Genomic DNA, 107,514 nt, shown 5'->3' with positions numbered 1-107,514 from the left:
TGCTGCTTCTCCAAAACACACACTTTCCAATAGAAAAATCTATGTGGAATATAATATAGGATTGTCAGTTTGGCCAAGAGCTGGCTGACTGGGCGCACTGTGCACTGACTGCTTACGCAAAGTTCGAATATTGTTCCCGAACTGGTCGCTGGTCGGGCAAAATTATATTTTCAAACTATTAGCGAATTTTCACAAGAAAAAATGTGTTAAGCATGGTCGAACTGCCAATACACTTTTGATTGAGTTTAGTTAAATGCAGCCGCAAGCATTAATTATTTTGACCAACGTTATGTAGTCCCAGTCCACTTAAATATTACATTTTGCAGTAATTTACTATCATTCTTTATGGGTCGCAAACTTTTAGTGAAAATTAAAATACCTTTCGCATCTGAAGGTTAGTCAAAAAGAATGACCAAGAGACACCCGACAAATCTCTCTTCATAATCTTGCCTTTGAAATAAAAATACTAATGTGTGAGGATGAGCACGGCGACAAAGTGCACCGGTATTCCTAGCTAGCGTTGGGGTATGATTTTTGTATAATTTTTATTTCATTGGATCGTTGCTCTCTTGGCGAATTCGCTGAAACGAAACGTTTTTACTCATTTCGCTTTCGAACCCATTCACTTGAGGCGAAAGTAAAATATAATAATAAATGTTTTATTTATTTTCTCTCTCTCCTTTTCCCACTCCCCAAACTGGCTTTAAACTTGACTAACTTTTTTTGTTGGAGGCGGTGGGCGGCACGTCTGGTAATTAAGTTGGCAAGACGAATAAAAAATGTAGTCTCGTGTCCAGCGGCTTTTCTTAGTTTTCGTTATTTTTAGACTTTATTTTTGTGGTATTGTAATGCTGGGTTCAATGTCAACTTGTGCACACATATTTAAATTTTTCTTTTTGCAGCCTTGGAAAAAAAATGTATAACTTCTGTTGCCAGTTTTGTCTATATGTACACATATATTTTTACATACATACATAGATGAGTAACATGTTAACTTATGTATGTATATTCTTAAATTCAAACTGCTAGTTGTCGTTGATTTTATTTTGGACTACAACAATATTTTCATTGATTTTTCGGGGAACGGATGGCATTAACGGTGGATGTGAAACAGAGATTCCTTCTGGTAGCAACCACCCCCTAGAACAGCTGTTTTACAGCTGCCACAGGCTTCACGGTTTGAACTGAATTGCCTTAGAAAACCGGCACAAGAGAAATAAATGATGGTTTTGTTCATTTTTTTACATTTGCTCAGAGAAATCACTTGTTAAAAATTCTACATTTATTCTATCTCTGAACAAATTAAAGTATGTATTTTTAAAAATTTGAATTTGGTTCGTTATTGTTGGTTTTTCCCATTAACACTTACGGTTTTGCTGTGACTGTCGAATTTTGGAGAGATTTTCAAATTTCGGCATTCGGAAAATATCGATTAAAAAGTTTTGCTGTGACTGTCGAATTTTGGAGCGATTTTAAAATTTCGGCATTCGGAAAATATCGACTATAAAGTCAATCGAACCGCCTGAGATGGGAACGTCAAGTTGGCAGCACTGGTGGGGAGTAACGCTCAATTTTTTAAGGCGAATGTTCATTTTTTTAAGGCGAATGGCCAATTTTGTAAGGCGAAGGGCAAGATTTGAATTCAATTTTTAACGGCTTGACGAATTCTGCACTGAGAAAAATATTTTATGTATGTTTTTCATATATTTATATTTACATTATTATAAAATATTAATATTTATATATTTGCATTAGAAATAAAAAATGAATTAGAACTAAATACAAATATTATTAAACTAAATTACAACTAATTTACTTACAAATATTATTAAACTAAATTAGAACTAATGTACTTAGAAATGTTATTAAACTAAATTAAAACTAATCTACCTTTTACTATTTACAATCTAGGCCAATTGCTTTTTAGTTCACTTCTTCACATACATAGCTCCTTTTTCATGAAGGGCATCTGGCTGACCGCACTTCGTCCATACGCCTCCAACTTGTCATTCGAAAAGTGCTGGACATGGAAGCTGGTGATGCTGGCATCAATGTCGAACAGATTTTTCATCACCTTCTCCATGGAAGTGCAGAACCCACATAGTAACTGAAGCGTGTTGTAATAAGATGAGTTGCTCTTCTCGACTTCTTCCAGCTGGCTGGTATATGTCGACCTCTGGAATGGCGTCAGCAATATTTTGTTCATAGCACCCGTGGTGAAGGAGTCCTTTTCCATGTGGAAATATCCGATAATATGGGTGGAATCGAACACCACAGGTAGACAATGACCCAAAACTTCCTCTGCGTCCTCCAGAGACCGGACATTCATCCGGTTGCGGTCCGACACCAGCGCCACAATATTCTTAAGTTGGCATGGTGGCACCTATTCCATAACATGGACAATGGCGTCCATTTGGCAGCAGTTGACGGCGTAGATCAACTTTATTTCCCCTATATTGAGATTTTTCACCAGCACTACTGTAAAGGCGCTTGTTGCTAGAGATTGGCAACATTTAAACAATGCAATGTTGCAATGTTAGCGGGTATCGTATGTTAGGATCGTATGTTATGCTCGTATGTTAGGAACGTATGTTATGATCGTATGTGGCCAACCACGTATCTTCGGGTCAGCGCTTGCAGCCTCTCTTGAGCAGCTTCTGTGGGTGAGAGATATGAAAACTCACTTTATCTATGCAAATGAAGTAATAAATATTCTCCTGTTGCTAAGGGAATGCTTTCTAATGGGAGAAAAAGAAAAAGGCAGCCGTGTCTATAGGACAGTTTTAGAGAATTCAGGATGGCGGCGAGGTGGATAGGTGAGGTGGTGGTCTGTTTGAATAGATTTCTAAGTTCTTGGAGCAACCCCTAGGAGTCATTGCAAATTTGTACTTATGCAAAGTGAGATGTGTTAAGTGGTCAAGTGATAGAAAAAAATAATTAACAAAGTCAAGAAAATTTTTAAATTTTTAAATAATTGATACATAATAGCTTCAAAAGAATTACATATATTTTAGTTGAAAAAAAAAAATTTTTTTTCCTTCAAAGTGCTTAAAAAAGTTTAAAGATATACATTTGGGCCAAGTCCCCAAGAGGGCGGACCATATTTTATTTGTCAAGGCGATACCCGAGTCACATAAGGTGAGAAATCAGAGAAAATGAAGTAAGTAAGTCGTCTCGCCGACTTAGGTATACCATACACCAGTAAAGCAAATATTTCAACTTTATTAAACAAATGCATTTTCACATGCTTCTTACAAGCATATCTTAGTATCTCGCTCACTCAATCATAGGAGCACCCTACCGCCCCCACCAGCCAACGGCCAACTCCGGCCTTATGGAAAAACGTTTAATGCATAACTTGACTGTTTTTTGTCCGATTTTGATCAAATTTGGTATTTTGCTAGATATTAGTATTAAATTTAAGTGTGCCAAATTTGATTGCATAAGGTAAAAAAATACGGGAGATAATCAAGTTTTTCAAATTACGGGGGCGGAAAAGGGCGTGGCAAAATTTTTATACATACAAAATGTGTGCATTTACTAAGCGAATATACATACCAAATATGGTGTCTCTAGCTGGAATAGTTTTTGAGATAAACGGGGGCGAAAAGGGGCGTGGCAAAAATTTGAAATAAACTTGATCACTCTACATACTACACGAGTCTACATACCAAATTTGGTGGCTCTACCTCTTACAGTCTCCGAGATCTAGGTGTTCATACGGACAGACGGACGGACGGACGGACAGACGGACATGGCTAGATCGACTCGGTTATTGATCCTGATCAAGAATATATATACTTTGTGGGGTCGGAGATGCTTCCTTCTGCCTGTTACATACATTTTGGCGACTTTAATATACCATTTCACCCTATGGGTGTATGGTATAAAAATATAACTATAGAAATAGGTGTCTGTCCTTATGATTGTGTTTTACTATGCGCATAGAATTTAGCAAACACTTAATTTTTTTTTCTATTAGCATAACGAAAGCAATAAATACTTGCACTGGCGGCCACCGTACCATTATTCACATTCCCGAAAGCGCTAAACGGACAATCACCCCAAAAAGACGCATAACAACATACAAATATACGAAAAATAACTATCAGCTGATAGAGCGAAATAACTAAGTACCTGCATCTAAAAATTTTATCTAAAGAAGAACAAAAATAAGAAAGCCCAAGTACAGAAAAACACAGAAAAGAAAAGAACTTTGAAGGGCTACCACTGAGCCCTCGCCCGAATGCATACTTAGGATGCCGATTTTTTTTAGTTAAGCTAGGATTAGGTATAGAAAAAAAACTATAAATTAATTTTTTTTGTTAGTGTTTTTTTTCGTGTCGAATGGTTAAATATAATAATTAAATATAAGTAAAATTAATTAAATTTTGGAATTATGGAAAGGTAAAGGCAAACGGCAAAGTCAGCAGAAAGAAAAAAAAACCATACAAAAAAAAAGAAAAAAAAAAAAACAACAACTAAAATCACTTATTTACATACATGGTTAGGATCAATATAAAATTACAGGGTATGCATATTCGGTGTTAGAATATTTTTTTTATCTTTCTTTACTTTCCTTAACAACAGCAATACGGAGAAAGCGCTTTCGACGTTGAAGAATGAAGCTGTAGGTAATATGCACACATTATTTGTTTATGTACAAAAATATTCTTCACCCCTTGCACCAGCCCTTTTTCGTTAAAATCAATAAAATAATATTCCCAACATAAAGCAAAACAAAGAAAAAAAAAACTCCAACAACAAGCAAAGAGATTTCCCGTTATTATGCGTGGGCAAATCGTTTTTTTTTTTTTGTATGTTCTTTCTTGGCTTAGCCACATTGCTAAATTGTCTGTGCGCCTAGTCTACAGCTGTTGCTAGCGCTAATTCTTGTTTTTTTTTTATTTTTGAAATACTTTAACTGAAATAGCGGAACTTCTTGCCGACGTTCTGTTTTGTTAATAAATTTTGATGATATTTTTTTTTCGTCTATTTGTAAGAGCGATCATTTTTTTTATAACTTAAGTATGATAATCTAAATTTTTTTCTCTTAGATAATTAATAAAATTTTATAATGTCTGTTTAAAATTTATCGTTGAATTCATCATGTCTCCCCAGTAAAGAAAAAGGGATCATCTGAAGCTGAAGCTTCAAGCGGCCGATGATCATAGGAAGGGTGGGCAAAGGTCAATCACAAATCCACCAGTGATTGCGACTGTAAAAATGCATCTTGCATTATCAGCGTAGGGAATTCCATCTTTTGTTTCTATATTTCTTTTGTATCTTTTTTTTCTATCTTTGATTTTTTTTGTATTCTCTCTCTCTTGTCGCATGCACGCTCACTTTTAATAATATAGCAATGAGAAAAGCAGGCAGGTCGGCGAAATATAATTAATTGTGGTAACTGGGTTTCGGCAGAACTACACCCCCTTGTCGACGAGCTAGTGCCGGAAATTTACAGCGTGCCAGCCGATATCCAGCTACTGCATGACCAGCCACAACTATACGTTACCCGTTACACTACAAAAATCTGCAAATGTATGTGAGACACAAGGATAAATTTGGATGCCAGATAATTCTAGATAGACTCCACCAAGTCGCTAAATGCACCCGGGTCAAATAATGCTCCCTCTACAATTTTTTTCACTTTGTCCTCCATCTGCGCCACGAACTTCGCTTGAACATCCTGCTCCAGATTGCCAAGACCAGGAAGAGAGTCCAAATAATATATCCTGTTTCTGTGCGAAAACGACATTTTTTATTCCTTTTTTTTATTAAACTTATTAACACTTAAAAGCACTGAAAAAGTACTTAACACTTTCTAACACTTCTTTATAGTGCCGCGAAAATGCTTAAGTGCAAAACTTGTGTGTTTGAAACAAATTTAAAACAAAATTTTCGGCGCCACTTGCTTCAGAACGTTTAATAAGCATTATGTACAGGCACATGTCGCTCGCAAGCACACTTCGGCAGGTGCTCCACTAGGGAAGCCCGACTCCCCCGTTCTGGAGATTCCGCCGATGCCAGAAAAAATGGTATTGGACCACCCACTGACCATCGAGCCGGAGCCTGAGGTACTGCATCACCCACTGACCATAGAGCCGGAGCCTGAGCCATTGCCAGCTGAGGCGTTAGAGCTCCAATTCTTAGGCTCTATATTTTCGTGGCGGCTCGGGGCGGCTTTGGCTTACGACTGCCTATTTCTCTGCCTCAATATCAGAATATCACGCTCCAGAAGCGTGAAAATGCGTTCCAAACTAGACTCGACATTTGGCCAAGTAACTCTGGCCGTGGTTAGGCTGAGGAATTTGATAAAATCGATGGCCCCATAGAACAAATGTTTCCGCCCACACAATCCATGGTGTTCCCATTGGCTGCTACGACGATGAGCCGTTCATTGTAGTCCGTCACCGGAGTAACTTCATTAAATTTTAGACAGACAACGTTCCAAAGTTGCCAAAGAAATTTTCCAGACAGCTATAGAAGCGATGTTTATGGACATTACTTTACAGAGGTAAGAAAACTAATGTTAAATATTATTTTATAAAATGTTAATATTTCTGTTTCTACTGCAGGAAGAAGTTTTGAATGACGAGGAATGAACTGGAAACAGTTACTCTTTTAGACAAATAGGTTTATTGATTTCGGTTAAATTTATAGCATTGTATTAGTAGCTATCTTTCTGTTTTTTTAAACTACACATTTTAAAATTATGTGAATTAATTAAAAGTTTATGCATTTTGGAACATAATACAGTTAACATCAAAGTTAGAAGTAGGGACACATAATATGATAGATTTGCACGTAAAACGGGTGTAGTTGGCGTGTTCACATGCGTCGCGAGAAAAGTCGGGAGATTGCGGAGCTCCCGTGCCTCGGACTCGCGCGAATTCGCTCAATCTTTGAACAGAAGCAGAGAAACTCAAAAAACTTGAGCTCACTCTGAGCAAGAGAGTTTTTTCTATTTTGTTTTGGTTTTCCCTTGAGCGTTGTTGATCTCTTCGTGTTGAAGTCTTTTAACGATTCTCTTTTCGGGAGTAATATAATTGTCGCTCGCGAGTTGAGACTCGGTGAGTGAGTGAATGACTGAATAAGTTAATTTAAAAATTCTTGCAAGCACTCTTTAATGATGGTTTTTAATAAATAATATTTACTTCATTTTTATTTTGCGTTTTTTTTTGTTTATTTTTCTTAATGTAAGTAATAAGTAAAAAATATTTCATTTTTCTCCCAATATTTTTTTTCCAGCATTAATCGAATACTTGATTAACAGTAGAAAAAATAAAAAAAACAATATTAATGAATACAATAAATACTTCTTAAAACTATGTACATTAATTTCGAGCTTAATTACTAATAAAGAGTTTAGAATTCCTGCTCCTATTGAACTCCGACGTTCACTAGATATAAAATGCAGGGCTGAAAGTGCTTGTTCCACTGACACTTGCGTTTCTGGTGTAGCCAGCACATACACATACACTGTAAATGATCGTGTAGGTTCGGCAACGGCATTTCGGAAACAATTCGACTCGTGCTTGTAAGAAAAAAAATGATTATGAAAAAAAAATATCAAAGAAGCTAACTCATTCCCTAAGCAAAGCAACGCACGCATACACATACAGTTTATGTAGCGTTGCGTCTGTGTGTGTATGCATGTACTCTCTTGATGACGAAAGACGTAGTACACAGCAAGCAGCGCTGCCGGCAGAGCTGGGAGCAGAGCCGATTATTATATTGACTGTAACTTGTGTTATATTTATCCGATCACATTCAAATTTTGGGATCAGGGGTTTTATATCACATATGTAAATTTCATAGCATACTCCAATTTTTATAAAAATGTTTCTTCTAGTTCCTCTAGAGCTATATGATATAGTGGTCCGATCCTGATGGTTTTCATACTTTATTTTTCACGGGTAATAAAAAACCCCGAAAACAAATTTCAGCCCGATAGCTCTTAAGACGGCTGAGTAAAACGCATACGCACAGACGGACGGACGGACAGACAGACGGACATGGCTATATCAACTCAGCTTCTCATGCTGATCAAGAATACATATACTTTATGGGGTCGGAAACGTCTTCTTCTGTGCGTTACAAACATCTGACCATTTTTATAATACCCTCTGCAAGGGTATAAAAAATATATGTTGACAAATGGAAATATTTATTTTTATTTAATTCAAACTTTGGCACATCAAGTGCATCAAATTTTTTTTATTTGCTATCAAATTCCTCTAAAGTGTGCTACAATGCACAAATAATAATTGTTCATTACCTAATTATAATGCATTTCAAATTTTTTCGAAACATTTTTATCTAATTATTTTAGCTAAACTGTTTTTTAGTGTAAAGCAAGAAAACGTTTCGTACTTCGTGTTTGTTGTCATACGCAAAGTCTCATTTTTGATTGTATACCTGCCTACTTCTGGTTTAATGTGGCAATTAAATAAGCATCACACGTTTAAAGACGTTTTGCATCATTTCACTCAAGCAAATACTCGCGGTTTAACTGACAATGAGACGAAAAAGAAACGAAAATAACGATTGTTGTCCGAGTGCGAGTGAGATAAGCGAAGCGATAATCAATACGCTGCTCGCGAGTATTTTTTCATATACTCAGTAAAGGGACTTATTTGAAGACGTCGCAAAACACTCAATTGGTTTTTGCCAGCTATGAAAAAAATAAAATGAATAAAGATGGAACATTTTTTTCTCAAGTGAGAAATATGCAAATCATGATGAAATAAGATGGTTCCGTCGGCAAGAGACATGCACTTAACGTATGCTTGCAATAAGTGCGAGTGAAAGAAACATAGTATACTGAGTGTCGTATTGAGTGTGAGTAAGACCATGATGTGATTGGTTATTAACTTTCTTGTCAGCAAAATAAGTTTATTTTTATTACCTTTACTCTAATTCAAAAGTGTAACACATTTTTCTATATTTTCATACCTTCGAATACAAAATGTAACTAATTTTGTATATGTGCCCTTTCTCTAAAAAAACCTTTTTGCTCTTATCTTAAATCCTTTTAAAAGTTTGTCTCTATAATCAGGATATACCTACATATTGCCATATTTAAGGGGATTCCTCATAATTGAAACATAAATACGAATTCCATGATTATTTGCTTTTGTTACTGACATTCTTATTCCCCATTTTTGTCAAGTTTATTGTTGCAATTCGAATCATTGTTATGCATTTATTACATTTATCAATACAATTTTTTGAGAATTTAAGAAATGCATGTTATTATTTTTAATTTTGAAAAATGAAAAATTCAATTATAATCTATCGCATTATAGGCTCAAGAACTTTAAATTGCTTTTCTTTCATTGTTGCTGGCTCTTGAAAAGAAGCGGACGTTTCTGAAAGAAAAACTCAAAAATGAACGACAACAATTTCGACAAGATGGTAAGTAAACTAAAATATATATTTATTATCATAAATATACATATATTGCTAAAAAAAATTTATTTATTTCTTTATAATTTAATAAATTAAATTTCTAATTTTTCTCCCACAGCTTGACTATCTAACGGAAATGAACGCGTCTCATGATCGCCATCTTGACAGGCAACATGAAATCGCTATTAAATTATTGGATTCTTCATTGGCCCGCCCACCACCGGCATCAAGACAACAAACTTCAACACACACAGCATCACACACTCCAACACACATAGCAACAAGCACACCAACACACATAGCATCACACACTCCAACACACACAGCATCACAGCATCACATGCCGCCTGGAGAGGCAGCGAAACGCCTGAGGGGCATGAAGCCCGCCTTTCTAGCCTGCGAAGCAATACCCCCCGGCAGTCCCGCAGGTTAAATTGGCACCCAAAACATCCTTTTCTTCAATGTCCTTTCGCACTTCTACTTTTTCCTCACTATACTCTTCTATCTTTTCTCTAAATTGTTACTTTTTTCTTGTTAAATAAATGAATTAAAAAAAAAAAAAACACAGCATCACACACTCCAACACACATAGCATCACGCACTCCAACGCACATAGCATCACATACAGCATCACACACACATACACACACACCAACACACACACATACACATATCAATCTGAGTGAGGACCTCTTTTTGGAGGACTTTGAGAATATTCGCGACGAAATTGATATATTTCTATTCATTCTTTCTAGAATATTTGAGTACTTTCTTCTTCAATAATTTTCTCGAATTACATTTTTGGGATTTTTTTTGTTTTATTATTTAAAAATTTAAAATATTAAACGTTTAAATAAAATTAAGCTAAATTAAAGTAGATAAATATTTGATATATTATTGAATTTTTTTTTTGTTTTTAGTTCAATTTAAAAAATGTTACTAATTTTTTACTTTTGTTTTCATTTACCCAAAAAATAATTAGTATTTCTATTATTATTAATTATTATAATCAATATATAATTAATAATTATTCATATTACTTACAATTTTATTTGGATCCATTTTGATTTTGATTTTATATATTTTTCAAATTAGTAAAGCACGAAGTAAAGAAGTCGACCGATTCTGTTGCCTGCACAAATAGAAAGAGATTTTCCATTTTTAAAACTTCAGTTTGTTAAGCGTTGCTCTACAGTTTATGAAGCATTGCTTTACAGGAAGAAATTATATAATAGCATTTATAGACTTTGAGAAATTTTAATGATTTTCAAAATAGCAAACACCGCCAAAAATTTCACGTCTTGGCCGAAGTGCAATTTTTATTTTGAATTAAAAAAAAAAGTTCATAAAATAATTCAAAATATTTTTTAATTACTAATAATAATTAAATAATTGAACTTACCATATTATTTTGGAGAGTGCGTTGAGTTGTACATTTGGAAGAGAGTGAAAACGAATCAGGATGTTAAAGTGAAAGGATGTATACGGACAATCGGACAAAAAAAAAAGGAAAGGGAGTGAAATGGGTTGGCTTTTGACTATTTAAAAACACGGTGACTTTTAAATATAATAAAAGCCATCTGTTTAAGCCCCTGTCTCCTTTGTTTAATAGTTAGTGCTTTGGGTCTTATTACATTTAAGTATTGTTCGCCCGCGAATCGGACAAACTGACCAATAATTTCTAACATATTACTATTACAATCTTTTATTGACAAGTCCTGATTGATTCCGTTTTCTTCATAGTATTTACTTAGTCGCCCAAGTAGCTTCTTTATGTTGTCCACTTCCAATTGATACCTCTCTTGACTTTCCGCTGGCAACCTATCCTTCACGAACATCCCATCTACTGCAGCCATGTAGGTGGGAGTTGTGTATCTTGCGCCATAGATGGCATGCAGTGTTTCGTCGATGTGGTGGTGAGTTTTTATGCACACGTTAGCAAAGTGTGCATAGTCCCAAACAATGGGGACATCGCCGTGGTGGTCATCGCGAAACTTCATATTTACGCTGCATCCATCGCAAACGTAACCTATCAAATTTCCAAACATTTTCGCGTCCCTGAGGTAACGCTCCAAATGCCCAGTAATTGTGTCGATCGCTGCGCTGTTGTAGGTGTCGTCCTCCCACAGCATCTTGACGTATGCGGTTTTCCTCGTCCTCCCATCTATGGATTGGAGCATCACAAAGAGGACAGACGTCCTCAACGCCGCCCCATCCGACTTAGCCCGTTTTGATGACGAGGGTTTGTCGTCATTGCCACCATCATTGCAATCCTATAGAATTGTAATAAATAATACATAAAATATGGGAACTTCTTTTATGTCAGGTCAAATTGTAAGGCTATTGACAAAATTCATTTAACAAAAATAAGCAATCAGAGATACTCCCACAAAATTTATTCTCAAAGGATAACATCTCAAGAATAGTGTATTAAAATGTTACGAAGTTGTGGGCAGTTGAACGCAGGTCGCCCAACAGTTTTATAAGGTGCGCGCAATAAGTAAGTGTGACAAAGACTTATCTCAGTTATTTGTTTCGTTTGAAAATATTTACTTGGATTTTTTTATAATTTTGCATTAAGCTTTTTTCCATTTTAATGGGTTGAAATATATTTATAGATTTGAAAAGTTTAATAATAAATGTGTGATGCTGTGTGTGATGCTATGTGCGTTGGAGTGCGTGATGCTATGTGTGTTGGAGTGTGTGATGCTGTGTTTTTTTTTTTTTTTTAATTCATTTATTTAACAAGAAAAAAGTAACAATTTAGAGAAAAGATAGAAGAGTATAGTGAGGAAAAAGTAGAAGTGCGAAAGGACATTGAAGAAAAGGATGTTTTGGGTGCCAATTTAACCTGCGGGACTGCCGGGGGGTATTGCTTCGCAGGCTAGAAAGGCGGGCTTCATGCCCCTCAGGCGTTTCGCTGCCTCTCCAGGCGGCATGTGATGCTGTGATGCTGTGTGTGTTGGAGTGTGTGATGCTATGTGTGTTGGTGTGCTTGTTGCTATGTGTGTTGGAGTGTGTGATGCTGTGTGTGTTGAAGTTTGTTGTCTTGATGCCGGTGGTGGGCGGGCCAATGAAGAATCCAATAATTTAATAGCGATTTCATGTTGCCTGTCAAGATGGCGATCATGAGACGCGTTCATTTCCGTTAGATAGTCAAGCTGTGGGAGAAAAATTAGAAATTTAATTTATTAAATTATAAAGAAATAAATAAATTTTTTTTAGCAATATATGTATATTTATGATAATAAATATATATTTTAGTTTACTTACCATCTTGTCGAAATTGTTGTCGTTCATTTTTGAGTTTTTCTTTCAGAAACGTCCGCTTCTTTTCAAGAGCCAGCAACAATGAAAGAAAAGCAATTTAAAGTTCTTGAGCCTATAATGCGATAGATTATAATTGAATTTTTCATTTTTCAAAATTAAAAATAATAACATGCATTTCTTAAATTCTCAAAAAATTGTATTGATAAATGTAATAAATGCATAACAATGATTCGAATTGCAACAATAAACTTGACAAAAATGGGGAATAAGAATGTCAGTAACAAAAGCAAATAATCATGGAATTCGTATTTATGTTTCAATTATGAGGAATCCCCTTAAATATGGCAATATGTAGGTATATCCTGATTATAGAGACAAACTTTTAAAAGGATTTAAGATAAGAGCAAAAAGGTTTATTTAGAGAAAGGGCACATATACAAAATTAGTTACATTTTGTATTCGAAGGTATGAAAATATAGAAAAATGTGTTACACTTTTGAATTAGAGTAAAGGTAATAAAAATAAATTTATTTTGCTGACAAGAAAGTTAATAACCAATCACATCATGGTCTTACTCACACTCAATACGACACTCAGTATACTATGTTTCTTTCACTCGCACTTATTGCAAGCATACGTTAAGTGCATGTCTCTTGCCGACGGAACCATCTTATTTCATCATGATTTGCATATTTCTCACTTGAGAAAAAAATGTTCCATCTTTATTCATTTTATTTTTTTCATAGCTGGCAAAAACCAATTGAGTGTTTTGCGACGTCTTCAAATAAGTCCCTTTACTGAGTATATGAAAAAATACTCGCGAGCAGCGTATTGATTATCGCTTCGCTTATCTCACTCGCACTCGGACAACAATCGTTATTTTCGTTTCTTTTTCGTCTCATTGTCAGTTAAACCGCGAGTATTTGCTTGAGTGAAATGATGCAAAACGTCTTTAAACGTGTGATGCTTATTTAATTGCCACATTAAACCAGAAGTAGGCAGGTATACAATCAAAAATGAGACTTTGCGTATGACAACAAACACGAAGTACGAAACGTTTTCTTGCTTTACACTAAAAAACAGTTTAGCTAAAATAATTAGATAAAAATGTTTCGAAAAAATTTGAAATGCATTATAATTAGGTAATGAACAATTATTATTTGTGCATTGTAGCACACTTTAGAAGAATTTGATAGCAAATAAAAAAAATTTGATGCACATCAAATCCAAAGTTTGAATTAAATAAAAATAAATATTTCCATTTGTCAACATATATTTTTTATACCCTTGCAGAGGGTATTATAAAAATGGTCAGATGTTTGTAACGCACAGAAGAAGACGTTTCCGACCCCATAAAGTATATGTATTCTTGATCAGCATGAGAAGCTGAGTTGATATAGCCATGTCCGTCTGTCTGTCCGTCCGTCCGTCCGTCTGTGCGTATGCGTTTTACTCAGCCGTCTTAAGAGCTTTATTACCCGTGAAAAATAAAGTATGAAAACCATCAGGATCGGACCACTATATCATATAGCTCTAGAGGAACTAGAAGAAACATTTTTATAAAAATTGGAGTATGCTATGAAATTTACATATGTAATATAAAACCCCAGATCCCAAAATTTGAATGTGATCGGATAAATATAACACAAGTTACAGTCAATATAATAATCGGCTCTGCTCCCAGCTCTGCCGGCAGCGCTGCTTGCTGTGTACTACGTCTTTCGTCATCAAGAGAGTACATGCATACACACGCAGACGCAACGCTACATAAACTGTATGTGTATGCGTGCGTTGCTTTGCTTAGGGAATGAGTTAGCTTCTTTGATATTTTTTTTTCATAATCATTTTTTTTCTTACAAGCACGAGTCGAATTGTTTCCGAAATGCCGTTGCCGAACCTACACGATCATTTACAGTGTATGTGTATGTGCTGGCTACACCAGAAACGCAAGTGTCAGTGGAACAAGCACTTTCAGCCCTGCATTTTATATCTAGTGAACGTCGGAGTTCAATAGGAGCAGGAAATCTAAACTCTAAAACTCTAAATCTAAACTCTAAAAAGACTTCAACACGAAGAACTCAACAACAACGCTCAAGGGAAAACCAAAACAAAATAGAAAAAACTCTCTTGCTCAGAGTGAGCTCAAGTTTTTTGAGTTTCTCCGCTTCTGTTCAAAGATTGAGCCAATAGCTCTGGCACGGGAGCTCCACTCCCCTTTCTCCTGCAATTGGAATAGAAATGTAAATGGCATATACGATTAAAATTAAGTTTCACCGTCTCGCCGACTTCGGTATACCATCCACCAGGTGAACAAATATCTTAAATTTCGAACACCAAATGCATGTCCTTCGCTCACTCTCACAAAAACCACTAGCCTACAGCCAACTCCGCCCTTATGGACCGCCTATTAAAACTTGCTTATACGAATATCAATCAAAAGTTTATTATAATAAAATTTGGTAGGTTGGTAGAACTTAATAGGGGTAATTAGTATGCTGAAATTGGATTTGATAGTCCCAAAATTGAGACAGGCAATCCGATTTTTTTAGATTATGAAGGCGAAAGTGGGGGTGGCAAAAATTTTAAATATCTGCACGCATAGAAAACAAATCTTCATACCAAATTTGGTGGTTCTAGCTTTGTTGGTTTTCGAGAAAATTAGTTTTATTTAATTTTCGGAGGCGGAAGTGGGCATGGCAAAATTTTTAAAAAGCAAAATCTGCGCGCGCACTAAGCCAGTATACATTCCAAGTTTGGTGTCTATAGCTAGTATAGTCTTTGAAAAAATCAGTTTTATTTACCGTATTTATTTATTTGAACACGTAGGTATTGCAGGAGTCTAGGCGCCGAATTTGGTGCCTCTAGCTTTTATAGTCTCCGAAATCTACGTGTTCTTAGGAACAGACGGACGGACATGGCTAGATAGTCTAGGCTGTTGATCCTGATCAACAATATATATACTTTATGGGGTCGGAAGTGCTTCCTTTTGCCTGGTACATACATTTTGGTGACTTTAATATACCATTTCACCCTATGGGTATGGTATAAAAAGTTTCATTTTAGCGAACGGATGTTCGAACTAAGAAAATGTAAAAATTTAGAAATATTGTTGGCTAAAATTTTCAGACACTGCCTTTTTAAATAACATAATAGCCTGTTTAAGCCCCTGTTATTTTGGTGAATTGATAATTTTTTGGGCTTAATGATCTTTAAATTAAACGCTGAATAACAAACCAAACATTTCTAAGATATAACTGTTACATTCCTTAATATTTATATGCTGGCGTTAAACCGTTTTTATTATTAATCCTAATCAATCGGGAACTCCGCAGGCAAACTGCTTTTCGAAAATGACCCGTTTTTTTGGCCTTCTAAGTTAAACTAAAAAGAATAAAGGTGTCCTGCTGCCGGTAAGGATAGCTCGAGTGCAACAGGTTGAACTGAATCACAAAATGCAGTTAAAATCCGCCTAAAAACGACAAGAAAAAATTAAAGAAAGCAAAAAGTCTTGGTCAAAACAATAACAGGTAACATTTTGTATGTCCGTAAAGTTAGCGACGCTGTTAAGTTTGAGTTAGCGACGGTCCTCTGTTAACCCTCTGTTAACTTTTTTGCAATTTTTAATTTTCAATTTTTTCGTTATTTATTAACTTTTTTGGATGAAATAAAGTTGTATTTTGTTAAGAAAATCAAAATCTATTGATTTAACTAGTTTTTGAGGGGTTTTCAACGTTCCTAGTATTAAAAATTTGCACTGGAAAAATCGGCTCCCCACATTTTGGAGCATAGCTCCACTCAGGGTCACCATCAAGCAATGCACGATACGCCAAAATGAGCGCTACATATTCAAGAGTGTCACCAGAAAGTTTTATCAAAGTCTACTGAGCAGTTTTTGAGAAAATCGCTTATCAGTGGAGCAACCTATGATTTCGCTCCATACAAAAATCGTAAAAAAAATTGCATTCGAATTTGAGCTCGAATATCTCAGCTCAGAGCCACCATCAAGCAATGCACGGTAGCTTGTTCGATTAGGGGATATTTCAAGAGTGTCTTATAAAAGTTTTATCAACTTCTGCTGAGCAGTTTTTGAGAAAAAGGCTTAACAGTGTAGGTACTTTTTTGTGTGCAAATTTATTGATAAGGCTGGCGGGAGCTCCAGAACCGGAACCAGTTTTCGGAACCAATGAACCAGTAAACTTAACACTTCCAAGTTCTAAGGGCTCAATTTTCGTCGTTATCTCTCCCAGCGACCATCAAGCAATGCACGGTATCTCATTCGATTGGGCATAAAATAGGCTATATATGGGCGAAGTTTAATGAAAATCTGCTGAGCAGTTTTTGAGAAATTCGCAAAAGAAAATTGCAAAATTTTGAAGATGGAAGTTGGTGCATATCGATACGAAAAGGCACCTTGATCGATGTATTTCATCGAAATAGCTGCCCTCTCTAGAATCGTCGTTATCTCTCCCAGCGACCATCAAGCAATGCACGGTATCTCATTCGATTGGGCATAAAATAGGCTATATATGGGCGAAGTTTAATCAAAATCTGCTGAGCAGTTTTTGAGAAATTCGCAAAAGAAAATTGCAAAATTTTGAAGATGGCAGTTGGTGCATATCGATACGAAAAGGCACGTTGATCGATGTATTTCATCGAATTGGCTGCCCTCTCTAGAATCGTCGTTATCTCTCCCAGCGACCATCAAGCAATGCACGGTATCTCATTCGATTGGGCATAAAATAGGCTATATATGGGCGAAGTTTAATCAAAATCTGCTGAGCAGTTTTTGAGAAATTCGCAAAAGAAAATTGCAAAATTTTGAAGATGGCAGTTGGTGCATATCGATACGAAAAGGCACGTTGATCGATGTATTTCATCGAATTGGCTGCCCTCTCTAGAATCGTCGTTATCTCTCCCAGCGACCATCAAGCAATGCACGGTATCTCATTCGATTGGGCATAAAATAGGCTATATATGGGCGAAGTTTAATCAAAATCTGCTGAGCAGTTTTGAGAAATTCGCAAAAGAAAATTGAAAAATTTTGAAGATGGCAGTTGGTGCATATCGATACGAAAAGGCACGTTGATCGATGTATTTCATCGAATTGGCTGCCCTCACTAGAATCGTAGTTTGGAACAGGGCGTAGTTAAGGGGGTGTTTCCATGTGCTCACCAAAGGGGATTTATGGGCAAATATTTACCCTACAAACAGAACATGAATTTGGTGTGAAATATTTAGATATATGCATGTATATATACATGTAATATATGCATGTAAATCTAAAAATAAAATAAACAAATTAATTCATATATATATATATATTCAAATATGTGTTAAAAATAATATAATTTAAAAGAAAAAAAGAAAAAGGCAGACAACTCCTACGATTTGAGCCCATGAAAAAAACCAGCCTTTTCACTAAACTTTTCCGACAATTTAGCAAATACGCCAACCCAAAGCTTTGCGAGATCACAGCAAATTTTTCAGTTTTCTCAGCCAGCATTGACAAATGATCATATGCATGCATGCATATACATACATATGTATATATGTTTTTGTATGTGCGTACGTATCTATGCATGCACACTTGCCTGCCGAAAATGAATACATACATACATATGTAGATGTGTGTACGCAAGCGTTTTCAAGGCCAAGTGTGCACAAACATATAAATATGTATGTACATACGTACGTACATACATATGTACGAACAAGAGCGTAGGTTTCAAATTTAGGGGGTCACTAAAGTCTAGCTGAATTTTGTTAATACATTTCGATTTGAAGTCTCACTAAATTTATCGCTATATTGGGGGAGGGGTGGATTGGGAGTAAAACCCCCATGCCAGTACCAGGCGACGCCCTTGTGTACCCATACTTTTTTAAGGGTAACTCTGATACATATGTACATACATACATATGTTTGCGCACATATGTATGTAGGTTTTAAAGGTGTGTACATAGCTAAAAACATATGTATGTACAAACATATGTATGTACATATGTATGTTATCTATTATTCGCATGCGTGCATACACACATATTCGACGTTTGTGCACATTTGGCCTTGAAAACGCATGCGTACACACATCTACATATGTATGTATGTACATACCTATGTACGTATACATTTTCGTTAGGCAAATGTGCATGCATATGTATGTATATGTATGTACATATGTATGTATGTACGTACATTTGTCAATGCTGCCCGAGGAAAATAAGAAACTTGCAGACTTCTTGCGAAGCTTTGGAATGGCGTGTTTGCTAAATTGTTAGATAAATTGCTAATCAACTTTTTTTCACGGGTTCTACTCGTAGCAGCACATGCTTTTTTTATTTTTTCTTTAAATTATGCTATTTTTTTTACATACATATGTATGTACATATTTAATCTTATATACATACATATGTATGTACATACATATGTTTTTAGCTATGTACACACCTTTAAAACCTACATACATATGTGCGCAAACATATGTATGTATGTACATATGTATCAGAGTTACCCTTAAAAAAGTATGGGTACACAAGGGCGTCGCCTGGTACTGGCATGGGGGTTTTACTCCCAATCCACCCCTCCCCCAATATAGCGATAAATTTAGTGAGACTTCAAATCGAAATGTATTAACAAAATTCAGCTAGACTTTAGTGACCCCCTAAATTTGAAACCTACGCTCTTGTTCGTACATATGTATGTACGTACGTATGTACATACATATTTATATGTTTGTGCACACTTGGCCTTGAAAACGCTTGCGTACACACATCTACATATGTATGTATGTATTCATTTTCGGCAGGCAAGTGTGCATGCATAGATACGTACGCACATACAAAAACATATATACATATGTATGTATATGCATGCATGCATATGATCATTTGTCAATGCTGGCTGAGAAAACTGAAAAATTTGCTGTGATCTCGCAAAGCTTTGGGTTGGCGTATTTGCTAAATTGTCGGAAAAGTTTAGTGAAAAGGCTGGTTTTTTTCATGGGCTCAAATCGTAGGAGTTGTCTGCCTTTTTCTTTTTTTCTTTTAAATTATATTATTTTTAACACATATTTGAATATATATATATATATGAATTAATTTGTTTATTTTATTTTTAGATTTACATGCATATATTACATGTATATATACATGCATATATCTAAATATTTCACACCAAATTCATGTTCTGTTTGTAGGGTAAATATTTGCCCATAAATCCCCTTTGGTGAGCACATGGAAACACCCCCTTAACTACGCCCTGTTCCAAACTACGATTCTAGTGAGGGCAGCCAATTCGATGAAATACATCGATCAACGTGCCTTTTCGTATCGATATGCACCAACTGCCATCTTCAAAATTTTTCAATTTTCTTTTGCGAATTTCTCAAAAACTGCTCAGCAGATTTTGATTAAACTTCGCCCATATATAGCCTATTTTATGCCCAATCGAATGAGATACCGTGCATTGCTTGATGGTCGCTGGGAGAGATAACGACGATTCTAGAGAGGGCAGCCAATTCGATGAAATACATCGATCAACGTGCCTTTTCGTATCGATATGCACCAACTGCCATCTTCAAAATTTTGCAATTTTCTTTTGCGAATTTCTCAAAAACTGCTCAGCAGATTTTGATTAAACTTCGCCCATATATAGCCTATTTTATGCCCAATCGAATGAGATACCGTGCATTGCTTGATGGTCGCTGGGAGAGATAACGACGATTCTAGAGAGGGCAGCCAATTCGATGAAATACATCGATCAACGTGCCTTTTCGTATCGATATGCACCAACTGCCATCTTCAAAATTTTGCAATTTTCTTTTGCGAATTTCTCAAAAACTGCTCAGCAGATTTTGATTAAACTTCGCCCATATATAGCCTATTTTATGCCCAATCGAATGAGATACCGTGCATTGCTTGATGGTCGCTGGGAGAGATAACGACGATTCTAGAGAGGGCAGCTATTTCGATGAAATACATCGATCAAGGTGCCTTTTCGTATCGATATGCACCAACTTCCATCTTCAAAATTTTGCAATTTTCTTTTGCGAATTTCTCAAAAACTGCTCAGCAGATTTTCATTAAACTTCGCCCATATATAGCCTATTTTATGCCCAATCGAATGAGATACCGTGCATTGCTTGATGGTCGCTGGGAGAGATAACGACGAAAATTGAGCCCTTAGAACTTGGAAGTGTTAAGTTTACTGGTTCATTGGTTCCGAAAACTGGTTCCGGTTCTGGAGCTCCCGCCAGCCTTATCAATAAATTTGCACACAAAAAAGTACCTACACTGTTAAGCCTTTTTCTCAAAAACTGCTCAGCAGAAGTTGATAAAACTTTTATAAGACACTCTTGAAATATCCCCTAATCGAACAAGCTACCGTGCATTGCTTGATGGTGGCTCTGAGCTGAGATATTCGAGCTCAAATTCGAATGCAATTTTTTTTACGATTTTTGTATGGAGCGAAATCATAGGTTGCTCCACTGATAAGCGATTTTCTCAAAAACTGCTCAGTAGACTTTGATAAAACTTTCTGGTGACACTCTTGAATATGTAGCGCTCATTTTGGCGTATCGTGCATTGCTTGATGGTGACCCTGAGTGGAGCTATGCTCCAAAATGTGGGGAGCCGATTTTTCCAGTGCAAATTTTTAATACTAGGAACGTTGAAAACCCCTCAAAAACTAGTTAAATCAATAGATTTTGATTTTCTTAACAAAATACAACTTTATTTCATCCAAAAAAGTTAATAAATAACGAAAAAATTGAAAATTAAAAATTGCAAAAAAGTTAACAGAGGGTTAACAGAGGACCGTCGCTAACTCAAACTTAACAGCGTCGCTAACTTTACGGACATACATTTTGTCTTGTCTTTATTTATGCCTGATGAAACAATTTTGATATAATTTGAATAATTTGATTACAACAGGAAATTTAGTATTCGCCGTTCGCAGGTTTGGTATTTTTCGCCGAGGTTTCGAATTATTCGTCGATGTGGCAACGCTTTCTTTGTTTTGTGTCTGGTTATAACTTGTGGCAACTCTAGTCGGTTCCCCCGCAAAAAAAAAAAAATACGCAATTATAATTATCTGAAAAATTGTATTTTTCTCCCCTGTATTTTGAGTAAAAGCCCCATAGCTAACCACTTGCGATCCAGTTTCGTTGTAAAGGTTGCCGAAGAGTGGATTCCTGGATTCCTCCATGGACAACAACGAAGTTTGGGCCTGTGCCTCAGTGGAGAAGGACCTAGATAGAGTCGTCACAAAATTGGAGCAGCTTCACGAAAATGCATCGGCTGAAATAGGTGACATATTATTATGGCATTAACAAGTTAAATATCGAATTTTACATCTTAATAATTAATTACAAATATAGGTGATATAGCTTCCCTGATGTCCGAGTTGGTGAAAGTACTGGGCAAGGCTGAACAAACAGTGACGACATTGAATTCAAGCACACAAGTTGGCAGTGGTAGTGTGGACGATCCAATGGATATTGAGCATGGTATGCACATGCAGGTGGAGACGGAACCAGCAGCTCCGCAACGTCTGACAGATCGTCAAATGGAGATTATCCGTGAGGCGATTTTGAAATGCAATGAAAGGGTCCAAAAGCTATCTACAGAGCATCGGGACCTGCATGGATCCATTTCGAAAATAGGCAAGGTTATTGACAGAAACTTTACTGCCGATTTCACTTCAACCATGAGAGTAGATGCCTTGTTGGATGATGAGAATTTAATGCTGCTGAATAAGGCAATAGCCAAGCATTATTGTCGCCAGGGTATGGACGAAGTGGCTCGCACATTAATTAAGGAATGCAAAATGACCGAGGAGCATGCCCAGGATGTGTTTGACTCGGAGCGAGAATTCGCCGACATCTACGGCATTTGGGTGAAAATACAGAAACGTGAATTGGACGATGCATTAAGATGGACCATGCGTTTCTCCCAGCAGCTTCTGGATAGACATTCGCTAATTGAGTTTCGTTTGCACCGCATGCGCTTTATGCAGTTGGTCTCCTATGGCCTGGAATCACAGCATGAAGCGATTGTCTATGCACGCACACATTTTAAAAAATTCGCTGTGCGTTATGAGCATGAGATAGCCAATCTAATGGCCAGCTTTATATATTTACCAGGAGGGCTAGAGAATTCGCCCTACAAGCATTTTCTTGCCCAGGAAATGTGGACTGAATTGTCATTCATATTCCTAAAAGACGCCTGCCAATTGCTCGGAATCAGCAAGAACTCCGCTCTATCGGTTGTAGTCAATGCAGGATGTACTGCACTGCCCGCTCTTCTTAATATCAAACAAGTGATGCAATCGCGCCAGGTCCTGGGCATGTGGAATGGTTGCGATGAGCTACCCATTGAAATCGATCTCCAGCCAGAGTTTCGATTTCACTCTATATTTGCCTGCCCTATCTTACGCCAGCAGACTTCCGAGGACAATCCGCCCAAGAAGTTGACCTGCGGCCATGTCATCTCCAATGATGCATTGCATAAGCTCAGCAATGGCCATGTACTCAAATGTCCCTACTGTCCCGTTGAGCAAAATGCCGAAGAGGCTGTAAGGATTTACTTTTAGGTCGGTAATGCCGACTAGTTCTTATTACTATATATTTAACCCCCAATCCCCCCACCACCAATGATAATAACAAGTGGTGTGTGTTAGCCTTTTGTTGGTTTTTCTGGGCCATGGATATAACTGGAGCTAGTTCTAGGAAGATGATCGGGTCTGAAGAAGTTTTCCTTAAAAATAAATTCTTGATGACGCAGAGCGGAATCTAAGTGGTATGATGGGTTCAGCTGGCTTTCAGAAATTCCTCTACTTTATCTAAGCCCACTTAGATTTTAAATAAATCTATACACTATATATATATATACCGTATTTAAAAATAAATTGAAATTTAGTATTTGAGAAGATATTCGAGAAATGCATCAAAATTTAATTATAGTTTATTCGTTAACCGCCTTGCTTAGTGTCTGTACTTCAGCTTGCTTGTTTTCTCTGCGCGATGTCTGGTAGGGGAAGAGGAATTGCTTCCATACGAGTCTTCCCGTCGATCACGCTTAGAGGAACGAGAGCTGCGTGATGTATCCGGCGAATAGTCCCGTCGGCGACTACCTTCTCCTGCTGGAGAGTGCGAACGTTTACGTGAGCTGGAGCTGTAATGAGCCGGACTCTCGCTTCGTTTAGAGCTGCGTGATTTGGAGGAGGAAGAGTGCATGTAACTGAGCGGAGAGTCCACAGTTTCTGATCTTGAGTCCTACGAATACGACAACAAAAAGTTACGAACGAATATAATTAAGTCTTCTCTTAAAATAGAAGCCAACCTGGGTAAGCAAGCGTTTGCGAAAGTATTCAACTTGTTCGAATAAGGTCCAACCAGGCTCTAAGCGTCGCTTGCCCGACTCCAGTTCGTCTTGATATTGAATGGCCTTTAATTCAATATCTCGTAACTTTTGACGCTTCTCTTCTTTGAATTTTTCGGAGCTATCGCCATCGCTGTCCTCATCAGAGCTGAAAAACTTTGGTGGATCTGGTGGATCCAATGTATCCCATTTGCTGGTGGTTATGGCTTGTGCTTCGACTTGTTGCGGATCAACAGTTTCCCATTTCGATGGAATAAATCCTGGTAATTTGACCTTCTCCGTAGGCTTTGACATCTTTTCCAGAGGGACGCCATCTACATCCTCATCCACTAAAGCAAACAGAAAAATAAATAAATATTGTTAAGTCTCTATCTCAGCTATCAATTCTTACACGGTATGCCATCAATTTCGTCGTGATACTCGTCTCTCTTATGAGTTTCTCGTTGAGAATTCGCCGCGTCTGGCATTGCTCGCTTTAGGGCGCTTTTAAGCAAAGCGGCTCCATCAAGTGGAACACCATCGAGATCTTCGTCGTCCTTTTCTTCACCTGAAAGCGGTGCTCCATCTATATCCTCATCAAAAGCCTCTTCTGAGCGCGATTCCTCGGCCTGTGGTGAAGCTTGGGGCTGTGGAACAAACTATAATGTACATAATTTTCGCCTATTTTCATAATTTTTGTTTTTGTGTTGTTGAACCTGTCTGCCTAAAAACGTGGACCGCAGTTGGGCTAGAAATTCCTTGGGATAAATAGTCCACTCCTCCCATGTTTTAATAACATTGCAAACGCGTGATTTGAAGCCTTCGGCTTTGAGTCGACTTTCAATATTTAAATAGTATGTATGCAGACTCTCAAATACCTCGATCAATTGCTTTTCCACTCTGTAAAATTAAATGTACATAAAATTTAGGGTTCTTGTTGCCTTCCTTAGGTTAATTTTACATACGATTTGCGAAAAAATGATGCATTAGCCACTTTGACAGTACAATTGTGCAAAATATCCGAAAGTAGGTAAAGCCGAGCTATCTTCTTGGATGCCAATGTAGTGGCATTTGCCAAAGATTCCGCTATGCATTCGCATATTTCATCGGCTGCATCGGCATGCTCAATACAGAAAATCATTGCATCACCTATTCGTGCCCGTTCCGGAGTCAAGTGTCTGATCAGATCTTCAAGACGATCGCGTTGCCTAAAAGAAGACCTTAAAGAATTTTTCCAATTGTCAAATTTTGAACCAACTTACGCATTGGATAGAGCACCCTTGTGGACTACTGGAGCATCAGGATCCACCACTAGATCATCGGGCATTCCTTGTGTATAGAAATTGGCAACAGGTGGCCGCCATACAGGGCCTTCTTTGAACATGCGAAACTCCTTCTCACGCCACTCTGTGGGTGTATCCCCTTGAAGAAGTGAGAAGAGCTTCCAGCGATAGTATATATGAGCTGGGCTTTCGTTGTCAAAAAGGAAAGAGAAAAGCGGATTTTCCATTTCTCGACTCATGATAAGAGCCTCAAACATGGGTCCCTCACGTATAACAAACTCAATCATGCGGTGGATAACATTTAAAACAGATCTAAGCGAAAGATTCACATTAACAAATACACGCAATTAATGCCTCAAGATAATCATACTTCTCTGTAGGAATAAAAACTTTGACCACGGATTTATGAAGAATCTAAAAAAAATAAATGCCATATTATTTCTGTTGCAATGGGTTTAGCTTTCTTTTATCCTGTTCTTACCCTTTCCATGTTCTCCTTTTCCTCTATGCTGTCATACTCTTTGTAATTCTTCTTTGGCAAAGTATCCTTTTCACTAAGAGGGGGTTGGGCATTAAATGGTAAGCCAGATGGTGGGGGAGGAATAGTCAACTCTAGCAGAGCCTGCGGAGCAAAAATGGGTGTATTCATAATCGGCACCGTCTTGCCCCAACCCAAACGCATCTCATAGCCCATGACATAACGACCATTAAGCGTTCTTAGTGCTCGCTCAGCATCCTTGCGACTCATGTAGGCCACAAAACCACAATTACGTCCACGTTGTTTCTCCTCCTCGGAACGGGGCCACATAATCTTAATGCTGGCCAGCGGACCATAACGACCGAAAATCTCCATCAATTGTTGTTCAGATATTTTTGGATTTAAATTGCCCAAATACAGATTTGTTGTATTGGGATCTCCAGTATCAAATGAACCAGATGGGTGGGCCCCTGACGTCTGTTGCGAGTTACTGGAGGATGAGGAGTTGCTCCCGCCTCCTCCTCCGCCACCGCCACCGCCACTATCTGAACTACTTTGGCTTTGCTGTGCTTGTGATGAAGCAACATGGGAGACAGCTAGATGTTTGTATTTGTGACGCTCCTCGCGCTCTTCTTGGATCCTAAAAGAAACTTGGAATAGAAAAGAACTGTTATCGTTGACTACTAAAGAAACTTACTGCCGCAGCTCTTCCTTGAATAGTTCCAAATTGCTTTTCTTTTTTTCTTGGTTCTTCTTTTTCAGGGGACCAGAATCTTTTTTAAGATCCGAGGCCAGTAATTTAGCATATTCCTCGGCCTTCTCGGCGGCACTTTTCTCGACAAGCTTTGAACCAGGCTTATATAGCTTTCCTTTTTCGCTTTTATCCTCGCGCCTGGAACCAGCATCGTAAGTGCCTGCTTTAACCCACACTTTCGACGAGGGAGTGGGGGCCTCCTGAAAAGTTTCTACAAACTCCTTGAAAGCCTATTGGGGGATTCAAATGAAAATAACTATTCCATCGCACAATGGTATTTGTATAATTACATGCGCCGCAGCAGCCGCATCTTCTTTTTTCTTTTGCTCCTCTAACTCCTTCTTCGACAGTTGCCGCTTGGAGAAGGTGCCCACTGTAAAGGCTTCCAGCTTCTTTTCACTGATGCGCTAAACGAATAAAGTTTGTGGCATAGCTTAGAGGAATATGCAGTTGGTGCTACAATCCAATTAAATTACCTTTACGGCGGAGGCATCCTTTTCCTTTTGTTTACTCATTTTTCCGTTTTACTCTGGGTAGAAGTGCCAACACCAGAGATTGCAACACAATCGATAACTTCAGAACGATTACACTGAGCTACCAGTTAAACAGTCTACAAGCAAATGAAATATTTATTATATTTTAAAATTAAATGCAATTAATATTTGGTGAAATTTCAAATGGGTTTGCAGGAATATTTAATATTTGACGTACACCACAAGTGAAAAAAAAATGTTGTTACATAGTGCTCTCCAGTCGCCTGCAAAATGTTCCATCTCTAACACTAGACATTTGTAAATTACAAGCAATATTTTTTTTTCTAATGAATTAAAGTGCATTGTACACGAAATGGACATCTGTCGCCTGTGCTTGAGGGGAGTACGTGGGTCCCAGATGTGCCTACAGATCTTTGATCCCAGTTGTGTGGACAACAAAGTGGCTGAAGTTCTACGCCAGCATTTTTGGTTTGAGGTATGTCCAAATTGAATTGATAAACTCGCCTCTTCCTCTTATACACACACAAATAAAAATAATAATGACATATGAATATTCTGCAGGTTCAGCCAAACGATGAAATCTCGAAGGTAATCTGTAATGTCTGCTGGACTCAGGTGTCGGAATTTCACCAATTCTACGTTTCCATACAAGAGGCTCAGGTTATTTATGCCACAACTTCCAAATTCAAGGAGGACCCAGAAATGGTCAGTGCCAATTGGCCAGAGGAGGTAATGATGCCAGCGGATGTTTTGGCTGTGGACAATGATATCAACATAAATGTGAATCCTTTGGACGAATTGGATGTGAAGCCGGCTCCAGCAAAACAAGAAGAGCACCGAATGGATATTAAGAAAGAGAGGGATTCCCCAGATATTGAAAGTATGGTCGACGGCGATAATAACGATGATGCCGATGATGATGATGATAATGATAACGATGATGATGTCGAGGATGAGGAAGAAAGTGAAGACGATGATGATATAGATTTAATTATCACCCGAAGTGGACGCAAAAGGAAGCGGGAACCCGTAAAAACTCAATCGAAAAGACCGCTTCTCAAACAAAAGGATGCGTCCAAAGGCAAAACAAAAAGTCAAAAACGTGAGCCCGGAAGGAGAACCTTTAAAACTCTGCAAAGGTGGCCACCATTCTGCAAAGAGGACGAGGAGCTTATTAAGCGGTATATTGTAATGGGTTGCGAGCTATGCATATTTTTGGCCCAAGATTTTGATGGCATCCGCGAACATTTCAAAGAGAAACATCCGGATGAGCGGCCCTACATAAAATGCTGCGGTCGAAAGCTAAATAAACGTTGCCTGATCCAGGAGCATGCCCGCCGTCATGAGAACCCCGAGTATATCAAGTTTGTAGCCACGCCGACGATTCTTTTTCCAAGGATCTAACCTTTCTTCCTAGGTGCAAGGACTGTGGCAAGGTGTTTGCTAATTCAAGTGTATTACGTGCTCATTGGCTGGTCCATCATGTTCCCGATGAGGAGTGTGATTTCCAGTGCGAGGATTGTGGCAAGCGTTTCTCACGACGCAACCTTCTGGAGCTGCACAAGGGCTCTCATGTGCCCGCGAATGAACGAAAGTTTATTTGTCCAGAATGTCCCAAACATAATGCGTAAGTAAGGATGAAATTAATGATTTGTTATATCTAAATGTATAATTTTGGTAGCTTTGCGACCGAGTATCATATGCAGGTCCACATAAGCATGCAGCATCGGAAAGCGGCCAATGTCTGTCATGTTTGTGGTAAAAAGATTAAGGATAAAGCTGTCTTTGAGAAGCACGTTCGACTGCATTTTGAGGAAAGTGGACCACGTATAAAATGCCCCCGTCCCGATTGTGAGAGTTGGCTAAAAGATGAGGATAATCTCAAGCAACATTTGCGGCGTCACAATGACGAAGGCAAACTCTTCATTTGCTCTGAGTGCGGCAAGAGTTGCAAGAACTCTCGGGCTCTAATCGGACACAAACGCTACTCCCACTCAAATGTCATATATACCTGCGAACAGTGCGGCAAGACTTTCAAGAAGGACATTAGTCTTAAAGTAAATGATAGTAAGCGAAACATCTATATCACCATCTAATAACCATTGATTCTCCATTACAGGAACACATGGCCCAGCATACGGGCGAACCACTGTACAAATGTCCTTTCTGTCCACGCACATTTAACTCAAATGCGAATATGCATTCGCATAAGAAGAAAATGCATCCAGTTGAGTGGGATATATGGCGGAAAACAAAAACGGGAAGTTCGCAAAAAATACTCCCTAGCGCCCAGGTGGCTCAAATGTTCCGAGAAGATGCCTCCGGCCCCGCCGAATCAACCGACCCTGCCATTGTCAATGACTACACAGCATAGAAATTTTAAATTCCACATCACTACATTTTAGTTTCGCTTTATGTTTTATTTTTAAAATAAAATTAACAAATGAACTTTTTCTGCTTTACCTTTTGACGAACATCTACCTGAATAGATTTTCTTTCATCACATTAATCGTCAAAACTGGAAAACTTTGTAAGAAATGACACCACTTTGAAAATACACTGCCGCTCAGTCGTATCGGATGCGAGATATAAAAATTAATAACACGAGAATAAAATAATATGGAAACGAGCCCCTAATGTGGTTTCAGTCCGTTGCTAACGGATAAGATAAGAGGGTTTTGGTGGTCATCTACCTATAGGGATACACATCATGCTTCATAGGAAGCAGTTGGCATTTAAAAGCAGATAGGAAACTACAAAATTTACTTTCAGTATCAGTATAATCTTTACGAGCAATTGATTGCAATCAACCAAACGAATGGTCAAGACAAGGTTTTTGCTTCATTCCGTGGGTGTTAGTAGACGATTAAAAGTCGCGACGACAGCACGAAATGCGACAAAAGGTACATTAAAATGTATTTTAATAATTGATATTGCATTCAAGTGGTTAAAACAACATTTTCAGAATGATAAATTAGACACCGTACACAGAAAGCGGCTGCCTTGGTACCATGCGCCTCCGTTTTTACTTTTTTGGGTTCTTCTCGTTTTTGCGATTGTGATTCCCCTTTTTAATCGATTGCCCGATATTGTCAAAGTCAAAGACGAGCCATCGAAGCCAGGAGAATTTGTAGCGGAACGAGCTCAACAATTGCTGTATTCCTATGATCGCATCGGGCCCAAAGTTGTGGGCAGTATTGCCAATGAAGTGACTACAGTCTCGTTCCTTCTTGAGGCACTTGAAAAAGTTCGCATTGATATGCGAAAAGATCTCTATGATCTGGAACTGGATGTCCAACAGGTCTCAGGAGCATATGTGCTCAATTCCATGGTCAATATGTATCAGGGCATACAAAATGTTGTCGTTAAGCTAAGCACACGGAGCTCTAACAGTTCGTCTTATTTATTGGTCAACAGTCATTTTGATTCAAAGCCAGGTAGCCCCGGAACTGGTGATGATGGCATAATGGTTGTAGTAATGCTTGAGGTATTGCGTCAAATGGCCATCTCCCCTACTGTCTTCGAACATCCCATTGTCTTTCTGTTCAATGGAGCTGAGGAAAATCCATTGCAAGCATCCCATGGTTTTATCACCCAGCACAAATGGGCGACCAATTGCAAGTTAGTTACAAATAAGTCGATTTGAAAGAAATAATCTCACCTTGATTATCCAGAGCCCTCATCAATTTAGACGTCGGCGGTAGTGGCGGACGGGATATTTTATTTCAAAGTGGTCCCGATCATCCTTGGTTAATGAAGGCAAGTAATATCCTTCTACTAGCTGACTCCAAACTTTTCTTATGGATATGTATTTAGTATTACAAACAAAATGCCATACATCCATTTGCCACAACGTTAGCTGAGGAGATCTTCCAATCGGGGATGCTGCCATCTGACACTGATTTTCGGATTTTCCGAGACTTTGGTCATGTACCAGGTGAGTCCTGCTCGAAAATGTCATTATAGATGATTAACTTATTGAGTTACTATTATGAAATAAGGTCTGGATATGGCACAGATAAAGAATGGTTACGTCTATCACACTGCATTCGACAATTTTGCTGTGATACCTGGTCGTTCGGTGCAAAGTACAGGTGAAAATGTGCTAGCTTTGGTGAGAGCCTTCACCAATGCCAGCGAAATGCTAAACCCCCAGGTGGATAATTTATATTTATCTTATTTTCTTTAATTGATAACTCTTCTGGGAGTCTCTTTTTGCAGGATCATAGCGAAGGACATTCGGTATTTTTTGACTTCCTCGGTCTCTTCCTGGTTTATTATACAGAAACGACTGGAATTATATTGAACTGCTGCGTTGCTGTGATTAGTTTAGTCCTTGTGGCTGTTTCCCTCTGGCGAATCGCTCGGGTTTCCCAGAGATCATTAAACCGAGTGTTAATCGACTTTGTCATTATACTGGCGCTTTGTATTGTGGGTTATCTTCTATGCATTGGCTTGTCATTGCTTATGGCCGTAATCTTTGATGCTGGCGACAGATCGCTAACGTATTTTAGCAATAACTGGCTCGTCTTTGGCCTCTACATTTGTCCAGGTGTCATAGGTTTGGCCTTGCCCCTTACCTTATACTACTCTCTACGTCCGTGTAACGAAATCAGTCACAGCTATCAATTGCAGATGGGTCTACATAGTCATTGTGTTATCCTGGCTGTGGTGGCCATTATACTGACTTCGATTGGGATACGCTCTACGTACTTATGTATGATTTCTCTGATTTTCTATGAAGCTGCGCTTTTGATTAATTTACTTAGTACTCTACATGATAGGGGTGAGATTTTGAGATTTTCGTATTTCAAATTAGTTTCACAATTGTTTATTATTTTTTCATTTTATTTCGAGGGCTTCGCTGGGTGATCTTTGTTGGAGTTTTACAGATGCTGCCATTCCTATATATTTGCTATCTGTTTTACACATTCCTTGTGGTTTTCTTCCCCATGATGGGACGCAATGGGACCACCACCAATCCCGATATAATGATAGCTCTGGTATGCGCTTTGGGCACATTGTTGGCCCTTGGATTTGTGGCTCCTCTCATAAACATATTTCGTTGGCCGAAGCTAATACTGCTTGGACTATGTTTGGTCACTTTTGTATTCTGCATGATTGCTGTCTCCAGCATTGGCTTTCCTTATCGCGCCAAAACTAGTGCGATGCGAATAACCATTCTGGTAAGTGTTGTAGAGTTTGTTAAGATAAAATTGTTATTTTTATGATATGAATGGTCGAGTCATTAATGGACACATTCATTATTATCTTTTATAGCACACTCGTCGCACATTCTATGATTATGATGGCTCCTTGAGTGTAAACGATTCGGGTTACTATTTTGACTATCAAGATAGGAGGACTTACTTGCCTTTTGTTGACTCTGTTGATTTGACTGGCTTGGATGGCGTGTCCTCTTACTGTGATAAATACGTGATGTGTGGATTGCCTTGTTTTTGGAATAGCTGGTGCGGAGCCCGTGCTCACGCTGGTTGGTTACCCCGTGCAGATGAAGTCATTTTACCAGGAACTGTAACCCTTGATTTGCAAGCCAAAACCATTTTACCGAGCGGCAAAACTGTGCGATTTGAATTCGAATTGAATGGTCCGCATCATATGAATTTATACATTCAACCGCTAGAGGATGTGGAGTTAGAGGGATGGTCCTTTATCAGTGACATACCGACAAGGCTACCGTATCATATATACTTCTCCTATGGCTCGGATAACTCCTCATTGAAGTTTCACATTGATTTTAATGTGTCTAATGGAAGCGACAATTTCAATCGTCCTATATTTGAGCTGGGGGTTGTTGGTCAATATGTAAGTAACGACTATAATCGGGATAATGTTACCTTGGACTTTTTGAATTCCTTTCCCGACTTCGTCTATGTAATGGAATGGACATCATACTTTCAACGTTTTGTTTTCTAAAAAAATAAATAAATTTTAATTTTGCTTTGCACTTTGTATTATTTCGTTGTTTTAATTTTAAAATAATACCTTTGAAATGTAATTTTATATTTAAGTATATATTTAAGTGAAGTCGTTTTCCCTTGTGACATTTTGTAACTATGTTTATTCAATATAAGCTAAAAATGTAGGTGTGTAAATAATTTTTCCGGAGAATATTTGTAAATTTATTTTGAACAAAGAAACTATTTTTTTTTCGCAAATGGCATCTGTAACTTTTGTAGAATATTTAGTTAAAATAATTTTTTAAAATTCGTCGTCGTTAAAAAGCTATACGAAAGTGCATCGAACCCTTTAAACGCGTATTTCTCGAAAACACTTTTTGTTTTTGAACTGGTTTGCATGATACTTGAAATACAATTTATCTTATCATCTTGGATATTTGTAAAAGAAAACGTAAGTCATAAAAACTTTTCTTTGAATTGAACTTAAGAAATTCATAAATTTAATAAAAGTAGTAATAAAGTTAGTATATGATAAGAACATCAAACGCATAAATACCATATCATTGTGTAGGTGTGTATAAATATATAAATATTCAAAATACAATAAACGTTAGTTAATTGTTTATTTTACACAGAATCTATTATACAATATTGATTGTTGTATTCAATAGTCTTAAAATCAAAATCATAAAGATTCGATTGATTTTAAGCTTGTTATCGGTTTCAATTTATCGTTTTTTGTCATCGGACAACTCTGATCTCTAACAATAGCAACAACAACAAGAATCAGCTTGCGTGGACAAAAACAATATTGAAAATGAATGTAAGTTTGGAATAAATGAACATTAAATTGTTTAAATTGACATTAAATAATTAAAATTGTCTATTTCAGGAATCAGAAATTCCCATTGACATTCACACTTTAAAGCTGCAAGATTGGCTAATAAGCAGACGGATCGTTCCCAAAAATGGTCAGCTGGAGATTAGAGAAATTCATAACAAAATCCGAAATGCCTTGCAAGATATGCCTTCCAATGACCAATTGATTCAATTGCTGGCAAAAACAAGTGAGTTTAAGAACTCGTTTAGTTCCAAATGGAATGCAATTATTTACCCGTCATTTTTAATTAGATATAAACTATTTTCACGTTAAGGAGATCATTGAGATCCTTAAACAAACTGAAAAGGATACAAAAAGCGTTTTTGGTTCATACGGCAGTCAGCGCATGAAAGATTGGCAGGAAATATGCCGACTTTATGAAAAGAATTCCGTATATCTGGCTGAAACGGCTCAGATTTTTGTCAGAAATATCAACTATGAGATTCCAGGACTGCGAAAGCAAATGACCAAGCTGGAGCAACAAACCGACGATTGCCTAAAGCGTGCCCATGACTTGAACAAACCGGAGACTCAATTATTAGCTGAGCATTCGGCCCTTTTGGAGCAGTTGGGTGTAAAGGAGGACAATCTACATGCAGAGTTCATAGAAGTCTTGTCTGGATTGCCGGAACTCTACGCAAAATCATTGCAAAATATAGGCAGAATTCAGTCAGCCTTCGATCTGTATGCCGAAGTTAGTGGCCAACAGCAAGGACTTCCCATTTTGAGACATTTAGTGGAATTTGGCAACACCACAGTATATCAATATATACATAAGGAAGCGCCATTAGTTGTAGAGGAGCCACCTATCAGATTAAATTTGACTGTTGGTGATTCCGGCAAAGAAGCCATTAATGCTGGCAATGAAATTGACTTTGGTACAGACGATAATGGTGGTACTTCCTCCACTGTTTCGGCCGAGATCATTGACTATGGTGACTTCGGAAATGTTGATCTCCCGGAGACCGATGGAGGCAACATTGACTGGGGCATTGAGAGTGCTCCCACAGATGCCGTTGAAATTAATTTTGATATTCCCGTAGAAGAGTATGGCATTGTGGTAGAGGGCACAGGCATGGATGGTGGCACAGCCAAGGGTATGACCAATTTGAAAATTGCTTAAGTCGCAGAATTAAAATTAAATGTTTTCTTTTAACAGGTGATCAGGCATATACTCTTTTGGACTCGCCAACCTATCGAGATCGCTTTTTTGACGAAATCTATGAACTGGAATCATTCCTGCGTCTTCGTCTCTTCGAGTTAAATCAACTGGAGTCGTCTGCAAGCAACATAATGTTTTCTCTTATGGACAACATGGCCAGCCATGATGCGGAGAGTATACGTAAGCTTCTCCACGAAACCGAAAGAATTATTCAACAGACATCTGATGAGCAGACACGTCACCTTTTCCAACTGAAGCATTCGCCCAAGTACGCAAATCTTTTGGCCACCAAACTGCAGCAAATGAATAAAGCAGTGGAGAAATTGCGTAGTAACCGAGATTTGCTAAAGCAGAAGGCTGTGGAATTACGTGAACAACGCCAGCAATTAAATCCTGTTTTGGATGAACTGCTTCAGCAGACGCGTGTCTTGCAATCGCATATCGAAAAGGATATATCGAAGCGTTATAAGAATAGAATTGTTAATCTAATGGGAGGTGTTAATTGAAATTTTATTCCATTGTATAATTGATATAAATAAACTCAAACTGTTGGACGTAATTTTCAACTTTGTCTTCACTTTAAGCATTTAATAATGTTCTGGAACCCGATCTTCAATCAAACATTGTTTGGTCATTTTTTTAAAAGAAGTTTTTATTCATTTTTATTTTGCTATTTTTATTAAATATACAAATTTTATTTATTTATTATTGTTTTATTTTTTGTTTCTTTTTTTAAGTGCCGTTTTACATTTTATTTATTTTTGTTCTTTTTTTTTTTTTTGTATCCAGAATACAAATTTAAATTTTATTATTATGAAGTTTTGTTGGCTTTGTTTATATGTCCTTTTTGAATATGTTTGTTTGTTTTATTTTTTGTTTAATCATAAAATTAGTCTTAGACATTAAATGTTTTAAACTTCCACTTAAATTGTTATAATCCTTAGATAACTGAATTTTAATAAATTTTAAAACTGGAAACAATGCTAAATTATTTCTTAGTTGAGTTTGGGCCTGCGTTACAATTAAGGAAAGATGATGAATAAAATATTTCATTTTTAAGGGAGGAGTAAAGGGGGCCTAATCAAAAAAATTTAACAAAATGCTATACAATTGAGAATCGGGTGAAAATGCCACAACAAGATTACATTGGGATAGATGAATATATGTATACATACATATAATATAGATATTATATCAACTAGACTTAGGCACTAATCTAACAAAAATGTGGCTGGCCCTTTTTCAAAAGAAAGGCTTCAAGAAACGGGGGATTCTTTAACTAAATAGAAAATAACAAGCACTATCCAAGAAAATATAATTATGTAAATGTATTGGGATAGGGATCGTAAAAGGAGGACCCCTCATGATATGATTGCAACTCGTTGTAGGATGTTCTCTGGGCTATTTGTGATGTCGGGAGTGGCCAAGCTGTTCTATAAAATAATTTGTAAGTTGACGGAGGATATATCAGTATATATCAGTGTATAATAGGGCATTTTTTGATTATACATCAACGTACGTATGTGTTTTTATGTGATTAAGGTTAAACTAGCGTTAAAAATTTGTTCGAAAGTTGCTTGCGGTCTGCTGCATCAGAGTCTGCCATTATTATTATATATATATACTACAGTATTATATGCTTATTAATTAATTTTTCATATATATAATATAATATATATATGTGTATGTATATTATATAATTTATGTTTTTTGTTTTGTTTATATACTAGTGTGTATATATATGCAGATACATATGTATATATGTCTGATCATAGCGCCGGTCGGATTAGAAATTGTAAGTTCTCTCCTGCTTGATTTTCTCAAGCTATTGCTCTCTTTCTCATATTAATTACAATTCTCATTTATCATTTATCGCCTTCATCTTACAGTCTATGCAAACTTGTTCAGTTGCTTGTTGCTGTGTTTTTTAATGTGAATTTTGCTTTTGCTTTGAATTTGTTTTTGGGTTTTCTTTAATGAAAAACATCGCCTCTCTTGGCTGGCTCTGTCCACCAGCGATGTGGATGTGGAGGATGATGATGATGATGATGATGATGTGAAGCCTGTCAATCGTTCTTTACTGGATAGTATAGTAAATCCGGCTGCCCATGGGGAATTTGCTGCATCATTCCACCCATCATAGGTGGCAGGACGGGCTTGGATTCATCACCGAGCATTGGATAGCCGCCAACGCCTATTACACCCACACCCACACCAACTCCCCCGGTTCGCTCGTAGACACTTCCATGAGGTCCTGGTGGTGGCAAGAGATGGGGATGCATTGCTTGTTGTTGTGGCTGCTGCTGTGGCGGAGGCTGCAATCCATGGGAATGATATGGCTGGAAGCTGTTTTGCTTCTGTTGCTCAGAGACCACCTGCAATTGATCGCCCAAATGTTGTTCATAGGCCACTGCCGGTGATCCTCCATAGACGGGACCTGCTCGCATCACTGTACCTGGATAGCCCCCTGAATTATGTTGTTGTTGTTGCTGCTGTTGCGGTGTCGGCGGTGGCTGCTGCTGCTGCTGTTGTTGTTGTTGTTGTTGTTCCATTAAATCAAAATTGTATTCCATGGGCTGTGGATTTGTGTCAATGAGATTCGTGAGTATGCTGCCTATATTATTATAATTATGCGGATCACTCGGATTGGGCTGGGCCTGAGGCTGTTGCTGTTGTTGCTGCTGGGGTTGCTGCGGTTGATGCGGTTGGTGTGGCTGTTGAGGTGCGGCCTGATTAAAGCCTTGCGCCGGCCACATATGCTGGAAGCTCAATAGATCACCAGCCAGAGCTGGATCTTGTTGTTGGGGTGGTTGCTGCTGTTGTTGTTGTTGTTGTTGTGGTGGTGGCTGGGGTTTGACTACAGGTTGCTGCTGCTGCTGCTGCTGGCCAGCCGGCACATTCATTGGAAGCCCTAGAAATTCAGCCGAATCGACTATATAGAATTTATTATCCTTAAGTTCAACTGGCTGATTATTGGGTGGTTGGCCAAAGTTAAGATTACCCCAGGAGTCAGTGGTATGAGGTTGCTGCTGTTGCTGTTGTTGTTGTTGCAGAAACTGCTGCTGTTGCTGCTGCTGCTGCTGTTGCTGTTGTGCTGTTGGTGCTGGTTGAGGTGATTGCAATCTCGCATGTTGAGGACTATGCGAGGGCTGTTGATGTTGTTGCTGCAATTGCTGGGCTGCCGCATGATGATGCAAAGGTGAACGTTGGTTATGACGATGTTGTTGTTGTTGCATCATTAATTGATGTTGATGATGTATAGGCGGCATATGATGAGGTGAATTGAATTGCGGCTGCATTTGCGAGGGATGCGGATGCGGATGCGGATGATGCGGTGGTGGCGGAGGTGGATGCGGACTCTGCGGCGTATGACTCCTCATGTGCTGCTGCTGCTGCTGCTGATATTGATTAATCAGTTGCTGATGTTGCTGCGGATATCCAGGGCCAGGGACTTGCCCTGGCTCAAAGTGGAACTGTTGCTGCTGCTGCTGCTGACCCTCTGGACCACCAAAGCTATTCATACGCTGCAAATGCAAGTCACTTGAGTTGCTGCGTACTTGTTGTTGTTGCTGCTGCTGCTGCTGTTGTTGTTGTTGTTGTTGTTGTTGCTGCTGCTGTGCTGGTGGTGGCGTTGCATGCTGTTGATGCATTACCGCATTCTGCTGCGTAGGCTGTTGCTGCTGCTGCTGCTGCGTTTTATTGTTGTCCGGATTAAAGCTCTGATTATACATGGAATTCTGTTGAGATTCACTCGTCGACACCGAATGCTGCGACGTAGAAGCTGTCGAGGATTGAGAGCTATTGCTGCTGACCATTGCTGCATTGAATTGATCCTGTTGAATGCAGCCCGGCGTCGTCGACACTGGAGGAGGTGGTGTAGGCGTTGCTTTTTGATGCTGCTGTGGGTTGGCACCTCCTGCTCCTGCTCCTGTCTGGGTTTTGGTCTTGCTGGCACTAGACTTTTTTGTGGCTTTCACAGGCGGCGGTCCCGGCATATCTGTCAAGGCAGCCAATTCAGCTAAATAAACAGATAGACAAATAAACTGTGTAATAAACCAAAATCCTTGCATATTCTAATTAGTTTACCTTCTTCATTGGTCTTGGGAAAGCGCTGCTTGGCCTTTTTGGGCGGCGGCGGTTGATTGCCATGCATTGTCTGCTTGTGGCGCACCAAATGCGTTTTCCATTTAAAGGTCTGCAAAAATAGTTACGCGTTAGAATACTTTTATAGGACCACAAACACTGTGCGACAAATTGTGGGTCGTCTGAACCACTATTGTCCAATTAAATAGCAAAAGCCTTTTTGGCATCTTTCAAGTTCAAAGTTTTTAAAGTTTTATTCCCATGCCATTTTTTAGTTCTAGTAATGACTTTTAAACTGAATTTATCTTCATGAATTTGATTCAAACCGTACCTATTTGTTGATCAATGGTTGATCCAAATGAGGGAAATTGGAATAAACCAAACAAGAGTTCGATTTGTCAAAAACATATAAAGAAGTTTTGGAAAATTCTGCAGATGAACAAAATTCAAACATCAAGCATTGCCTGTACACAATTTTTAAGTTACAAGGCATACGAAAAGTTATAAACTTTTTGCAATTATTGCACACTTCCAGCCTATTGCTTAAATTTCTTAATATGTTCTTTGAGTATGAAAATTTAATGATTCAGGCCTGTTTTCATTACCAAGTCGATTTTAAACGTTTTTACTACCGTTTTCGAATAATCGATTGGAATGCCTATCGTTTTCGAAGCTATGTTTGAAACACTGTTGTTTCGCCTACTAAGTAGGCTTACAGGATGTCCAAGCTTTTTATTTTTATAGGCATAAATTTGATTTTAAGGGCAAATCCTGACAAAAATACAATACAAATACAATGCTGATTCTAGTTGTCGCTACAGAATTCAATTTTTACATAACTTTGATCATATATTTTACATCGAATTTATATGTTGTTATCGTTATTGTCAACCATAAGAAGTGGCATATTCATTTCGAGAACAGGTCAATTCCATTTCATGACTTATTGACATTCAATATTTTGGTTGCCTGCTCAGAACAATTCTTGTAAACTAATTGTTAAAACGAAATTATTCAATAATACTTTGAATATTACCGTAATTTTCGTGAATTTATAAGAAAATTAGGAATTACTTTTCATTCCACAGACCCAAATGAAACGATTTGAAAAAGGGAAAATTTGGCCCGCAATCGGAAGCGAGTCTCAAATCCGATTCCGACAAAAACATTTCAAATCGGACAGGCCTTTATCTCTTTTGCACATCAAAGCGATTTTGATGCCTTTTGAATTTAGATTAGGTTTTGCCATTTAATGCTGATCTATTCTCATCCACACTCACCTGATCGCAGTAGTTGCAACAATGCGGCCTTTCTTCGGAGTGGGATGGCAAATGCCTCTGAAGTGATTTGGCTGAACCAAAACGCTTGCCACACAGCGTACACTTGCATTCGGAGACATCGACGTGGGCATTGCTATAATGCTCCTTGAGTGCGGGATATGTGAAATACGAGGAGCCGCATAGGTCGCACACATATGTGCGCTTCACCTCCGTATGCAGCTGGACGTGACGCTCCAGATTGGCCTTGAGGGTGAAACGATTATGGCAAATGTGGCATTCAAAGAAATTGTCCCGCTTGTGGACACGAATGATATGCTGGTAGAGGGCATTCTTTGATGGGAACTCGTCGCCGCACACCTCACAGATGGCCCCATCGGCCTTATGACCGGTCTCCTCAAAATGTTGCTGTAACTTCTTTTGAGGGAACTTCAAGCCGCATTCACCGCAAGGAAAGGCTACACAGGAAATCAAGAAATTAATAGATTAGAATTGTAAAATAAACTTTGCGGGCAAAATAACAAGTTTGGCTTCTCCTTATGGGTGAAATTTACATTCACTTGGACTCACTTTTGAATTCCTTCTTGTTATGCGACTCTACATGGGCGTGGAACTGTTGCTTTCGCGAATAGGACTCGCCACAGGTCTCACACACAAATGGGAACTCCTTCACATGCATCGTGCGATTGTGCTGAATGATTTCCTACAGGTAGAAAAGTTATGATTAAGGCTTATGGTCTTTCGTTTTCCATTCCAACCCTTACCTCTAGCGTATTCCCATTTGGCTGTCCACAATCGTGACAATAGCCTGGATGCATTTTATAATGATCCAACAGGGATTTCCTTTTGCGATAGGATTTCGGGCACAATAGGCAATTATAGCTGGGCTTATCCTTTTTAATGCCAGGCGTGTGACTGCCACCGGCCCCGCCGCTTCCCGCACTGCCCTGCTGCGAGGGTGGAGCTTGAAGTGATGTGCTACTGCTACTGCCGCCATCGATTAACTGTTGTTTAGCTGCCTCCAACTCGTCTAATTCTTGGTCCAAGTCGTCATCATCCTCGTCGGGAGATAACTCATTGTCATCCAAATCCAGAGAGGAGTTTAACTGACTGGCATTTGAGGGCATGCCAGCGTGTGGATGCGGATGCGGATGAGAATGGGGATGGGAATGGGGATGCGAATGCGGATGTGGATGAGGGGGATGTTGAGGATTTCCTCCAGCTCCACTTAGATTCGACAAGGCAGCCAATGATGGCAATTGGCGATTATTCATCATGGGAGAAAATTGTCTCTGCATAATTTGGTGGTGTTGTGATTCGTTTTGTTGTTGTTGTTGCTGCTGCTGTTGTTGCATCATACCACCCATCATAGTCAGAGGATTCTGGCTTGAATTGAATCGATTCTGCTGTTGCTGCTGCTGCTGGTGATGATGATGCAAGTGAATCTCATTTGTAAGGTGATGTTGTTGATGCATGGAAGTGGATGCACTGCCGCCGCTGCCAGTTGCTGTCATAATATTATGCCCTGGTGGCAGGGGTTGGGTTCCTTTCATTACATGGTTTTCCATCGAGGGGTTAGGTAACTGGATAGGATGCGGATGCGGATGCGTATGCGGATGATGATGCGATGACAATGGCTTGCTAACTGGCTGCTGGTGCTCATCCGACAGGGCTAGCTGCTGACCATTGTTGTTGCTATTGCTTGATGTAAGGCCATTAATCACAAGATTTGCACTGCTGTTCCTGCAATGAGACAAATGATAGATTTACTTAGCTCTTTTATTTGATAATTGGGTTTACTTACATATGATGTCCATTATCATGGTTTAAACTGCTGCTACTGTTACTACTGTTGCCACTCCCACTGGCCGTACTTACACTCCCATCGCCGCCGGCAATGCCGATGCCGACGATCCCGCCGCCAATTCCGCTGCCACTGCCACTGCCACTGCCACTGCCATGATCGGCTCCAGTAATTAGCATTTCATCAATCTCCGGCTCCATTTCCAGGCCATCAATCAGACGTCCAGCGCCTACGCCCTCGTCAATAAACTCCTCGAATTTCATAATCTCTTGGGCGGCCGAGGATAATTGCGACTCAGTCTCCGATTCCAATTCGGAATCACCAAATGAGATGGTTGGCAAATGCAGCTCTTGCTTTTGCTCATCCTGTTCCTGCTCTAGCTCTTGCTCCTGTTCCTGCTCTTGCTCCTGCTCCTGGTCACGTTCCCTTTCCAGGTCTCGTTCTTGTTTCAATAAGCTCACCAAGAGCGTCCGCTGTTCCCTCTGCCTCCTCCACTCTTCCAATCGCTCCTCCCGCAACGCTTTCAGTATCTTCGTCGACGGAGTGGTACCCATCAGTCGTCCATTGATGACGAAATTCTCGTAGAACTGCTTGAGGAAGGGTTTATGGTGCTGACTCAGCGCCAATCTTAATAATGCTCGAAACTGGGCCTTAAAGGCCCTCTCACTGAACTGCCCTGAGCTGTGATGATACCTTATCGTGTACTGGTTATCCTCCTGTATTACATAGCCCTCGCCCACGCCCACGCCCAGACGATCGTCTAACCTTCGCTTTAGCGATGTGGCCGTAGTCAGAGTACTAGCCACAGTCACGTGATTAATGCGTTTTCTTTTAATCGTTAATTTGTCATCGATCTCCTCCTGCTCCTGGTCGTGCTTCAACTCATCGGGATTACCAAAACTGGCCGCATATTTTCTCTTCACCAATAAAGATCCGCCGCCACTTGCATTCGTTTGTATCAGATCGAGAGGATCACCAGGACCAACAGCATCCACATTGTTATTATTGTTGTTCCGACGAGCAGGATATTGCTGGGATGATGAATTTTCCGTATCGTTATCATCATTGAAATCCTCTTCCTCCTCCTCATCGAGGCACATATACTCCTCCTTGCAAAGAATTTTCTCAAAATTTTGATTTAAATCCGTTGTTGAGCCAGCTGTCGATTCCGCATTACTTTCACGCTTTATTTCTGTTTTGGTGTCCGTCGGCTCCGTCTTCATCTCTTTTTTGGTGGCCAGCAACAGCTGAAGTTGCTTACTCTTCGCTAGCTCCGCCACATCTCCTCCACCTGCACCACCTCCCCCTTCCAGTCCCCCTCCCGATCCATTATCATTTATTATGTGACTGAAGAGATTCCTAACGACTTGGTCGCAGGCCTCTGGATATTTGCACCTAAGCGTCTGCAGCAAAAATTGTATAGCATCGCACCGCAATGCCGTATTGAGGCTGTCCAGTAGATTTAGTGACTGATCCACCTAAACGATATAAGAAAGATATATAAGTCAGTAAAGGTTATATATCGGCATTTTAAAGATTTCTTAAAATCCCTATTAAAATACCAATAAAACCAAAAGGTTTTTAACAGAAGACTGCATTTGTGTTAGGTCATGAGGTCGATAAGTCTATAATGTCAGGTTTTCAGAACCATTGCTACCTGGTCCCACCTAAAAAAGGAGTCAGGAATATATAAAAAGATCAAAGAAGCTAAGCTAAACCCTTGCAGTCCTTGGCCATAATATTTTTACGTGTTCCAAACTCATTTTCAGTATCATCAATTCATCAATGCACAGACAAAACCTTCCGAATATCATTTCTTTTTCTTCTTCTTCAACATGCTGCATGCTGCGATTGACACGCATACACTTCCATAGCGTTGCGTCTGTGTGTGTATGCGTGTGCTCAGCTGCTCTGTGGATTTCAAAGAATAACGTAGTAGAGCCGATTTATATTGACTGTAACTTGTGTTACAGATTTAAAAATTTTTTTTTATAGTAACTACTTTCCATTCTTTAAAAATTGTTTAAGAAACGCAAAGTAAAACTAACAAAGTCAAAGTCTTAGTAATTACAGTGTTTAACACATCCTGGCGCGCATCCCTTAGGATGTTTTTACAGTCCGAAGTAAATCATGGAGTGAAAAAAGATTCGCAAAGCTCTCAACTCAAACTACTTCTGAATATTCCCTGCCAAAAAGGAATGTTCTATCATAAACAGTAAAAGTTTTGAAAGTATGCATCTATTCCTGGCTATAATATTTAACCCCAGTACTGAAATGTATAGTGATTTTTAAACCACAGTCATCTTGAATTCAATTTCATTGAACATGTCCGTTTGGTAAACACTGTAAATATTTCGCTTGGTATATTGTTGGAGCAGTATAAATAAGAAAAACAAAACGAAAACTTTCGTCTTCCCCCGGGTTGGTAGACAGTGGGTGGGTGTTAGAAAAACAAAATAAAAAAAAAGATTTTTCAAGTTGGCAGGCTTTCTTAGAAAATTATTCCCGTTAAAGACCCAATTAGAACAACCATTTCCTTTAATTAAATCCAAACACACATACATACATACATACATACACACAGACAGCCAGCTACACAAAAAGTAACTGTCATCAAATACAATTACTGATTATGATTTTCCAAACAATTTAATGCAATTAGAGTGATGAGAGCAAGAGAGACAGCGAGAGAAGAAGAGAGTAAATGGGAAAGAGAGTTAAAGGCAGATAGCGGGAGCAATAGAGAATTGAAGAGAGCGTAGCAGAGGAGCAGACAACACGGCGACAGAGACAGAGCAGTTGACAGCGCTGCCAACGCAAGCGATTAGCGCAAAGCAAACACACACACACACACACAGAGAGCAACTAAGAGATGGCAAAAAATACCAAAAGGAAAAAACAAAAACTAAAGAAAACAACAACAAGAACAAGCAACACGCTAAAACAACAACGATGACAACCCAGAAAACGGGGAGGCCGATAAAGAGGAAGAGAAATTAAAACAGCGCACAATTTGTGCCACTTTTTCCCCATTCCACACAAAGTTGCCATTATATATGCATATCTGTGCATGTATGTATGTGTGTGTGTATATATGTATGTATTTGCAGCGATTTGTAGTTGTTACAAGCACACACAGTAGGAGAGCCACCAAACCCCCTTCTCCCCTCTACAACCAACACACTACTTGTGGGAGAGAGTGGGCTGGCAATGTGCTGAGAGCGAGAACGAGATGGAAAAGCCAAAATAAACTTACATTGCAACCCTGAAAGCTTTAGGAATACCCTTTACTTTATGCTAACAGAAAACAACAACAACAACGTGAGTGAATTATTATTATTACAAAAATATGCATTTCCCAAAGTAAGTTTGAAAACTTTCTGGCAACGCCAGCCTCGCCCTGCCTTGTTAATTAATAATAAAATAAAAAAAAATAACAAAAACAAAGTTGTAAATTTAGATTGGAGATAACAATACGCAACAAAAACATAACCGAATAGCTAATGTAAGTATGTATGTACATACATACATACATATGTATGTATGTATTTGTGTTTGTAAGAGAAGCAAATTGGAGGTTGGTGAGATAAAGAAAGAGAGAGACGATAGTGCGCAATGTATAGGAAAACAAGTAAAAGACCGACCATATTTAATTACATTTTATTTGTGTTCTAATTAAATTGCCTTTAGTGTGCGTGTGTGTGTGTCCGTGTGTGAGTGTAAATTTACAATAGAATAAGAATGGTTCTTTTTGTGTATACCCTTACAATCTTTAAGATTAAACAGAGATTTCCACCATACTTTGGTAACTCTTTTTCTGGCACTTTAATTCATTTATCATTCTTTGACATTGAAAAGAAGTAAAGTAATTTATGTGTTTTGATTTTGGAATATTACTCTGAATTCAATTCTTATTGTAAATTCTCGACATACTTAAAGTTTATCAACTAAATTGTATTTCATCCAAGATCTTTTTTGAATGAGCATTATTTAACTTATACATCTTTAAAAACTATCATGAACCTCTGACTGACTATCTATTACCCTGTATCATACTAATTTAACACTTTAATAGGTTTTTTTGCCCTAAAAAAAGCAAAGAAACAAATACATACAATAATTTTAGCACAGTTATTAGCATCAATCATTAAAATTTTCAATTTTTTATAAGGTTTTTAGGTTAAGATTCTAATTGAATAAAAAGTATTTGAATATGACATGGCTGCACGAAGACATTCAAAACTTCGGTTACTCTGAGAATTTAGAATACTAATTGAATAAGTACTCTCGATTCAATGAAAGTTCAAGTAAATGTTAACGAAGGAATTGTCGTTGCATTCGAACCTAGTAAGTGTATGCTGATGTAGTGTATTTCGTAGTCAACCTTTAGGACAACATAAAAATGAAATTTTTTTTAATGCATTTTCATCTTGATTTATTCGACTTTAGTTGCATATACACAGACACACTCACACGCACACACACACACACACACGTGCATGCATGATGATATAGAGAGGGAGAAAGAGAGAGGCGAAAATATTTAGTTCGTTTTATTATTGTTATGTACCTGTTTGAAACACAAACACAAAGACACACACACACAAAATAGAGATACATACATACATACATAGAAACTTAGACAGACCTCAAGTAAGCAACAGAGAGAGGAAGAGCGTGTGAGTGAGCGAGAGAGAGAGTTTGTTATCTACAAAATGCTTATACATATTTAGGTTGGCCAAACTGAAAACGCTGCAAGCAGTCGAAACAAAGGGGAAATCGACCGGGAACGGGGAGGAACACGGGGGTCAAATGTATGATGATGAGAAGAGTGAGGGGTTTTACTACTACTACTACAAGGAAATGACAACGCGTTGCTCTTCGTATAATAGAAGCTTGCAATTTTTACTAAAATTTATGTACAATTTGTGCTTTTGCAATACACTTGCACACTTACACACACATACAAACGCACAGCGAAAGTCTCTTCCTCTTCAAATAAAAATAGCATTTCCGTTGTCTTCTTAGCTCACTCCCACTCCCACTTCCCAAACCCCCCCTGCATAATTTACCTCTTTTTCTACCAGTTTTCCCTAGCTAGTGATTTTATTAATGAAATTGGCACAAACGAACGAACAACCAAACAACAACAACAACAAAAACAGCAATGTAAAGTTAAGTTCTCGCTTTTCACTCTCATTCAACCTCCTACTCTTCCTCTTCATGTCCTTCTTGTTCTTCTTTTGCAAACCCCAAAAAAAAAAAAAAACCCAAACCCAAACATTTTTATTCATGTCGTAAACTCAATTAAGGGTGATAAAAAACAAAAAGAACAGGGAAAAAAAACTTTAATTGAGTTGCATATAAAAGGGGAATTAATTAAAACTGCACAATAACAGCTACAACAACAACAACTACCACCACAAAGAAAAGAAATTTAATTTTAAAAAGAGAAATTTGTTCTCTCTCCTTCCTCCCCCTGCCCATCGTGTTGCCCTATAAATTACCATATCAATGTATTCTGTATAAATTAAGTTAACACAAACTTAGAGATGCGAACCGCGACTACAAAACGAACCGCTACGTATCCTTTTAATTTTTTAAAAATAATTTTCGATATTTTTTAAGAATAAGACTTTATGAAAAAGAGCGTGTTAAAAAAATACGACTTTACACAGAATCTGAATTCTAGGTGACACCAAACCTATATGTACATATGTATGTATGTATGTATATAAGTTTGTATGTATGTATGCTGTAGATACATGACCTCTACTCTACCATGTTGATCCAGATGACCTTTTCTCTGAGAGAAAGTGTGAATCAAAGAAATGTTTGTGGATTCCATTCGAACGATCTGCGATCCCATGCTCTGAAATCCTTATCGTAAGCCTTACGTGTGGCAATGCGAAAGGAAGATGTTTCATTCATAACCTCACAAGTCGACAATCAATGCTGCATATGTATGTGTGAATACAATAAGAACATTTTATAGGTTTTAGTTGGTCGGCTTCATCCGGCGCTAGTCCATAAACAGATTTAACACTCCGGCCACTACGATGCAAAATGTGGAAATAGAATGAAGTCAAATTTCATTAATTTTAACTATTTTTATTGGAAAGTCTACTTTTACAGTCATTTAGTTCCCGAATGCTTTGCAAGGGAAAACATTTCCTTTTTAAATGTGTAAGTAAGGTTTTAAAAACAGAGCACGGCCAAGTGTCAAGCGATTGGATTAGAGCCGTATTACCCAAGTCGGGGGAGGTGTATTTTTGTTCCATAAGGATACGATTTGAAAATTTGCAGAAGAAAATGCCTGTATATGGGATAAAACCCTGACAGATTTATTTTAACTTGTTTATATAAAAGAAATAGTATAAAAATGAAGTAAGTAAGTCGTCTCGCCGACTTTGGTATACCATACACCAGTAAAGCAAATATTTCAACTTTATTAAATTAATGCATTTTCACATGCTTTTTACAAGCATATCTTAGTCTCACTCAGTCATACGAGAACCCTAGCGCCCCCACCAGCCAACGGCCAACTCCGGCCTTATGGAAAAACGTTTATATGAATAACTCGACTGTTTTTTGTCCGATTTTGATCAAATTTTGCTAGTTATTAGTATTAAATTTAAGTGTGCCAAATTTAATTGCATAAGGTAAAAAAATACGGGAGATAATCAAGTTTTTCAAATTACGGGGGCGGAAAAGGGCGTGGCAAAATTTTTACACATACAAAATGTGCGTGTTTACTAAACAAATATACATACCAAATATGGTGTCTCTAGCTGGAATAGTTTTTGAGATAAACGCTTTTTTTGAATTGCGGGGGCGGAAAGGGGCGTGGCAAAAATTTGAAATAAACTTGATCACTCTACATACTACACGAGTCTACATACCAAGTTTGGTGGCTCTAGCTCTTACAGTCTCCGAGATCTAGGTGTTCATACGGACAGGCTTGATCGACTCGGCTGTTGATCCTCATCAAGAATATATATACTTTATGGGGTCGGAGAAGCTTCCTTCTGCCTGTTTTGGCGACTTTAATATACCATTTCACCCTATGGGTGTATGGTATAAAAATAGTAGCGCATTATTACTTAATACAAGATAATATTATGATCTATTTGATACCTCTAAGTACCGTTATCAGCAATGTCTAACACTTGTCCATTACATTGTAACCTCACTTGGTGACTTAACTTTTTTGCTACTTCATTTTAAAGATTAATTGCCAAATTTAGAGCGAGCAAAATAATAGTAGTGAAGGATCTTTCTTTGCAGGAAACTTAAACTATTGCTAGAAGCTTGGTTTTTTGTTACTCTATTTTATGTGTTAAGTCTTCGCGATAGTAGATTCATTAAAGTATTCCAATTTGCAGACTTAAATGGGCCGGGGTACGCACATGTCTTTTGAGAAGAGCATTTAGATCAGAAACCTTATACCTGAGGGCAAAAATTACAGAAAGTCAGAGAAATTTTTAATTGCTCTCCATTTGCAGTTTAAAATGCATTAAAAGGTGAAAAAATATCAAACACGTGGCCGAAAGCTATAAGTCTCGCCCAAATTAGAACAAAGAATAGTACGAGACTCAAGGCTTTGCCCGTTAACATCTGCTGTGGAGATCCAGGAAGAGCTTAAAGTACCGGCCAGTGTTTGGACAGTGCGGTGAGAGTTACCTGAAAATAACTTGAACACTCGCAGCCCTTGGAAAGTTCCGCTTGTCTCACAGAAGAACATAAAAACGGATTGAATACTTAAAATTCTACATAAATTGAACTGTGGAGAAATGGCGCAACATACTTTATACGGTGTTGGTCCTATATCCTGCATAGAAGGCATCATGGACAAACATGTGTACGTTAAAATTATTGAGGAAGTAAAGGTACCACATATCACTTTGTTGGGTCTTTTCTTTAGCGGACGTTGACGATACTATGCGCAGTACGTTCAAGTGGCCCCTACGACACCAGGACAAAGCCTGTTACGCGCGAGCCCAAGCAGATAACTGCCCACCTCCCACCCGACCGACCGAGGGGTGCAGCCGTATAACGCACGGCACGAATCGCGTGGACAAAATACACAATAGAAAAGACAGACAAACACATAATACTATAGCTATCTATTAACTAAATGGGATAGGATAGATGTTTTAAGCATATTAATAGAAAACTCTGAGCCGATTACAGGGGATAGAAGATTGTAATCAGAGCAGAGGACCCTAAAAGGTTCATGCATAGCATAGTTAGAAGAACAACGACTAAGGGATAAAGGTATTAAAGGATGTCTACTCCGTCTACATGGTACCGACAGATTCACCTGAGCTAATAACTCAGGCGAGTCGATATCACCAATTAGGAGCTTGTGCATAAAAATGACACCAAGCATAATTCTACGGTTAGTTAGGGACGGAAGGTTAATCAAGAGAAGTCTACTAGAATACGAAGGCAAATTGACATTGCGATCCCAGCTTAAGCCACGAAGAGCAAATAGCAAGAACTGCTTTTGAACGGATTCTAGTCTAATCTGGTGCGACTCGTATTGAGGTGACCAAATGCAAGATCCATACTCTAAAATAGGACGGACAAGCGAAGTAAAAAGAACTTTAGTTGTATAGGGGTCATCAAATTCTTTTGACCATCTTTTAATGAAACCCAGGACACTCATGGCCTTTGCGACCGTGGTGGAAATATGGGTGTTAAAATTTAACTTATGGTCCATAAGTACGCCCAAATCATTCATATTATTTAGACGTTCTAAATGGCTGTTGTTTAGAATATAAGTGACCAGTTGAGGAGAGTTACGAAAAAAAGTCATTACCTTACATTTGGTAGTGTTAAGATTTAGTAGATTAAACTGGCACCAGGATTGAAAGTTTTTAAGATCAGCTTGTAGCCGACAAAATGAATCTGTATCTTTATAAGTAAGACAAAGCTTGACATCGTCAGCATACATAAGCACACGCGAATGAACAATGACTGATGGAAGATCGTTAATAAATAGTGTGAAGAGCAGAGGGCCAAGATGACTACCTTGAGGTACACCAGAAGTCACAGAAATGGAAACGGAAAAAGAAGACTTAAAAAGTACCTTCTGTTTTCTATTTGTTAAATATTCTTGAACCCAAGAAAGGAAAAGGGGTGGAAACCCAATGTCGCTCAGCTTAGAAAGTAATAGGGTATGATTAACGGAATCAAAGGCTTTGCTGAAGTCAGTGTATATGACATCAGTTTGTTTACCATTTTTGAACCCCTTGATAATTATTGATGTAAATTCTAAAAGGTTAGTGGTTGTAGATCTACGTTTCACAAACCCATGTTGGGATGGCGAAATAATAGAGCTGCAAAAATGTTGCAATTGAGAAGTTATAATTTTCTCAAAAGCTTTCGGAATAGCGGACAATTTTGAGATACCCCTATAGTTAGAGGCTTCGGACTTTTTGCCATTTTTATGCAGAGGAATAATATATGACTCCTTCCAAATAGATGGAAAAGAGGAAGATTCTACAGACAATAGAAACAATTTTAAAATGGGTTTACATAATGCGTTTGCACAGAACCTGAGTATACATCCAGGAATACCGTCTGGCCCCGGAGAATAAACAGGTTTAACTAATTTAAGTTCGGTAAGAATAGAACTTTCATCAATCACTGGATTGAAAATGCAATTAGCCTTTTTTAAATGATAAGGATACGGACTTGCTCGATATTCCGTTGAGGAATAAGTTGTTTTGAAAAAACTCGCAAACATATCGGCAATTGCCTGATCAGTGCTCGCTTTTTTAGCAAGCAAGGGCAAATCAATTTTTAAATTTAATGTAGGATGAAATTTGTCTTCTGGAAGAACAAATGGTTCGATCCTAGAAACCTCACAATAAGAAGAATCCAATACAAAAATAAGGTCTAACGATTTTCCATTAGAATTTAAGACAGGATTGACTTGGGATAAAGATAAGCCTAGAAGGCCATCAATAAAGTCATGTGACAAAGAGGGCAGCAACGTGGTAGATTCATCTGTTAGTGACCATGCTAAAGCGGGTAAATTAAAATCACCTACAACTATGAGCATGTCTTGGCTCGAAACTAAAGAGGAGACAAACTGAATTGCCTCTAAATGATTTAAATATACCACCATGTCTGACAATGGTGGAATATAGGAACAAGTAATGAAAGCATTGAAAGATTTAAAATTTACTTTAACACCGACAAACTCAATCTCCTGGGTACTAGAAAATTGAATCATTTCAGATGATAAAGCAGCATCCACAGCTATCAGAACGCCACCACCTATGCGAGAAATCCGGTCACGTCTGAAAATAGAAAAGTTTGTGGAAAAAACCGATGCATCAGCAATATCAGGTTTTAGCCACGTCTCTGTGAAAGCTAGAATGTTATGCTCAAAAGAAAGACTATCTACATAGAGATTAGGAAGTTTAGATTTCAGTCCTCTAACGTTCTGGTAACCCAGGTTAAGGGACGAAGCTAGTTTTTTGACACACCAGCAGATGCTGATGTGGCAGGAATAGTATTAGTTGTTGTTGTAGGCAAGCGAATCGGTTGCCGATTTTTCTTTTTTACAGTATATTCCTTAACTATTATATGTTTAGGCCAAAAATCTTCTCGACATATAGTGTCGAAGATATTGGCAGAAACACTAATTTTAAAGGACGAAATGTCCCGAGAATAAGAAAATTTAAACTTTTCCACCGCAATATTCGAGACGTTAACTTTCTTCCGAATATAGGCTATTACATCATCAGATGTGACAACAGGGTCTAGCCTAGAAACAAATATATGTTTCTTTGGTGGTATGCCAACGAGAGGCCGCGGTCCCGAAGCGTCAGCCGCAGCAGTAACGTTGGACAAGTCACCCACTGCAGCAGTCAACTTGTTCACGGGGCCCTCGATAGTTTTAGAACTATCGGCAATTTCCATTGGAATGGGTAATTGCCCAGACACATCGGACACTACAATAGGCATCGTTTTTAAGAGATCATTCCCAGGTGATACCGGTAATTCATTACTAATAGCATTCACAACCGGGCTCTTAAACGATATCAATTGCTGTACATTAGGAGTGGACGGTGCATGAGACCGGTCGGGGACGATAAGAGACGCTGGCGGATCTACAGATACAGAAACACCCCAAGGACTGGTCCTTTTACGTTTCGGAGACTCATTCATAAGCGATAAACTTCTGAACTGAGTCTCCACCGCAGTAAACTCCGCTTGGAGTTTATTAAAACCTGCCCTTAAAGTGTCAAAACTATCTCTAGTCCGCCTCATGAAAGAGCGCATCTCATTCTCGACCTCCCGGCAAGCATCACATCCATATTTTAAGCCACCACCTTTAGCAATAGACTCCTTGATTCTGCCTGTGTAACCTGCACACTTGACGTGAACAGCATTGTCACACAACCAACAAAGAATATAATCATGGGAATCAACCGCATTAGTGGCAACTATGCAATTATTTTTTGAGCAGACAACCATTTTATCAAAAAGTTTAATTTAATTGAAAAAGGAAATACAAAAAAAATAAAAATTCTAAAGGTTAAAAATCTGTGTATAAGAATATACTGACCAGTTCTGACACAAGGGTTAATGTGCAGAGTAAGCCTTCACAACTAAAGAATAAAAAGAAATTAAAAACACAAAAACAAAAACACGTATCACAGAGTCGCGGGTAGGCAAAAGACGAGAGCGCAAATCAATCAAGAATAGGAAAGAGCGGGAGAGCGCGTCAAATTGAACACATGCAACAACAATTTGTACGCAAGAGCGCGAGAGTTAGTTAAAACGGTAAAGACACAAAAGCAAAAGAGATAAACAAAACAACAACACCGCTAATGCAAGTATTGTTGTAAGTTTTGATTTTATTTAAATTTAAACAAAAACGACAGCAAGAATTCGCGAAATGAAAATAAAAAAAAAAAAAAAATAACAAGACAATAACCAGAAACACACAAGGAAAGGGGCAAAAGCTCGTATCGATAATGCTAGAGTAGATTTAATGAAGTGGACCGCACAGTCGCCCGATCTGAACCCGAACGAAAATTTCTAGTGCAATGTTAAGAAGGGAGTAGTTGGTGCAAAGCCAACCACTAAAAGAGGTCCTAAGACTTCTATAGAGCGTACAGAAAGGCCATAACACCAGAAAGGTGTCAGAAAGTGATAGATTCGATGACGCGTCGCTGCGCAGCCGTACTGGAGAACAATGGACAAGCCACTAATCATTAATAGGTCTTTATTTAAAAACTATTTCCCTGGAATCAAACTCTATACTTTAAAATGTCAGGCCAAATAATAAATTTACATACCAAGAAGTCTCAGTCTTTCCCCCCCAATATATCTATCTATGATATTTATAAAATGGATGATGCCACTATAGGACTATAATGTAAAAACCAGAGGACCGAGGCTAGCTTCGGCTGTTCGTATACCCTTGCCAGTCTTCTGTTGCTCCTTCCTTACCTACATAGAAGCTTCAAAGCGGAAAAGACGAATAATCGCAAAAGAACGATCTAGGAGGAATGCGGCTAATACAGTATGCTATGTTTTTTATCGTATAATATAGTTATCCAAAGTTGATCAAAATCCAGATCCGGAATTACAGCGAATTATATGCGTAAGTTACCTAATTAATTTAATAATCGAATAAGAATCCAACAAGTTTTTCAGACAAAAATTATTTATCGATTGATCGTTCCTATGAGAGCTTTATTAAACTAAGAAATATAAAATATAGAAATGGTTAGCCAAGACTAGATAGTAAAAAGGGAAGTTTAGAAGGTCTATATCCTGGAGTCACAGTTTTGATCGTCAATGTAATTAACCAATTTAACAATTAAAAAAATAAATCAATTTAATTTTTTAATCAATGTTTAATATGCTTTATGCGGATCGGACTACTATATTACACAGCTGACATAGACGCCAGTTTTAGTTTAATAATTTTAGTATTTTTTCCAAGCAATTTCCATAAAACTTCATCTTACAATTAGTTAAATACTATTATTAATAATTACAACATAACCAATCAAGATCTGCCTACTAAATCATATGAACCAAACGGGTAACAACCAAACGGGCTCAATAAAAATACGACGTCTGAATCAAAAAGTCCTACAAACATATCATAATGGGACGAATTACTGCAACTTAAGTTTGTATGAGTTTTTGGGTGAATAATAAACTTTGTACCTTCTTTTATGTAATTTATTTTAATTTGGATTAATCTTAAAAAAAAAACTTTTATTACTTAATACTTATAATCTTGCTTAATCGAAAACCTAGCCCACCTAATCGGAGTCAAGTGGTAGCTTACGACTATATCCTAAACTGATAATTATAATAATCTTCTAACCCTTCATGTTAACATCTTTCGTGACTCATTAACACAAATGTGTAGGTCGGTCATGAAGGATTCTAAAAGATCTGATGTTACATCCAATTTATAATATCCGAAAAAGCATCCCTTAAGTAAAGCGAAAACATAGTAAGATACAAGTTCTGAGAAATTTGAATATTTTCCTTATAAACATAGAAAAATGTTCAATTTCTCATTCCCCTACTTCTAAGGAGATCAAAAATAAAGTTTTTAAAGGAACCTAAGGGTTTTTTTTTCAAACCGATGACCGCTCCAGAGGGCCGGGGCTAACTTTGACCGCGTCAAAGTTTGTATACCCTTGCAGGTTTTTTGTGTAAAAGGTCTAATGTTTGCGAAAAACGGCTTAGGAAATAACGAAGATAGTGATCAAAGTCACTGTTCACCACCGATTGTTCCTATGGGAGCTATATGATATAGTCGCCCGATCTCAATCAAATTTGGCACAGTCATTAATAGTTATGCTAAACTGAGAAATATAAATTTTTATGGCAATTGCTGTCTAGGTAGAGATCGCGTCGATCCAGACGGACATGGCTATTTAAACTCGTCTCGTCGTGCTGATCAAGAATATATTTTCTTTATATGGTCGGAGATGCTTCCTTCTAATATACCCTTTTTGCAAGGCTATAAATATGGGAATCTGAATCTAAACAAAAGACCAATTAGATTATTTCATCCAGCGAGTAGTCTTTTATGCATGTGTTTTTGGGTGTCCCGTGTAAAAGTTATATTTACAAATAAACCGATTGATGTTTTTATTGTATTAACTCACTCCTATAACTGTCCCCTGTGTGTCTTTCATACAAATGTAACATTAAAACAATTGCGTCAAGTTGACACGATATCGCTTACCGTTATCCGATTGCAATAATACATAATATTTACACTTTTGGATTGAATAGAAAAATATGTATATAGTGTGTATGTGTTTGAATGTGTTTGCAAATGACCAAAAATTATTCAACAATTCAGCTTCCCACAGGACTAACGATATGTCATTTACAAGTATGTTAGGCTTTCCTGGATAGTTATTTGTCAGAAACTCTATAATGTACATATTAACATACATATATTATTGGCATAAACAGTCATGGCCAAATTAATAGGTATAAGCCAGCCTCAGGATTCGAAAACTGATTATTTTAACAGCATTAATAACTTTGTTGGCCAGAATAATACTCTTGTTCAACAAATCTGGTGATAATTTAAAAAACTATAACTATGGTCCAAATTTTTTATTGATTCTTGCTGAATACATTTATTGTCGTAACTATTCTAAATTATTCTCGATAATTTGTTCCATAATAGTGGGCGCAGATAACATTGTTTATCTGGATATTTCAGGATTTTTTCCAAAAATTGTCCTCTGTTAGGGCAGCCAAGGTTAATAATTGGTTATTAAGGTTATTCTCAAAAGTTCTTACTAAAAGGTCCGAAGATTTACTTTTTCCACTCAAGGGCAACACCAAGGTGTCAGGGTGTTGCTCTTAGACCCGACCAGAACCTCTTTGGGAAGCTGTTAAAATAATGTTTTACAGTTTAAACAGTTTTACAGTTAAAATCTTCTACTTTGGAGCACATGTTTCTATGCTAAACTTTTAAGCCCAGTTTTATAGTTAATGTTTTTGGATTGACATTTATTTAAAGCTGTTGAAAATATCTCGTTACCTCCTCCTGATGTCAAACAAATTATTTAGTAATGGATACATTACTCCGCCGTGTTTTACGAGCTGTGATATCGAAAAAGTAAAGAGTGTTGGACTTAAAAATCTTATTCACAGAATGAAAAAACCAGTGAAACGAATATATAATTAATGAGTGATCCCTTCGTCTAGTTACTTTAGGGATATTTATAGAAACAAAATTTTTAATTTTTTAACAGAATACACACTTGCCACAAGATTTGAGTGTGTATTTATAGTCGGAGTTTTTCCTACAAGATAGTAGTCAGCTATGGACACAGGTAACATAAAACTCAGCCAAGTCGAGAAAATAATGAAAATTTCAGATTTCCGATACCAGGTGAATATTCAAAGTTTTGGATAAACATAATGATTAACTTCATACTATCAATTATACCATTTCCATACTTTTAAGATACTGTCCACTTAAATTCTAAAACAACAAGAAACCGGTTCTACACTTCAATATGGTTATTATTTTGTAACAAATCAAATATGATAATGTTTTTCTTAAGCTTGGAGTCATTGTGTTTGCCAGTCATCATAATCTTGAAATTAAATTTATTTCAAATGTCTGTATTATTCCCTTTTTTTTCTTCTTTTTAAATCCAAATTTTCTAACTCTCGAGAGTTAGAAAATTAATTAAAATTGTTTTTGATTACATCAAAGCCAATAACAACAACAACAACAACATAAACTTGCTCCACTGTACAAAAAATGCCGTTTACTATTCTTTCACTTGTGCTTTGCTTTTCACATTCGTATCCAATTGTCAGTCTTTCTCGCTTCCTCTTTCCTATCGGAGAGAGGGCCACCACTCTCTTGAACTATTCTGTATACCCTTCACCCCTTCCCTTACTATCCTTAACATAAACCCCACACACACACACACACACACAGACATTCTTCATGTTGGGGCTCAATTGGTTGTTGTTGTTATTTCGTAGTATTTGTAGTATTCGTGTTTATGTAAATGTAATTTGTGTACATGTGTGTGTGTGTGTATTTTCAGCACTCCAAGTAACTGTAATGTTATAAACTAATAAAAATAAAAATAAATATTTTCTCGAAAAATAACGAAGGAAAACAAAACAAAAGTGAATAATAGCAAAGGCAATGATGATGAAATGGGTCGCAAAACCAAAGCCAAAGTAAGAGTGTATGTGTGTATGCGAGAGCGTGTGTGGGAGAGAGAGAGAGACCAAGATAAGAGAGAAGATAAATTGTGTGAGAGGGAAGTGGGGAACTAAATACAATTCATTTTAGAGGCAAATAGAAGAAAAAACAAAACAAAAATACCATTATGTGGCACTCTTTGAAGACGGAAGGGATGAGGTGAAACATGGGGAATGGAAAAGGGTAGGCTAAATGGGAGTGGTATGGCTTTTGCCTTTGAATATAGATTGAGTGGGAGTGGAATTAGGAGGGGGAAGTGGGGGCAAAAGGGAAAAAGAGGGGTTTTGTTGGAGCTAACTCGGCGGAAGTTGTGTTCTACAAATGTGTGTGTGTGTGTATGTATGTTTGGGTGGGTGGAAATTGTGCAAGAAGCTCTGGCGGATGGATTGTGTTTTCATAATTAAAGCTCTTTAATATTTCAAGAACGAAACTGGAAAATAAAGCAAAGTTACTAGCTTAAACTTTCTAGGATCTAAGCTACTCTTCTCTTTTCATAGCTCTTACAACATTTTTCTCTCTCTCTCTCTCTTTCTTTCTGTCTGCCTGTGTCTCTCGCTTTGAAACCGTTCCTGCCCATTGACCGCAATTCCCGCGAATTTCATTAACAGTTCTTTACGTTTTTGTTTACTTCAGTTGATTCGCATGCCTGCCAATTTCCAATTGGAGCGTATAAAGCAAAATGCAATAGACATCAGAAAGGCAATAAGAGCGAGAGCAGAACAATTGTTTTTCTGTTTTATTTATATACACATATACATATACATTCGGTTAACAAAAATTAAAACCTTTCTGTGACGACCTTTTCACAATACAACAACAACCATTAAGTATTAAGCGGCCAGTGCACACTGTACTTCACTTCATTTGTTATCTCCTCTCCTCCACATGTTGCCATCTCACTCGCTCATTCGTTCTCTTTTACTCGCTGGCTTGCTTTAGCACTCTCTTTTTACACGTTGCTCTCAATTAGACACTCGGAATGTCGTCGACTACATGCATACAAATACATGAATGGATGTGTGTGTACGTATATACCATTTGTGTATGTGTGTGTACGTATGTTTTAACAAAAAAAATAGGGGTAGATGGGGTATGTTATTTATGGGAAGCATTATTTAATTACCAGTAATTTAAAATCCAACTGTGTCGTTTTGTTATCCATTTTGTTGTTGGTTTCTGCATTTGGCTGAATTTTATTTATACGTTTCACTCTCTCACGCACACACTCACAGAAACTCACATTTACGCACACACACGCCAACTATACTCTCTCTCTCTGTATATAAATATATGTTGTGTGTGTGCTTTTTTTATTATTTCGATTTTTCTTTTGCTTCTCTGCTTCGCGTTTCTTCTTGCTTCGTTTTATAGCTCTTTTTTTGTGTTATTCATTCTCCTTCTCCTCCTTTGCTTTTGACGACAGCGCTGCTACCGCGGACGGCTGCTTCTCGCTGCTCTCGTTGTATTGACAACATTGAGAAATTGGTTATTGCTTTTCTTTCACATTTTTACATAATTTATTTAAAAAACATCATTTGTTTAACCAATATTATTTATTTTAACAAAATATAATATATGCACATGCACTTATTTTGGCTCTGCTTGCCACTTTCTGTGGCACACACTCACACAAACACACACACACACGCGCGCTTAAAGCTGACTGCTACTGGCCTGCTTACGAAAAACTATTTCCGTTGGCGCTTCTCTCCGCAGACAAAAGCTGTAGTTGCAATTTTACTTTAGGAAACCGATTTGCCGATAGTTTAGTAAATTAATTTTTATTTAATTTATTTAACACGCGCCTACGCTCTTTTTTTACTTTTCGCAACTCTTTCGACTGGTATTTGGTATTATCGACTTGCAACTATACGGTCACATTCGCATTCGCCTCAAACCTCAATAAGCGAACAATTGATGCCAACGTCGAACCTGAGAGTCAAACAAAAGAGTACCACCGTCAAACTGTGTGAATTCGCCTCAGAAAAACTCGCTTCTTCCGAATGAATTCGCGCGCACTTCCAGTGGCGAATTGGAAAAACAGCTGAGTCAGCCGTGGCTCCCCGTCAGTGTTGCTAGAAATTTAGAGAAATTTCAGCTAGAAATGTTTCTTCGTAGCCAAAAAAAAAAGAAAATATTTGTTTATTTTTGGTTTATTTCAATATTTTGGATGATTTCATCATTGACTTTATCTTCATCATCTTGGTTTATGTAGGTTTCATTGGTCCCTATCTTTCTCTAACATGATGCTGGTAATTTGTAATCGTGGCAGCATTTTTCTTGTAATTAACAATTTTGTAAAATATTAGCTTTACAAAAGCTTTTCCTTATATGTAAAATGACGTTCAAAGTTGTATTAGCCGTACCTATTTCTTTGCTTCGTTTTGACAATATTCATTTGACTAATGTCAGTATTTGCAATAACATTTACACGCATCAGCTGCATTTAAAGTCAGCCAATCTTTAAATGCAGGGTCTTTACCACGCGGTTTTTTGATTGTAAATTTTTCGCATTTTCAACTTTTGCTCGTGGTTTAAAAATTGTGAAACATTTAGTAAACATCACAGAAAACGATAAGACTGAATACTCGTTTTGCTTATCGATGTTTTCTGCCATTCAAAATATAAAGTAAAGCTAGTTTTTCTTGAAAAACAGCTATAATTTCCGCTAGCCGCTATTTCACAATTTATCCCGCTTTTCCTTGTTGCAACCCACTAGATCTAGTGCAGGTGGCTCATTTGATGAGGCTCAATAAATGCATCTTTTCCAGATGGGTACCATGGACTCAATAATGACGCCAGGTGCTGCTCGTCCATACTTGCGAGCACACTCAGCACACACTCTACCTCTCTGCCACCACACCATGTACATATGTATGTCCATATCCAGATCGATGCCACTACAACCACCAACAAAAGTATTCCATCACCTACATAAATAAAATACACAAACATACGAATTCGAATATTAATTTTTTAATAGTCGCCACTTTTTCGACCTCCGAAAGTTCTTCATAAATGGGCAGGTCAAACAATTCTATTATTAGTTTTTTTTTACCAAAGCACAGTTGGCAATAAATCTTACCGTGTAGCTCATCGATGGAGATGGCGAATGGCTCACCAACTCCACGGAGCATTTTCAGCCTATTGATAACATTGGCGATCTGGTCCTCCTCGCAAATTTTATTATAATTTCCGAGAGCATCAGACACATCGGAAATCTCCACGTTGGTAATCCGGGCAAAAGTGTTGTCGGTAATGTTTGCCATTGCTTTGAAAAAAATTCCAGAAAATCGCTGTTGATTGCTCTATGATTGTCGCTCGACCGATTATACTGGGCGTTGTGTCGTTCCCTCGTTGCTACAATCGAACCCCCTTCCTCTCTCTAACCACCACTCTCCTACCACTCGTACACGAGCATGTGTGTCCGTGTGTGCAGAAAACACGCATGTGTGACCCGCTCCGAAGTTCGAAAACAGCGAAGTGCGCTCTCGGTGCTCACAAATACATGGACGCATTTTCGCGTGGTATGTGTGCCGCCAACTTTCAATTGGCTCGGACCCACTTGCCCCCCCTACGGTATGCCCATGACATTTGCATGAATCTGCATTTTTTTCTTCCCGTGATTATTAACACTCCTTTGATTATTAACACTTCTTTGGGCGGGCACGACCGTCTAATTCGGAATATTGAACAACAAACCACATGGATCCGCATATTGCACAATTGGTAAATACTACTACCTACTAACACCTACCATTGTGTCCTGTTATTCCCAATTTTTGTTTTCCTCAGTACTCCCATCGGCGGTTGTTGTACCTCGGCTTCAGCAAAGAAATCTTCTATCGGCGGTTGTTGTACCTCGTCTTCGGCAAAAAAAACTTCTTCCATCGGCGGTTGTTGTGCCTCGGCTTCGGCAAAAAAAACTTCTATCGGCGGTTGTTGTACCTCGGCTTCGGCAAAGAAATCCTCCATCGGCGGATGTTGTCCTTTGACGCACTGTGCGTTCTGCCCAGTAGGAATAATGGCGAAATGAACCACTTCATTTCCTTGTTGTCCCTGGATCAACTAAAAATGAAAATAAATGATAACTTTCGCAACTAAAAGAAACCTATTACGTATATAGAGAATCCATCCAGTTTTTCATTTAATAGACATTAACCATTGGTAGGTTGGACCCCCATATTTTAAAACCAAGCCAGATGAAGTTGGAAATAACGGAAATGTAGGACAAGTAGTCCGAAGCATTTGTACTACCAGGTAAAAGGACAGGTACTGAGTTGGAACTTTGAACTAGAACTTACCGACATATTTTGATTGATGAATAGGGAGTACATGGCAGCCGCGGACCACCGCGGATCACCGCATCGCATTGAACATTTTTAAGCTTCTGCCCGGAGATACAAAGCCACGCTGCTGATTTTGTGGCGTGATCTGCTTAAAAAAGGGCCGCTTGCAACACCTATACTTGTGTTGCAAGCGGATCAGAAGTGGAGTGGACCTACTGACATGCCAACGATGTCAAGTTTTTAAATCCCCGCGAAGTCAAGGCATAACAATGCACCAAACGTGTTCCTGTGAACACTTCAGTACTGCTGACGGCTAAAAATGCAGTACTGAAAGGCGGAAAGGAGAAGGACTTCGCGACGTCCATGGCCAACTGTATGACCTCCATAGTGTTCCTCTCGACCGAACGCCACCAAAAATAAAAACCTGCAAGTACGACAGAAATGCTGACTTGGGAATTGCCAACTCCGTATTCAGCGAATAAAGGCTGTGTTTTTGCTTATTTGTTTTTTCCATTTTATACTATTGTACTGACGCAGATGTCATGCTCGGCAAAGTGAGCGAAAAGGGCAGGAGAAACAAAAACGAAAATGGAAACAAAACAGCTTCAAAAATGCAATGGCGTTCGATTCGATTCGTTTCGGCTTTTGGTAATGTCGGTAATGTCATATGTAATGACGAGCACCTTTGGGATGTGGTCCGCATTTGTCCAAAACTTAGATTAGTAAATTTAACCAAAAATTGTTTTTACCAACAATTTTCTACCTCTGAAGAAGAAATAATGGAAAAAAATTTAAATGGACGCAAGGAGCGATTGCAATTGAATTTATACATATGTATGTATGTATGTATGTAGCTCGCAAATAACAATTACAAGTGTTTTGCGACGTCTTCAAATAAGTCTCTTCACTGAGTATATGAAAAGATTACTCGCGAGCAGAGTATTGATATTCTCTTCGTTTATCTCACACGTGCTCGGACAACAATCGTTTTTTTCGTTTCTTTTTCGTCTCACTTAGACCTCGAGTATTTGCATGAGTGTAATGAAGCAAAACGTCTTTAAGCGAGTGATGCTTATTAAACGTCGGAGCTCAATAGGAGCAGACAATTTAAACTCTCTGATATTAATTAAGCTAAACAATTAGTCAAAATAAATAAGAAATATTAATTGAATTCATTTATATTGTTTTGTTTTTATTTATTCTATTTTGTCTAAGTGGCCCTGTCATAAAAGCAACTGAACAACGGGGATTCGTGATCGAATCCCAGGCTAGTGTATGGATGTGGTTATCGTATAAGCCGATGGCCGTAGTAGCTAGTGCTTGTAAAAATTGTTAGGTTCATAGTTTACAACTATATCCTAAACTAAAAAAACAGACAAACAAATATTTTTTCTATTGTTAATCAAGTATTCAATTGAAGTTAGAAATAAAAAGAATAATCGGAGAAAAATTAAATATTTTTGACTTATTACTTACATTAAGAAAAATAAACAAAAAAAAAAAACGCAAAATAAAAATAAAGTAAATATTATTTATTAAAAAGCAGAGGGCCGGGGCTAACTTTGAACGCGTCAAAGTTTGTATATCCTTGCAAGTTTTTTGTGTAAAAGGTCTATTGTTTGCGAAAAAACGGCTTAGGAAAAAGCGAAGATAGTGATCAAAGCTATGTATATGATATAGTCGCCCGATCTCAATCAAATTTGGCACAGTCATTAATAGTTATGCTAAACTGAGAAATATAAATTTTTATGGCAATTGCTGTCTAGGAGGAGATCGCGTTGATCTAGACGGACGGACGGACATGGCTATTTGAACTTGTCTCGTCGTGCTGATCAAGAAAATATATACTTTATATGGTCGGAGATGCTTTCTTCTATGCGTTGCACACTTCTGACCAAAATTAATATACCCTTTTTGCAAAGTTATAAAAAAGACAAACTGTGTGAACTATCGTCAAAATAATTAAAATAACTAAGGTGAACGAACTAAATAATTTTTTCGAAATTCTTTCATTCGAACTAAAAACGAATTTCTAGATTTTAAAAAAGTTTTTTACGTTTCGAAACTAAAAATTATTTAAATCCAATATTTCGAAAAAAAGTGCAAAAAGACAACATTGTTATCTTTTCCATTTTATAAAACAAACCAATCTTTGACGCTTAAACCAAAAAAATAAAATTAAAAGAACATAATGAACTTTTTTTTTAATTTTTCATATTTTTAGATTACTTTTAGAAGCTTTTTTCCATTTGGCCATCTCGTACTGCCGTAAAATTGAAATTCATCATCATAGAAAATAAATGTTTTTTGGAAACAATTGACAATTTTAAAATACAAGTACATGATGAACATTTTATTTGTTTGAATTTATTTCCAGAATACAAAATCACCAATCAGAATGCCCCTAATAACATTACCAATTAAGATTAAATCTTAAGATTTCGTCTGCTGGGCTTGCTTCTCCTTTTTGGCGGCCTCAGCCTCTGCTTGCAGTTTATTGTACTTCTCGATTAGTTTCTCGACATCGGTCTTTTCCAGAATGCTAGTGACTGTCGTGTTGTTCACACGTTGCAGAGTGGCCATTTCCACCTTCTCCGGCGTCAGCTTGGTAGTATCCAAAGTCATGCTAAGCACTTTCACCGCCAAATCCTTGGCCTCCTCTAGCTTAATGTTCTCCTTGTCGGCCAACTCTTGCTTTAGCATGGATATGGCGGCGCCAAAATTGTTGCCAATGCAAGTAGCTTTCCAACCGCCATAGTTGCCACTGGGATCTGATTGATATAGTTGATATCCATACTTGTTGTCCCAGCCCATGTAGAGCAATGAGACGCCAAAGGGACGCTTGCCACCATACTGAGTATAGGCCTGCTTAATGTCGCACAAATGTGAGACGAGCTGTTCGCAAGGTATCACTTCACCATAGCTGAATTGATAGCGCTGAGCAATAAGGCGCAGCTCTGCAGTCAAAACATTGGCATCTGCTGTAATGCCAGCCACCGAACAGACCATATTTCTACAAGAGATCAGATCAATTAATATATACTAAAATGCTAATATTTATCACCAATCTCCCGACATACTCGTTTAGTCTGTAGATTTTCTCTGAGGGAATGGCATTGTCCAGCAACTTGTTTGTGCTACGGCACTCAGCGGCCAAAAGGATTCCGTCCTCTGCTAGGATGCCCAAGCAAGTGCCGGCATGAGAAATGGCTTCCATGGCATATTCGACCTGGTAAAGACGTCCCTCTGGCGAGAAGATTGTGGTGCGGGAATCATATCGGCGAGCCTATTCAGTTCAAATCAAATCATCTCAATAATTCCTATATAACTTGCTTTACTCACCATTATTAATTTTTACGGTTTGTGTTTAGCGAAAAGCAAAATGCAGAAATTACTTGTCATTCACCTAGTGTGACCCAATTAAAATAAACTGAAAAATACTAAGTATGAGAAAATACTAAACACACTAATAGGTGTTAGCGCGCCATTCGGTAATTTTGCGCTATTGCCAATCGGTTCACACTACGAATTTAAATTGGTGAAAATAAAATAAAGTTTTATGCATTTATTTATTAACTGATTGGATGAAATTAGTGGCAACATTTTCACCAAAGATCCCGTAACGATTTGCCCAATATTCTGGGTACTTTCGTTTTTTAATAAGCCGGAGTAAGGCGAGCAAATTTACAATGGGCGATCTACTAAGCGTATGTATGAATGACCAACTTGCGAATTATAAGCCAAATAACTTTGTTTATTTTCAGAACTCGGACCTCTTCAGGAAGCTTGGCTTAGACAGCTCCAACCAATGGATACTTTACGACGAGCAGTTTGAAAGATTCTTTAATTTTATTTCGGAAAACATAACAGATGCAAACATACTGACCGAACAGGAGTTATTGGAACGTGATGAAATGGTACTTAATGGAAATTGGCTAGACAAGCCGGAGTGTGAGCTGGCCCTGCGGCGGATTGATGCTGAGAATCCTGGCTTACTAAAACATAAGCCCCAAAATGTGACTGCATTAAGTTCCGAGATTGCAGTATTGGAGGATGCTGCCCATGAATATGCTGTCCTGATCGATGATATGCAGTAGGTGATCCTCTTCCACTGTAAATAAGTACTCATTTTGTACAAATACCGTTTCAGGAATAGCAAGCGCATCATAACGAATAACTTAAATAATCTTGAATATGAAATAACCAAGCTGCAAAACGAAGGACGAGGTCTAATTGCGAGCAGTCAAACTAGGGCCAAACAATTGGAGGATTTGCAGCGGGAGAACTGCAAACTGAGCATTGAGGCCAAGAAGGGATTTACATCCCAGCAATCGCCACCGGTTTTCATGCATCAACAGCCGCTGGAGCAATATTTTCTCAAGAACGATTCATTTGTGCAGTATTTCAATCTCTATTTGAAAGAGAATTTCAAAATCCAAGATAATCAAGACTTTCAAAATAGTCTTGTGGACGATATGGAAGTGGCGAATAGCAATCTGGAGGTTTTACAAAACTCGTATGTTGATAACTCTGTGAAATTTATAAGTTTTGTGCATGACAATTTGCATTATTTTTTAGTCTTGAATTCTATACTATCGCTATTATTAAGAAGAAGATCAAGGCCAGAGCCACTCAGAGCCTAATCGACCATTTGGATTTTGCCCACATTCAATGTCTGAGTCTATCAGATATGATGCGAGAGACACATGATCTGCAATTGCTTAATAACATTCATTTGAAGAACACCTACGACACATTATACAATTCGATGGCAGGACATGTCCATCAGCTAATGCAGCAACGTATTGAATTGGTTCTTCTGGAGAACACAAAACAGAAGCTCGAAAGGGCTAATCAAAGACGCGAGAATAACATACAATTGACTAATATTATATCCCATGCGTTGTCCAATGCTGAGCTAGCTTGGATTGCTATTCAATTGGATTTGGAGAAGAGTCGCAATTGCCTAGACAGCTCAGAGCAGTTTACTCTTCAGGCGCAAGCCAGTTGGAAGCGTGTGCAGGACATGCGCACTCTGTGGACTAGCCAAGAGCATGGCATTTGCTCTCAGTTTCTCCAAGAGATCAGCTGTCAGTTGGCCAATCATTTGGGTCATCAGCCAAGTTCGATTCGAAGTGGCGATGCTAAGAGCTGTCTGTACGAATATGAGAAATTTGGACGCCTCTTAGTATACGCACTGCAGAGTATGCTCAATAAGAAATCTTATATACTGGCACAGGATCAGATAAAAGAGCTGTAAGTAACTAAATCACACATATTCCATTGTATAGAATTTAACTTTTAAATAGTTTAGTTTACGCGAATTCACGAGTCCCTTAAAAATTCAAAAAGAATCATTGCCGAGCGACCCTGCAGAACTAAAGATTACTTTGTTTAATTATTGTAGGAAACGCGTAGAGGAAATTCTTCGTCCCTTCGTCTATGATTCGCCATTGAAAAATCATCCCATGTTTGAGAACGTGGTTTATTTGTGTCCCATTTTTAACATTCAACAGCAAGAAGAATATCTCGATGGAAAGCTGCGAAAACTGCGCACTCAATATAATGAGGATATGGTAAGTCACAACAACCGACTGCTATGTTTATTGACTTAATTTCTTGTTATCTATAGAAGAAGGATACACTTTTGCGATATAGCAATATCCTGTGGATTTGGTTTTTAACTGAACCCCAACGCATGCTTCATGCCATTGATGAGGTGAAGAAAGCAGCAGCATCTACAGCACCATCTCTGCAGCGGGCCCGTGGAGGGCTGCAGCGCAAGTGAAAGTTTCGTCTTGTTAAAATAAAAAAAAAAAACAACGATAGCTTTAAGAATAAGATAACAGAATGCTTTCTTTAACAATGAGCAGACGCATTAATTGCAGGCAGCACGCGACCTTTTTACAGGCAATTTAAATTCAAATGGACAGAGCAACAAGTGAATATGCCCCCGACTCCTTGCGTTGCCATTGGCCAAATGACTTCGTGTCCTGTTCGGCCCGGGAGCCTTTTTGGGGGATATAAAAGGACCAACTGTCTTGGGGCTCCCGTTCATTCGTTCGCTGAGTGTTTGGAATATGTTTCTACTTTTCGGATTCGGTTTCTGTTTCAAGTGATTGCTAAAAATTCAAAGTTAAATTTATTGTGTAGAAAACAAAAGTAAATAAAACATTAAAATTGTTTAAATTTAAGTTTTAAGAGGGCAAATTTAAGACAAATGTTCAGTCTGTTTCTATGTGTATGGTAATATCTTAATCATCTAGTGGAAAATGTTTTGTTATCGCGTCATTACGCTTTTCCCCTTTTGGGTTTTGCCATTTGAATTAATTTGAAATTGAAAATTTCGTTAATGTAATAAAATTTAATATGTAAATGCATGATTCCTGCTTGATTTTTGGGATATTGTAATCTATTATGAAGTTTCGCAACAGATTCTAGGAAAATGCGGAGCTGGTTAATCCTCGGCGTAACCATACGGATGCTGTTCTTAATGCCATTGTCGAATAGCAGTTTCAGTTTGCATCAAAGCACGAAACGCAATGACATAGACTCGTTTGAGGATTTCGAATTCCTGGAGGAAACCACCACTACAAATGTGGTGCTAAGTATGAATGAATCGGTCTATGAACGGACCAGAGAGGCAAAAACACATCAGTATCAATCAAATTTAAACCAGATTCAAAACGACATTAGCTACATGCGTGTATATAATGTCGGTGTTCTGATGGCCTCCCATTTGGGTAAGTAGCTGATGATTAGTGAGTGTAGAAATGAATGCCAAAGAAGGAATTCATACTATTAGATTCCCCATTCGATCTGGAACGTTGTGGACCGGCAGTTGATTTGGCCTTGGATCAAATAAATAAGGTATTTCTTAGACCCCATAACATAACGCTGGTTAAAAAAAAGGCCAGGTAAGTCTTCAATTCTGTTTTACCCTCGTTCCCTCCAGCAATTGCTTTGGTATTTAGCTACCCATCGTGTTCGGGTTCTCGGGCTCCGGGTCTCGCTGCCGATATGCATTTCAAGGACGATGTTATAGCGTTTATAGGACCCGCTTGTGCATTCGCTCTTGAGCCAGTGGCACGTCTGGCCGCCTATTGGAATACACCTATAATAACAGGAATGGGAGATCAGGTAACTTAACCCCAACGCATCACAACACAACAGAGCACAGCAGGATGCTTTCTAATAATGCGGAACCTAATCCCAAGCAATCACATTAAAAGTTATCTTAATTGCCTCCACCTTTCGTTTTTTCGCTTGACATTGGCAATTAAATGGTCTGGGTCTAGGTCTTGGCAATAGCTCAAGTGGTCTTTAATTTTCAATGTTTCAATTCTGTTGTGTTTGATACCCTCTACCCAAATAGGATAAGGAGTATATATATGGAGAGAGAGCACTTTCATTCCCATATAAAAAGAAAAAGTGTTTATAAGGATATTCTACCTGCATAATCGGTTGAATGTCCTTCCCCTTCATAAATATTATATATAATATGTCCGATGACATTAAATTTTCACTGACCCACTTACACTTTATGGTAAGAAAAAACTAAAGTAGTGAACAACTGAACATATGAGAGAATAAACTGTATAGGGCATCTCTAATTCGGCTGGAAACGTTTCTTACTAATTCAAAGTTAACTATGTATTTTTGTCAACTTTTTATAATATTGACGGACTTAGCCTCCATCTTCAGAGGGAGAATTAACCTCTGGTATATTGGGACGCATACACAAATGGAAAAATGAGAGCACAGTGAGTTCTCTGACCCCCATCCAATTGGCAAAGCATTTAGACAATTTTCTCGTTAATCTCGTGATGGCAGGGCATGTTTAAGGACAAATCAAAGTATCCCACCCTCACCCGGATGTCATATTGCCAGTGCCGCCTCATTTTGGTGTTTGCCAGTGTTTTCCGTCAGTTTAATTGGAAGCATGTGGCCCTGCTAGTGGACAGGTCGGAGCTGTTTTCCTGGACAGTCGGTAAGAATTTGGAATATGGTTTGCGGCACGAAGGTTTGCTGAAATTCGTGCGGGAGCTTAATGGCAACGAGGAGGAAGAGATCTATGACAACTATCTGAGAGATGCCAGCATGTATGCCAGAGGTAAGAGAAGATATTGATCAACATTAAATGGGTTTCATTGATGGCTTTTACCTTCTCAGTTGTTATCCTGTCGGTGCGTGGCGTTTTGGTACGGAAATTTATGCTCGCCGCCCATAATCTGGGCATGACCAATGGCGAATGGGTCTTCCTTGATGTGGAGATCTTTCAGAGTGCCTATTGGGGTGACAAGGATTGGGAAATGGGGGATGAGAATGACACCAAGGCGCGTAAGGCATATGAGGCTCTGTTGAGGGTAAGTCTTCTCCAGCCTACGAGCCCCAAATTCCAGGACTTTGCAGATAACGTCCGGGAGAATGCCTTGGCCGATTACAATTACACATTTGGTGAGGATGAGGAGGTAAACTTTTTCATTGGAGCCTTCTACGATGGCGTCTATTTGCTTGGCATGGCTCTGAACGAGACATTGAGTGAAGGCGGCGACATAAAGGATGGGGTAAATATTACACGGCGCATGTGGAATAGAAATTTCGAGGGCATCACCGGTCTAGTGCGGATTGACAACAATGGCGATCGGGATGCAGATTACTCAATATTGGATCTCGATCCGATAAATGGTAAATTTTCGGTTGTGGCACACTATTACGGCCTGCACAAGTGAGTGGGAGAAAGCATTGGGATTAGGCTATGGTCTGATTTTGGCTGGAATTCTAGGGAATACTCTGCAGTGCATGGCAAGAAGATTCATTGGCCGGGCGGACGGGAAGAGCCACCACCGGATGTGCCGCCGTGTGGGTTTCTAGGAAACTCGCCAGACTGTCATGGCAATGGTATTTATCTAGCATCTACCGCAAATCCCTTCCTCAATCCTTTTTTTTTGTTTTCTTTCAGAGACTGCCATTATGTATACAATCTTTGGACTGGCTCTTTTTTGTGGATTGGTTTTCCTGGTTATTTGCCTCTTGCAAAAGTAAGTTTCCCTCTGTAATGGATGCAAGTTTATTAAAACTTCCCTTTACTATGTTCAGGCAAATGAAGCTTAGCAAGGAATTGAATAATATGTCCTGGCGAGTTCGGCCCGATGATGTCCTTATCGAAATGGGTGGCATGTTCGGCTCCAAAGGGGGCCTCCAACGTCTCGATGTGGAAAACATATCACTGCAACAATTCGGTATCCATTCCGGACGCGCTTCCATAGCTAGCTTCACTTCGCTGCCCACTCAGGTGTATACGACCATTGGCCAATTTAAGGGGGAGCGTGTGGCCATCAAGAAGGTGAATGTAAAGAAAGTAGAACTGACTCCCCAATTGCTTTGGGAGATCAAGCAGGCCCGCGATGTGAGCCATGAGAATACCGTGAGATTTGTAGGCGCTTGCATTGATCTGCCGCGGCCCACTGTACTGATCCTGACGGAATATTGCTCCCGTGGTAGCCTGAAGGATGTGCTGGAAAACGAGGCCATTGAGTTGGACTGGAACTTTCGCATGTCTCTGATTCATGACATTGTCAAGGGGATGAGTTATTTGCATAACAGCGATGTGGCTGCCCATGGCAAACTGAGATCTTGCAATTGCCTGATCGATGGAAGATTTGTGCTAAAGATATCGGATTTTGGTTTAAGCACTCTTACTACTCCATCGGACTTCGTTAGGGATCAGAACTACTATATAAGTGGGTAATCAAATGTGGTTAACAGACAGTCCATAAGAAGTTTTGTCATTCCAGAATTGCTTTGGATTGCGCCCGAACTTTTGCCTCTGACTTCTATACCCGGCTGCTGTCCGGCCACACAACGTGGCGATGTCTATTCATTTGGCATTATTCTCGAGGAGATTGTCAATCGTGGCGGCCCTTACCAAGAGGCACGCCAGCAGATGGATGTGCATACCATCTTGCATAGAGTTCGCCAATGCGAGTATCCTCCATTCCGGCCCCATTTACGTGAACGAGAATGTCCTCCGGATTTGCTGGAACTGATGGAAAAATGCTGGGCCGACAATCAAGAGGAGCGACCAGCATTCTCCACAATTAGAAGCAACATACGGACCATTATGAAGTAAGTAGACTCTATCTCAGATCTTCGATATTTGTAACTGCTTTCAATTTCAGGGGATTCTGTGAGAATTTAATGGACGATTTGCTCAACCGAATGGAGCAGTATGCTAACAATTTGGAGAGTCTCGTGGAGGATAAAACCCGTCAACTGAGTCTGGAGAAGCAGAGAACCGAGGAGCTATTGTATCAAATCCTACCGCGACCCGTCGCCCAGCAGCTTATGGCAGGGGATCTCGTAGAGCCCGAGGAGTTTAGCAGTGTCACGATCTACTTTAGTGACATTGTCGGCTTCACCGAACTCTGCGCCCGCAGCAGCCCCATGGATGTGGTTAATTTCCTCAATGATCTCTACAGCACGTTCGATCGGATCATTGGCTTCTACGACGTTTACAAGGTGGAGACAATTGGAGACGCGTACTTAGTGGTTTCCGGCCTGCCTGAACCCAACGGCGACAAGCACGCCCGAGAGATAGCCCTCATGGCCCTGGACATTCTCCAAGCGGTGTGTTCCTTCAACTTGCGACATAAGCCAGAGTACAAAATTCAAATACGCATTGGCATGCATTCCGGATCGGTCTGTGCCGGAGTGGTGGGCAAAAAAATGCCACACTACTGCCTCTTTGGGGATACAGTGAACACAGCCTCGCGGATGGAGAGTACAGGCCTTCCAGGCAAGATTCACGTGTCGTCGGCCACAAAGGCAATCTTAGATAAGTTCGGCACCTTCCAAATGGAACAACGCGGCGATGTTGAGCTAAAGGGCAAGGGAACTGTCACGACCTATTGGCTGAATAGTTCCACCGAGGGGGAAGTGCGTCCTCCGACGCCACAGATTTTGGCCAACGATGAGGTGCCCTTTCCGCTGCTATTCGCCGGCATGGGCAAATGAGCTAAAACTCAATAAGATTTCGCAAAAACTATCTATTTATTATTGAATAAATGCTTTACATGTTGATTTAAGAAGCTTGATTAACTTAAGATTCTAGAAAGAAAGAGATCAGGTCACTTGCTGATTGTTCTTTTTACAGGAAAATAACTACAAAAAAATTATGCTTATTTGATATACCCATTTTTATACCATACACCCATAGGGTGAAATGGTATATTAAAGTCGCCAAAATGTATGTAACAGGCAGAAGGAAGCATCTCCGACCCCACAAAGTATATATATTCTTGATCAGGATCAACAACCGAGTCGATCTAGCCATGTCCGTCAGTCCGTCTGTCCGTCTGTATGAACACGCAGATCTCGGAGACTTTAAGAGCTAGAGCCACCAAATTTGGTATGTAGACTCGTGTGGTATGTAAATATATAGAGTTAATTGGAATTTTGGCCACGCCCCCAGAATTTACATAAAACTGTTTTTCTTAAAAAGTATAGCAGATAGAGACATCAAATTTGGTTTATACACTCGTTTAGTTAGCGCGCAGAAAATAATTGTTCCAACTTTTTGCCACGCCCCCTTCCGCCCCCGGAATTCACATAACTCTGATTTTCTTAAAAAGCTCTGAAAGCTACCGACATTAAATTTGGTATGTAAGCTAGCTTAATAGACGCGCAGATATTGACTATTTAAAAATTTTGCCACGCCCATTTCCGCCCCCGAAAATTAAACAAAACTGATTTTCTCGAAAACTAACAAAGCTAAACTCACCAAATTTAGTATGTATATTGGCTTAGTATGCGCGCAGAATACATATATTTTAATATGTTGCCACGCCCACTTCCGCCTCCATAATTTAGAAAAAACCGATTAGCTCTTGCAATTTTTTGACCATCGCGATCAAATTTGGCAGACTAATAAATTTTATCTATTTCTATCAAACTACCAAATTTGATTGAAATCGGACTAGAAACATGCAAAATATTCGTATCAACGTATTTTGCAACGCGATCCCTAAGGGCAGAATTGGCCGTTGGCTAGTGGCGGCGCTAGAGTGCTCGTGTGTTTGTAGAGTGAGCGAGATAGCTAGATATGGTATGAGGCATGTTAAAACAATTCAATAGACATACATAGATAGACAATTTGGTTTTCGAAATTTAAAATATTTGTTTCACCTGGTGTATGGTATACCCAAGTCGGCGAGACGACTTACTTACTTCATTATTTAATCTTATAGCCGTTAATCTATTGTAGTTATCGACAGTTTTAAGCGACATAAGCGAAAGTTAAAGTTGAGTCCTGGCCATGAGAGTATCATAGTTCAGTTTTAAGGTTAGAAAATTCTAGTTCATTGCCATATTCACAATTTATTGAGCAAGGATTCGTATATAATCGGACTAATCCTGCCAAAAATATGAAGTATTTCACTTTTTAAATCCTTTTCTTTGGCAGAGATAGATAGTTTTTTTTATTGTTAATAACCTATTCGATCGTGATACGAAATTTGGTTGGCTTATTCCTTTAAATACCACAAATATTGGAAATTAAGTTTCTAGGTGCTATCCTGATAAGAAACCTTTGAGTTTAAAATTTTTAACAAAGAAAAAATTCAAGTTTTCCATACTTCTGCTTCAGATCGCCTTCTTAATTGATGTTTCATCTATCAAAGACTGCTCAATTATACAATCTTTGAAAGGACTCTTCCGCGTTTTAAAAATTCCTTAATAGTTACAGCATTTAAATACAAGTCCAACCAGTTAAGGAATAATATTTTGGTCTATCTTTACTTGAAGAATTTTTCCAATGGAATTTCAAATTGAAGAGAGTGTTAAATGTTGTGGAGTGGGGTTATCCGGAAGTTATCTCAATATTTTGGGGGTTGCAAAAGCTCTCAACTTGACAAGAGTCCTTTGAAGCTTTTACAGGACCTCAAAAATCAGCTGTTTGCTTGTTCGAGGGTGGAAAAAAGGAAATTGGCACAAAAACAAAAGTAAAAATTCATGAAAAATAATCAAAATGTTTGTGCCGCTTTGGTCTAAGCCAAGTTAGCCATGTAGGAAGCCAGAGACGAGATAGAGAGAGAGCCAGTGTAGTGCACCATACTTACAGTAGAAGGATATTTATATAGTTAGGCATCATCATGAAGGTATTCCGACTGCGCCTGGTCAAGCTGCTGCTGCTGGGTTTTCTCGTGGCCAATTTGATATTTATCTATTATGCCTGGAACACGCTGCTCTGGCGTCGCATATCTCGGGCATTGGGTGGCAGCGATGGAGATGGTGATGGCCATAACATCGGTCCGACAGCTAAGACCCTATCGCCAAAGGATAAGATACGCAACGCCAACAAACACATACGGAAATCCATCACCATAATGTTCTATGGCCATTATAATTTCGAACAGGACCTGCGATCGAGCATTGAGAGCATCCTAGAGATTATACCCAATATGCCGATAATGGTGCTGCAGGAAGGAGGCGTTGAGTACTCCTATCCGCCAGTTAGCTACGACCGTAATTTGACCACCGGCGAAGAGGACACAGTGCGCTTCGTTAACTTGGCGTTTGATGTGCGTCAGACGCGGCAACAACTCAGTCCCTTGGCCATGGTTCACACAAAATATGTCCTGCTAATGCCCGACAGTGTCCGCCTGAGCGGCAAGAACCTGCTGCAGAAAATTCTACGTGAGATCAACACTGTGCCCGGAGTCAAGGATCCGGCACAACGCGTGACCGTTGCCTCGGATGAAGTAGTTAAACGTCTAGTGCTCGTGCCATTCGTTGGGAATCTCAAATCCTTTAGCAGTTGTGTCAAACTTAATTTGGATCTGCCCAATTGGACGCTGGAATTGATAGCTTCCAATCATACCGCCCACTGTGATCTGGTAAGTATCAATTTGCAAGGAATATTCAAGCTAATCCTTCTTGATAACCTTGTTGTGTTCAGTTCTTGCAGAAACATGCAATCCTTGTCGATGTGGAAGCTTTAAGGGTCATGCCAGAGCCATTTGCCTTGCCCTTTCCCGAGATGTTTTACATACAAGCGAAAATGGCAAATCTTACGGTCTGTAGTGTGAATCCTTCTAAAGATTAGCTAAACTTGAAAATTCATTTGTCTTTTTTATAGGCAACGGTATTTCCGCAATCCTTCCAGGAGGGTCGACGACTCTTTGCCTCCTTCCACACGAAACAGCGACGCATGGAGCTGCGTCGTCGACAATTCCGGGACATGTACAAGAAACTGCAGATAAAGCGACTTGTTCGAAGGGTTCACAAGGTGCCCACTAAAGCTCCGGCAGCCAAGGAGACTGGAAGCTGGCAGCATAACTTAGTGATCGATGCCCAGTTCTCTTCGTCGAACTTTTCTCTGCCCCAAACTACCGTAATTGATCTTTTTGGCTGCGAACGAACCACCAAATCCTGCATCGGTGCCGTTTACAATAATCGTCCGTTCTACTTCTACATGGACCGCCATACGCCTCCGTGTTGTCTGGACAAACTAAAGACCACTTTCAACCATGTGATGGAGGAATTCGAAAATGTTGGCATACGTTACTGGTTGGACAATTACGCCCTGAAGAGCGCCATCGAGACGAATCAATTGTCGCCGGATGCCTATGACATCGATATAAGTTTCAATGTACAGGATCTGGAGCGCTCGAATGCCATGAGGAAGTCCCAGAGTAAGCCGTATGTTGATAACGAAGGCTTCTATTGGATCAAGGCCACCGATGGTCATTACTTTCGGGTGCAATTCTCCAAAATTAATCAAGTGGGCGTCAATCTGTTGCCCCATGAGATAAGTGGCACCGATGTCAAAGCCAGCGGATTCTTCGGCTGGAAAGCAAACACTTTCGCAGCGGATTACTTGCATCCGATGTCAACAGTTTTGTTCCTCGGCCGGGCAGTCATGTGTCCCAACAATGTGCTCGAGTACTTGGAAGAAAAACGCATCAAAGTCAAGGCAGATGAGACCATGATGGAGGATTAAATCTAGTTCAATTCCTTTTAATTAGTTTACGTAAATTTTTGTTGAACGATTTAGCCTAATTCCTAGTATAAAAAAGCTTCACTTGGGGCACATATTTCGGTCTAGATGAACTGTTAATTGGACAACGATTATTCTCAGATCACTTAGACTCAATTGAGACTCGGCATCCAAATTGGAGCAATGTCAAAATATTTATGTATGTGACTCGATCTGAAAATCAACCTATTCCCACTGTATTTATTCGTCCAACGTAGCACACTGGAACAAATACAAAATAACTTTCTCAAAAATGAACTCTGTGACCATTGAATTTTTGTTAGTCAAATCGGAATTACTAATAATGAACGAAAATAAATCATGTGACCACTAATACAAATATTACTTAGATAAACAGATTTTTACACAGTTTAGATGAGATTTTGTTAAATCTTTAAGTATCTCCACGTAGGACAGATTTTGACTTAACTTGTTTAATTATAGTCTTGAGGTTTACTAAATTATTTATTTTGAAGTTTTTTGGTAAAAACTTATTATCATTGTTGTACTTTTTTGTAATTAATTGTAATGTATTTTTTTGAATTTTAAGTGTGCCACACCTTCTTAAGGTGAAATATAGCTAACTTTTGTTGGACATTCCCTCCCCCAACGTCAGATTTATTTCTATGAATCGGAAAACTTGTAACGTTCAGATGTACTATAATAAAAAATTTAAATGTAAAATTAATAAACTTAAACACTTTTCTGTAATTAGTTTATATATTTTTTTAGTAGGCGTTCTGCCTCTAAGGTGATATTTTCTTGGACTTCCTACGTGTATTCTGTTTCTGTCTTACATTTGTAACTGTCCGAGTAATCCTTGCAATTATTTGTTCTCTTTTTCACGTGACATAATTAGAGTTTGTAGAAAGAGAAATTGCTGTGATTATCCCCACAACTTATTGGCTCTTTTATAGATTTATCGTCGTATAATTCAACTACAAGAAAGTCTAGCTGGTTCAATAGTTATCAAGATCACTTAAATGTTCGATGTGTGATTCTATATATACTGTCTAACTGATAACTAAGTGATGTGTATTAATTTTATATGCATACTAAGTTTCTTCTTGCATCATTTTAAAATGCATTGACATACAATTTAGTGGATACTTCAATCTCAATTTTAAGCCGAAATTCCCATTGCCCCTTCCATTAAAAAAGACTTGGACGTTTTGTTTTTTGCAATTTGCATATATAAGTAGTAATCATTTGTATTTATAATAATCCACCGATCGATCGAGTGTCCGTGCATCAATATAATGGTTGTCAATTAACTGTATTCTATGCTAGACATTAGGTCTGCTGCCTCAGACTTTTTAAATATCGCACTGGAAGTTCCGGAAGGTAGACGCAGACAAAGAACATAAGGGGTCCAAACAATATCATGCTGATTAGCCACGATGCAAGGCCCAGCAAGGTAATCGTGTCCATATATTGATAATGGAATCGATCGGACAGTTAGTGAATTGTTTATGGATGTATGTATGTACGTGTGTATAATTGTATGAATGTTACAAAATATATAAAATGAATGTATTTTACTCCTTGTGGTTGTTGTATAAAAAAGACTTGTCAATAAATAACTAATATCACTAAACACCGGATTCTAGGGAGATTGTGCAATATATAGTCACAGCGCGAGCACTCTCCGATGTTTCTAATCAGGTTTTACACAAATATGTACGTCGATTGCTGCAGGTCACTCTTTAAAAGTAAAGTAGAAGTATTTGATTGTTGGTTTGTATATATGTAGATCTTAAAAAGTTATTGGCCACGCGGACATAATCTCAGCCTTTATCTTCAAGCGCGCCACCTGAAAGATAGAGAAAAACAGAAAATACAGTCATTAATATCGAGATTCTTTCAGAAAGCCTTCTCCAAATTGCTTACAGCTTCTCACTATGCCAGTTCAATTGTCACTGATACAGCTGGCTGATCAAATCACGCACTTTATAACCCCCACGCCCAGTTTGGTTAAACTCGATGATATTATTTTTGGGGCATTCCCTCCTCGCAGTCAGCATTACACTCAAGTTGAGTCAGCTGAAATCACACATTCTAAATATGGTCGAGGTCTTTACGCAAATGTGGCTAATATGTAACTGAAGTGGATAACCAAACCCGTCAACAGGTTCTAGAGAGACACCTCTTTTCGCCTCTCCTCCTCCGCCTCCTCCTCCTCCCATTGAGAAACCACCAAAATGTACGTAAGCAATAGTCGTCCGTCCCGTCCCACACTTAAAGCTTTTAGATTGAGCATAAAGTTTACTTTGTTTGTTTTTATTTTTGTTTTTGATTCAAGGTAAGTAGAAAACTGGTTTACTAATGCATTCGAAGAGAACGTTAACTGACATTTAAATAACTTAAAGCACTGACTGTTCGTTCCACCATATATTCCTTCTCATTCTTTGTGCCAGGCATTGAATGTCTATCTCCCTTTCCTCACCATATATTTGGAGCATTGATAAGAGACAATCGAATTGAACTTGTTATCAAATCTTTTTGGCACGGCAAGTAAACAGAGGTTTTCCATATATGTATGTACATACGTGTGCTTGACGATTGTTTGTCAAGATGGCGATGCCCCCAAGAAAAAGGATATATGCTTTTCCGATATCATGGTTAACTTACATTATATAGAAGTAATTATCACTGTCCTTGCGCTTATCGGCAAATTGATTGGTATTATCCATTGCCGAGTTTACAGCACCGTGTGAGTCTGTGTGGGATGTATGACTGCTCCAACGCTGCCAGCGATTTGTAATACTCATTCCAGAATTCATCCCAGACTGAGATTGTTGATGGCTCAGATTGCTCTCCTTGTTCGAGTTGCCGAAAAACGATTTCACGCTCTCCATGATGCGATCTGCCCCCGTAGGAGTGTGTATGTCGAGCCTCCGAATAAATTGATAAAAGCTAAAAATACAAAAATACATATATTCATTAGTATGTTTGTATGTGCCAAAAATTTATTAAATGTGTCTACAATCTTGTTTTTTATACAAGTTCCCTTCAACAAAAAGAAGAGAAGAGTATAACTATATTATGCAGTCGTTTGTCACGCACAAAAGTGTCATCTTTTATGACCACCAACCGATGTTCCTGACTTTTTGAGGGTATAGAAACTTCGTTCAATTAAATTTGGGTTGAACTTTTGCCTTTTTTTATTTATTATTTAGTGGGCTTGTGCATTTATACATATTTATGTGTGTGGCATGATTTTGGTTTTGTTTTTTTTTTCTTTCAAAATTTTGGGATAGCGACAAACATTAGATTTTAAAAATAGGCATCAATTGAAAAAACTTGGGGTTTTCTTGAGGTTCTGTTGAGGGTTTTGTTGTCCACCAGATAGGTAGAACCAAATTGATAACAAAGTTAAAAGAGATAAGACGATTAGATGACTGATAAGTCCTGGGAACATTTCAAATGCAAGCCATTGAGATGACAATTAAAATCGATAAATAAAAACATGAACATTTACTAGCAAGTGCAAGGTAAATGCGTCTTATTTTATTTAATAAAAGATCTAGATTCATATTATCAATTAGCAATCCACTTAGCAGGTTCAAAACAGTTCACCCAACACAACTGATAAGAGAGGCATTTGAGCAACACGCGGCTAATATGAATTGTTAAATTGCCGGGATTGGCATTGAAGTGGTTTGATTTTTGACAAACTATTACCCAATGGAAAGAAAATAAAACTCTATGAAATCATAGAGAAATCGACAACGACCTACCTCACACTGGTAACTGCAATTTTATCAAATTAGTGAGACCCAAATGGGGTAATGGAGGCCGTTGTTCCCTCTTGTTAAGCTGGTTGACTGGATTGCACCTAATTTGTCCACTTTACGCGACCAAGAGCTGAACCGTTCTGCGAGACGCCTGCGATCAGACTGAGAACGGCAGGCGGCAGTTTTTAGTTTTATCAATTTTGAAAGAAATAATGAAGCAACTAAGTCGTGTCGTCGACTTCGGTATACCATGCACCAAGTGAAGAAAATATTTTAATATGATAAGAACAAATGTATGTGTATGAAATTCATTTTACTTGCCTTATAGCATATGCTTTCCATCTCCGCCCTCATGGAATATACTTTTATACGTATAATTTGATAATTCGGTAAAAATGTATAAGATTAACTAGTGCGCCGAATTAAATTTCTATAGTCGAAAAGTTTCGGGAGGCAAATGGTTTTTTTTTAATTATGTGGGCGGAAGTGGGCGTGACAAATAAATATTCACAATCTGCGCACATACTAAACAAGTCGACATACCAAATTTGGTGACTTCAGCTCTTATAGTCTCTGTGATCTACATGTGTTCATAAGCTTACTTTTGCCTGTTACATACATTTTGACGACTTTAATATACCATTTCACCCTATTTGCGCATGGTATTAAAATAAGCGAAGGCGTATATGTACATACAAATTTGTATTATATACATTGTATGTTTACGGCACATGCTATGTGTGTTATATATGTACATATACATATGCACATACACGACTACATGTTTCTCTAGTCGTTTCCATGGTTTTTTGTTTTGTTAAGAGAGAGCGAAGGTGCCTATGTACATACATACATATGTCTGTATATACATACATACATACATACATATGTGTGTACTTGCAATGCACTTCCTCCGCTTCACCCTCCTTTCACAATGCGATCATCCAACTCTCACTCTCGAGCTCTCTCTTTGTTAAATAAAATGCATTTTACAACTTTTGTATGTATATACAATAGTATACATATGTACATATGTAGTCATTTATATACTCATAGACAGTGTGTGTAAAAAATTGGACTTTGTACTATCCGGATGCCTTTTTGTCTCGCTTACATACATATGTATGTATGTATGTTGCATGTGTACATACACATATACATACATATATTGTTTGTCTGTATATATTTCTCATAACAACAGCTGTATAGGTTCCAAAGCATCGAATCGTAGAATACCCTTTCCAGTCGATATATATAGATCGAGAAAAAACAGGAAACACCAGTTTATTTTTAGAGAAAAATATTAAGTTTAGTCACAGTCTGCATATCCAGTGATTAGCCAATTATCTTTATTGTGTTATCTTATTATAGACTGATTCACTAACCTACACTATTCATGGCTATTTTTGTTTCTGTTATTATACAAGATAACTAGACGTCATCATGTTGATTATCAAATATTGAAAACAAGGTTTTTCAAAAATGGATTATCTTATCGCTTTGGCGGAATTCAACGTACAGTTTTTGATCGATTGTCGGTTGATTGCGATTAGTTATCGATAGTTTGCGCCGATTATCGGCAGGTAATAGTTTCCTTTGAACATATTCCGCCATATACCGTCTTTGTGTATGAGCGTTTATAGCCGCATTTCTTGCAAAATTTAGTCAAATATTGCTTTCCTATTTTGAGTTTGAGTTATCCACGCACCCAGCAAAACAGAAACAAATCAAAGAAAATCAATCAAGACTACTTAATATACTTCAATGAATACTAGCATAGTTTTAAGTAATTGGAAAAATAATGTTTTGTTTTTTTAAATTTAAAAATTGAAAGAAAAAAATCATGTACAATTTATATATACATATGTATTTTACTGTATTTTTCATTTTTACCCAATTTGCCATTTTTTTTTACTTTATACTTATTTTAATTTACAATTAAAAAAGAGAAAAATCTTTAAAACTAAATCCAGCTATCCTAAAGATTCAAATTCAGTTCCCACAAACATTGATTTTGTTGCAGCCCTACAATCGAGTACAAATCGATGCTAAAAGCATCGTTTTACCGGTGCGTATCGATGACGCATTTTTCATCGATAATAAATCGATTGTAAAATGTTTTATAATTTTTCTTTCGATTATAAATCGATGCTTCTAGTTTTTTCTTTTCCGCTTTTTCAACAGACGGGGACGGTTGTTTCTGTCTCCTTAACTTTAAAAGTAAGTGTTCATTAAAGAATTACTAATAGAAAAAAGTAACTATAAGTAGATTATTTGCCTATGTTTTCTAAATGATGTTTATTTAATACCGCCCCAGTCTGAAGACACGTGTTGATTGGTTTCCAATACTGATTTTAAAAAATGTGTACTTTAGTTAGAAATGAATAAATTGAATGTGATTTAATAAATTACTTCTTTTTCAGATGGAAGTGATAAACACGATGCGGAACTTTGTCAAAGATGAAAAAATGAGTGAAAACTGCAATGTTGAATGACTTTCAAGCCCCAGCCACGTGCACGTGGTTTCTGGTAAAACTGAAGAGTAAGGTTAGTTATGTTGAAAATTCTAGTAGCACGCTTCTTTTTTTTTTGATATGATGTTCTATTTATACCGCCCCAGTCGGAAGAACCTTGTCGATTGGTTTTATAAACTGATATTTCTTTATTTTATGTATATTTTTGTGTAACCAAAACCGATGTATACCAAAACTACTATATTTTAATTATCTTTGATCTCTTGCAGGAGCCTGGCGCTTTTGAAACTTCATATAATATGAAAAAGTAAGTAAAGATTTTTTTTCTTAGGTAACTGTTTAGTTTGATGAACAAATTGAAAGACAAGCATATAACTGAATTTTGTGTTGATTTTTCTAACGACTGATTGATAAGCAATATGAAATTTTGCATCTCCTGTACGAATTTACAATTAACAAATGCAATTTTTTCTTGCAGAACTTTCTAACCGTGGAAATGGAAGAAAGAGGTTCACAAATCATGTAAAAGGTGTGTACCAGATATATAAATGAATCGCAAACACGTGGCTTGTTCTGGTGATGAACAAATTGAAAGACAAGCATATAACTGAATTTTGTGTTGATTTTTCTAACGACTGACTAAGAAAACAAAATTCGAGAATGTTGTCCTTATGTATCCATTTAAAGCTAACGAGTTGTTTATTTTCTTGCAGGAACGCCATCTAATAAAAGGTGACAGTTGCTTGGGGCGCCGAAACATGTATCTCGGAGTAGCCTTCGTTATCAGCTAAGGTGAGTTGATCCCCTTGAACAGTCTAGTAATTAGAGGACCAGAATTCCAAATGATGAACACACTTTTAAAGCCAAACAGTTATCCCTGTCATAAGAATAATTGATGATAAAACAAACTGACAAGAATTTATAAAATAAAATCTGTTGTAAAAAGGATTCAGTATAGTTCTAACCCCAATTTGTATTTTGTTTTAGGCTACCATATGGAGTTGGCCACATGAATAAATCCTCTTGGCATAAACAGATGTGATAGTTGAGGTGAGTTTTTTAATAATAATTAGAAATACATTATACATGATGCTTAATAACCGCCCCAGTCGGAGTAATAATGTCGATTGGTTTAAACTTTCTGATAAACTTAATTTCCAAATATGTTGTGATAATGCATTTCAAATTTGACGCTCGGCTAACTGAATATATATTTACCTTTTCAGGTGGAAGGAATAAATCTGAGGGTTATTTCTGAAATAGGTAAGTTTGTCAAACGATTAAGTACCTTCTAATTGTTAATGATGAACAAACTTTTAAAGCCAAACAGTTATCCCTGTCATAAGAATAATTGATGATGAAATAATCTGAGAAAAACAATTCAATAATGCCGATTTATTCTGAATTCTGAAAATTAATCAAAGTTTTACTTGCTTTTCAGATGCTCTAATGGATGTGTTTGATTACTGTCGCTATACATATGTCATTCCACTTGATTGCGCTAAGTAAACGATCCCGTTATAGATAAGGAATTATATGATTCAATAACTTGTGGTTAATGGAATAAAAATAAAAGACAAATCGCTTTTGCTATTCAGTATAACGTGATATATGTTTTATTTGCATATTTATGTATAGACATTTAGCTCTCTGATATTTTAGCTTTTTTATTTTTGGTTTTTGAAACGGTTATTTTTGTTTTTTGTGTAATTCTACAAAATCATTTATTGGCCCATTTCATTCATTGGGCCGTTTCTTCTCTCTGTGTAATACATATAAGAATATTTCTTGTAAATGTTGAATTCATCATTCAGTTTTGTTAATATGTAAATAGATTTATATATATATATATATGTATGTTCATTAAATACACAATACATATGTATGTTATTTGTAAATATATGTATATTTGTATTGTTATGCACGGGATATACATACACACACGTTCAATAAACCCAATTGCTTTGTCATACAACACAACGTAAGGGAGATCCGATCAAAATAAAAAAAAATCATTTCTCGAGCTCATTTCCTAGACCTTTTTCTTCATAATCCCCAAAATTTCTAGTTTCCTTTTTAAATTGCCGTAGAAAAGTGTTTTTTTTTTCTGCTTAGGTGTGTAGCTTACACTGAAACATTTGATTTTTTGTTTTTGATTGGAAAGCACACCTGGATATACATGTTGGGTATTAGGAGGATTAGGATTATATAGATCTAAAGACTAGTATTCATATCGATATCGTTGAAAAAATTCATCACTACGAATGCATAGACAACATTTATAAATTTTATAATTCATATTCATATTTGATTGGATGAAAACTAATAATTAAACACTCTTCGCATGAAATATGAAAGCGAATTCAGTCATATATATGTAGGTTGGGGGGAGACATCAAGGATCGAGCCCCCCTCCGTTTGTTTTCATTGGAAATTTTGCCCAATTCGATGGGGAGGAGGAGAGATGTCCGCCGACAACGTTCTGAAACTCTCTTGGAGTTTTCTCAATTCCTTGTGGAAGTCTGATGTGAATATGAAGATGAAAGCAAACGGAGTTGGGTAATCAATTTAGTTTTGTTTTTTTTTAATTTATTTTTCATATTCAATATAGGGTGTTTTTTAAAAAAACAATAAGGAATCAACAATATTCATAAAATGTATCATTTATATAGAATATATGGTAAATGTAAATCTAAAAACTACTTGTATATATTTTGTTTTTTTCTTTTTAAACTTTAGTTTTGTGTTTTGTTTTTTTTTTTTTGTTTTTTGTTCAAGTTCTGTCTGTATGAAATAAATAATTAGCATGAATGTGAACTAGCATTGTTTTTTGCAATCACTGTCAATAATTAATATGGATTTATGTTAATGACCAATATGCTTTTTGATTAGCGCCTGCAGTAGACGCACCTTGGCCTTCTTCTCCTTGTACTGATCGTAGGTTTCCGTTTCCAGGGATTTACGATCCTGTTTGAGCATCTTCCTGCCGTTTTGCTCCTCGAACAGGGACTCGTATTCGCGAATTGTGGCCTTGAGCAGAGTCTTCTCGTCACGCACACGCTCCAACTGCTCCCACAGCTGGTCGAGGCTTAGGGCAGCAATATTCTCGTTGGCCTCCACCGGCTCCGGAGCTGTATTTGTGGTTGTTGTTGTCGACTCATCGGAGGAAGCATTCTGAGTTAGGGTATTTGGCGCCAAGGAGTCGCTCGGCGAGTTGGTGGTCTCGGTGCTGTTGTTAGATGAATACTGTAGTGGTGTGGATGTGGCTTCAAAAACCATAGCCTCATGTTCCAAAATGGTTGGCAATTCGGGGGCTCCGGGTCCGGCCCCAAACATGACAGTACGCGAAACCAGACGCTTGAGCTGGCGATACCGATCGTATAAAGAACGGGCAGCATCCCGCTCGTCTTTGGTAATGGGATGGCCATACAGGCTCTCGAAATACAGGAGGCCATGTTGAACGGCAGTCTTCTCCTGTACCAACTGATCTGGTGACAATTCCTCCAGCACCTCTGAACGTTGGCTGGCCACGCGTTTCTCATTGAGATTCTGAAAACAAATTAAGCAACGAAATCAAATTTGGTTAATAACAGAATCACATGACTGATGGAGTCGATAATTAACAATGAAGCCACAAAATAAAACCCCCCCCCAAAAAAAATATAAGGACTCGAAAACACATATGACAATTTGAACCAAGTATCACCCCATCGTAGTGGCAAATTGGTAAACAAGTCTATTAATCAGCGACATGCATTAGTTCATTATTTGATTTTGGTTTATGGCCACGGCCACTGACAAGACACATAGACAGACAAACAGACAGACGGACAGAGCACTCAGACTCAGTTAAGGCAAGAAAATGCGAAACGAAGAAATTACCCTCAAAATAGAAATCGTTAATGTAAACAACAGAAAAGCAAATAATATATAATATATGGATACCTAGTATAATGTATTTGTGTATCACTACATATGTATGTAGATATGTATACATATATATAAGTATATGACACTTGTATGGCTGCTGCTTAGAAAACAATTTCGCGCGTGTTTTTGTCTTTTTGGCAGATATTCAGAAAATTTCGAGACACAAATATGTTTTTCTTACGACGTATATGGCCATATGTAGAGTAGGGGAATGGAGGCCTGTCCAAATGGCAGATATATGATGGAATACTTATACTAAACAATATAGTCAAAAAGTCGATATTAATGAACTCATTATCTTGAAGTTAATGTGTAGCCTTTTAAGTAATGAAATAACAAGTAGAATTCAATCAGCAATCTCCGCCCACAAATTTGGCTAAAAGATAAACCCATTATAAACGAAAATTCATCTCATGTTCAGCCTCTTAATACACTTATTGTGACAAATTTGATCAAGATCGGGTGGAACTCGTAGATACATGTTCATAGGAAATGCCAAGTTTGATATAAATCGGAACATTTGGCAAATATGGAAATTTACAGCAGAAATTCGACTTTTCAGACAAAAGATTTGCCATCTTGTCAGTTAAGGAACGATTAACTTGCAGGGTATACATAGTTCGTTCAAATAATACATACATTTTTTCAAGTGTCGTGGAAATGCGTTTAATCTATTGGACTCGGTTTCGTTTTGCAATTTTATTTTAAGATGAAAGGAATTTATTTTTAACTTAAATTGTTTTTTTTTGGGAATTTTTTGGGGGAAGGAGCGTAAAAAGTGAAATCGTTTTTAAATCTTTTGAAAGAGTCTTATAATATTGGAGAAGGTGACGTTTCTGACCTCATAAAATAAGAAGCCAAGTCAAATAGATCCAAGTTAATCGTTTTCTCTTATTTTTGCCATTTACTCTACCCCAATTTTCAGATCGGAACTCCCAAAATAATCAAAGGGCTCATCTTAAGGAAGAAGGCATAGGGCGTGGCGAGATCGGTAGAGACAGAAAGTTATTGTGAACATTATAAAATGTTTGTTAACTTTGGCAAAACCAAAGTAAGCTTCTCTGACAAAGTCCCTCTGACGTCTGTGATACTTGCTAATTTCTCGTCGATTATATTTATATAATCGTAGATTTATTTAATGACTTTTGAGGGGTCTCGTGATGCAAAGCTTACCTGTTCAATTTCAGCCAGTGTGGCCTTCATACGCTCCAGCTTGACTTTGGAGACGTTCTGATTAGCTGCGACGCCTCCTCCGACTACTTTGAGGCCCAGCTTCGCAATGGGATCAGTCTTCAGCTCGTGGCGTTCCTTGCGCAATTTGCTTAACTCGGCCAGGGCATTCTTCATGTACTTGTCGTTCAGACGCTCCGCTTGGGAGGGTCGATAGCCCAGACGCTGCTCCAGCGACTCCTCGAGTTGGACGAGTTTCTTCTTCAAGGCAGTAACCCGACGATTGATGACCTTTAGGCGCTCCTCTGGCGTTTGAAAGGCCGCCACCATCATGGCGGGGAGAACCTGTTGCATGACATCGCGAGTCCGCATATTTTCCAGCGAGCTAAATGCCCGCACAGCATCCATGGGCTCTAGGCAGTCCATATCCTCGCCAAGTAGCTGCAGTGAGCTGGTCGCCTGTTTGGGCATTTGCTGGGGATAGTAGGGCATCGCCTTGGCTAATTTGGCGGCGGCGTCAATATTGCCACCCACGTGGGGGCGAGAGTGGGCGTAGCGACGGCTCAGAATCGGAGCGGGCTCGTCTCCACGCTCCCATGGAAGCGACTCTTGGGCTGAGGTGAGATTTAGATTCTGCTGCTGACGCTGAGGAGGCTTTGCCCTGATTGGTGCCGGAGTGGCGGAAGTTGGAGTGCTGTCATCACTTCCAGCCGAGGAGCTTGTTGTAGGTGTCGGCGATATGCTGGAACTACGTTTGGTCTGCTGCTGCTGCTGCTGTTGTTGTTGCTGCTGCTGCTGATGGAAGTCAATCAGATTGTTGTCATTGTGATCTGAGGATGAGGTTGTGTCCCACTGCTGGGGCTGTTGCTTTTTGCTACTAATAAAGCCGCGGCGTTCATACTTCAAGGCGGACAAATCGTATTTATAAGCCGTTTGCTCATCCCGTCTAAAAGGCATGTACTTGCCGGCGCTTGTCGACTTCTTGGCCATCCCAGACTTTCGCACTGGCGGCTGACGGCTCTTGCAGAAGCGTTCACTGCTCCGGCGTCTCTCATGCTCGCATTCGCTATCGTCACTGGCTTCCCGCTGCTGTCGGGCCGGACTTGCCTCATTGCGTGAACGATCTTGGTCTGGAGTCGGCTCCGGCGGGTTGGCATTGCCATTGTTGGCCAGGGACGAGTTGTTCTCCTGCCCCTGACACTCCTTTTCCGACAAGGCGTCCGTCTCAAACTCTTGGCAATAGCTGGCATAGCTAGCGGTTCGCTTGAAGTCCTCCGACGAGACGCGACGAATGACCTCTGATTTTTGAGGTGGACAGCATGGAGGATTCTGATTTGGATTTTGCTGCTCCTCAGTGAGCAGCTCCTCGCTGTTGCTGCGCTGCAATTTTCGATCCTGACTGAAGGCAGAGCTGCTGTCCAGACGCTCCTTGCGCTTGCGTGACTTTTGCCATTCAAGTGGATTTATGATTTCGGGTAAATATGTGGAGTTGAAGCGCGACTGGGAACTATTTAAATGTCTACTTTTCTCTTCGGCAACAGCCTTCTCTGGGCTTGATCTGAGCACTGCATCTTCCTGGTGCTGGTGCTGATGCTGCTGTTGCGTTGGATTAGAAGAGGGCGATGATGATGACGAAGATGATGTGGAGGAGGACGCTGATGGGGCTGCACTGCCACATGAGGCTGTCGACGATGATGAACCGGTGAGACGACTTAAGTCATCTTCGTTGAGGGTTGTGGGATGGCGCATGCCGCACTGCAAGTAGACAAGAGGGGCAAACACACATAAATTAAGTCAGTTGGCGTGACAAACTCAAAAGGCGACCTAAATATAAGTAATTACAGAACACAAATTGTCCGAATGACATTTTGGTCAATAATTAAATGGGTTAATAAATACAACTCTCCCTGTACATAGTACATATATAAAGTACTTGTTGCTACTAATTGACTCAATGTGAATCATCGACAGAAATGCCAGTCATGTGGCATGTCAGAACGAGGGAATCGAATCGATTTAAGCGGATTCTATGACCTATGAGACATTGTAGTCCAGCTAACAGATTACAAATTTCTCTTACATGAAATTGAAAATCTTTTACCTTAAATAATTATTAAAGTTGTTTTTTGTTCAAATATACTTTTTTTCTTATTTATATTTAAAGTTGTTTTTTGTTCAAATATACTTTTTTTCTTATTTATATTTGATACTTCTTATAAAAGCGGCAAATGAATTTTCAATAAATATTTCGTCATCTTATATAATTGTTCACTTTTGTTCATTTGGGTAGATAATATTGTAAAACAATATTCCGTTTTTAATTTTACCATTTGGCCATTATTGTGTTTTAAAAGAAAATAGTTAAATTATTTTGAATAATTTCACTAATAATTTTCAAACTAATTGTTTTTCCATCTTATGTAATTCTTTCACATACATATCTCTTAATAAATTAAATTATAATAATTATATGTAAAAAACTATTCTTACCAGAAAATATGTTATAATTCTTGGTGTCATTTTGAATTTCTATTAAAGTCAGTCTTAGAAATAATACAAAAAAAAAGTATATCACAAATTTACAAAGCTCAGAGAAAATCTATCACAAAATGTTTTTTCAAACTGCGAACTTGCAATCACAATTTCAATTTAAAACTTTAAATCAAGTCATTAATTTAAAAATGATGTTTAATTTGATGTAAAATGTACCGTAAGGCACATTTCACATTTTTGAAAATAAATTTCAATATAGTATTTATTTTGGTTTTGCCTATTGGCAAACCGCGCGGCGTCGATAAAAACCGTTGAGAACGAGAACCGTTGCTTTCCTTTGGCACACCGATTTACTATTAACGGCACTTCAAAAGCGACCTCGGGAATTATATGCGAAAATCTTGGCAGAGAGTAGGTGGCGAGCGAGCGAGAGAGAGAGGGAACAGAGATGGAGAGCGCCTGCGCAATGTGCCGCCTGTTGATCGATCGTGAGTAAAAGAGAGCAAAAAGGTGTGAAAGCTTAGGTAAACATTCGGTTGAAAGGATGGTGGAGGGAGTCGGTTGGGTCGGGGTGTATTAATTGGGGGTGTTTGTCGAGACAGATAATTGCCATTTCCCTTCCGCCCTCTTGTGCAGAGGATAGTCCAAATGCTAACGTGGTTTGTGTATTTTTTCTGTTTTTTTTGGCTTTGCCGTTTGCAAGGGATTTTAAAAATAAATCCCGCTAATTTGTGTCGATATCAGTCAGCTTTTCGACTTTTTATGGTCATATTAATTAAGTGTATTAATTTATGCACTTGTTTATCTTTTCAAAAAAACAAAAAACACGCGTTTGAGATTTGTGGATTGGAAGCAATCGTGCGAATACTTGATATGCACCTTTCGATGACAGCAAATCGAATGAAATCGAAATTTTAGAGACGACACTGAATTGGCAATAACAACGGCACTTCCTCAACAAACAAAAACAGATGCAGATACATACATCCATACATATAAACACACATTCAGAAGTTCATATATACATATACATATGTACATACATACATAAATTACAGTACTTATTTTTAAAAACGACAAAAATTTCAAGTGCAATGTCATCAAGTTTGTAAATAAGCAAACCAAAACAAGCAAAAGTGTCACAAAACGGAAAGCAAAGCTAAAATGGCGAATATATGTACACATTTTCTAGGTGAACCCAATTAACGATTCCGATCCAGGATCGGGGATCTGTGTCAATAACTCTTTCCTCGAAAATTTGATGTGGCGTCTCTGTAGGGTAAATTCAATTAAAAATGAAAAAAATGAAGATACATACACAAATTAAAAGCCCACGCGCTTCTGACTGACGTCAATTGGACGGACAGCGACGACAGACGACAACAACTCGGGCAACGTGATCATAGCCAGCTAGACCCAAGCCCTCAGCTCAGTTAAGCCCCCAGGACTAGGGAAATGGACTTTGAGAACGCGTGGAGCTAATTGACCAAAGAAGGCCTTTAAGACACATCAAATCAATTACACTCTTGCAACGGAAAAAGGGTATTTCTACTATTTGACGGGGCTTTTTGGTTGCTGACAGGCCAAAATTGATTGCATTCCAAAATAATACTAAATACAAAATACACACATTGAGGGATCTCTTTTAATGAATTGTTCAGTTCATTTCTAATCAAAGTCAAAGTAGGCGAAAAGTGAAATCAATAATAAACAACGAGTGAAAGGAAAACACAAGTTAATATAAAGGTAATATAATGGTTTTAGTTTTGACAATATTAAACAATTTCCACAGCTTTTATCAGAAGTGCTTTATCAAATCTTTCTAGAGTATCTCGCTCTCGCATTGCAGATTCTTCAAGACTCCAATGACCGATCAGAGTCCAAGAAAATCAGAGTCATTTTTGGATCAAGTTCTTTAAAGAAGAAGAAGTACTTGGTTGGCTCCACATGAGCCTTGTAACTAAAGCTACATACATATATATCATGTTAAATTACACTTATAATAAACAAAAATGATTAAAGAGCACGAAAAAAAAAAGATTATTCTATTTACCTACATATATGTTCTCCTATATAAGTTTTATCTATTTAAATATTTATTTGTTCCAACTTCTTAGATGGAACCTATTGCATATCTTATTACCAACAAGTTACTTGATATCCTTTTTCATAATTTCAATACTCTTCTTTAAATAAATACAAAATATTTAAATTTGTATGTATGTTGTTATAGGATGTTGTCCAACTAGTCTTTAAAAGAAGCAAGTTAATCAAATAGGCACCTTCTAAATTGACTTGCCATTAACGAATATAGAATATGTATAGTTCACTATATAACTGATTTCTGTAATGTTTTTAATCGACTGCGGCAAAGCGCTGATTGTGCAAATGAAAGTCATTCTCACGGTGAGCCATTAAAAGCAATTTAAAGTTACCAACAGCTGAAATCTGCCTTTGTCTTCCTGAAAACCGCAATCAAACTAACTACTTATTACAGACATCTGTCCAAACGGCTGTTATCATAATCATTATCATCTGATGATGATGACGATGATGATGAGGATTCATCATTTGCCATTGCACACATAAATAGAACTCAAGATTTGTTGATATTGGTTTTTGTTTGGGTTTTCATGGCGATGTCATTGTTTTTGTTTTCTTTTATCAATTGTTTATGCAATAAAAGTGTTTCCAAGAATATGAGAACTCTGGAAACAATACATACATACATAAGTGAAATGAATCAACCAACCATCAGGCAAGTTAATATATGTAGGTACCTATTCATTACATAGAACCAATAAAAAAATAGAACGAAACCCTCTACAAAATAATTATAATCACGGAAAAGTGTATATAAACTTTTGAAATGGAACAAGTTACTAATATTCATGCGAAAAACATTTGATATCGTAGATAAGACAATTTCGTCATCGGTCTATTTATACAAGTTTATTGCCGATACCCACTACAGAATTTTAATGGCCAGATTGAAATCGAAAGCTGGTATTTATAGGGGGCCACTTGAAGGAGTTTTGAGTGGGTGGTGGCCCAGGTGAAAGGTCAACAACAGAGCACCCACCACAAACAGCGTCGAGACACGCGCTTAAATCAAATTGTTTACCTCTTTCAACTCACAGGGGCACCAAAAAACAAAGTCAAAGTCACTTGGCTCACCCACAACAATGCATGATGATTTGCTCTCCTCGCATAACGATGCTAAAAATGGATTAATCGGCGTATACGCGATGTGCGATTTGCGCGTTTTAACAAATCCGTGCGAAACGAGAGGTTGCGGCATTTTCGGCTGAGTCTGTGAATTAAAACGCTAAGCAAATATTGAAAAGTCATTTTCACTACCGTGTGTGTGTGTGTGTACTTTATTTCTATACCCTTACAATCCAATGTGTCTCACCTCTCTGAGTCTGGTGAGGTCAACTTTTTCCATTATGCAGAAGTTAAAGAAAATATATAGTCTGATTCGTGGTCTGGTCCGTGTAGCCGAATTCGGTCATTTGTTCGGGGGGCAAAACGATACGAAAATAAATCCCTTATTTAAGACTGCTTTTAAGAAACAAAACTTTGGCAAGGGTATTCAAAATTCATCTTTGCCATTTTTCGCCTTTTTTGATAAGAGGGTTTACCTGGTAACATGGAGAATAACAAGGCAGACTGCCTAGCACCGCCTTATACTGGCTTTATCCGGCGCCAAACTGGTGCAGATGGAAATAAAAAAAACACACAAAATTTCTCATACTCACAAGAGACTTGTTGTTGTTAGTCTTGTAGTAGTGGCTTCTTCTTGGGCACTTGCTTAAATTAGTATTATTAACTTGCTTACGACAAAACAAGACTGTACATTTTCTCTATCCATGCATCTAACAAACTTCCTACAACCATTTCATTGAATTGCTTATGCTACACTGCAAAAACTCGGTAATTGAACCTTAATGCAAGTGCATAAGCTTGTTTAGCTTTACTTTCCAAAGTAATGGGGATAAATAATCCCTTTCTTTCTTTTCTTTTGAGTACATCGTAGCTCCTAAACTTAGTTATGTTGTCAAAAGATAAATAAGTTCTTCAATTTCTTACATTCAAAGAAAAAAAGGTAGAAATTCACATCTGTAATTTGATGTTTCAAGTGTATACAAAAAAGATTTCCAGGTAGCACGATTGGGTTTAATAGCGCCTTATGACAACAACACCGATAGAAAACATTAATAAAAATAATAAGCACCTATTAGAGGGTTAAGTATTGTAATTTTTTACAATTTACAAAACATGAAATAAGATTTATAGGAATTTATAGATTCGAAACTACTAAAAGTACGAATTTTGAGATATCCACAAAAAATATTCAAGTGATTTTCCGTGTCATTGCTCCTTCTCATGATGTGTTTTGTATACCATGCACCCAGGTGGTGAAACGGCATATTAAATATAAAGTATGTACTACATATAAGGGGTGTTTTTTTTTAAGAGGTATAGAACTTTCGCTGGGAATAACTGCAGATGTTTTTTTGTTCACTATACTTTGTCAAATTACGACTGAACATTTGCAAATAGTGCAAATTTACTTCTAAAATTGGCGCTCTGTTTGCCTAACTTATGGAGCTCTTACATCAGTCGATCTAGCCCATAACCGTTTGTCCATTCGCCTGTCCGTATCTCCTATATCTCCGAGACATTGAATGCTAGAGTTATCAAAGCTGTTCTTGTAGACTCGTGTGGTGCGTATGCAGATCAAGATTGTTTGAAATTTTTGTCATGCCCCCTTCCGCCTATGTAAAAGACAGGAAAAATACGTTTTTCTCCACAAATATTTAAATCCTCGAAATCAAATTTGTCACACTAATATTTGTTATATCTACGTACTTAATATCGGATAGATTATTACCAACCAATCAACGTTTTTCAGTAGATTGTTATGGAGTTGGTCATTAGCCTATAAGTGTGCAATAAGAGTGAGCGAGATAGCCAATGTTCAGTATAACTCAAGGGGAAAAGGTTAATATAGATATTAATTTTGTCATTAAAAGTATTTTTTCAGTAGGTGCATGGTAGACCAAAGTCGTTTTGATGACTTTTATTTGTGTTTTTTTTGTCTTTTGTCTGTCAATGGGTAAATATTTTATTCAGAATGGACTATATAAATAACTGAGCGACAATTAATCAATCGAAAGATAAGATAAAAAGGAAAAATTTAATAATTAAGGCACAGAAATCGATTGATAAGATGAAAATAATTTTTCAAACATTTTTTTTTGTCAAGTGGCAAGCACTTGGCAAATGGAAAAATGTCTACTCAAATTTCTATTTTTATAGTTTCCTATTTGGTAATTCGATTTCACTAATTATTCGCATCAATCACGCCGGCAAAGACTATCGACTAAACAAATGACTAACTAATGTCAGTCACGTGCTGGTATCCAATTGTAGAACCTTAAGCAGAAAAGACATTGCGAAAGAGTTCGAGGCGATATCCTAACGAGTTTCGAGTTGGAAATGTCAATGGAATATTACCAGACCCCCTCCCATCAGTCCCCCCTCTGCCAACGTCTCTCGTCCCATCGTCAAGAAACAAAATTGAAATGCAAATGCGAAACCCACAAAATTTTAATGAAGCAAAACGAACAAATGTATGCAAAAAACAGAAAGAAAACGCCTACAAGAGAATGAGAGAGCCGACATTAAGATACTCTATTATATCTCTATTATATACCATCATACATGCATATGTATGTCGATATCGGGAATAGTTTTATTCGACCAGACTAAAGTACAAAATAGTTCCTTCTAAGATTCTTTTTTTTTGTTATTTTTAACAATTGTGTGACGTAATTCACCCGCCTGCAATTCATTGATCACTTAGAGTGTATCAGTTAATTGACAATTCCCTGTTGTTATTGTTGTTGTTGTTTTTTGTTTCTTTTTGTTATTTTACTCGCTTTGGTTAAAAACAATCAAGTTCAATTGATGATGCTGCATGACCGGCACTTTAGTTATATAAAACAAAAAAAAACACAAGAACAACAAAATGAAGGGAAACAAAAACAACAACAACAAACTTATAAAATTTTCTTTTTCCAGTTTTGTGAACTTTGGCTGTGACAGGCGTCGACGACGACTGGAGAATTGGCATAATTTATGATCTTCACATTCGTATAGTTAAGAGATGTTCGTACATACATACATTCCATTCCATTCCATTTGTGAACAGGTTTTGTTTTAATTTAATATCAAAATTTTAAATTATTTCTTTTGTCTCTGTATGTGTGTGTGTGTGTGTGTGTTGGGTTGCATTGGAACGGGTACGAAATGATACCATCACGTGCCGTCTAAAGAGATACATAGAGACATGAATGGAATGATTGTGGCCACATGACTTGACACTGGCATGATGACCGTCATATATATATACATACATATATTTACATACATACAGATATATACCCTCTGCACGATCAATCTTCAAAAACTTTTCTTTTTCTCTAGGAAAATCCAAAGGAACTTGCACGGACTTTTCAATGTGTAAATCATTGGGTTATACGGAGTTTAAAACACATATAAACATTAATCCTTTTATAGTTTAATTGAAAGAGAAATGGTTTTCTAGCCACGCCAAGTAGGCCAAAATGAGTTGAGCAAATTTAATCAGTTCTAAAAATAAAACTAGACAAACGCAAAAAGATTTTTAGAAGCTCTATAAATAGATCAATCTATTCGCATTTGGTTGAAATTCATTTGCCTGCTAATCATTTTGTTTGAGTTCTTAATTAGAAAGCGAGCAAAACAGACCAAAACAGAGAGAGCTATGTAGACATATGTTTCTAGTCCTGACAAAAGTCTTGAATAAACAAATGGAATGCAACGATTACCAGGCAACCAAAGTTATGTAGATAAACAACAAATGTTTGCCATAATTGTTAGCTAATTTTTTAGGTCAACAGCCCAGAAAAATGAAAAATGGTAGGAAAATGATTTTGATGTTGGCATGTCTAAAAAGATTTTTGGCTTGACAATTGATAGAAGATTATTATATCATTCTGTCGTGTCTAGGCAACAGTTTGAATGTATCCCACATCATAACTTGGATCACAAATCCATTCGCCTCTGTTCCCTCTCTCCCCCTTAGGAGTTAATGGATTAAACTATCATCATCATGGCATATTTCCATTGGGTTTTCAACGGAAACGTTGAAAAAATTTTCCACTGGACTCAAAGCGGGGGCTCTACTTGAGTCTCATTGTGACATTGTGTTGGTATAAACAATAAACAAAGCTACAGAGGCAGCAACAGAAAATATAAAAAACAAATATCGATTAAATTTGAACAATAAAAATCAGTGACAAATGTGCAACGTTAACAAGATAAGAGACAATTGTTTGTCATAGACAAAACCCACTTAATGTTTTTACCCTATCCAAACGTACATATGTACTATCAATGCCGGCAAAAGGCAACTTTGAGCTAAAGGGTATCTCAAATTCAGTTCTTTTACTTTCTCATGAAAAATCCAGTTACAGAGTAAATAATAACCTCCATTTACAATTTCGTTCAATTACAGTTGTCATCCCGTATTGAGTTTCCTTTCTTACGAAGTTGCTTGGACTTTTGTACCGGGCGTCTGAAAATATGCAATACATGGAAGACTCTTTCGAATCGGATTACGCTGAAAACTCTTGCCCCCCTTCCCACAACCTGCTAACGATATACATACAGACGTCTATTGACTACCTTTGGGTGTTAATCACTTTGTAGTTTTTTTCAATTTGCTTGCCTCTGCGATTTGAGTCTAATTGAAATATCAAAAGATGGAAGAGTTATTGGCAACAGAATTGTTTGAATGAATCAAGAGCATTAATTCAATTGGTAATGGGTATCAAGGATCTTTCTGTGTCAATCCTAAGTCTACGACAAAGTTCAAATAATCTGAAATCACATGAACAAAACGGGTTTTGTGTGCTCCTAAACATAATCTTGACTTGACCTACTACAATCTGTGAGCTCTTTAAAAGTGTCAAATCATTGGCCAATATATACATATGTACATACTTATATATGAAGTATTGGTATTATTTCAATTGGTACTTACAATGCAAGCCTTGACGGACTTCCACAGATTTCTTGCAAAGTCTTCAATTTTGCTGGTTTTGTTATTTCCACGTACGTTCGCCAGTTGCACGACGTTTTTTGCTCGCGTTTTCGGGAGATTTGGAATAATTATTACAAATGGCTTCACGAAAACTTTCAAACTTAACTCCTTGGAGGTATTTCCTTATTTCTCTTTTACACTTGCTGCTTCTTACTCGCACTTATCGGTGACAAATCCCGATCCTGGATAATGCATGGGATAGATATGGTAAATAGTCACATTTCCGCTAATAAATTTAACACACAGACACACTCGCGGCCGTATACAGATGTTGATGTTGGTTTTTGTATTTTTGGTACTATTTTTTCTAGAGGCTTCTTATGATGTTAACTTTGGTATGTCTTGGTAATTTATTTTTGGATTCTTGGATCTTTGAGTTGATGTTGGATTGTTTTGGTCCGTTGGCTCGTTGATGTTTTGTTGTTATTTTGCTTTGGCCCCACACATCCAAACTCTGGAAATATCCCCGATTCCAAGATGCCTTAGTTGAATTTTAGTTTAGTTTTTTTCTTGACCTTGTACCGACGATTGCGCTGATCTATGACAAACTCATATCGCGATCTCTGCACATTTTCGCTATCTAAATTATAACAGCTCAAACCAAGCAGTCGTAGAACTCCTAGCGAATACGTTGTGAATGAATTATAGTGCCGGTTCCAGAGGAATTCCTTAATGCCGCGCCTTCTGCTGCAAATGAGGTGTTGCAACGACTGGAGCTGGAGCTGCACAATTATTGATTAGAGATTGATTAGATGATTTTAATTCAGAGATGTAGTGAACACACTTTTCGTTGAGTTAACTGTATGCGCTGCCGCTTCTCTTCGGTGAATGAGAGCACTGAATGCACCTGTCGAGCTTTTGTATGCAACGATGGGTGGATGGGTGAATGGGTGGGGTGACGTTATCCTGCGATCGGCCTCGTCACCTCACTTACACACACAGACGCTCTCTCTGTCTTTCTTACTTTCCGTCGGTCTATCTCGCACTCTTTTGCTCTTTGGTTCAATGAATGCACTTGACGAAGATGCACTTTCTCTCTTTCTCTTGCACTCACTCTCTCTCTCTCAGTGGTTATGTCTTTGGTACTCTTGCTCTTTACCGCTAGCCTACGGCTGCTTCAGAAAATGTGTGGATACGAGACGGTATCTCCTTCTCCTTCTCTTTCTTCGTCTTCGGAGTTTTTCCGCGGGCGCCGTTGTTGTTGTCGTTGTCGTTGTTGTTGGTTGTATTTGGCTCAGCACTTGAGCAATTATATAAATTATGTAAAACGCGGCTCAATCTCGATTGAATTTGTCCCAAATTAAAGTAGACTTTAACTTTATAGTTTTAGTTTCGTTTGCACTTTTCTTTGATTTCTCGATGAATCTTTTTGAACAGTGTTTTTTTTTTTTTGGTTTTGTTTGATATAAAAAACTGAGTGGTGGTGGTAAAACGTGGTTAGTGTTTCGTACTTGTCTTCGAGGTCAACGACGCTCAAAAAACGTAAAAATCAATATTTCGCGTGTGCCTTTTTTTGAGTATCGAAATTTTAGACTTAACCCACTCAAACACTGGGACAAATCGGCTGACTTATGTATGTGTGTATTAGCAAAATGCAACTACGAATGGGCAACAAAAAGGCAAACGAAAGAAAAACAGACACCAACTTCTTCTCATACAAACGCGCTCCACACACGCACACCTACACACCCGACTAATACAGTTGTAAACACAAATACAAATTTCCGAAAACTTTCCGGTCGTTGTGACACGCAAGAGACGCAATTTCTATCTGGGAGTCTGCTCCAAAAGTCTCCCCCAAAAACGAAACTCTCTTCGTCGCTCTCTATCTCTGTGCCGATGTCACCCACCCTTTTCAACACACAAGCGCTCTCTCTCTCGCTCTCTTAAGCTCTTTCGGTTGCGGCTCTCTTCTGCGCAGCTCTTTGATTGCAATTAACTTGCCTGATTAATTAGCTAATTAATATGTTATATTTAATATGCAAATTATTGCTATTATTTGCCAGATTAGATCCTAAAAGACTTCGGCCTTGTGGGAGTTGGTTTTAATCAAGAGATGGGCGTGTGACCAGCGGCAAATCTGCGCTCGCGCACTCTCTTTTAGTCAATTTAACTTTTGTGCTTGTTCTCTTGTCGCTCACTCTTTCTTTCTTTTTTTTTGCTTTGATGACGGTGATAAATACGAACGATGACGGCGATGACGTAGCAAATGCAAAAACGGTTATTTCAAAAGAGCATAGACTTTTTGTTGGGGACACTTTATTATAATTATTTTTAATTTTTTATACGTTCTGTTGCACTGGGATCGGCCATTATGTTTAGCATTTCCATTTTTATGATGCACTGTAAATAAGAACAAAAAAATCCTTGTTAATATTAGAATCTACATACATACATACATACATATGTATGTATGTATGTATATGTATGTTACAAAATCGCAGTCTGATTGTGCAATAAAATGCAAAATATTGAAATATTAATTTTTGCCCACCAATTAGCAATTACAGTTGGTGGCAACTTACAGTAGCTTTTATTAAAACAGAATATTCTCGAAAGTTCTTCAAAAACAGACGTACATAGTAGGTACATAGTACGACTTGCATTTGGATGAGACGACTAATATAATTGCAGTTGGCTAATGGCCAAATAATTCATTTGCATTTTCATGCTGGTCAAAACAGATTTTGGATATTGCTCGAAACCAATTTGTTATAAATGTTAATTTTTTACTTAATTTTGCAATTAGGTACATATATGTACATATGTTTGTTCATTTAAAACCGCACTGAAGTTTGAAGTGTCGCGAACGACTTTGGTTTACCATGCACCAAGTGAAATATAACTTGTTTCAAAATGATAAGACACTTATAAAATTAAAATTAATTTCCTCGCCAAATACATGTTTCTTAGAATTTTACAAAAACAAATATTGAGATGGAAAGAACAAAGAATAGGCTGCAAAATGTTACCGTTAGCTGCTATTTTCAGAAATTAGCTTTAGAAAAGTTGTTTAAGTCAAAAATAAATTAAAAAAGGGGCGCTCATCATTGCTTGTGGAGCATGAAAAAGGGAGCATACTTGCTTTTTCAAAGTCTGGTTGGCCTGTGGCTAAAATATCCAGAGAAATTAGCCGCAGTCGCACCGTAATTGCAAATTTTATAAAAAACCCTGAAAATTATGGCAAAAAATGAAGCAGTGGTCGAAAACTAGCCTTAAGTTTGCGCGAGAAATGGCGCATTATTAAGAAAGCGAGCAATTCCTCTGCGTCCTGTTCACGGCTTGCAGCACTTGCCACCAAAAAAGTGTCCCGCATGACAGTTTGGCGCACTCTAAATAAGTCCGAGCATATTGTTCGAGATGTTCTTAAAAAAATCCCCCATTTAACACCCCGTCACAAAGCTGCAAGGATCGATTTTGCCCGAAGAAATTTGGATACAAACTGGGACTCGGTATAAAATACAGCATTGAACTCTTGCATATGTCTAACGTTTTTATTTCAAAAAAGGTAATATTTTCTGATGAGAAAAAGTTTAAGCTCGATGGTCCTGATGGTTTCAGGCATTACTGGCGCGATCTGAGAAAGGAGCCTCTTTATTTCTCAAAGAGAAACTTTGGTGGCGGTTCAGTAATCATGTAGGGAGCATTTAACAGGTTGGCACGCTAGACTTGCAGTGCACCAGCTCCAAAATGGACTCCAGTGACTACATAAGGGTCTTAGAGAGTAGTTTGCTCTCTTTTTTGAATGAAAATAGAGAAAATCCATATGCTGTCATGCAAGATAATGCTCGGATTCATGTGAGTCGTTAGACAAAAGTTTTTTTGGAAGATTGCTCGGTGGACTTATTGGACTGGCCGGCGTACTCTCCGGACTTAAATCCTATTGAGAATGTCTGGGGCATAACGGCACGACGTGTCTATGAAAATAATAAGACTTATGACAACATCAAGGATCTCAAAACATCCATATTTAGGGAGTGGATATTGTTAAAACCAGAATTATTAAGAAAACTGGCAGACTCAATGAAAAAACGAATTTTTGAAAATCTTTTAAATCTTTAAAATCTAATTGGTTATCAAATTTAAATATTCAAATAAGTTATTTTTTAAATTTAAGTACCAAAGCTAAAGGTGTCTTATAATTTTGATACATTTGAAAATACATTTTCAAATTTTTAAAAAAAAAAATGTAAAAAAAACATTTGAATAAAATGTATTAAAATGCTTTTCTGTTTCGTTATTAAATATTTTAGTGTTTTATAATCTGGTAGATTCTGTACCGTGAGAAATATTTGTAAAAAACGAAGTGTCTTATCACGATGATAGTAATATCTTAACTGAGACTGATTAAATTTGAATACAATCCTTTAAATATTGGACTTTTGATGCTGGAGTCAGAAAAGTTTCCTTTTCTCCGTTACTTGTCCACATTTTGGCAACTTACATATTATTTGATGCTTGGTATAATAATAATTCTCTTATAGTTAGCTTGTTTGTTCCTTTTCGGCGCTTGAGGCAAAATGTCAAATCGACAGCGATAATTTTTGTTACCAAGATTTAAATATTCACTTTTTTTTCGTTTAAAATATAAAGAATTAAATTTATCTATTTTTAGAAATGAACTTTTGAATTTTAAGAACAATATGTATAAATTAATTAAGACGAATGCTCCGAGTAAGTTTCGGAAAAGGTTGAATTCACCTCGGAGAGCGCCTAAAACGTCTGATGTTACTTTTTAAACTGAATTATATATAATATATATAATATTATAAATTGATAACCTTGAACATACATATAGGTCATAAAATATTAATAGCTGATCCTAGACATTAAAGATTATATATAGTAATTGTTTTAAATGAGCGAATATTTGTAATTTGGCATGATGGATTTTTTGCGTGTTGAAAAATTTTTAACACAGACAATTTGTTGATTGAACAATATATGTACATGTGTAGAGTAGGGATACACACACACACATATACATACATATATTAATACATATGTATGTATATTTATACCCACTGAAATGTCTTTTACGTCGTACGTATGACAGTCAGTCGTTAATGTGTGTATATTTTTTTAAGGCTACTTTAAATGGATCCTTCTCCATGTAAACATTTGAATTTAAATAAATGTGTAACATATGTATGTACGTATTTTCAGATCGGAAATACAATTTATAAACAAATTGTTTTTGCTTAAATGTTTCTTAAGAAACAATTTGTTCTATGCACTTTCTTGAATTGGGTTATTATCTCATTCAATCTCAAGTATTTCGTTTGATGTAACCCATTATTTAATACATTTGTTCACATTAGCTCTCTCTCTCTCTCTCTTTGTATTTCTCTTGTAGTAGCATTTACCTAGTTCTAAATTGTTTTATTTCTTTGCTGTTGTCGTCGTTGTTGTTGTTGTTCTTTCTTTCTTTCTTTTTTTATTTATTCACATTTCACACACTCGGAAAAGACACGCCAACACAGAAAGTGAACCACACCAGACGAGGAACCAACGTCAACTGAGTGGAAATAACGGTATCGGCGAACGTGCCCCAAGCGGCGTCCGAGAGAAACAACGAAAAGTGAATGAAACGATGGATGCAGTCCCAGAATTTGGTGTAGCGGTGCTTGGGGGCGGCAGGGATGTCCATTACGCGCCATTCTGTGGTAATCGACTAAGAGGCGGGGCAAGGACGTGGACGTGACTGCAGAATAAAGAACGCTGGGGGCGATGGGTAACGCTGGACTTTGGCTTTAGACACACGGTAATTAAATAGGATTCTATGAATGTACATCCATACATATGTGGGTAGGTAAGTAGGTACATATGTACATATACATATATCTTTTAATGTAACACATAAACGCCCACACTCTTAGCGTCTTCCATTAGTGTTGTTGTCAACATTGTGTGCCTTAATGCCTAGGCAGGGAATGTCCTTGAATATTTACCCCCTCATCCTATGACTTGCTCTTGCCATTTGCTGCGCTTTTCGCTACTCGACGGCAAGATACGTGGGTGACGATGTACGTGCCACTTAAGATAAGCCCCGAAGTGCACGCAAAAATATCTGAATTAATAAATACACCCATATTATATGATAATCCACATTGTCCATATCTACATAAATTTCATCTTTGGCTATTTGCCAATTCCTTCAATCAGAAAAGAAACATTTTTGTATATAGATACATATGTACATATATACTCGTATTATTCATTCATATGCATGCTTTTTCAGACTATTTTTCTTATTTTTTTCTGCTGTGCTAGTGTTTATTTTGATTTTGATTTTTGTTTTCGCTTTTTTTTTTTTTTTGTTTGTTTGTGACATGTTGTTATTCTTGTTGGCTTGTGTGTGCATTTTTCAGTTAAAAATTTCCATTACGCAAATCAGAAATTTTGCTGCAATCGCAATGAAAGTCTCCCCAAATCAAAAAGCGTATTCAATTACGAACAACATTTTTTATTTTAGCTTGATTCGTGAGCCTTTCCATTGCCCATATTGGTTGCTGATCGAGAATTTCCAAATATTAGGGGAAAGCAAAACTGATAATGCGATATATGTACACTCATGATGAAAATAATAGGTACACCCCTTAAAATTTCGAGGTTAGGAGTGGTTTTCGCTTGGTCCAGTCAGTCTCCTGATCTGAATCTCATCGATAACTTGTGGGGTGAGCTGTAGAATCAGTCGGGAAAAGAAAAAAGTGCCAACAATCGACAATTGAGAAAGTGCGAAAGAAAGGTACATTTATATTTTGTTGATCAATGCAATAGAAAAAAAGTTGTGTGAATCTAAAGTCCAAAAAGTTTAATTTTAAGTGGTGTACCTATTATTTTCATCATGAGTGTATGTATGTATTTCCGACTTAACATCTGAATTTTTTCCTCAAATTTCATCCTAAATTTTAAAAACATATAACGGAAAGAATTCAGCATCTTAGCTTTTACTTCTAGTTTACAGATCTGACAATGAATCAAGTATATCATCCATTTTCTTTGATAATTTTATGACTTTTGAAGGCAATTTCATAAAATTGAAAACCCTGTCCCTTTAATCCAGTGAAATTGTTCACCATAGACTTAGACTTAGTCCGGACAATATGGTGAATGTAAATAAAAAGAACTTTCTGAGTTTCTGCCAATTAACTAACGTCGTTATGATCATAAATTAATATGATAAGGACGCTTTGGGATTTTAGCTTGATTTATGAGTTGTGCTCTCGAAGTTGCCCCTTCTCATATCCTGATATCGAATTACCTATTTGTAAGTGGAGTGTTGCATGCTGAGATTGGGATGGGTCAGGACGAAAGGATTTCACAATTAAACGAAAGACACTTGTTAAGAACATGTTCGGCATGTAACATGTATTGGTTAATGTATGCAATGTTTATAGATACAACATGGAGAAAGGCTCGTGTTTTCCCCAAAAATAGATGACCCACTTTGGCAGCAGCTCCTATTTTTCCCTCGCACGATTTGTCTAGGGTCTTCAGCAAAAAGGGAAAAATATGTTGAGCAACAATTTCGCGGCGACTAGACACAACATGGAACCGAACGACTCATTGGAGAATCATCTCGCCCCATCCCCCACTTTCCTCATAAGCACCTCTTCAGCCGAGGTTGTCTTTTAGTGAATGACACAGAGAGATTTCCAGTGCGCAGACTCCGGTTTATTGATTATCTATCGTTCATGAAGGGCTCTCTCATACGAATCTCATTGGGATAGGGCATGGGGTGGCGTGCCTAGTGAGATGGACAGGCGGCGGGATGTGAAATCAACTGCGTAGTAAGCAAA

The 107,514-nt window shown here is 37.9% G+C and overlaps 13 protein-coding genes, 1 long non-coding RNA gene and 2 other non-coding genes across 17 annotated transcripts; 11 read left to right on the top strand and 5 right to left on the bottom strand.

Annotated features, from left to right (window-relative positions):
• Positions 1-21,710: 21,710 nt before the first annotated feature.
• On the top strand, positions 21,711-23,612 carry LOC6652289 (E3 ubiquitin-protein ligase RMND5A). The gene is made up of 2 exons (XM_002074756.3): positions 21,711-21,987; positions 22,059-23,612. Exons 1-2 carry the CDS (start codon positions 21,885-21,887, stop codon positions 23,270-23,272), a joined length of 1,317 nt encoding a protein of 438 aa, XP_002074792.1. The 5' UTR covers positions 21,711-21,884; the 3' UTR covers positions 23,273-23,612.
• A 13-nt stretch (positions 23,613-23,625) lies between these two features.
• On the bottom strand, positions 23,626-27,120 carry LOC6652290 (U2 snRNP-associated SURP motif-containing protein). The gene is made up of 11 exons (XM_002074757.4): positions 27,031-27,120; positions 26,845-26,961; positions 26,498-26,784; positions 25,804-26,440; positions 25,693-25,736; positions 25,302-25,634; positions 25,005-25,247; positions 24,756-24,939; positions 24,452-24,698; positions 24,022-24,389; positions 23,626-23,954 (listed from the first exon to the last, which is right to left on the bottom strand). Exons 1-11 carry the CDS (start codon positions 27,067-27,069, stop codon positions 23,664-23,666), a joined length of 2,790 nt encoding a protein of 929 aa, XP_002074793.1. The 5' UTR covers positions 27,070-27,120; the 3' UTR covers positions 23,626-23,663.
• Positions 27,121-27,300: 180 nt separating this feature from the next.
• LOC6652291 (transcription factor grauzone) lies at positions 27,301-29,496 on the top strand. The gene is made up of 5 exons (XM_002074758.4): positions 27,301-27,523; positions 27,610-28,412; positions 28,466-28,675; positions 28,730-29,105; positions 29,168-29,496. Exons 1-5 carry the CDS (start codon positions 27,401-27,403, stop codon positions 29,420-29,422), a joined length of 1,767 nt encoding a protein of 588 aa, XP_002074794.1. The 5' UTR covers positions 27,301-27,400; the 3' UTR covers positions 29,423-29,496.
• A 443-nt stretch (positions 29,497-29,939) lies between these two features.
• On the top strand, positions 29,940-33,008 carry LOC6652393 (endoplasmic reticulum metallopeptidase 1). Its single transcript, XM_002074759.3, has 8 exons — positions 29,940-29,951; positions 30,014-30,669; positions 30,723-30,807; positions 30,865-30,985; positions 31,050-31,204; positions 31,270-31,834; positions 31,906-32,234; positions 32,329-33,008. Exons 1-8 carry the CDS (start codon positions 29,940-29,942, stop codon positions 32,983-32,985), a joined length of 2,580 nt encoding a protein of 859 aa, XP_002074795.2. The 3' UTR covers positions 32,986-33,008.
• A 704-nt stretch (positions 33,009-33,712) lies between these two features.
• Positions 33,713-35,570, top strand: LOC6652394 (CDK5RAP3-like protein). Its single transcript, XM_002074760.4, has 4 exons — positions 33,713-33,792; positions 33,862-34,036; positions 34,101-34,946; positions 35,009-35,570. Exons 1-4 carry the CDS (start codon positions 33,787-33,789, stop codon positions 35,515-35,517), a joined length of 1,536 nt encoding a protein of 511 aa, XP_002074796.1. The 5' UTR covers positions 33,713-33,786; the 3' UTR covers positions 35,518-35,570.
• A 1,204-nt stretch (positions 35,571-36,774) lies between these two features.
• Positions 36,775-60,263, bottom strand: LOC6652395. Its single transcript, XM_023180998.2, has 7 exons — positions 59,551-60,263; positions 42,176-43,653; positions 41,136-42,114; positions 40,942-41,074; positions 40,375-40,829; positions 39,098-39,206; positions 36,775-39,029 (listed from the first exon to the last, which is right to left on the bottom strand). Exons 1-7 carry the CDS (start codon positions 59,587-59,589, stop codon positions 37,078-37,080), a joined length of 5,145 nt encoding a protein of 1,714 aa, XP_023036766.1. The 5' UTR covers positions 59,590-60,263; the 3' UTR covers positions 36,775-37,077.
• A 1,504-nt stretch (positions 60,264-61,767) lies between these two features.
• LOC124459845 lies at positions 61,768-62,531 on the top strand. Its single transcript, XM_047009597.1, has 2 exons — positions 61,768-62,156; positions 62,223-62,531. The coding sequence occupies exons 1-2, from the start codon at positions 62,133-62,135 to the stop codon at positions 62,529-62,531; spliced, it is 333 nt and encodes a 110-aa protein (XP_046865553.1). The 5' UTR covers positions 61,768-62,132.
• Positions 62,532-65,048: 2,517 nt separating this feature from the next.
• Positions 65,049-66,139, bottom strand: LOC6652397 (proteasome subunit alpha type-4). Its single transcript, XM_002074763.4, has 3 exons — positions 66,059-66,139; positions 65,797-66,002; positions 65,049-65,729 (listed from the first exon to the last, which is right to left on the bottom strand). Exons 1-3 carry the CDS (start codon positions 66,059-66,061, stop codon positions 65,150-65,152), a joined length of 789 nt encoding a protein of 262 aa, XP_002074799.1. The 5' UTR covers positions 66,062-66,139; the 3' UTR covers positions 65,049-65,149.
• A 74-nt stretch (positions 66,140-66,213) lies between these two features.
• On the top strand, positions 66,214-69,064 carry LOC6652398 (augmin complex subunit dgt3). Its single transcript, XM_002074764.3, has 6 exons — positions 66,214-66,423; positions 66,481-66,809; positions 66,867-67,232; positions 67,295-67,972; positions 68,124-68,292; positions 68,349-69,064. The coding sequence occupies exons 1-6, from the start codon at positions 66,406-66,408 to the stop codon at positions 68,502-68,504; spliced, it is 1,716 nt and encodes a 571-aa protein (XP_002074800.1). The 5' UTR covers positions 66,214-66,405; the 3' UTR covers positions 68,505-69,064.
• A 97-nt stretch (positions 69,065-69,161) lies between these two features.
• LOC6652399 (atrial natriuretic peptide receptor 1) lies at positions 69,162-73,749 on the top strand. Its single transcript, XM_002074765.2, has 11 exons — positions 69,162-69,459; positions 69,522-69,633; positions 69,691-69,856; positions 70,408-70,479; positions 70,550-70,829; positions 70,889-71,444; positions 71,502-71,617; positions 71,679-71,757; positions 71,816-72,459; positions 72,514-72,844; positions 72,898-73,749. Exons 1-11 carry the CDS (start codon positions 69,162-69,164, stop codon positions 73,730-73,732), a joined length of 3,489 nt encoding a protein of 1,162 aa, XP_002074801.1. The 3' UTR covers positions 73,733-73,749.
• Positions 73,750-75,711: 1,962 nt separating this feature from the next.
• On the top strand, positions 75,712-78,198 carry LOC6652400 (fukutin-related protein). The gene is made up of 3 exons (XM_002074766.4): positions 75,712-76,611; positions 76,674-76,790; positions 76,854-78,198. The coding sequence occupies exons 1-3, from the start codon at positions 75,868-75,870 to the stop codon at positions 77,715-77,717; spliced, it is 1,725 nt and encodes a 574-aa protein (XP_002074802.1). The 5' UTR covers positions 75,712-75,867; the 3' UTR covers positions 77,718-78,198.
• A 725-nt stretch (positions 78,199-78,923) lies between these two features.
• LOC6652530 lies at positions 78,924-81,660 on the bottom strand. The gene is made up of 3 exons (XM_002074767.4): positions 81,494-81,660; positions 80,385-80,669; positions 78,924-79,566 (listed from the first exon to the last, which is right to left on the bottom strand). The coding sequence occupies exons 2-3, from the start codon at positions 80,609-80,611 to the stop codon at positions 79,554-79,556; spliced, it is 240 nt and encodes a 79-aa protein (XP_002074803.1). The 5' UTR covers positions 80,612-80,669; positions 81,494-81,660; the 3' UTR covers positions 78,924-79,553.
• A 1,982-nt stretch (positions 81,661-83,642) lies between these two features.
• LOC26529498 lies at positions 83,643-85,567 on the top strand. The gene is made up of 8 exons (XR_001450487.3): positions 83,643-83,710; positions 83,914-84,037; positions 84,234-84,271; positions 84,443-84,493; positions 84,678-84,756; positions 84,952-85,014; positions 85,191-85,227; positions 85,406-85,567. It is a non-coding gene; the product is annotated as an uncharacterized LOC26529498 (long non-coding RNA).
• On the top strand, positions 84,800-84,883 carry LOC6652531. The gene has a single exon (XR_049982.2). It is a non-coding gene; the product is annotated as a small nucleolar RNA R38 (small nucleolar RNA).
• Positions 85,258-85,342, top strand: LOC6652532. The gene has a single exon (XR_049983.2). It is a non-coding gene; the product is annotated as a small nucleolar RNA R38 (small nucleolar RNA).
• Positions 85,568-86,715: 1,148 nt separating the features above from the next.
• On the bottom strand, positions 86,716-99,819 carry LOC6652533 (protein FAM13A). Of its 2 annotated transcripts, none has more exons than XM_015176555.3 (3): positions 99,653-99,819; positions 89,068-90,819; positions 86,716-87,513 (listed from the first exon to the last, which is right to left on the bottom strand). In XM_015176555.3, exons 2-3 carry the CDS (start codon positions 90,811-90,813, stop codon positions 86,830-86,832), a joined length of 2,430 nt encoding a protein of 809 aa, XP_015032041.1. In that variant the 5' UTR covers positions 90,814-90,819; positions 99,653-99,819; the 3' UTR covers positions 86,716-86,829. The 2 variants fall into 2 exon arrangements, with proteins under 2 accessions (XP_015032041.1, XP_002074804.1); XM_002074768.4 differs by lacking the exon at positions 99,653-99,819 and adding an exon at positions 91,555-91,624.
• Between the last annotated feature and the right edge of the window lie 7,695 nt (positions 99,820-107,514).

The sequence above is a fragment of the Drosophila willistoni genome (assembly GCF_018902025.1).
Source record: "Drosophila willistoni isolate 14030-0811.24 chromosome 2L unlocalized genomic scaffold, UCI_dwil_1.1 Seg168, whole genome shotgun sequence".
NCBI classification, from domain to species: domain Eukaryota; kingdom Metazoa; phylum Arthropoda; class Insecta; order Diptera; family Drosophilidae; genus Drosophila; species Drosophila willistoni.
This window is presented reverse-complemented; position numbering and strand designations above follow the sequence as displayed.

What these genes read in the sequence shown, in the direction of transcription:
- LOC6652397 (XM_002074763.4), bottom strand. An exon ending in AAAATCTACAGACTAAACGA is followed by an intron (nt 65,730 to 65,796) that starts GTATGTCGGGAG and finishes GATCTCTTGTAG; the next exon opens with AAATATGGTCTGTTCGGTGG.
- LOC6652533 (XM_002074768.4), bottom strand. Translation starts at nt 91,584, where the DNA reads ATGACACCAAGAATTATAACATATTTTCTG. An exon ending in GAATTATAACATATTTTCTG is followed by an intron (nt 90,820 to 91,554) that starts GTAAGAATAGTT and finishes GTCTACTTGCAG; the next exon opens with TGCGGCATGCGCCATCCCAC. An exon ending in CACTGGCTGAAATTGAACAG is followed by an intron (nt 87,514 to 89,067) that starts GTAAGCTTTGCA and finishes ATTTGTTTTCAG; the next exon opens with AATCTCAATGAGAAACGCGT.
- LOC6652395 (XM_023180998.2), bottom strand. Translation starts at nt 59,589, where the DNA reads ATGGATAACAAAACGACACAGTTGGATTTTAAATTACTG. An exon ending in AGTTGGATTTTAAATTACTG is followed by an intron (nt 43,654 to 59,550) that starts GTAATTAAATAA and finishes TATATCGTTTAG; the next exon opens with GTGGATCAGTCACTAAATCT. An exon ending in TCCCAAGACCAATGAAGAAG is followed by an intron (nt 39,030 to 39,097) that starts GTAAACTAATTA and finishes CTGTTTATTTAG; the next exon opens with CTGAATTGGCTGCCTTGACA.
- LOC6652398 (XM_002074764.3), top strand. An exon ending in GTCCTGATCGATGATATGCA is followed by an intron (nt 66,810 to 66,866) that starts GTAGGTGATCCT and finishes ATACCGTTTCAG; the next exon opens with GAATAGCAAGCGCATCATAA. An exon ending in CTGGAGGTTTTACAAAACTC is followed by an intron (nt 67,233 to 67,294) that starts GTATGTTGATAA and finishes ATTATTTTTTAG; the next exon opens with TCTTGAATTCTATACTATCG.
- LOC6652394 (XM_002074760.4), top strand. An exon ending in TCAATTGCTGGCAAAAACAA is followed by an intron (nt 34,037 to 34,100) that starts GTGAGTTTAAGA and finishes ATTTTTAATTAG; the next exon opens with ATATAAACTATTTTCACGTT. An exon ending in GGATGGTGGCACAGCCAAGG is followed by an intron (nt 34,947 to 35,008) that starts GTATGACCAATT and finishes TTCTTTTAACAG; the next exon opens with GTGATCAGGCATATACTCTT.
- LOC6652400 (XM_002074766.4), top strand. Translation starts at nt 75,868, where the DNA reads ATGAAGGTATTCCGACTGCGCCTGGTCAAGCTGCTGCTGCTGGGTTTT. An exon ending in ATACCGCCCACTGTGATCTG is followed by an intron (nt 76,612 to 76,673) that starts GTAAGTATCAAT and finishes TGTTGTGTTCAG; the next exon opens with TTCTTGCAGAAACATGCAAT. An exon ending in CGAAAATGGCAAATCTTACG is followed by an intron (nt 76,791 to 76,853) that starts GTCTGTAGTGTG and finishes TCTTTTTTATAG; the next exon opens with GCAACGGTATTTCCGCAATC.
- LOC6652291 (XM_002074758.4), top strand. Translation starts at nt 27,401, where the DNA reads ATGGACATCTGTCGCCTGTGCTTGAGGGGAGTACGTGGGTCCCAGATG. An exon ending in GCCAGCATTTTTGGTTTGAG is followed by an intron (nt 27,524 to 27,609) that starts GTATGTCCAAAT and finishes AATATTCTGCAG; the next exon opens with GTTCAGCCAAACGATGAAAT. An exon ending in GAGAACCCCGAGTATATCAA is followed by an intron (nt 28,413 to 28,465) that starts GTTTGTAGCCAC and finishes CTTTCTTCCTAG; the next exon opens with GTGCAAGGACTGTGGCAAGG.
- LOC6652289 (XM_002074756.3), top strand. Translation starts at nt 21,885, where the DNA reads ATGGACAACAACGAAGTTTGGGCCTGTGCCTCAGTGGAGAAGGACCTA. An exon ending in AAATGCATCGGCTGAAATAG is followed by an intron (nt 21,988 to 22,058) that starts GTGACATATTAT and finishes TTACAAATATAG; the next exon opens with GTGATATAGCTTCCCTGATG.
- LOC6652399 (XM_002074765.2), top strand. Translation starts at nt 69,162, where the DNA reads ATGCGGAGCTGGTTAATCCTCGGCGTAACCATACGGATGCTGTTCTTA. An exon ending in CTGGTTAAAAAAAAGGCCAG is followed by an intron (nt 69,634 to 69,690) that starts GTAAGTCTTCAA and finishes TTTGGTATTTAG; the next exon opens with CTACCCATCGTGTTCGGGTT. An exon ending in AACATACGGACCATTATGAA is followed by an intron (nt 72,845 to 72,897) that starts GTAAGTAGACTC and finishes TTTCAATTTCAG; the next exon opens with GGGATTCTGTGAGAATTTAA.
- LOC6652393 (XM_002074759.3), top strand. An exon ending in GCGAAATGCTAAACCCCCAG is followed by an intron (nt 31,205 to 31,269) that starts GTGGATAATTTA and finishes CTCTTTTTGCAG; the next exon opens with GATCATAGCGAAGGACATTC. An exon ending in TAGTACTCTACATGATAGGG is followed by an intron (nt 31,835 to 31,905) that starts GTGAGATTTTGA and finishes TTTTATTTCGAG; the next exon opens with GGCTTCGCTGGGTGATCTTT.
- LOC6652530 (XM_002074767.4), bottom strand. Translation starts at nt 80,611, where the DNA reads ATGGAGAGCGTGAAATCGTTTTTCGGCAACTCGAACAAGGAGAGCAAT.
- LOC6652290 (XM_002074757.4), bottom strand. Translation starts at nt 27,069, where the DNA reads ATGAGTAAACAAAAGGAAAAGGATGCCTCCGCCGTAAAG. An exon ending in AAAAGGAGAACATGGAAAGG is followed by an intron (nt 25,737 to 25,803) that starts GTAAGAACAGGA and finishes TATTTTTTTTAG; the next exon opens with ATTCTTCATAAATCCGTGGT. An exon ending in GCAAACGCTTGCTTACCCAG is followed by an intron (nt 23,955 to 24,021) that starts GTTGGCTTCTAT and finishes TCGTATTCGTAG; the next exon opens with GACTCAAGATCAGAAACTGT.
- LOC124459845 (XM_047009597.1), top strand. Translation starts at nt 62,133, where the DNA reads ATGGATCCGCATATTGCACAATTG. An exon ending in ATCCGCATATTGCACAATTG is followed by an intron (nt 62,157 to 62,222) that starts GTAAATACTACT and finishes TGTTTTCCTCAG; the next exon opens with TACTCCCATCGGCGGTTGTT.